Source organism: Cibotium barometz, chromosome 18 (genome assembly GCF_041138505.1).
Source record: "Cibotium barometz isolate CiBa-2024 chromosome 18, ASM4113850v1, whole genome shotgun sequence".
NCBI lineage: Eukaryota > Viridiplantae > Streptophyta > Polypodiopsida > Cyatheales > Cibotiaceae > Cibotium > Cibotium barometz.
In genome coordinates, this window is record NC_141063.1 from 18,668,342 (window position 1) to 18,812,520 (window position 144,179).

Sequence of the window (144,179 nt, forward strand, 5' to 3'; positions counted from 1 at the left end):
CTAACGTGGTGATGTGCTGGTGTCCTTACGTGGGTGTCTACGTAGATCTTGAGCTCAAGCTCTCTAAAAAAGTGAAATGAAAATGAAGTGAGAGAAGGAACTATTAATAGTTTTTTTTAGGGAGGAAAAAAAACCTAACTAAACTTATTTTTTAGGATGATGAGGGTCAGTAATAATTGAGAGAATATCCTTGGTATTCAGAATGGCTTTGACCAAATCCTTCCATTCCTCTTCATTAGAACCACACACCTCTTGTAGAAAATTCCTGGCAGAACACAAATCATGACTATTTTGTTTAAATCACTGAGTGCATAATGAAAGTTTATGTTACTTACTTTGTTGTATGAATCCTTTTCTTCCGTGCTCCACCTTTAAACGCAAGAGATTCTATACCAGCCAATGTCTTTTTGTGTTCACGAGCACCATTAGGCGTTTCTTTGAGTCATTTGATAAGCTCCTCTAGCCTTTGAATCTTTGCATCCTTCTCCACATTCTCTGCGAGGATCTCCTTCATTTTATCTGATGATGTTTTAAGTCCTTCTTGACATTGTAAAAGGCTGAATTGTGATGCTTGCAATTGAGATTGGAGAATATGGGTTTGCCAAGCTCCACTTGTAGTCAATCTTCTGCAGTATCATAACAAGCCAAGCTCTCCTTCACCAACAAATTGCATAAAAGATGATAAATTACGGAAAGGAGGGTTTGCTCTTCATGGAGGGTCAACTGGATAGAGATGCCCATCAACCCAAAGATCTACATTTTTCTCCTTAGCTATCCTACGAGCTTGGACAGATTGTGCATCAGTAGGATGGGTTTTTTTAGAGCTGCCATACTCTTCAGGAATACGAATGTGTGAATCAACCTTCCGTTTTCTAGCTTCACACAAGGGGCTATACACACAGCTTGCAAAGGCTCCATAGCTAAGCAGAGGAAGAAGCTAAAGCAGAGAGAGAGAGAGAGAGAGAGAGAGAGAGAGAGAGGGAGTGAGTGAGAGAGACTGTTAAAACTTTGCTGTTTGCAGGTTTAGGGTCCCCACAATTTCGGGATCTGACAGTTAGTTATGTTTATGGGGTTGTGGGGACCTGACATTTAGTTATGGATGTACTGGGTCCTGACGTGACCCTTGAATTACAAGCTTTTTGGAGGGAAATTTTTATTTTCATCATACATATTGGTTGGGTGGTGTTTTTTCCACCTCAAAATGTAAAAGAAATAAAAAAATAAAAAATTTTCACTTTTTGGGGCCCACCTAAATATGAGAATGTTTTGCTGATGTGTGGAAGGGAGATATGGTGGGAGTTAATGAGAAAGGAGATTTCAAACTGATAAGAAAGATTCAATTTATAGAGAGTGAAGATAAAAAATTCAAAAAGTAAGAGAGAGTATGAGAAAAGTCAAAAAGTAAGAGAGAGAGAGTATGAGAATATTCCCTTTAAAAAATGAAACTAGGGGGTATGACTGATGTGGCAAGGCAAAAAATAGGGGTCATCATAGCCTTTGTCTCCTTTAAGCCCAGCTTTTTAAGCTCTAATCCCTTAAAATTAGGAATCCTTAGGAGGCCCTTTTTGGGTCCAAAAAATTCCTAATGTTGTTTTTTATGACAGGTACTTGCAACACAAACTTTGTGAATTCGCTTTCAAGTATAGGAGGTGGTGACTTCTACGAGGGGAGTGGCTCAGCTTGGACCAAGACATGCGAGATGGCATGCATTCAGCACTCATTGATGTGAATATTCTTTGGGAGGGTCATGACCCTTTTAGCGTTAATGTAGAAAGTCATTGGCCCCTTAGTTTTCTGAGACAGGAAATCCAACTCATGTCCAATGATTCCCCTTGTAATTTTTATTTTAAGTTGGATGGGAGTCGAAGTGAACATTGCAAAACATACAAGCAGTGTGTTGCTCCACACATTCTTGAAATTATAGAGTCCATGTAATTCTTATTCTTTCAAGTGAATACTAAAAACTGTTTCTCTAAAAGTGTTGTAAATTTAATTTTATTAATTTTCATAAATTGTAGTGATTTTTTTAAGTCTATTATGTTTCGAACCCATTAATATGTAAGAAAATAAAGATAATTATAAGTAAGTACAATTGTAAATATAAGTATAAATATATATTTAAGTGTAAATAATAATATAATTAATTACCCTAAAAATATAATTATGAGTAAGTATAAATATATATTTAAGTGTAAACAATAATATAATTAATTATCCTAGAAATATAAATATGATTTATGATTTCTTATATTTTAATGAAATGTCATTAATTTTAAGTCTATGGATATAAGTATAAAATAAATATAACTTTAAGTATATATTTAAGTGCAAATAATAATATAAGTAACTTTGTAAATAATAAAATATAATAATAATAATAATAATATATAACAAGAAATAGAAGTATGATTTATTATTTATTATATTTTATTAAAGTGTCTTTTATTTACTAAAGTATAAACATGAGGTATTAAAATAAATATAAGTTTATAGATATTCAAAGTACAATAATAAACATAAGTATAAATTGCATCCATCCAATCTTACGAAACCCAAAGTCATGACCCACCACTAGCTTCATTGAGTGCCATCACCTCCTCATGGGTTTAATGAAATAAATATTACTCCATTAAAACTTTAATAAAATATATATTACTTTATTAAAGTTTTAATGAAATAATATATAAACTCATATTTATAAGTATAAGTAGGGATTATTTTCATTCACTTCTATTGCATTCTCTATCTCTCACTTTCTATCCACCTTGCTTGTTGCTCCCTTTACGCCTTCACCATAGCTTCTCATCATGATGCGTTCGCACAGTGGATAAGTGAAAGCCGTTACGGTCAGATGTGGGACCAGATTTACCCTAGGTTTTGTCAGAGTGTTGAGCTAGAGAATATTTTTAGGACTCTAGAGCCCAATAGCTCAGTGCTTGCATTTTTGCGCGGGATGTGATGATATCACATTTTTTATCCCCCCTGACTCCACTGCTCGCGGTGGATACCCCTAGAGTTCCTCTTCTCCATGAAGAGTGGTGACAACCATAGAATGGTTGTGCAAAGAGCACTTGCACATGTTCCGCCCCCTTCCGATCTACCTCTATGCCCCTCACTTTTGAGGAGGCAAACTCGATCGATCTCATCGGGTAGGATATTGCCTTTGTTATTTATATATTATGCTCTAATTTTGAAGAGGAGAATGATGAGGAGCCAATGGTGCCTCTGCTCACTTATGAAGAGAAGGAGCCAGAGGAGACAGTCCTGGACAAGCAAGAAGAGGAGGCATGCAGCTTGTCTTTGGACTTGTCGACTATCCACCAAGAGGCAGCCCATCCTACTGAGAATGCAAAACTTGCATCATTGAGTGCCATCACTATAGATGGTGTTGAGTACTTGCTCATGGAGGATGTCCTTGAGGTCTTGGATTTGAGGGAGGAAGAGCCCTACTGCCACCTTGTCCGAGATGTTGGATGAAGACCTCATTGACTTTGACACTGTGGATGTCCCTCCACAAGTAACTGAGATTGGTCGATAGGATGGCACGAGCATGGATGATGTCTCTGCAATCATCCACATCCAAAGAAGTGATGCAGAAGTTGCTCCTGAGTATGATATCTCAGATACAGAATTTGAGAGGCTACAAGAGGAGCTCTTTGGACCTCGACCATGCATTGACCTCTCGGACCCTATACATGGTGATAGAGCGATCCTTGGGGCAGACCTAGATGCATCGGACGGGAGACAGAATGATGAGGCTGAGAAGGTACGTTAAAAAAATATATATATATCTTCCTGAAAATTTATGTGCGGGGCATCAGGGGCTTGGGGACCCCACACACGTAATCTAGGATGCATCAGGACCCTCCAGGCATGCCAGCCGAAGGCTAGCGAGGATGGCCCTAAATCTCCAGGCATGCCAGCTGAAGGCTAGCTAGGATGGCCCTAAATCTGCAAATTCAGGGCTATCCTCACCAGCCTTTGGGTGGCATGCCTAGAGGGCCCTGATGCATCCCAGATTACATGTGTGGGGTCCCCATGCCCCTGAGGCCCCGCACAGACAATTTCATCTCATTTGAAAATATTTTTTTTCATGCAATTGTATTTTGGAATAATTTTTTATATTTTATTTTTGCATGCAAATATTTTCTTCAGGAAATTGTCTATGTCGATGAGTTTGCATCTAGAGCTGGTGGAACAAGGGGTGGCGGAGGAAGAGTCCAGGATGCAGCTTTGACATTATTGTCTTTCACAAAAGTATACTCCCCTAATGGACAAGTCTCTCTCATGAAGATCAAGGCTTTAATAAAGGGTGCTGCATTCAAGTCCATGCTTGTGAAATCAAGCTTAGAGAAGGTGGTGCTTGTGAAGCACTGCAAGCTCCTATAATTGTTCGAAGCTCAGCATCATGGAGAGAAGATTCACTCACTAGTTGGCCTAGGCCTTGCCACTGGGAAGATTGATCTTCATGCTATCCAGCTCGAGCTCGAAGGAAATTTTGTTATAATTCCTTTGCTTAAACCTCCTACTGACTCTGCTGAGCCTAGTTCTAAGAGGTGCAGAGTTTAGGGTTTTTGTACTTGCTTCTATGTCATGATGTAACAGTTTCTATATTAATAAAAATATTTTTTTGAAGTTTTATTGTTTTCGTGCGATCAACAAATAATATTTAATCATTAATTTGAAATTGAAATCAACAAATAATATTTGATCATTATTTTGAAATTGAAATCACAATACAAGTAGACACTTGGCAAGGATTTTTAAAAAAATATTTTCATTAAGTAAAGCATTTACATCATGATCACATGAGATTACATTGTGAAATATACATGAGATTATCCTAAACCCTAAACTGCGACTCATCATCACCATAATCTTCCCTCCACTTCTGCATGCGTAGAACTAGCCGCATATCTTTGTCAGTGATGGTGACTCTCTTGGTATGGACTGCTACGTACACTGTGTCACCATATATATCCACCACCAAAAACGCTTCAGCAGCCTCTTGAAGAGCTTCCAAAGCTACTGCTGTCCATCGTGTGGGAGCCTCACTATTTTCGACCTGACGATGCCATCAAGATAGCCGACTTGCATTCAAATCATCCATAATCTCCCTAACAAGGCGATGAAAAAGCCCCCTCCAGATCAGAAGGTCTGCCGTCTTATGATACTTTCTGATTTCCCGAAGAGTATCTCTGTCAAGTTAAAGAAAATCTTCAAAATCTCATGATCTATCTTTGGTACTTCAAATGCATCAAGCCACCAAATTTCATTCTCAGACTATACACTAAAGTAATCAGGATGACCAGGCAAGATGTTAGGATCCAGTGCTCTATTAATGAGAGTTAGACTAACATGTTCTAACTTTTGATTTTTGATAACCTCACTTTCATCAAGCTTCAAAACAAATTTTAGCTTGCCTCCACATTCTGCACAACAGATATACTATAAAATTTTACCATTAGAGATTGTAACTTGCATACATCTAATACAAAATTGTTATTTGTGTGCAAGATAAACGGCACTTCCTTTGACCCATACTTGCATACATGTCTGTGACATAAGTGCATTGGCTCACTAATTAATTGTTCCACCTTACTGTTTAATGATTGTCGTGCTTGCACCACATGAAATGGTTTAGGAAGAGGCAATACCCTTTTCTTTTGCAACACTTTTTTAAACCTTGTATCTAAATGTTTGTATATCATGCCATAAGACTGAGAACTTATTTCTACCTTATCACATATTCCCTGCATATCATTTGATGTGAAGGAATCACTTACCTCTTGTAAGCATTGTATGATAATTTCATCACCAACTGACTTAAACTTTGGGCATTGAAGTGCGGACTTCACCATATCTTTAGTGAGTACCTTTTCAATTCCTTGATTCACTTCATTTTCTAGATTGCCAAAATAAACATCTTTTGCATGTTATCACGTTGTGCATAGATCCTTCGCCTGTATTGTCCACCTATCTTTTCCAACATGTGCATAGGTTTATATGACCTTTGGCATTCATGTACCTCCCGTGTCGTTGTGGGCCCATAAGTGACAATCTTCTCTAGAATTGTCTTCATCTTCTTATTGCTAGCCTGTAAATCATTAACCTGGTTAATCAAACTGGCATTTTACATTACCATGTCATGCATAGCATCTTGTAAAACATTGTTCTCTTCTTGTTTTACCAACAATGTCTATTAAGTTTCATGATCTGTTGTGCAGACACATGGGCTTGGGTTGCAAGTCTCCAAGTATAACCCTGTAACCCTGCATTACCCTCACAAACATACTTGACAAATGATGTTAGTCTTGAGAATTGGGGAGATTGTTGTGTAATAGGATCGGGTGGATATATAGACCCATCAACCCAAATATTTAAATGTTTTTTCCCTACTATTCTATGTAATTGCATCACCGATGGATTCATCATTGAATTGAAAACTCAATTCTCTTGTACAATGGGGCATACTCTTCATCTAGCTCGAAGTGTATACTTCTCTTCTTAGAGCTTCTTGCTTCCTAAAATATCAAAAAACTAGAAACACTTAGATACATCACTATCTCCATTGAGTACAATCAATGCCTACAAGAAAACTCACACAAAATTTCATGATTATTAACACATATGTGTAACTTAACACCAACTTTAACACATATTATTATTATTAACCAATAGTAATGCACATATTATTATTATTAACTAACAGTAAAACATATCTTACTATTAACTTTATTATTTACAAATAGTAATGCACATAACCAACAGGAAAACACAACTTATAGAACTCAATTGAACATAACCAACATCAAAACCTCCATTTTTGTTCTGTGTTGCTTCTCTGTGTTGGCTCTGTGTTGTCTCTTCTCTGTGTCTCTCTGTGATAGCAAGATTAATGAAGAGGGAAATGGTTTGTTGGCTCCAAGAAAATGGCACCAAAAAATCAAATCATTCTTCATTCTCTAGCTTTGTAGTGAACAAGTGCAATAGAACAAGAGGGAAATACAAACTGTTTGGAGATGAAGGGAAGTACAAACTGTTTGGCAAATTTGAAAGTAGAAGAAGAAATGAGCTATGGAAAGAAGAAATGACCTAAAGAGAAGAAGAAGAGAAAATTTCGTAATGCACTATTCTCTAAAATAATAAATCTAAACACATTCTTAAAATCTTAAAAAATGTCTATTCTCTTCAAATCTCTATTAAAAAACTAAAAAATGCACCAGAATGTAGATAAAGCACGGATCTACGTACTTGTAAAAAGAAATTATGAAATACAAAGTACAAATCAAGATATTCTATTTTAAAGATAAAATCCTTCTAGAATCACGAAATGATTGTTTCTTCAGTCATAAATGAATCTGGGCATTTAAGAATGTTATATCTTTTGAGATATTTGAAACCAGCTCAAATAAAAAAATAGTTTTTGAGATATTCGAGTTCTGAGTAGGTCTGGTATAGTTCTTAGATAGTCAATAAAATAATAAGTGAATCTATTATAAAACTAATATTTTGAGGTGTATAAGATTCAAAAAGAGAAGAGAGAGGAGCAATATTATAACATTATTTTTGCACTTTTCCTTGATTCATGGAACAGAGAGAAATCCCTTAGAGGGTTAGTTTGTGAGTCTAATTTTTTCCTAATGTCTAGGTTTAATGAAGCATCATGTGATTACAACTATTAAATATATGTAAGTGAATAGTATTACCTGAGTGCAATAAGAGTGTTGAGTGTTGCATCCCTATGGGAATGAGTTTTGTGCCCAAAATCCACGAGATTCACTTTCCACCATTTGACTTTGTAGAAAAATGAGAGATGATTTAGCCCAATCATTATTCTTGTTCATGTATTATATTATCATGTTCAAGGTGAGATCCATAAACTTCTAGATATAAGGTACATGAGATTGTGTCATGTTCAAAGTGAGGTCCACAAACTTCTAAATATAAGGTACATGACATTGTATTTGTTAAATTATTTCAATGCTATATCATGAATGGTTGCAAAAGATCAAATGTTGGCACTAAAACAACATTAGCTTTTGCTAAATGGGGTAGCATTACAAGAGGCCGTGCTACTTTGTTGCTAGATATGCTGGCTCAAAAGCTTTTAGAGATGATACAGAAATTTTTTGGCTCTAGGCATGGTAAGGGTGAGCACAATGGGGCAAGGTGTATTGTGAAGAGAGTAATAACACAAAAGCAACTAAAGGTAAAGGAGAGGGAAGCTATATTGTGCTACCAATGTACTTAATTTTCTCAAGGCAAACTTCTTACATGGAGCATAATCTAGCTATCCATCCAAAGAAAGGATGAAAGGAAAGTAACCCAAGTGTTTTGAGAGATTAAGGAAGAATAAAGCTAGACTCTAAGACTATAAACATGCTCCCATTTATTTCACACCATGTTTTTGGATCATCAAAACATGTGCCAAAGATTAAAAAATATTGTCAAGTTCTTGCAATGCATATATGCAAGGTGTCAAGAAACAAGTGATAACAAAACATATGTGGCAAGATGGAAGTAATGATAAAGATGTTCTTAAAGATCCTACACATGAAGAATGTCATGATATGATCAATGCTTATCTTTGAATCCATTATTGACAACTGCCTAGAGTGCAACGACACACTAGTGGGGAGAAGAGAGAGAGAGAGAGAGAGATAATAATCAATAAGATAATCAGCACAAGCTTAAAGGGATTGAGGAAGTACTAGATGTAGTGGAAAGAATAAATCCATTATAGAAGTAGGTCCCTTACATATTCTAAATCATATGCTAGATATGATGCCACCACATATGGCAAGTATGATGCCACCACATATGCCAAATATGATGCCAACATGTATGCCTTTTAAGACGTTGTTCCCACACAAGAGACTTATACATACTAATAGTTGTTCACACACATTGGAACCACTTTATTTAAGGCTTACATTTAGTGCTAGTTCACTCAACCACCTAGAACTTGTTTATTCCCAAATTAATCACTATTAATATTTAACATTCCCCCCATAGTGATAATGTGGCTAGAAATCCTAGTCAACCTAGATTAGGTTAATGTGAGAATGATTGTCATGGATGTTAAATATTAATAGTGATTAATGTGGGAATAAACAAGTTCTAGGTGGTTGAGTAAACTAGCATTGAATGTAAGCCTTAAACAAAGTGTTTTCAATGTGTGTGAACAACCGTTAGTATGTATAAGTCTCTTGTGTGCAAATAGCCTCTTAAAAGACATATGTGGTGGCATCATATTTGGCATATGTGGTGGCATCATACTTAGCATTTGTGGTGGCATCATATCTAGCATATGTGGTGGCATCATATCTAGCATATGCTTTAGAATATGTTATGAGGTCTCTCCTATAAAAGAACTTACTTCTATATTCAATTTATGCTTTCCACTACATCTTTTACTTCCTCAATCCCTTTAAGTTTGTGTTGATTATCTTGTTGATTATCATATCCCTCTCTCTTGTTGATTATCATATCCCTCTCTCTTCTTCCCAGTAGTGTATGGTTGCACTCTAGGCACTTGTCAATATTTGGTATCAGAGCTTGTGCTAGACAAGCTCCACATACAGATATCACTGCCACTTTAGAGCACGTCCCCGTCACTACCAGCTTCGTCCCTTCAGAGCCTATCTTGCCTCCACAGAACTTGCCCACCATCGCCGACCAAACGGGCTGTGTTAGTGCCTAGTAAACCGCTTCCCCATGATCAGTCAGAGCTATTGTGGCCAGCACCATCATCACCGATGGCCTACCTCTCTATGCCACTCTGTTTGTGGTGCTTGCATCCAATACAAACTATGTTTCTTAACCCTGCCTTCATGCGCTGCCTTAGCTGGCTCTGAGACAACTTTGGCCCATTGTCTCTAATAACTGCCTCGGCCATAGCTTCTCCTCTAGCTCAGTTCTGGTCTCAGCTCCAACTTGGCTTCGCTATCCCTTGGGTGTTTGAGGGAAAGAGGGAAGGAGCAGCTCGACTCACACCAGCATCCTATTCATAGAGGTATACATGTTTTGGGGCTTTCTTTTCATACATTTTTAAACCAAAGTCAACGCTTGTGTGCTGCATATTTGGGGATTCTTGTTTGTGAGGGGAAGTTTTGTAAAGTGGAAGCATCCACATAGGCACTTGTGTTTTTGTACAATACTCCCGGAGTCTTGCATTGCCTCATTCAAGTATACATCTTATTTTCGGTCTACTTCGGTGATCACACCTTTAATCCCATCATATCCTGGTGCCTTGTGTGCACACTTTCGTAACTCTCTTTTTCTCTTATTTTCCCATGATGAGCTCACATCAAGGGGGGAATTTCTTGTTCCTAAGTTCTTTCTCCAACTTTGAGAAATTCTGTACTACTATGAGGATGTCACAAAGAGCTACTTCCACTGAACTTTCTAGGTTTGGTGCATTAGATCGGCTTGATGGTCTCAACTATTCATTATGGAGCTTCATGGTGAAGAGTCTGTTAATTGCCAAAGGGCTATGGGAGATTGTCATGGGGCAAGAGACTCATCCTGTAGCACCATCTCCTGGCACCTCCTCGACATCAAGGGCAACTTAAACTCTTGCGCACAAGTTATATCACGCATTTCAGCACTGCCTCTCCTGGACCCAAGATCAAAGATGGTGGGATGCTTGTGATGCTCAAGCAATGGCCATGATTTCTCTTTCAACTACGCACTCAATTGTACCTCACATATGATCCTATAGCTTTGCAAGGGCTGCCTCTTGGGGTGGTCCTTGAGATAATGTTCTAGTCCTGTAAGACCTGGACAACTAGGTAGTTGATCATGTGATTCCATTGCAGATCATCTTTACCAAGGTAACATACCTAAAAGAATAGTTGATCAATATAGATGAGGTAGTTGATAATAAAAAAATTGGTTACCACCAGTCTTAACTCCTTACCTAAGTCCTATCAAAGTTTCCATACTTCTCCGAATCTCTCTATGAGAGGAGGAGGCAATATCCTTTGAGGAGTTGGTTGGATTACTTCTCCATGAGGAGTAGACAAGGAAGAAAAAATCCAGGGGCGATAAAAGCAGAGGAGACCAAGCCTAATTCTCCAAGGACAAAGAAAAAGTGGACTCCTACAAGGTGACAACAACAAGAAGAAAGGAAACTGTCATTACTGCCATAAGCCAAGGCACTACATCAAAGAGTGAAGGAAGAGTGCTTTCTATGTAAGGAAAGATGATTGCCACTATTACCTTCTTGATGCTCAACCAAATGTGTTTTTCTTAAATCAAACTTTATCAAAACAAGATTAAGAAATTGCTAATGAAGGCTTACAAATACCGAATGGGGAAAAACCACATGTTTTTTCTTTGCATTCACAAAGAGCACAAACTTTATACAAAAACTAGGATTTGGAGGACCCAACACTCAAATCCCCCAACCCTCCCTCTCCTCTCCACACTTTGTCACTAAAAGGCACCAAAAGACACCCAAAAATACCAAATAAATATATCATGTCCTAAAGGTTTCACCATCCCCAATGAAAGAATATAAAAAGTAATATAGCTTCAAGCCTTACAACAACATGTTGAGTATGCTTACATATATCAACCTAGTCCATGAAAAAGTTGCATTGTGTATATGAAATTGGGTATCCTAATGAGCTCTCACACTAATAAACCATGCCATGTGGCATACTATCCCCCTATGCACTAGTTCTTGCTGCCTCCCAACAAGACACTAGTGCCACATTAAGCTATCCCCCACCTTATCTTTCTACAAACACCAAGACCACTTTTATAATATCAATTGGTTAGAGATGAATAAAACCATTTAAAACATCATCAAAATACCTTTGAAGAAGACTGAATGAACATGATGTGCAAGATGACTTTACTGATGAAGCTAGAGAACATGGTTAGGGTTGATGGAGAAGGAACAGAAAGAGAGAGAGAGAGAGAGAGAGAGAGTCGCACACACCTTAGAGGCATCCTCATCAGGGAGAGAGGCACACACATTAGAGAGATTCTTACTTATGCAAGGAGGATAAACACACACACACACACACACACATTAGAAAAATAGTCTTGCACCAAGAGAGAGAGGAAGAAATACCACGCATCAAAAGAGTTTAATGAAGTGCAAAAAAAAGTGAGCAGATGAAGAAGAGGGTTTTAATTATTTTAAATGTTGGTTTTATACCCCCCAAAAAAAAAAAGATGAAGCTTCATTGGTATAAGGATGTCAAAGTTTAGGGAAACGTTAATTTTGCTGGACTCATTTTTAATTTTGCTGGACTCATTTTTAATTTTGCTGGACTCATTTTTGCGTCTTTCTATTTTAATGGGGGTGGGAGTGTGCCACCGGGCGATAATCCCACAATTTCTCATTTAGTGCCAGCGGGCTGAAGATCAAGAAATTGTTAACCTGATAATGTCCGCGATCTAGGGCTTGAGTGCCCTAAGTGCTGCCAGTACAGAGGTTCTGAGAGGTTTGGTGGAACGTTGGCAATGCAGCCTAATGCCTGTTAGAATCTCCAAGACTAACAACTGCAGACTTTTTGGAATTTTTAAGGGGTGTTGCTAGTATGTGAGTCTCATGTTTCTGACATTGTTGCTAGTATGCTCACAGCCAACCAGATGTCTTCACACACCCACATTGTTCCTTTACCATAATTCATAAAGTATCATCAATTATCACACACTCATAAGATGGCACAAGACAAGTGATGCAACAAGATGTCTTCACACACCCACATTGTTCCTTTAGCATATTCATAAAGCATCATCAACTATCACACACTCATAAGATACCACAAGACAATTGATGCAGAGCTGAGTTCCTTTTAGTTAGCATATACAGAAATAACTCAACACTATGAGTATCCAAGATAGCTTCAAACACATAAGCACGAGACTCATACACATAGGTGATGTTGCTTAGGTTATCTCTTGCCATCGATGTGAGGGACACCAACCCATCACGTTATGCTTTAAGCCATCAAGGAGTCCAAGTGCCCCCTAGTGCTTCTATGAGCAGGGCTTCCCTATGGTCCCAACCACATTTTCCTTCATGCACCAATGGCACAGTCCAAGGAGTCACACACTCCACTATAGATGCAGGCCTCTACCAAGCATGGAGGTGTTTTCACTCATTTTTTTCCTAGGCACCAAGAAGCATGCCTCACCTCTAAGCACCACACCTTCTCTTCACATTCCACTAGCAAAAGGAGACTATGAGAGTTGTCAAGTTTAGCATGATCCATTAGCTCTTAACCTTGGCTCACAACCACTAATGTGCGTCCCCTTTAGTCTATCGCCTATCATGCCAAGATGCCTGTAAGTAACCCTAGCATCCAACCAACACCGCCTCTCATCCAAATGTACTCTCTAGGGTTCATACTCGATAGCCAAGGACCAAACCTTGTATTTTATCACTACTACACGGACTATCGCCTTTGGTGAAGGTCTCTCTACTCAAGGTATACCAAACAACAAGTGAGTGGGAATGAGAGAAATAAAGAATGAGCAAATCTCGTCAATAAAATCCCAAAAAGAATGCCATCTACAATGTTTGTTGAAACGAGTAATTCATGCACGAGATCATGTCACTTTGGCACAAAAACTCTCAGCATACTCTGGCAGCATACTTCACTACTACACGGACTATCGCCTTTGGTGAAGGTCTCTCTACTCAAGGTATACCAAACAACGAGTGAGTGGGAATGAGAGAAATAAAGAATGAGCAAATCTCGTCAATAAAATCCCAAAAGAATGCCATCTACAATGTTTGTTGAAACAAGCAATTCATGCACGAGATCATGTCACTTTGGCACAAAAACTCTCAGCATACTCTGGCAGCATACTTCACATAGACAAAAATAACAAGAAGAAATTTTAGGCCAAGTCATAATTTATGCACACAAGAGAGAAAGCAAATTGTCATGTAGGCTGTAATGCCTGTGACCGACGGCGGCAGACCGGATGGCCATGTCCGGGGTTCAGTGGGAGAGGACGCCCATGCGGAGTCATGGGCGGTCAGGCTAGTGTGGACGACAGGCCACACACTATATAGCCTGGGGGATGAGGGGCAATCCTCATTCTTCCTCTATGGCTGGGTGGTGAGCCAGAGGCCGTCCCCTCTCGTGGTAACGCCCGTAGCGGCGTTACGGATACATAACACTGGTATCAGAGCGTGGTTCGATGGGGTCGTCAGAGTCCGCGCGTGATCGGGGGACCGGAGCCCACTCGATGGTTTTCAACCATTCATCTTCTCACCCTTATCTCCACAATGGAGTGTGTGGAGGGAGGCGGCCAAGAGATTTTTGAAGGGAAGAACTCTCTCTCTCTCTCTCTCTCTCTCTCTCTCTCTCTCTCTCTCTCTCTCTCTCTCCCCGTCACACACAGCAAGCAAAAACGCAGGTAAGCAAAAGCAATTTTCGTTTTGTTTTTTTTTCTTTCTCTGCGTTGAAATTGTCTGCAAAATTTGTTGAAGCTTGTGTGTGGGGGGGCGAACACCAGGCCCACTGTCTACGAAAGAGATTCATTGAAGCTTGTAAGGCGAGGGGGCGAAGGCCAGCCCAGGCCCGTTGCTGAAATGCAATGTGTGTAGAGAGAGGGGACGTAGCATTTGCGACCTGTGTAAAGAGAGGGGGGGACGCCTTTGCCTGTGAGACCTGGCCTGCGTGGCCAGCCAGGCGGCGGCCAGCCAGCCAGGCCAGCCAGGCGGCGGCGGCGGCCAAAGCAGCCACAACGCCAGCCAAGCCAGGGGACCGGTCAGCCATCAGCGGCGGCGGCCACCAGCGAGAGGAGAAGAAAAAAGAAAAAAAGAAAGAAAAATATATTTATTTTTTTTAATACATATTTCATTATTCATTTTTAATGAAATTAAAAATGAACTAAATTCAAACAAATCCTCTCTCTCGGCTGGGGAGGAGGGATAATCCCCGCAAGAAATAATCACGGCAAGGCACAACCTCTCGATCATTTTTATTTTTGTTATGAAGACTCTGGGAGCGTAGCCTCGCCAGATTTCAATTTCCACTTTTGCGAACGTCGTCTTGCTAGAGTTAAAGTTTTTGTTCGGACAAATTTGTGTTTGTTTTGTAGTGACGAACAAATGTGTTCTTCTGTAGACACACCTTCTCTGCAGTGTCACCACTCAGGTCTAGTCCGGAGTGACTTGGTCCTAGTTCGAAGTGAATTGAGGGTAGCACATGTGGTGATCACACATTTGGTTCAGAGAGACTAAATTTAAGCTAAGCATAAACTTAGTATTGACCATCAAAGTCACGTAGTTTGGCTATAGTGTAAATCTAAAACTGCAGTGTGTTTTACTTGGGCTAAGAGGACCGGCAATGGCGTCATTTGTGCCCAAATTAGACGAAGTGCTTATCACGAGAAATGAAGGTAAGCCTAATTGAGCCGTAGTGCTCATAACCCTTCACAATCTTTTAACAGTTGCTAGAAGATTGTGATAAACTTTGGCAAATGAGAACCATGTACAAGCGTAGTCTTGATGTGGTTATGCCTTGTGTCCAAACAAGTTGCTTACTTTTTGGAGCAACAAGAGAGCCTTGGCCCGTAGAGGCAAGCTGGCCCTTGTTGGTAGTAACAAAATAGTGTCACTACTTGGGCCTAGAGAGTAGTGACTAGTTTGATTTAGTCACGTAGATTGCCTTGTAAAAGTAATCCCTAAGGTGTGTATTACTTGGGATAAAGGGGCTAGTAGTGCTGCTAGCAGTACTCAATTGAATGGTTTATCTAGGAGTACTAATCTGAGGGATTAGCATACGCCTAGATAATAATAGTAGATTTAGGATTGATTTGTAGAAATCAAAGGTAAATCTGAAGGGGTATAGTCTTGAGATGTAATGCTCAATGCCCTTATAGAAGTTGATCGAAGAGAACTGTTCTTAAACTTACTAGCATGGTTTTCTCTTCTTTTTATTGCCATGCGTCGACATCCCACTGCTCGAGAGTTTGTGGTGATCTTTCGAGGGGGGAACGAGCCTTTTTATATGTCACATCAATTGGTTTGGTGGTAATTTGATGGTATGGGACATTAAATTCTCACGAAATCGATTGTAGTCTTGGTGGAATGGGACGCCAAGGCTTGTGCATGTAACTTGACTCTTTGGCAGGTCTGTATGTACACTTGTCTGTAGTGATAAAGTGTGCAAGATAAAATTTGAACTTTGAAAATTACCAAATATAGCCATAAGTTGGGATAAAACCCAGTTACAGAGTTCGGAGAAGCTCTAGGTAGCAAGACCATGATGGTGTACTAGTGCTAACAGAGTGATTTAGTTCCAGAGTGATCTAAATCTAGAGGTTAGCAGTAAGACTAGTTTGGTTAGACAGTTTCATGCATGGGGGACGCCCTATAGCATTTTGCAAGCGTAGTCTTGCCTATGTTCAACATAAGTGTGCGATTGTGAGCACATTTTAGTTGCTACCATATGAATTTGGGAAATATATTACTTTCCTACATAAGCAATTGTAATATTGCATGACAGGCTATTTTGCTTACAAAGTTCATGTGCGTGTAAACTCTATAAGTCGTATGACCCCTGGGGAATGAGTGGAGCATTTCTAGGATTTAATAAGGTTTTACATGGCAATAGTGAGTAGTATCTCACTCCAGACGAGCCTGGTTGTTGTTAGTATCGGATCCGACATATGTAGTGTACATAAACTCGGGCTGAGTTAGGATAGGAGGCTAAGCCGGAGATCTTAGTGGTAAATCCTATTGTATCTGGTGAGTTTTGACTTAACCGGAGTGTTAAGAAGTAAACTCAAAGTCTGGGGCTGAACTGGAGTGTTCGGAGGCAGACATATCTTTTGTTAAATCGGAGAATTTAGCAACAAATGAGCTTGGGGTGAACCATGGTACCCAGGAAAAAAGCTCTTCACACTAAAATAGTGCACAATAATTTTAGGGTGATAAAAATCCATCGCAGGAATGTTTTACAACTTTCCATAGATGATAGATGAAGACCATGTACTTTATGGAGTTAAAGTACATAGGTGGTGACTTCGGCGCCACATTTTTTGTAGGAAGTCACCAGTGGTGTGGTTAGGTCAGCCGAGACTCCACAAGACCTATGCACTAGTTTTTAAGTTGACCTCTATGATAAGGACGTCCAAAAATTCGTGTTGTAATACCAGAGATTGTACTGCAATGTGCAATGGAGGGGTCAATTTGTGTAGTCACTTCTTAGCAGCAAGTGACTTAAGCATCTTGTTATAGATGGTTGTATATGGTACTCCCACTCGGGGGAGGTACGCCATTGGGTACGGAGTTACTCACAGACTAGTATGGAGCTACTAGTGTGATGATAATGGGTACGTAGTTACTCACTACTAATACATAGCTGCTAATAAAATTAAGATCCTCGAGTGAAAGATACTCTAGATCAACATTTTAAATTACCGAACCACAATCCATGAGTATCGAGGTACTCATAAATATGTTGACGTTGCTCAAATCGAGGGACCAATTTGTTCGATGGTATGGAATAAGCAAGGAGAGTGGAGTAACTTAAAAGTTACACATCACTAGTCCTAGTGAGTTGTCAAGGTCATCCGTAGTTTGATGATCCCCTCTACCTATCAGACAACATTCAATTTTGCAAGCCCTGGCATTTAATCCGTAGTGATTATGAGTTTGGTGTGAGATATGGTTATGAAGTTCTTACAAGGTACTCGTTTATTTTCTTGTCATTGGTTATAGCTTGGTAGAGATTGCCACCTGTGATGGGTAGGTAGCTTTGCCGCTATAATGAGGAGGCAGCAAATAATGTTCTCATAGTTATACTTCATACCAACACCAAACAGGGATAGGATGAAATTCCTAAGTTCATCATCACGAAGTACTGTGATGTTTGCATTTATATTCAATGTATGATGTAATGAGACATTGGGCTTGTGTAATTACCATCAATTATCTAGCAACCTATGGCTTCGTAGCAAGCTCAGTCATTATCTATGGATTGATAATGTGGTTATTAGTAGTTTGGAATTTTTCTGGATAGATGGTACAACCATGCCACGTATGAACGAGTTGTTTGATCAACTCTATGGGTCGAAATATTTCTCTAAGATAGACCTGAGATCTGGGTATCATCAAGTTAGAATTAAGGTCGAGGATGTTACGAAGACAGCATTCAGGACACGATTCGGTCACTTTGAGTTTTTGATTATGCCGTTTGGGCTAACCAATGCTCCAGCGACTTTTATGACGCTGATGGACAGTGTTTTACGTCCATACTTAGGAAAATTCGTAGTAGTTTTCCTAGATGATATTCTTGTGTACAGCAAAACGCGTAAAGAACACTTGGCACATTTGCGATTAGTGTTCCAGTTATTGCGACAACACAAGCTATTTGCGAAGGAGAGCAAATGTGAATTTTTTGAAAGAGAAATTCACTATTTGGGCCACATTATATCCGCCCATGGTACGCGGATGGAACCTGAGAAAGTGGAAGCTATTCTCAAGTGGCTAGCCCCAAAAAATCTCGAAGAACTGCAGATTTTTCTTGGCATGTCGGGGTTTTACCAACAGTATGTAAAGGACTACGCGAAGATCGCAGTCCCGTTAACGGATCAGTTGCGCACAAAAACAAAGAATATATGTTGGGAGGGACACCAACAAAGAAGCTTCGAAAAACTTAAGGTAGCCATAACAGCTGCACCTGTTTTGACTATAGTTGACCCTATTGAACCGTTTGTTTTGGAGACAGACGCTAGTGGTGAGACCATTGGAGCCGTGCTTTTGCAAAGGGGACGCCCTGTTGCATTTGAGAGCAAAAATTAGATAGGGCTCAACGTAACTACTCGGCTTACGAGCGGGAGTTACTGGCCATCGTACATGCACTTAAAAAGTGGAGACACTATTTATATGATACAACTTTTGAAGTACGTATGGATCACGAAAGCCTGACATGGCTTTCAAGTCAAAACAAGTTGAAAGGTCGGAAAGCTCGGTGGGCGGAGCTCCTATAGGAGTTTGACCTTCAGATTCGCTACCAAAGGGGTAAATATAATGTTGTGGCGGATGCGCTTAACCGCATGCCACAAATTAATGAGTTAAGCTTTACGGTTTTCAAGAATGAGTTCTTGGAATCACTCCGTGGCTTGTGTGAGCATGATCCTGTCTTTACAGAGGTCTGGTGCGCTGTACGTGTACGCACTTTGTCACAGCCGCGCCCACCTTCCTCACCAGCACGTAATGCTAGTCCGGAGAGACTGGCCGTAGGTGCGGCGGGTAGCGAGGCGAGAGTTAGTCCGGAGAGGCTAGCCGAGTCTTCGGGGTATAGTTTAGAGCCGGAGAGCTCAGACGTAGGCCCTTCATCACCTTTGTTTTCCGACACGGTTTCAAAGGATGATGCTAAACTTCGTCGGGGGGAGAAGTATGTTAACTACTCCATTGACAACGGGTACTTACTCTACAAGGGTAGGGTGTGTGTACCAACTATTGGTGACTTTCGAGCATGCATTCTTAGAGAAAGTCACGATAGTCCAAGTGCTGGTCATCCCGGGATACAAAAGACCTATGCACTAGTCAAACGACAATTTTATTGGCCTAGTTTGTACAAGGACGTCCAGACTTATGTGCTCCAATGCAATAAGTGTCAGGTCAATAAGCATGAAAGGCTAAAGGTTGGGGGCTTGCTCCATCCTTTAAGCATTCCTCAAGAAAAATGGGAAAGCATTTCCATGGATTTCATCACCGGTTTACCCACGACAAGTCGAGGGAATGACTCGGTCTAGGTGGTGGTAGATAGGTTAACCAAGAAAACGGTTAAAACGCCAGAGTTGGCAAAACTCTTTATTGAACATCTCTACAAGCTATATGGCTTGCCCGCAGATATAGTGTCGGATAGAGATAGAAAGTTCAACAGTCATTTTTGGAGGAAAATTTTCAAAAAGTTGGATACTACTCTGAGTATGAGTACAGCAGATCATTTGGAGTCTGATGGTCAAACTGAAAGAGTTAACCAAATTCTAGAGGATATGTTGCGTTCTTATGTTAGTAAGAAGCAATCTAATTGGGAAGAGTACTTGCCCTTATTGGAGTTTGCCTATAATAGCTCCAAACACTCAGCGACTGGATTTACACCATTCATGTTAATGTATGGATTCCAGCCGAGATCTCCGATGGCTGTAGGCCTAGAAAAGGAGAAGATTCAATCTGTCAAGGATTTCCTTGAAGATATGAATGATATGCTCAGAGCCGCACATGAGAGCATTCGTAGCGCTCAGGATCGCGCTAAAACTTATGCGGATAAAGGACGAAGAAAGGTGACCTTTGCAGAAGGTGACTTTGTATTCCTCAAGGTTCCTGCGCAGTCAGAAACCATGAAAACGGGAAAGTGTGATAAACTTTCTCCGAGATATTGTGGTCCTTTTAAAATCCTTAAGAAGATTGGGGACGTAGCATATAAACTTGAGTTACCAAAGAGTTCTCAAGTCCATCCTGTCTTCCATGTCAGTAAACTGAAGAAATCAATTCACGGGTTAGAGAACGCAGTTTCTCCAGAGATTTTGGTGGACTTGATAGAGCCACCAAAGATACCACATGAACCTGAAAAGATTCTACAGTATCGTGATAGACAAACCCGACATAAAGTGTACCAGGAGGTACTTGTTAAATGGACAGATAGGGATGAGGAGGTAGCTACTTGGGAACGCCGTAGTGCAATTTCCAAAAGGTTTTCCCAGTTTGTTTTCGAGGATGAAAACTCTTCTTAAGGGGGGGTAATGTCATGTAGGCTGTAATGCCTGTGAGACCGACGGCAGACCGGATGGCCATGTCCGGGGTTCAGTGGGAGAGGATGCCCATGCGGATTCATGGGCGGCCAGGCTAGTGTGGACGGCAGGCCACACACTATATAGCCTGGGGGATGAGGGGCAATCCTCATTCTTCCTCTATGGCTGGGTGGTGAGCCAGAGGCCGTCCCCTCTTGTGGGTAACGCCCGTAGCGGCGTTACGGATACATAACACAAATGAAAAATTGCATCTCCTTTTAAAGCATCATTCAATCAAACACCAACCAAAAAATGTTGATATATGAATCAAGATGGAAAAACAAAAAAGCATTGAAAGGTTCCAAAGCTAATAAAATAGCACCATTGCACCTAAGCCATAGCCAATATTCCCATGACATTCACGAATCCATACTAATAGAGTCATAGCAATCCACCCAAAAATGTCCTAATAGGAAACAAAATAGTAATTAATAGTGCTAGTAAATACAAGGTGAAGGTGCTCACTAGTACGGATTGCTCCCCGCATGTACGTCCACCATATCATCACCAATATGTGAAGTACTGCCATCCACACCTCCAGCTCTATTCTTTCTACGAAGAAGAGGCTGCACATAAGACCTGATAACCATTGTGAAGGCATGCCCTCAAGAGTTATGTTGCAAAAACCAAGCTCCACTGCTATGCCACTGTAGATCCTGCAAGCTCCACATAGCCATAGGCAGAGTGATGCTGCATGACAATAAATTGATGCCAAATCTCAAGATCAAATACACGACAATACCGCTCAATCCACCCTATGACATGTCCTAAAAAGAAGAACACCTAAATTATAATTTGATTCTTTAAACCACACCAAGGTTTCCCATGTAATAACAAGAAAAAAAGATCAATCATACCTCCATTGGATGCCATAATTAGTAGCCATCCATGATCATAAAGCGAAGAGTCTGCCATTGATATCCCATATTGCATATGCTCCTCTGTGATCATATCCCATGCAGGTCGAGGCGAAAAACCATAAAGAAATCCATTGAAGGAGGACATTCAAAGCAATTCACTATTCTAACCTTCTTGAGGACCTTGGAAAATGGAAATGCTACTCTCATCCCTGACTGCAACTTCTTTCAACACCTTTGGACATAAAATATAGGGCATGATGCCTCTTGCTCATTCAAATGTTGCTCTTCTTCGTTATTCTCTATAGCCGTATCTCTAGCCTCATCTTCTCCCATGCCCACATTAACTCTTTCATTATTTTCAAAGCCTTCCATGTTATCCTCTTGAGACTCTGAAATCAAATCTGCCAGACAAAGAGGCTTAAATTCTTAAAAAATACAAAAAAAATGTCTCTTTGATAGCCCTGCTGTCACGGTCCATATTGGCCATATTAAATTTCACCAAAACACACAACATAATTCCATCAAAAAGACAAAAAGAGAGAGTTTTATTCTATTATAAAGAAAAAACAAAGTCCCTTTGATAGCCCATGCCGGCACGGTCCATTTTGGCCATATTAAATTTCACCAAAACACACAGTGTAATTCCATCAAAAAGACAAAAAGAGAGAGAGAGTTTAATGGACATTTGCATTCTCTCTCAGCTGCACCTCACACGGGAACATATAATAGATGAAGTCAATAAAATTAGAGAGTGGGTCTATTGAAATGTCCCCCACACACCACAAGATCAATCCAATTTAGTTTTTCTAGTCATTGAGTTTTATAAAAAAGTACGAAGATTATATGTCATGGCCCTGTGAAAATGGAATAGCACAAGTGTGGGCATGGTGGTTGCTGAGTCAAAATATCAAATGATTCACATGTGGGGTGCCCGGACAGAGATAATGATGTGTGGACATCCCTAGGTGTGAAGGGAGGAACTAGAACATTAATATTTTAATGTTATATGTGTGGTTGCCCTTAGGCCTTAGTGGCCCCTAGGGAACTTTAATAATTATTAAAGTTGGGGCCCTAGGACAAGTATGGCGAGGGGGCAACTCCACTTTTGGAGTGCATGCCTCTCTCTCTTCATTCTCTCTCTAGCTTTTGGAGAATCGTGCAAGTCTAGGCGTGGAGGAGAGGAGAAGGAACGTGGGGATTGCTGAATATTGTTCTTGCTACTGTTTTTCTGTGCAAACCAGCCGTACAGTCCACGTGTGCAGCCCGTACGGCCCTGTACGACTGCAAGTACAGTACGACTATCTCTCTCTCTCCTGTGGGTTTCACTGCTGGTACAGCCGGCGTCGACAAGCTGAGCAGGTTCAGGCTGAACTGTGGGTTTTGACAAAAGCTGTACAGCAGGTACAAACATATGACTGTTGTCAGGTGGCTGTACTGCAGGTACAGAACTATACAGCAGGTATAGTCGGGTACAGCAGAAGCAGGCGCACCAGTACCCTCAGGCGACAGCAGAACTGTCCGTACAGTTCTGTACGGACAGATTCAGACACGTGTACAGAGGGTGTACGGATTGGTGCAATACAGATTTTCAGGTCTGTACAGTTGGGTACAACACTGAAGTGGATGCAGAGAGGAAGGTACAGACAGGTACACCCACACGTGTGAAGCAGAGTTGTTGAAACAAGTGTGCAAGTACAGACTGGTATAACTACTTCCTCCGGTGTAGATCCACGAGCTGATTTTGGTAAGCTCTGAACTTGTTCATCTCTCTCTCTTTCCATTGGCTTATGTCTGTTTGCAGATTTGAGCTATCTGGCCCCTTGTGAGAGGAGGGGTATGGCAGATTGAAAAGGGTGGAAACAGAGAGATTGGACAGTGAATGTATGCTTGTGCTGAGTTGTGGAATCATGTGCATGAGATATGCCAGATGTATGTTCAAGGTTGTCCTGCTGAATAGTCTTGGCTGATCAGAGGGGAGCACAAAGTGTTGCTTTGAGACACAGATCTGTGTGTGTGTATCCTCTGTGCTAAGAGGTATCGTGGGCTACCAAATTGGATATACAGGTGTATTCTCTTGGCTGGTTTTTGGTGTACTCAGCCTTACATATTTTTGAAATTGAATAAAGAAATACCGCAAGGGGCGCCAAGCTTTGGGGCCAACAGGTGTCGTTCTATTTTCAGATTTGGGGCACTCTAGCTCCAATCTATTCTGTTTTCATATCTAGACTACAAGTGGACGAGTGACTGCTAGTCTACCGCACTTTGGTTTCTATCAGAGGCCGGTTTCAAGGTTCCGTTGGCCGGGACCAATCATCAACTTTCTGAAGGGGGTGAGCTCGTGGTTGCTTTGAAGAAAGCCATCGCTGAAAATTCAGCAAACATGTCTGATACAGAGGATGAGTACTTCTATCATGAAGAAGAAGAGCAAGAGACTTCTCCTGAGAGAGATGTATCTGAGGATATTTTTGCACGAGAACAGGCTGTAGATGTTGAGCCTTATGAGGATGTAACACAGCCAGAAGATGTACATGGTAAAGAGGATGATGATGCTCGGTTTAAAGATCATTTGGCTAGTGTTATGGATGTATTTATGTAGCTCACACAAAGTGAGAAGTTTGTTGAATTTATGAGATCCCGTACAGAGCCCGAAAAGAAGAAGAAGAAGGTGCGTTCTAAGAACCTTCCTCAGGGTCATAGTGGTGCCATCCCACAGGATCCATTTTTTGGACAGTTTCCGAACATGCAACATGCTTTTGGTGCTAACTCTCAGAGTTCCTTCTTTGGATAGCCATCTATTCCTCAGCAGACTATGCATCCAGGTTATTTTGGTGGTGGCTCGGTGTTCCAATCCATGACTGGGGGTTATCCTCAGGGAGGCATGGGTATGCCAGGGACTTTTGGAGCAAATTTTCAGCCTGGAATGCAGGGGAATATGTATGGTGGTATGCAGTCCGGAATGCAAGGAAATATGTTTGGGGGCATGCAACCTGGAATGCAAGCAAATATGTATGGTGGCATGCAGCCAGGTATGCATAATGGAATGTTTGGAAACATGGCTGGAATGTATGGCATGCCAGGTGTGGGAATGGGAAATGTTGACCCTATGATGGGCATGAATGTTGGGGGCAGCAATCTTGCGAAGACACTTCCATACGATAATCTAACACCTATGGGAAAGGCGAAGGATTATAAGGAAGGGGGTGCTGCTGTGAAGTTTGATACATTCAGTGGAGCCAAAGATAAATTGAAAGCACTTACCTTTTTATAGCAGTTTGATGCTGCTTTTTCTGGTGGGAATTACACAGAGTCCTCTAAGGTGAGGAAAGCTGCCACTTTTCTCAAAGGTAATGCTTTGCAGTGGTGGTCTACTCTTCTTCTGTAGGGCATAGCACCCACTACTTGGGTACAATTTAAACAGGTCTTCTCTTCCGTATGGCTCACATCTACATTTGAGGTGGATTTTATGACTGCATGGCACAAATTGGATGCTTCAAAATGTGAAAATTTGGAAGATTATAATAAGAAGTTTTGGGAAGCTTTATTCCCAGTGACTTCTTACCGTGCAGTGCCTTTGTCTGAGCAGGTAGAGAAGTATTGTTGTGGGCTACCCAAAGAGGTGCGAGATTATTGTATCAAGACTCGAGTAACGAACATGTCACAGATGATTGAAAATGCTATGACAGCTAATGCGTTACTCACTGGAGGATCATCTGGGTTTAAAGGCAGTAAGAACTTGAGCAAGAAAACTGAAAAATCTGGGCATGCTTCACGTGATGCTAAAGGGTCTTCAGAGACGAAGTATAAGAAGTTGCCAATGCCCAAGAGGACTTCTGAGGAAAGACAGGCTTTGAGAGATGCTCGAAAATGTTTTTACTGTACTGAAGAGGGGCATATGTCATTTAATTGTCCCAAGAGAAAGTCCCAAAAGGACTCTGACAATAAAGGAGAGCCCAAGTCAAAGAAGCCAAAACCTTCTGCAGGGTTAGTTCCTGATCTTGTGGGGGAACAGCCAAGTGGTGAAGAGACAGAGTTGTGCAGGGCATGGGGCAAAGTGAGAGATCAGAATGCCTTGATATTCTTTGACATAGGTGCTAGAGCCAACTTTATTTCACCAGATTTGGCTGGCCGATTGGGGATCCGTGCAGAAGAGATGGGGCCGTTACATGAGGCTAACATGGCTTGTCCAGGGTATCCAGAACCCGTTACTTCTATCATTGGGAAGCTCCGGCTTCATTTGCAGGGTTATGTGGATAGCGAAGAGTTCTTTATCATGCCACTTGATGGCTATGATGTTTTGTTAGGTATGCCATGGTGCCACAGAGTACATGCGGTGGTGGACACATACAATAGGAAAATTACTCTGACTCATAGAGGGAAAGAACATGTATTGGATGTAAAACTCAAAGGGGAATCTGTTCCTATTGTATTTGCTTCGGCAATTTCATCAGTAATGAAAAGCATCTTTCCGCGTACTTGATTTATGTAAAGGATGCACAAGATGATGAGTCTAAGTCTAATTTGTCTATGTTAGAAAAGGACAGGACTGATTTCTTATGTGGGTTCCAAGATTGTTTTTTCGAGTCATTGCCAGGAGAACTTCCTCCTGAGAGGCCAGAAGATCATGCCATTGATCTAATTCCTGGTAGTACTCCACCGAATAGACCGCCGTATCGTGTTAGTGCAGCCCAACAGGAAGAAATTATGAGTCAGGTGCAGGAGCTTTTGAATAAAGGGTTGATACAGCCTAGCTCATCACCCTTTTGCTCACCTGTGCTCTTAGAACAGAAGAAGGATGGTTCTTGGCGCATGTGTATAGATTACAGGGCGCTGAACAAGAATACCATCAAGAATCGATTCCCCATACCGAGGATCGATGACATCTTGGACCGCTTACAGGGCTCCACAGTTTTTAGTCGTATTGACTTGAAAAGCGGGTATCATCAGCAGATACGCATCCGAACCACGTTTGGGTTGTATGAGTTCTTGGTTATGCCCTTTGGTTTGACAAATGCGCCTGCCACATTTAACAGAATGATGGACAGGATTTTCAGGCCTCATAGAGAGTTTGTGGGCACATTCTTTGATGATATGATTGTGCATTCACGAACTAAGGAAGAGCATAGAAGGCATTTGGCCATTGTGTTTGCAGAACTCAGAAACCATAGGTTGGTTGTTAATGGCAAGAAGAGTGAGTTCTTTTTGCAGGAGATACATTTCTTGGGGCATATTGTGTCTGCGCATGGAGTCCGTATGGATCCAGCAAAGGTGGAAGCAATACTTAATTGGCTAGCTTTGAGGACCATGCATGATGTACGCAATTTTCTAGGATTGTGTTCCTATTACAGGCGGTACATACGGCACTTTGCGGAAATTGCTTCGCCTCTTCATGCTTTGACGAAGAAGGCAACTCCGTTTAGATGGGCTGATCGGGAAATTACAGCATTCAAAAAGCTCAAAGAAAAGCTTACTTCGGACCCAGTATTGGTGTTACCGGATCTCCGAAAGGCTTTTGTTGTCCAATGTGATGCATGTGGAAGCAGCATTGGTGCAGTTCTCATGCAAGAGGGACATGTCATAGCCTATGAGAGTAGAATATTGCAAGATGCTGAGAAGCATTTACAGGTTTATGAGAAAGAGATGTTGGCTGTAATTCACGCTCTTTCTACATGGAAACACTACTTGCTTGGGGCTGATTTCACTGTACAGACAGATCATCAAACCTTACGTTATTTCCTCACGCAGACTAAGCTTTCAGAGAAGCATATGCGTTGGGCAAACTTTTTGTCAATGTTTCACTTCCAGATTGTGCATGTGGTAGGCAAAAAGAATGTAGTGGCAAATGCTTTGTCACGCAAGCCATAGGTCTCTTCAATTTCACTTGCTTATCATCATGAGCTTGATGAAATGAAAGAGCAGTATGCCCATGATGAGGACTTTGAAAGGTTGTATGATCAGATGTCTGAGGGTCAGCGGCATGAGCATTATACTCTCAGAGATGGTTTTTTATTGATGCATGGCAGACTGTGTGTTACCAGGCCATTGCGACTCAAGGTTATGATTGAAAGTCATGCTCCACCGTATGCAGGTCATAGAGGTATTGACGCCACGGTCAAAGCAGTGGAGACTTTCTTTTATTGGCCAACCTTGAGAAGAGATGTTGATGCCTTTGTGAGGCAATGCATCGTATGTCAGAAGGTAAAGTTTGACCGTCAGAAGACACCAAGGTTATTACAGCCTTTACCTATTCCGGATAGACCTTGGGAGAGCATTGCCATGGATTTTGTATTTGATCTTCCACCACGGACACAAATGGGAAATGATGGCATTTGGACTATCATATGCAGGTTCAGTAAGCAGGCTCATTTCATTCCCGTGCGTAAGACGATCAAAGTGGATCATATGGTGAAGTTGTTCATGGCGAACATCTTCAAGTATCATGGCTTGCCCACGTCTATCATTAGTGACCGTGATCCACAGATGACGAGTTTATTCTGGAGAGGGTTGTTTGACAACATGGATACAACTCTCAAGTTTTCATCGTCATTTCATCCACAAACAGATGGTCAGTCAGAAGAGGCTAACTCTACAGTGTTGGATCTTCTTAAGTGTTATGTGTCAGAGCACAAGCAACAATGGGAAAAGTATCTTCCTTTGGTGGAGTTTGCATATAACAACACTGTTCATAACTCGACACGCAAGGCACCTTTTGAGATTGTGGAAGGAGGGAAGAAGGTACCACCCATTTTACACACAAAGGATAAGATTTTTGAGGCTGATCAGTATGTGGAGAGTATGGATGAAGCTTATCGGAGAGTTAAGTTGGCACTCCAAAAAACTCAGCAGAAGCAAAAGAAAGCCGCAGACCGTCACAGACGTGATTTAGAGTTTGCATTGGGTGATTGGGTTCTTTTGCGCTTTGAAAAGGCTAAACTCAAGAAGATGAAGGGTAAAGAGCGCTTATTCCCTAAGTTGAGCATGCGATATTATGGGCCTTTTCAAGTATTGGAAAAGATTGGTGAGGTAGCCTATCGCTTGAAGCTACCAGATCACTGGAGGATTCACAATGCTTTTCACGTGAGTCTCCTTAGACCTTTCCGTGGGGATGTGCCTGAGGATGTATCAGATGAGGCTCAGCCGGAAGTTGAGGAACTTGATGAGGTTCTTATTCCAGAGCAGATACTGGCACATAAGGAAAGAAAGGTACGAGGTAAAGTTTCTCGTCGCTATCTTGTGAAGTTCAAGAACTATTCACCGATGGATGCGAAGTGGATGGAGGAAGGTGACTTAACAGATTCACCTCAGGTTTTGCAACTTTATCTTGATGCCTTTGAGTTAGAGCCGACTCTTGTTGTGGCTCATTTAGGTTCAGCAGAGCATGGGTCTGGAGCATTACCTGATGCTCAAGAGGGGGGGTAGCACCTCCACTCCCTTGATACAGACAGGTTCAGATGACATCTAGAGGTCGCTTGGTGCAGATTTTATCTCACCCGCCGAAGGTACTGAGGCTGACAGTACATCTGTTTATGGGACTTCTATGATACATGTGTACTAGTCACATGGGATGTTGTGGTTATGTATGGTTCACAGTGGTATACAACTTGGACTATTACTACGCCATTGGTTTACAATGAATGATGTTGATACATGTGCATGGCTTAGAGAGATTGGGACGCTGATCTTACCATATTGTATATTTCACTTTGGATATTTTGCTGTATCACCAGAATGCAATCGAGGACGCTTGCCATTTTTCAAGAGGGGGGTATGTCATGGCCCTATGAAAATGGAACAGCACAAGTGTGGGCATGGTGGTTGCTGAGTCAAAATATCAAATGATTCACATGTGGGGTGCCCGGACAGAGATAATGATGTGTGGACATCCCTAGGTGTGAAGGGGGGAACTAGAACATTAATATTTTAATGTTATATGTGTGGTTGCCCCTAGGCCTTAGTGGCCCCTAGGGAACTTTAATAATTATTAAAGTTGGGGCCCTAGGACAAGTATGGGGAGGGGGCAACTCCACTTTTGGAGTGCATGCCTCTCTCTCTTCACTCTCTCTCTAGCTTTTGGAGAATCGTGCAAGTCTAGGCGTGGAGGAGAGGAGAAGGAACGTGGGGATTGCTGAATATTGTTCTTGCTGCTGTTTTTCTATGCAAACCAGCCGTACAGTCCACGTGTACAGCTTGTACAGCCCTGTACGACTGCAAGTACAGTACGACTGTCTCTCTCTCTCCTGTGGGTTTCACTGCTGGTACAGCCGGCGTTGACAAGCTGAGCAGGTTCAGGCTGAACTGTGGGTTCTGACAGAAGCCGTACAGCAGGTACAAACGTACGACTGCTGTCAGGTGGCTGTACTGCAGGTACAGAACTGTACAGCAGGTACAGTCGGGTACAGCAGAAGCAGGCGCACCAGTATCCTCAGGCGACAGCAGAACTGTCCGTACAATTCTGTACGGACAGATTCAGACACGTGTGCAGAGGGTGTACGGATTGGTGCAGTACAGATTTTCAGGTCTGTACAGTTGGGTACAACACTGAAGTGGATGCAGAGAGGAAGGTACAGACATGTACACCCACACGTGTGAAGCAGAGTTGTTGAAACAAGTGTGCAAGTACACTGGTACAACTATTTCCTCCGATGCAGATCCACGAGCTGATTTTGGTAAGCTCTGAACTTGTTCATCTCTCTCTCTTTCCATTGGCTTATGTCTGTTGTTGCAGATTTGAGCTATCTGGCCCCTTGTGAGAGGAGGGGTATGGCAGATTGAAAAGGGTGGAAACAAAGAGATTGGACAGTGAATGTATGCTTGTGCTAAGTTGTGGAATCATGTGCATGAGATATGCCAGATGTATGTTCAAGGTTGTCCTGCTGAATAGTCTTGGCTGATCAGAGGGGAGTACAGAGTGTTGCTTTGAGACACAGATCTGTGTGTGTGTATCCTCTGTGCTAAGAGGTATCGTGGGCTACCAGATTGGATATACAGGTGTATTCTCTTGGCTGGTTTTTGGTGTACTCAGCCTTACATATTTTTGAAATTGAATAAAGAAATACCACAAGGGGCGCCAAGCTTTGGGGCCAACAGGTGTCGTTCTATTTTTAGATTTGGGGCACTCTAGCTCCAATCTATTCTGTTTTCATATCTAGACTACAAGTGGACGGGTGACTGCTAGTCTACCGCACTTTGGTTTCTACCAGAGGCCGGTTTCATTATACGTGTGTGATCTCAAACTTCATGCATCTCAATGATCCACAAGAAATGTAGAAGAAAAACATGATTACTAGATTGACCAACTTTATTTAAAGATACAAAGATGTCCTAGATCTAATTGTAATGGAAAGAATTAGGTCCTTCAAGCTTATTCAAACATCATTATTTAAAGATACAACGCTAGGGTAGCATGAGGGCCCTGGTCGTGTGATTGTGTTGGCGCTCTCGAGCTTGTTTTCACTGGTGGTTGTAATTGTTGCCTGGGCCGAAAATAGCCTAGCTTGTTGTAGCTGACTTAGGCGGGGGTATATTTTTTTGATTTCAATCCCTTCTCTCTTGTTCGCGCAGGCGCGGGCTAAGCTTGTTTTCACGACCAAAAACCCTTCTCTCTAGCCCACGCCAGCGCAGGCTACGATGCCCTCACGTCCTCGAGCTTGTCTGCCCTGGTCATGAACGCACTGGCGCCCTCGAGCTTGTTTACACTAGTGGTCGAAATCGTCGCCTGGGCCAAAAATAGCCCAGCTTGTTGCAGCTTGCTCGGGTGGGGCTATATTTTTTTGATTTCAAACCCTTGTCTCTAGCCCGCGCGCCGGCGCCCTTGAGCTTGTTTTCCTGGTCGTGATCGTCACCGAAAACAGCCCAGCTTGTAGCCGGGAACGGGCGGGTGTATTTTTTTGTCTTCAAGCCCTCCTCACCGGCCCAGGCTATGGCGCCCTCAAGCTTATTTTCCTGGTCGTGATTGCAGCTGAAAAATAGCCCAGCTTGTAGCCGGCTCGAGCGGGTATATATTTTTTTCTATTTTCAAACCCTTCTGTCTAGCCCATGCCAATGCGGGTTACGGCACCCTCGAGCTTGTTTGCCTGGTCGTTCTATTTTCAGATTTGGGACACTCTAGCTCCAATCTATTCTGTTTTCATATCTAGACTACAAGTGGACGGGTGACTGTTAGTCTACCGCACTTTGGTTTCTACCAGAGGCCGGTTTCATTATACGTGTGTGATCTCAAACTTCATGCATCTCAATGATCCACAAGAAATGTAGAAGAAAAACATGATTACTAGATTGACCAACTTTATTTAAAGATACAAAGATGTCCTAGATCTAATTGTAATGGAAAGAATTAGGTCCTTCAAGCTTATTCAAACATCATTATTTAAAGATACAACGCTAGGGTAGCATGAGGGCATACCAGCTAGCTGTCTCAAAAGGGCCGAGAGTGGATACGAACAAGCTCAAGGCGCCAACGCGCGATCACGACCAGGCAAACAAGCTCGAGGGTGCCGTAACCCGCATTGGCATGGGCTAGACAGAAGGGTTTGAAAACAGAAAAAAATATATACCCGCTCGAGCCGGCTACAAGCTGGGCTATTTTTCAGCTGCAATCACGACCAGGAAAACAAGCTCGAGGGCGCCATAGCCTGGGCCGGTGAGGAGGGCTTGAAGACAAAAAAATACACCCGCCCGTGCCGGCTACAAGCTAGGCTGTTTTCGGTGATGATCACGACCAGGAAAACAAGCTCAAGGGCACCGGCGCGCGGGCTAGAGACAAGGGTTTGAAATCAAAAAAATATAGCCCCACCCGAGCAAGCTGCAACAAGCTGGGCTATTTTCGGGCGGCGATTTCGATCACTAGTGCAAACAAGCTCGAGGGCGCCAGTGCGTTCATGACCAGGGCAGACAAGCTCGAGGACGTGAGGGCATCGTAGCCTGCGCTGGCGTGGGCTAGAGAGAAGGGTTTTTGGTCGTGAAAACAAGCTTAGCCCGCGTCGGCGTGGACAAGAGAGAAGGGATTGAAATCAAAAAAATATACCCCCGCCTAAGTCAGCTACAACAAGCTAGGCTATTTTCGGCCCAAGCAACAATTACAACCACCAGTGAAAACAAGCTCGAGAGCGCCAACATGATCACACGACCAGGGAAACAAGCTCGAGAACACTGAGTGCGCTAGGCGCGATCACGACAAACAAATCATGACACAGTCAAGTCCAGAGAAACAGAACGCAGCTACGACGCGTCCCTTTAACTCTTCCAAGTTAAATTGATTCTAAGGTTGTTAGGAACCCTAATTTTTAAAGCCTTCAATGCTATGTGGGATTTGTGAAAACTACATATGGCAGTTCTATTAGCTTTCCTTCCCTTTTTTTAAAAAAAAGAAGACATACACATTCATTTGTTGTGATTACACATAGACGAAAGACCTACTAAAAATTGTGAAATTCTATTGATTTTTGTATCTTGAACATCCAGAGGATACACACACTCGAGAACGATAACATAAAAATGGATTCAATAGAAAAACTCAGCAAAATGAGATAAGCTCTTCTTTTTCTTTTCCCTCCTTGTTTGTGATAAACGTTGATAAACAACAATATTGAAAATTCCATCATCACACATATTAAATATTTTGCCAAACTCTTATGATTTATACCTTTATACACTTGTCAACATCACCATTGTGAATTCATTGCATAATATTTATACTCAAACTTGCTTTGTTTTCAGCGATTACATGATACATTATAAACATTAAAAGAATATTATCACACAGCATTTGTGGAAAGGAGTGGGGGTTGAGTTTGATTATAAACATTAAAAGAATATTATCACACAGCATTTGTGGAAAGGAGTGGGGGTTGAGTTTGATTACATTGCATACTCCTAGAAGTGAACATAGACGCACATAGAGGAATGCAACACATAGCATGCCTAGAGAGGACTCTCAATCAGTGGTGGCCAAAGAAAGAAAATTAAATTGGATCTTTTGGGCCATTCATCGAATTGAGCCGCGGAGCAAAGTCACATGCTTTGGGCTTCTGGAAGAGACTAGTGTTTATGTGGTGCTTTTATTAACCCCATGGGTGGGTCTGACCAGGAGGGAGTGCCAACCCCTTATTTTTGGGGACGTCGCACTTACCCTGGTGGTATCAAAGAGGGATTTTTTTGGTTTTGTAGCTCTAGTAACACACACTCTTAGAAAGTAGATACCACAAATATCATTGGGCCACCAAGGCCTGCTTCAAGGGTTTGGCCTGCTCCAAGGGTTTGGCCTGTGGCCCAGGGAACTAATCTATTGATGAAATATCAAGTTTGCAGTCTATAGGATTTATATTAGAGGCAACAGGTGTAGTTGTCCCAATGGCTCCGACAGCTAGGAGGGCCACTACTATCGCTCCAAGAGTCCCGAGCTCTGTTTGAGCAAAGTATAGGGATGGCAAGGTAGTGCGCTAGAGAAGCAAGCTAAAGAGTTCTATGAGAACATTGAGAAAGGTTGGTCTATTTGCGAACAACTAAGATTCTAAGGAAGGTTATTATCCTTTGTAATGAGACACACGTTTTCTATGTCAACACAAAGGGTTGAAAGGCGAACGGTGTGAAATACTTGGTCATAGTTTTTGAATTCCCGAAGTGTTCATGTGTAGACTTCCAGAACAGAGGCTAAGCCCTCGTCGGTTTACTTAACTTGCAAATCACCTCTACTATGTTTTCTTACAAGTGTTGAACCTGGATGCTACTGCTCATGATTTCATGCATCAATAAGCACTCACAAAAGTTGAATTGTTTCAGGGTTTGTCGGGGCATCGGTATCCCATAGCTATTGAAACTGCCCAGCTACTTCCCTGTCAATTCTACATGCCACTTTTTGTAGGAGCATCTCCAAATGATAACTTTGGTCATCTCAATTCTTCCTATGTGGCAAACATCTTTTGATATTTTCATGTAGCTATTTCTAATATTTTATTGTGGTTTTGATATTATGGTGGATCAATGTAGCCACTTCGAATAAGGTAATATAGAAGATTTCTATACATCTTGTTTTCTTACTCTCTCTCATATATGTTGCTCTATCTTGCCACCATCAAATATTGCTTCTGTTGTGCATATTCCCCATAATTTTGATAGCAAATACATAGAAATCTTAAGCTTCACTCTCAAACAAATAATTTTAAACCTCAAAGCAGGAGACTGCGATGCAAGCCCCAAAGGATATTATAGCCCTTGAAAAAAGGCTAAAGAACCAAAACCACAAGTCCAAGAAGAAGACATCAAAGAACATGCAAAAACTAATACATGATCAGTTGTTAAAGAAAACAACACCGTGACCATTAAAACTGGTTTGGATGAGATCCTCCCTTGGGAAAAGAATAGGCGATGATCTCCCACCCATGCCAGCTCTTCACAAGGAAAAGAAATTGACAATTAATTATGCTAACCTTCCCAATAAATTGAAAGAAAATCCCAACCTAGTGTTAGAGAGGGAGAAACAATCCCAAGACCTTGTAAGGTACATGATCTAGAGCTAATCTTACTGGAACAAGTGGTCAAGTACAAACCATTGATCCTGCCTAAGCGTATCCTAGATCCTATTAGAGCTAATCCCAAAACTTGTATGGGAATATAAGAGTGCCAAAGGCCATGAATAAACCTATGAATATTCTCAAATGACTTCAAAAAGAGCCAGTTCTAGAGCCCCTAGCTCCAAAACAAATTTCACCAGATCCTGCATTACTAGATGTAGTGGACAAGGACTTAGAGGAATGCTAGGGTTCACCTCCAATGAGTCAACACAATATTTTCTCGAAGAAACGATGATTTCATTGTGTTCCCTTCAAAGGCATCACCTCCTAAGGAAGATTCAATGTATATTCCCTATACAATTATAGATCCTAGAACACTTTTGAGTGAGTTTAAATATCGCTCGCCCATTGTTGTAGGTGGGGGTGGGGCATAGCAGGGCTCATAGCATTGTTTTCCTTGGAAGTCTTAGTCCCGAAAAGTTCTCGCTTGCAACAAAATTCTCAACTTTGGAGAGACTAATTTGACTTGATAAATGGGAATCTAAGAGTCCCATATAACATAGCTAAAAGAGGATGAGCAATGCTACATTGAGTGCTCTCTTCTTCCATACCCACCAAACGATTTCCAAAAGTTCCCATGAATAAGTTGAGACAGTATTCTGATGAGATGAGATGATCTCTACAATCTTGGATGGTGGTGCTAGTGTTAGGATAGTTATCAGGGGTTGTTGGGAGGCCTACTGAAGCCTACCACTTGTAGACACCAATCTCATGGTCAAACTCGTCGACAAAAACACAGAAAGACCTTTGGGTGTCCCTGAGGATGCAAAAATCAAGACCTTTGGGTTAAGCTTCCACCACTCATTTGTGGTGATGGGTTTGTAATGGATTTCTAGAGAAGAGGTTCATAAAGTATGATACTTGGAAGTCCTTACATGAGAGACACAAGTCTAGTTCATGATTGGAAAATTAAACACATTTACATATATAAAAGTGACCAATCCTTAAAAACGGACTTGAAAACATGCAAAACTCACCCAAATGGGTTAAGATATTCTCAAAAATGTGTCCATTGATATGACTATTTGGAGCATAGAGAGATGATATCTATAGAGCATCATGTAACATAACCCTTGGACCTTGACAACTCCAATAATCGGATTCATACTCTTCCCCAAAAGCTTGGTTGCACAGTTGGGATGCTGCCGAAATAACATTGCTACATGAATCTGAAACAAAAACAACAATGAATCAATTTTCCTTGAGCTTAAGTTCCCCTAGAAAGACCATCTAGATATGTGGCCAACCTTTGTTGGCATGAAATTGAGGCTAGTCATAACTTAATATGTTGGGTGACATCATTAGGCCACCTATCCCTAACACCACATCCATAACTTAATATGTTGGGTGACATCATTAGGCCACCTATCCCTAACACCACATCCATAACTATACTCACCATGGTAAATAACTGCCAAATTATAACCGATGGTGGCTGAGTTGAAGTAGAATTTTACATTAGAACTAAACCTATGTCTAAATAGAGAATCATCCTTAGAAGGGGATGGATTGTGACTGCTCTTCTGCAGATTGCATAATTAGTTGTCAAAAGTGATCTACTACACTTCATCTTTCCGATGGGATGGTTATCATACCCTTAGTAGACCCTTGGCAAAGAAACACGAAACCTATCGACATCCAAAGCCTCATCTTCCAAATACATGCTCTCTCTATAGGTAACCCCTAAAACTTAACACTCATCTTGCCTTGCCGCATAGGCTTCACCTTCAAAAGGGTAGCATATATTTGAATCTATTTTAGCATCAAAGCAAAATATGTTGATGCAATTTTCCTTTTTTCCAACATATGTGCCAAAACAACAACCATTTGACAACACCACATAATGACATCAAAGTGTGTACATTTTTTATTTGAGTGTAGTTAAGTTTTTCTTGCTAAGTTAAATAGATCCCTTGCCAAGAGGGCTGCTAGAAGGAGGTTAGACATTTACATGCAAGCATTAAGAAAGTCTTTGTATCATTGATTGAGGACTAAATTAGCACTATTAAATTAGTTAATTCATACCACAAAGATGTCTCAAGGATGTGCAATGAAGAAAAAATGATAAGAGAACTTAAAGGAGAGCAAGTGAAAGATAAGAAGAGAGGAGAAAAAGTAGAGAAGGCAAATACATAGAAAAAATAGAAAAAGAAAGCACACAAGATCGAGACAAAGAAAGAAACAAATAATTTGAAGCGTCATCTCACTATCATTAAAGACAAAGAAAACAAAAAAATTGAACAAACCACATAAAAATGCAAGTTTACTAGCATCTTCTTCAGGCCAAACCGTACTTCTCTACAACTTGTTTTTACTTGTCCTGCTTTGTAGAGTCTTGTTTCAATCAACCCACTTCTCAAGCTTAGCACTTCACATAAAACATATGTGCACTTGCATAAGGAACAATGCTTTGTAGAGTCTTGTTTCAGCCATCCCACTTCTCAAATTTATCACTTCACATAAAACATATGTGTGTGCACTTGCATAAGGAACAATGCAAGTATGCCGAATATAAGATGCTCCTCCAAACACACTTCAACGATAAGGCTCATGGTTATCCTTGATCAATTTGCCTAAAACTATGAGGTCTAATTGGTTGCTTGCTAACTACAAGTGTGCATGCACCATACCCTCGTTCATCAATATCCTCTAGGTACATCTCTAGACGGGAGATGCCATGGTGGGCAAAGGTCTGGTCATGGTATAACCCATTGTTTGGATTCCCTTGAAATGTATAAGCAAAATTGGTTGTCCTCAATAATGTCACTCCTATTCCATTTAACAACCAACATCGCTAGCAACTAGTCCCTTCCTCAACAATAATCTCTTCATCTATAAAACTGTCACTTTTCTCTCAAGGAAAGTGAACAAATGTTGAGGAAAGTAGAAAAAGAGTCGAAGAAAGGAGATGAGTGTCACGATGTCATGACTAGCTCGAGGGCTAATCAATACACATTTGCGCTGAACATCATTGCCTGTAGGTGAGTGCAAATTCAGCCATATTCGATTTGTTAAAGTGCTATGTGGTAGAACAAAAAACAGAGTGGGAGAAGTTTGCCTACAACAATACAGTGCATGGTTCCACAGGAAAGGCACCGTGCAAGGTTGTTTCTGGCAAAGTTATATTACCACCACTTCTAAGGACTAAGGATGAGATCTTTGCAGCAAATGAGTATGTCAGAGATCTGGATACAGCTTTTGCACAGGTGAAGATAGCCATAGAGAGGTCAAGGGCTACGCAAAAAAAGGCTGCGGATAAGCACGGTGGAGTACAAGGAAGGTGATTGGGTATTGTTGAAGTTTAAGAAAGCAAGGCTTCGAAAGCAGAAGGGCAAAGAGAAGGTTTATCCTAAGTTGTCCAACAGGTACTATGGACCTTTCCAAATATTGGAAAAGATCAACCATGTGGCTTTCAGACTAGCATTATCTGATCATTGGAGGATTCACAATGCTTTTCATGTGAATCTCCTAAGAGCATATAAGGGTCCCGAACCTTTGGAACCAGTGAACGAGGATCCACCGAAAGTTGAAGAGCTAGAGGAAGTTCTTCAACCAGAGCAGATTGTCTTTCATAAGGAAAGAAGGGAATCGCATGGCAAGGTTATTAGAAAGTACCTTGTCAAGTTCAAGAATTTCTCAGCTATGGATGCCAAGTGGGTGGATGAGAACTTCTTTGCAAAGTATCCACACGTTTTACAAGCATATCAGGAAGCTTTTCAGTTGAGAACAACTATTTTCTCCATAACTTCGTCCACAGATGTCTGTGCAAGGGCCTCCCCCCTTCTTTCAATTCTACGGCGCTACTTTACCCCTACAATTTTCTCCATAGTTTTTGCATTCCTAGGATGCCGCTTGACCTCCAATGTAGAACGTAAATCCATGCGGGTGTGCTCATCACAAACTATGACAAGTACCTCTAGGTTAAGTAGAGGTATTTTTCTTGGCATGAAAGGATGTTCGGGCATCTTGTCCAAGCACCACATTATAGGACCCCAAAGTATGTGCATTAACCCCCTTGACCAGCAATCATGCACCCCTTGACCAATGGATTGCAATAGAACACATGACACAACCTATGCATGACACATATGTAATGATTACCTTCATCCCATACATCTCATGCATGACACTTGCAATAATCACTTAGGGTTTTGCACTTCATAAGAACTTCACAATAACCTTTTTCATAAATAGACACTAAAAATAGTTAGCACCTACACCAAGGCTTTCATCATAAATATACACTCGCAATGGTTAGCACCCACTAAGGCTTTATTCATCGACATCTACCTAAGTACATCTTGATGGGGGGGAGGGGGGAGGAGAACATGGTGGGTGAAATCTTGGTCCATGATACACATCCCATTTCTTGGATCCTCTTGGAATGTGTAGGAACCTGTAAAGATCTTCAAAGAACATTATTCACATCACACCCATCCATCCACTCACATCTATAAGATTCCTCCCCAGCTCTCAAGATGTCCAGTTTCTTCCCCTGTAATCAATCCCCTTTTCAGAATAATAAAAGATCTTGTTTCTACCTGTTTTGGCTTAGAGAGAGAAAATGTTCTAGAGAGAGATAACCCAGTTTTTAGATATCTTTGAATGGAAAAATATCCTTTCTTATTAAACTAAATTCCCCCAAAACAGAAGTTTAAAAATAATTTCCTAAGGTGCATTAGAAATAAATTATAGTCTACTCAAAAGGCTCTTTCTATCTTTAATAATGTTAATTTGTAGTAGTTGTGTATATAAGGAAACTTTCACCATGTCAAATTATAAATTCTTGTTTATTTAGTCTTTGTTCATTACAATGCAGTCTTAAAATTGGAGAGTGCGTCCTACTCTAAGGGGACTCTCAATATACAATCTCTTGTATCAATGTTTTTACTTGGGGGTCTAGATTGAACAAATGGTAGATCTTGGTTCTTTCAATGCGTTCTTGCTCCACATGGTAGAGCTAGCTCAGAATTCTAGCTCTACCATGTGGTAGAGCTAGAATCCCTTAAAATCAAGCTCCACCATATGGGATGGTAGAGCTAGAATTCTTTAACCAGAGATTTTGAGGATTATGATCAGTGACTCAATGGTTTCATTAAATGATTGTTTTTAAAGATAGCTGATTCTGTGAAAAAGGCAATTTCATATTGGGTGTGTAAGTGGTGTGACTAGTTTTAAGTTTGCATGAATATCCGGTTAGCCCTGGGAACTCTTTTCCCTGGTACCCGGGACAAAACCTAACCAAATTTCTAATCGGATCCCATCACTACAGTGGTTGGGACTGGATGGGGTTAGGCTGGACTAATGGATCCCTAAATTGAGACTCAATTCTGTTATGGTACGATGGTATAAAGGACCTTAGCCTAAGGATCAAGATTTTTAGAAATTTTTGGATTATGGTCCAATTAAGGGTGAGTGAGCTTGTACCTGCTGGAAGTTGGTGGTGTTAGTAATGTTGGCAAGGTTAATGCACATCATTGATGAGGTTTGGCGTGTTGTAGGGTTTGTCACACAAAGGAGGCTTTGTTGGGTGGGGGATCCTGGTAAAGGAGAGGCCTCTTTTGGGTGGAATGGTTCCATATTTGTCGGTAATTAGGGGAGTTATAATTGGTGAAGAGGGGTTTACACCTTGTGGAGGTGATATTGGCGGCCAGATTCTCGCTATCAAATGTGGGTTTCTTATGAATCTATGGCCTCAATGTAGCGAAGCCAATGTCTACACTTTTTAGGCTTTCTATGCAGTTTCTCCTTCTTGGCTGGGTGACTATGAACAATGTTGAAGTTGATCCTTTTGTAGAGGAGTCCTTGCTACACACATCACTAGCTCAAAGTTACTATTAGTTTCCAAAAGGGACTATACTCAGCATGAAATGAGAGGTTATTTTTATGTGTTCAATCATACAAACCTTGTTCCAAGATTTTATGCAAGAGTGCCCACGTGTGGCTATTACATGGACCTAATCCTAAGAGTCGTCAGGCTCGAGGAGAGGTTCCTAGTCCTGGTTCTTATCTTCAGTATCCAACAACTTGTTGCAGCATTTACACATGTTGACCGAGGTAGTTCAAACATTTGTGTTAGACTCGTTGGCGAGAATGCCTCAACCTATGGGATGAGTCTTCCATGTCTTCAAGCTTATCTTTAAGAACTAGTTGCCTTTGCATATATAAATGTGATTAGTTTCCCAAATGATGAACCCGCCTTGCTTCTCCTTTGGACAATCATCGTGTAGTATGACCCTCTTCTCTGAAAATCCATCACCACAAATGTACGGTGGAAGCTTAATCTAAAGGTCTTGATCTTTACATATTGCAAGATGTCTAAGGGTTTGGCTATGTTCCCATCAGCCAGCTTGACCATGAGACTTGTGCCTACGAGTGGTACCCTAGGTCTCCCAGCAATCCTTGGTGATTATGCTGACACCAACACCACCATCCAAAATCATGGCAGAGACCGTAAGGCCCTTATATATATACAACAGGTAACATAGTGTTGATTTTGTCATTCTCAAAATAATGCCCTAACTTATTCGTGGGAACTTTTGGTTGTCCTTTGGTTTTGGTCATGGAGAGGGAGTGTACTCAATGGGACATGGCTCGTCCCATTGAGACTTGTGCCTACGAGTGGTACCCTAGGTCTCTCAGCAATCCTTGGTGATTATGCTGACACCAACACCACCATCCAAAATCATGGCGGAGACCGTAAGGCCCTTATATATATACAACAAGTAACATAGTGTTGATTTTATCGTTCTCAAAATAGTGCCCTAGCTTATTCATGGGAACTTTTGGTTGTCCTTTGGTTTTGGTCATGGAGAGGGAGTGTACTCAATGGGACATGGCTCGTCCCATTGAGACTTGTGCCTACGAGTGGTACCCTAGGTCTCCCAGCAATCCTTGGTGATTATGCTGACACCAACACCACCATCCAAAATCATAGCGGAGACCGTAAGCCCCTTATATATATACAACAGGTAACATAGTGTTGATTTTGTCATTCTCAAAATAGTTCCCTAGCTTATTCATGGAAACTTTTGGTTGTCCTTTGGTTTTGGTCATGGAGAGGGAGTGTACTCAATGGGACATGGCTCGTCCTTCTTCTCCTCCAGTTCAAGTTGAGGTTCAGTTGTGTGGGCTCAAGTTCCCATTCATCCAACCAAATAAATCCCTCTAAAGTTGTGAACTTATTTGCAAAAGAGAACTTATTGATTCTCAAACTTTTGAGGACAAGAAGGCTATGAGGTCTACTATGTCCTACATGCGATACTTGCACTCACTAGGTTTATACTCACTTCAAGGTGGGCTAGGACCTACCACCAATGTGTAAGGGATGTGCAACACTGATCCTTCCCTAGGAGGTGGTGCCTGTAAATGGAATGAGATAAAGTCATAGTTGATCATCTTGAAGAAAATGGTACTGGCTATGGTGACCATGGAAGCCCAACTTTCACCTCCGACTAAGTTCTTCCTCATCACATCTAGCAATGTAGAGCTTGGTTGAATTGGTTCCAAAGGCAAAGGCTCCAAAATTGGTTCTATTTATGGCCACTTCAAAATGGTTATGAGGCCTTGGGCAAACTCTGAGGTTCCCTCACTGGGTGTATGATTGGTTTCGGGATAGGGTCAAGCAAGGTTGGTGGTTCATACTTGATTACTAGCACTAGATGTAGTTCAGCGTGCACTTTTTCTCTTTCTCCAACACAAGGTGGGGTACTCCTTGAGTTTCTTTGGAAGATTTTTTGTAATCTATGGATTTCGTTTCCTTGGGAGAGTGAGTTTAAGTGGGAGATCACTAGCTATCTCCATAGGGGAGGTAGCTTTGGAGCTCTCATTTAAACCACTTTCAATGGTCATGAAATCGCTGCCCTTGATAGCTAATCGTGTGTTGCATTTACATATGCTCTTTGAGATCTTCTTTTGGACCTCTAGTTTTGGTTTCATTGGCCTTTCTGGAGATGTTGCAGCCTTTGGGGCTTGCACCTCAGGCTCTTTAGTTGCTCTCAATGGTCATGATGTTGTTACCTTCAACAATTAATCATGTGTTGCGTTTACATGGGCTCATTAATGTCTTCCTTTTTTGGACTTCTAATTCTAGTTCATTCGCCTTTTTAGGGACTACTACAACCTTTGGGGCTTGCACCTCAAGCTTTTTGGCTGCTTGCTTTGAAGTTGAAGCCTAGCCTTTCTACTTATTGGCAACCTTGGATGTTTCTTTGGCTGCCGCCCTTATCTTGGAACTGGAGCCTTTTGATGGCATTAAGGGGGACTGTGTGAATAAGTCCTTCTACACTTAATAAGTTCTCGTCAAAGTGAAAGAAGATGCTTTTGGCAGGGTCCGATTGTCACTCTATTGTAAGCATGGTTGAATTGGCACTTATAGCATGTGACCAATAAGGAATTATGTTGGGATTTGGCATAGGATTCGAAGTGCTTTTGGAGCACTCTAGGGATTTTGCGCACGATCTTTGTGAGGAAACTCTGCAATATGGTATTGGCCTTTTCATCAAAAGCATTGCATTAATGGCCTATGTATCATATTGTTGAGGTCTCTTGCTCTTTATTGCACCGTGGCTTCAAACAAAGAGGCATAGTCTATGGGTGAATCCTGTTTAGGATATCCATAGGGGTCATATTGTAGCTCCTCATGTGGGCCTTGTGGGTCATAACACTCATAGCTCTCTTGTTCCTAGTCTTCCATATTTGTGGGCAAGTGGCACCAAGAACTATTATACTAGTGCGGTACTTGGAGGAGCCGATTACGGTCGTAGCATCGCAAGTGGGATATGGCAACTCGAGGGGGTCTATACATACCTCTCAGTAAGGGGTTTTGATAGGTAAGCATTGGAGCTTGTGCCTACTCTGTTGAGGAGTGATTGGGGATTGGTAAGGCCAACGACTGCCTAGGAGTGGGGAGCATCTATAATGGCACAGCCGGAGTCCACCCTATTGGATTTCCTTGGTACCAACAATGAATTGTGCCATGGTTCCCATAGCACTAGCAATGAGGACAAATTTATTGTTGTCTAGACCTCAGTATTGAATACTCTATACTTGTATGATTTTGGTTACAAATTGCACACTAAACCGTATTGCTTTATGGGAATAGGTGTGGGTCGTACTAGAGGTGTTGGATGGGGCTATCCTTAAGGTTTCCCTTGGGACTGTCCTCCCTGCCACAATGTTGGCCTAAACGGTTGGAGTAGATTCCTTGCCAACCCACCCATGATCGTGTTCGATACTAGGACTCTAGTTGGTGTTAGTTGGGAACTCTTGGTCAATGAGGAGTTGAATGATGTGTCCCTATTTCTTGGTTCCGATGGACGAATTTTATATCCTCGTCTTGTACACTATCCACTAGATCTATTGCCTCATGGTGGCAACACTCATCGAAGATGTAGTGCCTAGACCAGTCATGAAGCCTCTTGCTCTTTAGACCAATCATAAATCAATCAATGAGCAACAAATCATCCACGTTTTTGTGGGTGCTGCATCTCATATAGAGATACGTGATTCTAATAATGTAACCCCACGTTGTTTCATCATCCTCCTACTTAAATTTATAGATTTGTGTGATGAGGCTCCATCTAGCTCCACTAGGTGAGAATCCTATGATGAAAGCATGACTCAAGATCTTGTAGCTGGCCTTTTTAAGTGGGTTTAGAGATCTAAACCATTGGCCTGCTTTAACTTAAACGCAAAGTTCGAATGAAGACATCTTGGTGCAATCATCAATTCGTCTCATGGCCTTGCAAATTCGATCGAACTTATCTAGGTACTGAACGGAACCTTTAGTTCCAATTTGGTCATCATTCTTGAGATCTGGATTGGCTTGGTTTTAGCTTGGTTTTAACCAACTCTTAGCCTCTAGATGCTATGTTCGTTGCGACCCCCCATTTTAAATGTCCTCATGGCGATGGAACGTAAGGAGGTAATTATAAGAAACCTTGGGATATGGGATCTCTTGGCCTATGGGATCGCGCTATGCAATTTCCAATGGTACATGTTCTCCATTGGCCTAGCTTTGAGGTTACAAGCTCACTGCAGGCGGCTGAGGATATGTTATGAGATTGCTCTCATGGATCTCTTTGTGATGATGTAGTCCGCCGACACTTGTTCTTTACCCTTCCATGTGTTTCATTTTCCTTGTCTAAATGACTAGAACCTGGTTCCGTGGTAAAGACACTTCTATAATGGGCTCTTGTGGAGAGTGGGACTCCTACTTGCGTTGTGTGTGCTTACTTTTAGATGTATTGTGGGACACTTATCCTTGGTACATCAAGAGACATGTCCGGATTGCCGTTACCTGCAGTTCTTAAGCTGCTTGTTAGTCATACTCTTCTTGGAATAAATCCAAGTTCGGATCAACACCAAATGTAACATTATGGTGTCAACCGCTTCTTATAGGAACGAATCTTAAGGTTCCACGTCCTACTCTTGCTCCTTCCCTGGAGCATCGCCCAAAAACATGACGATTCAATGTTCTTTTCATGAAGTTTATGGCGTTATTTATAGACCCCATCGATCAATCCAAAGCTCGGAGGACCATGCAGCACCTGTTTCTACAATTTCATTGTTCCTCCGCTCATGTCTGTGTTTTGTTGGCTCATTTCTCCCCGCAACTCCTCACTTGAGGTGAATCCGAAGAAGTATAGCCTTCTTAACAAGAGAGCACTCTGCTGAGTGTTGATCGTTTGTTGAGATCGAACACTTGGTGGATTTGAGGAAGTGTGGTTTGATGCACTACAATCAACTGTATTTTCATTTCCAATAATTGGATTCGCATCAAATATCTTTAGTGCTTTGACAGCAGCTTTAAGAATGGTTTCAAACACAATTTTTTTTAAGCTCACATCTGCTGCAGGTTCACGCCTCTAGACTCACATTTGTAAGCTCACATATCTAGGTTCACGCATTTAGACTCAAGTCCGCGGGCTCACGTGTACAAGTTTACATATCTGGGTTCATACCTCTAGACTCATGTCTATAAGCGCACACCTCCAAGTTCACGTCTGCAGACTCACGTTTTTTGTATGAACTCTACTTACGTACATTCTTTTATGAAATAAACCCAAGTACAAAGTTCTAGGAAGTAGACCAAAGACAAGGTTAATTTGCACTTATTGGATAATAATTATGATAAAGAATAAAAAAAATTCCTTGGAGTTTGTAAACTAATACACATTGTATGAAGAAAAAATCTTCCAAGGACATGAGTAGGTATATCCGTATGTCTTTAAGGTAGTAATAATTGATTAGTACAATGTTAAGTACTTATACCTCTAGACACTTCTCCAAGCTCACATCTGCAAGTTCACGACTCATGTATTCAGACTCGCATCTTTTTTGCGCGGGACCGTAGACTCGAGTCCCTAATCCGAGAGCTGATTTAACTTGATTTTAGAAAGTTTTTGATATTTTTAAAACTTGATAAAATGTGATTAATGATCCTAATTCTAGTTGATAATTATTATACAGGTAAAAAAGTTACAAAATTTTATGAAATGCATGAGCACTACCCTAATGGAGCTTAATGTTTTCAAAGTGGATTCTACTCTTAATCACAATTACTAAGTTATTCCTTAGCTCAAAGCAATTAAACCTAAGCCTTTTGGGCTCCAATTTCACATAAATCACCAACGAACCAAGGTTTTTTTCTTCTAATAGATGAAACTAGAAATAAAAAACTTCAAATCAAAATCAAACACAACCACCAAATATATCCAGTGAATCCAAAAACATATGTTTTTCAAACTGTGAATTTGCCTCGCGATCTTGCGCATTCCCTATCCTTGTGCGTTCGCTTCGTCACTTCTAGTATGGTATCAAATAAACATGAATCTATCCTTGTGAAGCTAATGAAAGAAGGAAACCGACAAACAAACATCCATCTCACAAACATGAATCCAATAGCACACAAGAAAGCAAGAATAGAGAAGAGAAGAGCTCACAAGTAAACTATTACAAGGGAATGATAAATTATTGTGTATTGCTTATTGTTAAAAATGACTTATATACAAGTGACTAGCTCACATTAGGCCAACCACTCCTAAGCAAGTATGTACAAGGAGTCTATACAGTTTCCCTATTTAACATTAAGCACAAGATAAGCCGCTTTATACGTTCCAATACTGTCATACAAAAGATAAATTCCCATTCAAGCACGTAAGATGAAAATGCATCTCACCATAGGTATGTAAAACCATGTTAACCTACGAAGTGGTTAACGCTCTACACAATACAAACCACATTAGATTTTGAAAAGGTATGGGTAAAGCATTACGATTCTTCAAAAAACCTCCTAAAAATAGTGAACATATAAAATATCACAATTTCACCTAAGAGAGACTATCTGGCAAACAAAATTTTACAAATGCAACAAGTAGCATGGTTTTTATTGAATCCAACAAAGGATACTGCATTAGAATTAAATATAAGTTGTTTTGGTGGTGAAGGAAATTGTTGTATCTAAACAGGTTAGAAAAGCAAAAGTAGCAACTTTACATCTCAACAGACGGTAAAATCATAAAACTAGATCCTAGCTTGGAAAATGCATTGATTGGTTCCGTTATGAACTCAAAAATTGCTTCACATGGAATGATAGTGTTTGCACAACATTAAAGGCTAGCATGTTTTCAAGTCCGTTTGATGTTGGAGCTGATGTTGCGACTCAATGCAACACGAGAGACTTACCTATTTCGAACATATGACTCTGAGTGGCAACTTTATTCCTACATTCAAACATACGAGTGCAAAAAAATCCAATTTTGGAGTCAAAACTTAGCTAGAGCTGTAAACTAGGAAAAAGTGATGCTTCCATCAAATGACACTTGCGTGTGCAATTTAAATTTCATCGATTTCCTTGAAAACCTTGGTACAATATCTTTTCTGAACTAAAGCCTCGTAAATGCTTCAAACACAAAAACATATGACATTGATATCTTTTTCCCTTTTATACAACAAATCAGAAATTGTTATGTTGTTGGAGACATCACAAATTTTGAAACTCTTTTTCTGATAAGACACTTCATAAAATTTGCATCTACTAACAAAGTTGCCAAGAGGAATGTTTGTGGAATTTTGGATCCTTATATATCCATGTGCCTATGGCACCTTGAGATCAAGGTACCATTTATATCGTCTATAGAGCTTCACATGTGCTCCAGTGGGTCCAAGCATGCATGAGAGAGAGAGAGAGAGAGCGCGTGCAAGGCACCAGTAAATGGCCTACAAAACTGAATGATTCTCCTTCACAAGGAGAAATCAAAGCCAAAAATGCAGATTACTTACGGATGTTTTGAGAAATGGCCCACTCAAAGAATCCCTAATCAAGATGTTTGCAAAAAGTGAAGCCTAGGCAGGTTATTGAAGCTACAATGGTTTTGCTGGGATGATGCATTCATAGATACGCTCAATCCGAGCAGTGATGGCAAGCTTATGGTTCAGACCAGTTTTTGGTTTTGCAAGGTCAAGGATGTCTCCACGCAAGCTGCCACAAAAAGTCCCTTAAATAATGAGCCGGTAGTAAAATACAGAAACAAATCTGCTTGATGAATCTTTCAAAATTACTGAAACCAACATTTTGGAGATTTGAACTAGGAAAAAAAAACAGCCAATGCATTTTTTTACAGTATACCTCCACCATTCGCCAGAAGCAACCGCATGCCTTTCCACTGCTTTATAGAACTGATCCAGAAGGTATATGGTCATGCCATAGTGCCATGGCATCTCTCCCTCCTGTATCAACGATAAAGAAGCAAGCTTGGTGTTAAGACTGACTATGCACTTGTAAGCCACCAAATCCTGCCTGTTGCAATAGAGCCTTCGGGGGAACAGGCTGCAGGCAATCTTGCCAATTTTAGGATAAATTCGTACAACCATCTTCTGATGACTTACCTTCCCCTCATCTCTCAATATTTGGTATGCCATGATCGTCCTTTCAACCTCTGCAAGTAGCATTCTCCTGCACAAACGGGAAGCTCTGCCTCTGCCCTCTGCCCCTTTACTCTGTCACCATTTAACACCCTAGTTGAAATGCAGATAAAAGGACGCAAACCAAGATAGATCATAAAGGGTGCCCGGACAGTTCCGGATGGGCCTGGAAGCTGTGCCAAAGATCATATGTCCTTTATGGTTGACAGAGATAGGCTCTTGTTTTATTTGTTTTATGTTTCAATACCACCAGGCAAGATCTATACCTGCAATAAAGATGCTCGCAAAAGCCAAACAAGGATCACTGCAAAGAGAAAAGCAGGCAAAGCTGCCAGGATTGCAAAGTTGATCTCATTTGCACGAAGGATTTGGTTCAACTCCAACATGGCCCTGTGCAACAAATGAAATGGCTTAGAATGTGCACACTACAGACTTTTAAGTGGAAGTACACTCAACCCTGTGCTCGTAGCAGCCTGTTTGAAATAATCAAGAGAGTTCAATACCAGAAGAAAAAATGGAATGCTAAGATTAAGTTTTTTTCTTGCTTCCTATTGATGTCTCAACATGTCCTGAAACTAGCTTTCTACCAAGTTCAGGTTCATCATTTAGCATCACGGATTGTCTCCTTTTTTTTAAAGCTTGTTCCTTCACCTTGCAAACAGAAAGCAGTATAATCATTCAGTGACATGACACACTGGACAGTACATTAGTACATTTTCAGGCCCAGAGCAGCATCAAATGACCAGCCAAATTTGCAGCAAAATATTCAATCAGGTTTAGTGTGCAATTCTCAGCTCAATGGAGCAAATTCTTGTGGTTTCTAAGACTTCCGCCCCAGCAAGGGCAGAGGGGAAAGAAATTCTCAACCGCACTCCTTCTGGTCCTAATCTTCACTGCCTCCTAGCACTGTTTAAAACCTGAAGAAAACTTTTTGCAATCATAAAAAGATGAACTTACGTCTCAATATCAAGCTTTAGTTTCTGAACCTGTAAAATCCAAGACACATTTTTCAATTCAAGAACTCTAAAACCTACACAGGACTACTGCTCAAGCTAGCCAAGCAATATGCTATGAGTACAGAGTATTAACCTGTATAAGCATGGCCCGAAAAAGTTCCCCACCCAACAGATTCTGCAATGGATGTGTTATCTCTTTCTCATATCTGGAAAAAAAGAGCACCTATAGTAACCAAACTTCATTAAACCCCTAACTAAACTTGCTTACATGTTTTCAAAATGAAGCCTTCATGAGGACCAAGTCCTGTATAGAGAAAAACTCAGTTGTATTTTTTAACTGTCCTCTATGGAAGTAAAATCACAGGTTAGCAGACTATATTTATACATTTATATAATTATATATGTTTATATTCATATTCATTTCATATTTTAATTTTTAGCTATCAGTACTTATCTATTAATTCAGTTACTAGTACCTGTTCATTACAATTTCCATCATTTCTTGCTCTGTCGCACTATCAGAGACGTCCTGTCCTTTCAACTGTTCTGTAAACGCCTTCAACATCCTGTGGTGAAAGAGCTTCTTCAATCAGACCCTTTAAATACCAAATTGTTTCTTTTTTTTTTTTTTGGGGGGGGGGGGGGGGGGGTGTTGGGGGTAGCTTTTGTCAAACAAATTTTCCCCTGGAATTTTTTTAATGTACAATTAAAAGAGATATTTGAAGATTATTTGTTGCCCCCCACCGGTGAAGACTCTAGTGAGGAGTCTAAGGTGGAGAGTTCCAGTGATGAAAAAGCTCAGGATTCCGGCCAAGCTCGTGGACAAAGGTGGTGTGAAGTCTCTTCCCTTTGACAACGGGACAGTGATGCTTGAAGAGGTTTTTTTGCTAACAACAAATAAGTAAGATCTCAACTTTTTTATGCGACTGAAATCAAAGTTAAGAAGAAGAACGTGAAGTCCTTTTCTTTGTTGTTTGAATCATGATAGAACCCATGATATGGGCTGTTTGTGGTATCCAAATGGTCTCAGATGTTACTTTGTATGTTGGTTTTATCTTTTATAATATATAAATACATTAACATTCTTCAGTAATGCAAACAATTGGATAAAAATTTTGAACTGAAACCTGTGAAGTGAATCTGCTGTCAGTTGCACATCTCCTAGCTCTGCAGCTCCATGATGCCGCCTCCTAAATGTCTCAAATAAATCATCTCTTATGGACATTAACTGACCTTCAAAAAAAACATCAAAATGTCAAAAAAAAAGATTAAAAATTGCTTAATATTAAAACATAGCTTTAAAAAATGTTAATCAAACTGCTACATTTGATTATCATACCGGTTGTTCAACGTGCTCTTTAGAGAATGCCACTACTGCTTCACCACCCTGCTTCAGCCAGGTCTCAATGTCCCGGCTACCCATCAATGGGCTATGCTGAATAAGCCAACCTGACACCAAAGCAAGACCCACTGCACCCCCGGTGTAGCGTAGCCAGAGTCGTGTTGCCCTTCTTGGCTTTCGATAATTTTGCATCTAAACCCACAATCAAGATTATGCAACCCCCCCCCCCCCCCCCCCGCCCCCATAGCGTGCACGCACAAAAGAGTTAATAATCATTTTTTTTGTGGAAGATGTATGGTTTTCTACATTTTACAATTAACAAGGGTCACCTCACGAGAGTAGTCCAGGAGGGTATCGAACTTGGGTTCCTTCAACAAGACCCTCCACCCTTACTGCTGGACTCTACTCGCCCTAGGGCAATATACACTTTTGTGAACATATCAGAACATAATGTATGTATGTATGCATGCATGGATGCATTCTTAGTGAGTCTATTGCCATCTTTGTACTCCTAGTGAATCTTTCTTCCATCGTGCACACGTGTATATGCACGGGCTCATGCATGGACGTGGAAATGAGCTCGACGAATAATTACCCATAGTTTACAACTATGGATTTAACAGTTGGTTTCCAAATATGACAAAATAACTCCAGACCCAAGTCATAAGTTTCAAACAAATAACAAATACATAGAAGGCCAAGAGATTTCTTACGAGTGTGTTTAAACACTTGTCTAGCTGCACCATGTTTTCACGTATAAGATCAGCACAAACGTCAACCTCTGTATCTGTCCAGACTTTCTTCTCTAACAGCTCCTCTGGTAAATGTTTAAATTGCAATGTAACATCAAGAACCATTTTGGTCACCCCTTCATCCTTTTTGCCATTGTAATTGCTCTGCAACAAAGACCAAGACATGATTGACAGATTAAACAGAAAGAGGTACCACGATTTACATGATAGCAACATGAATACAATTTATGATTTTCATGTTCAATCCATAGGTTACTGTTATGTTAACAAGGTATTGATACCTTTATTGATCCAAATCATAGAGGTTGAGTACTTTAGGTACGGTGCGGTATGGTACGTGTACGTAAAGTACGCATCAAGATAAGTATTTTAAGTACGTTCACTTTTTTATTTTATATATATACGTATATACGTATATACGTATATAAGACTCAACCATAATGAAGCCTAGCACTAAGGGAAGTAGAAAATAGAAAGAATTGGTCCAAAAAGAAGTAGTTGATAGGGCAAATGCACCGCTAAAGATAGAAAGAATAAGCACAATATCAACTAGCCCCAACTCGGACGAAAACTTCACAATGTGAAATCTGCATGTCCGCTAATACGGCTGAATTATATACCTAGATAAATCCAGGAACATGCCTAAATTCACCTTTTAGGAACGTGCATGTTATATACTCATGGTAGTCAACCCACAAGACTATATAACTATCAACTCCATTATGCATAGTATGGACTAGATGCTACAACATCCCCACTAACGTCATCAATGCCCAATAGTGGGTGTAGATCTCTGTATCAAGATATACTCTCACACGCACTCCACACACACACACACACATATATATACATATACATATATATATGTATATAAAATAAGGAATATCCATACAAAAATAGCATGAAAGACAATGGTATTATTGAAATGAAAACTAATCTATTAACTACTGAGCAATGACCACTGACTAAAATAATTAAAAAATGGGCCAAATAAGTGTTGTACATTGAACCTCTTATTTGGTACGAAGACCTTTTTCGTACAAGGTATGGTACGTATAGAGTGGTACGGAAAGTACTGAAGGTACACATCGGATGAGTACGGGTACGGAATGCAACTATGATCCAAATAGTACAGGGAATGTGATTCTCCCAGTGGTACAGGCAGTAAGGTTTAACAGTTAATACCCACCAAATATTACCGCTTATCATGTGCTTTCTTACAGTTTGGGTTACACGGTTTTAGAAGTTCAGGCAGTTGAGCATACAATACATGGATGGACAGATGGATGCACATTTACAATACAAGAAACAGACATCACTCTTGGTATTAATTTCATGCATAAGCAATGATCCTATCATCAGGTGGCAGTATCACACCGTCATGGTCAGGTGACTGACAGAATAAACAATAATCATCTGTGCAAGTACAAGCATTCTGCACAGAATCCTGCAAACCTGCTAAGACTCCTACAGTGTGCTGATGTGGCAAATGGCGATCGGCAGTGATGCCTGCATGGTAATCTGACATTACAGAAGCTGACATGCAAGGATCTCCTCCATTCCAGAAGCTGACATGTCATGATTTCCTTACGTTCTGCATTCCGGAATCTGACATGCCCTCCCGAGGACCATGACCCGGGAGTGATCCCCAGTCAGACCATTCCAGCCACAGGTTCCCAGCTATGCCGTTTCACCTGACCGGCTGGAATGGTCCTCCCGGGGACCATTCTCTACTCCATCACAATCAGTCAAGGGCGTCAAACACAGTTGCTGTCCTGTCCACAGTGCAGCAAGGCCACTTGTCTCCCCGAAGCAGAAGACCACACATTTTTTAAGCAGTTGACCTCAACCCGAAACCTTCTTCATAAGCTTCAAGAAGGTGAGGGAAATCTCTTGTGGCACACATTCGTGCATCAGTGGGCACAGCATCACAGCTGAAAACAGGCACGACCACCGGTCAGAGAGCAAGACAACCGATACCACGAACACATGTACAAAAACAAGCACAACAAGTACAATTAGTGATTTCAGCAACAGCAGCACCATCCGGTACAAAGGAGGTACAGCCAGTACAGATGTACAAATAGCATCATCAGCAAGAGCAGGTACAGTGACCTATACGACCAGGTCTGGATGTATGGGTGGCAGCAGCACAGTTTGGAAAGCATACACAATCGTACGAAAACATTTGTAGAGCAGATACATCAGATCAGCAGGTACATAACAGCGTATAGCTGGTTAGGGCCGTATGGCTGATCCAAATTATTGGACAGGAGCCGGCAACAGTACAGGTGTATACAGGCTGGTGCACAAACTGTTCGTGAGGGGAAGGTGGTGGTGATGATAAACGGGGACTAAGGTTGGTCATGCATAACAAGTTTTGCCATGTGTCTGACCCATGAAGGAGGTGCCCACATAGCATGTGAATGCTTAAAACTAGTCCAGGCACCCAAATCTTTTTAAACATGGGTGGCCATTTAAAGAAATGTCCCCCTTTTATGAATAATGCAAACACCATGAAATGTCCCTTTTTGAAGCCTTTGTTCACACGTATGTCCTTCCCCCGAATCACTGGGAGCTGGCTAGAGTGTTTCCTGCACAGACAAAACCTTGCAGATTCATCCTTTTGTCCTGGGCACTGTCATAACGCTGCTAGGTTGCCCGTAACCCTTGCAGTGGATAGTCCCCCCTTCTCAAAGCTCATACAGTGCGTCCAGTGGACTGAAGCACAAGACCCTTGGGGATCCCATGCCTTCCAAAGCCCATCCACAAATGAGAATGGGAAATACTCAAATTGGTGACAGACATTAGCGCACAGAGAGGGTGAGAGATAGCCAAGACCAAATCCTCACCGTTGCCTCTGCCATCCCCCTACTCCAACCTCTCTGGATGGCAATTTTATCTGACGCAACATACCTCTAAGGGATCCCTGCACTCTAACCTCTCTGGATAGCAATTTTATCTGCCGCAACATACCTCTAAGGATCCTGGGCCTCCAGGACGACCTTTCTCAAGGAGGGGGTCTTTCCATGGGAGCCGCCTCGATGGCCACGGTGGTCAAACCAGTCAATTGTCAGCGATGTGAAGCAGCACGAGAGTCCCAGAGCCACTGTCTGTCAAAGGATCCTGCATCTGTTCACCTAAACCACTTGAGTATCCACTGTCTCAGGAAGTCTGATGGCCCCACAATTTGATATAAGGAGGACAGCACAGGGTTCGCATTCCACCGGAAGGTCAGCATCATCAAGGCGAGACACACCCACAGCTCCCCCTCCCCTATGCCTCGAGATACCTTCTCAGCGCTAATCAACAGCGTCAGCACTTGGCAGGTTCGACAAGCACGGTGCTACATGACCATCAGCACCCCTCCTGCAATGTCTATCACTATTTTCTGAATTGACTGTGATTCCACCGGTTGGTGTGGAATGTTTGGTTAAACACGAAGCTAATCAATATATCATGTGCATCCCGCACTTGGATGCCGCGTGGACATATCTGTATAGCAAGTGCAAGACCTGGAGTGGTAATTGATCCCTTGTGAGCCCTAGTCCGGATGAGTCAACCTACGTTCCACTCTAAGCATCCAGGGTGTACAAGTCCCCTACATGGTCTTGGTCAGGTGTGCCCACACATGGAGCAGTGCCAGTCTGTACTGTGAGTCACCCTTTCAAATGATGAAGAGGTATGTTGGGCTCTGCCTGGGACACCAGTCGTAAGATTAGAGGTCTTGTAGCATACCTATTTTGGTATGAGGGCATGTAGGCAAAAGGGCCAGCCCTGTGGGCCACCCCAAAAGGCCTTAGGGGCCTTGCCTACAAGAAGGGTAGCCCTTGTGGGCCACCCTAGGGGCCAAGGGGGCCCCATGGCCAAGCAAGCCAGCCCATGGAAGGGCTGGGCAGCTAGTCGGCCAGGCCTAGAAGGCCTGGGCAGCAAGGTGGCCAGCCAAAGGGGCTATTGCCTCAGTTGTCCAGCCCATAGAGGCCTTGACAAGCAGTTGGCCAGCCCTTATGGGGCCAGACAACAGGCGGCCAGCAGCCTGAAGACCCACATATGAAAGGCCCCTATTTATGGTGCATAAAAACAGGTCGTGGAGCTGTAGGAACAGGCCGACCCCCTCAGTAGTTCACCGACCAGCATCTTTTGTGCCTATACAAGCAAAGGCTTGGCAAAGGTCTTTCCAATCTCATAATTCACAAAGTGTTGAAGTGATCCAAGGGCCAGGACAGCCAAAGGGAGAACCCAAGCAAGGTGAACTTGAAGGTCAAGAATCAAGTCATCTTCAGGCTGCACATTTACCGCCACGGAAGACTCCCAAGAAGTGAGTCGTTTTCATCATTCAATAAAGCAACTACACCAGTCCTTGGTGGGGGCCCTTCAAAGTATTTGGGACCCAATCGGGTGCACTTGTCTTTATTCTTCTTCTCTTCTCTCTCTCTCTCTCTCTCTCTCTCTCTCTCTCTCTCTCATCTCCGCTACATTGTGCAATCATCAAGAACCAAGGTGCTGAATATTCCTTATCAAAGTATAATCTTGTCTGTAAGCTTCCGCAAGTTACAATGGTATTAAAGCTTTGTCATTTGGTGAAGAGATTCAGCCAAGAAAAAAAAACGCTTGTGTAGTTGGTTTTGAGACGCCGGTTGCACTCCCATTCCGGTGTGACTGTTGTCCCTCAAAGGACGGTTGGTTTATAGCCTCCGGAAGTGACCCAAAACGTCTCCCACACACAATGGATGGTTTTATTGCAGCCAGGGAAAAACTTGACCAGTCCCACTATGGCGAATTCTAGGAAAAACTTGCCCACTCCCACACCCCTGAAGAAATTGTTTCTTCGACAACATTTACATCAAGAAGTCAGCTTACCAGTGGTGATACAAACACCATGTTTCAGGAATTTATGCACATCATAGCGCAACAAGGGGAACGCATTCGGGCATGCACGGCTTCTATACAAGCCTTGGAGAAACGGATACCTCTTCGGAATACCTCAACACCCATCCCCCCCCACCCCCCCAAAACCACCAATCATCACGGTGATCCCTTCCCACCGGACCCCTTCCAGATACCTGCTTCAGCTATCTCCCTTGCGGAGTTAACACAGCAATCCCCATGCGTTACATGATTTACATGTACGAGAGGTAAAGCTTCGAACACAAGCAGCAACTCGCGTTGCCGCACAAGAAGAACAATGATGACACGTGGAGCACAAGCGATACCTTGCAACTATCAAAATGAAAGGACGGTACCAGCAACTTCTTCGACTCACCTTCACAAAAGGGTGCATTTTAGTAAGTATAACGGTAACTCGACTCCATAACTTTATACTCTTGGATTCATCAGTTTGAAGCCTATTTTCCTGCCTATAAGAAGTCGGATATAGAAAAGGTTGTGTTAGGTAGTTGCTACATCGAAGGGAAAGCCATCTCTTGGTGGACACATTGGGCCCAAGCAAATTCTAATTATGGAGTTCTTGCCTATGAGTGGGACCAATTTGTCACGCGTCTCAAGAAGCCGTTCCTACCGCCTCACTATCTTGAGCGGCTCTAGGATGAGTATCGAGGATTATGCCAGAACATGCAACCAATCCTCCAGTTTGCAAATAAAGTCACTCACCTAGCTTTACAATTGCAAAATTCAAATGAGGACAAGAGAGATCGATTCTTGTACGGTTTAGACACACAAATCTAGTGGGATGTGAGTATGTTTGAGCCACAGACTTTTAATCGAGAACTTTCGCTTGCACAAAGTGCCGAGATGAAATACAACAATGGAAAACCAAAGACCTCCCAGCCCGGAGTGGCCAAGGCAACCACTGCCAATGGCAAGGGCCAAAACCAGACCCAATCAAGGTCTACCCCGGGAGCCTCCGGCTCCAAGAACTCGAACAATGGACCTCGCCTTACTCCAAACCAGAAGGCTCTGGCCGGCAAGATAGGTAGTAAGCTAAGTCCCAAGGAGCGCAAACAGTATAAGGACAATACTTCTATTGACATACAAAAGGACATACTTCTAAGACATGCCCTAAGAAGACCCGTGCACACATCACCACCCCAGCCTCAACAGCTTATGTGGTGAGCCAGTCTCCTAGACCAACCCCCCAAGTTGCCGCTAGTCCTCGAGCTCCCACTGGTGCCATTGTCAACCGAGAGCTCAAAGATAAGCAAAAGGGTAACCATGACTAGGAGTATCAGTGAAATAAGTTGCTCAAAACATTTGGCTACATAGGTGACTAGAGAGGAGTCGTCTTGTTTGACAGCGGCACTACAGAGAACGGTCACGGAACAAGCCGCTCGGCGAGTTCGTTTCCTGTTGACCACGGTAGACAAGAAAGTGGAAGGATATAGCACAGGCATGACAACGAGCATCAAGTTTGAAGCTCGTCGTGCTAAATTAGTCATCCACGGCACAGAATTTGTGCGAGATTTCATGCCTACCTCTCTTGTAGATGCAGACATTATCTTGGGAATCTAGTGGTTTTACAAGTTTACCACAGAGGTTGACTAGGAGCAGCACATGTTCCGGATTACCCAAAATATGTCCAAGGCTCCCGTGATCATGAAATGTGAGCCAAGGATACCTAGCTTTCTAGTCATTGGCCATATCCAGGCTAAACGAGAGATTCAGAAAGGTGCACATTGTGCAGTGATCTATGTTCAGACCACCCAGACTGTTACTAGTGCTTCTAAGAAGTACAAGGCCCTGCATGATTGGTTCCAGAAGATCTTTCTTGGGGACAACCTTCCTCCTAAGCTCCCCCCATCTAGACCAGAGGACCACAAAATTGAACTCCTCCCAGGTTCCGAACCCCCAAGCAAGTTTCCATATCGCCTTAGCAAGGCCATGGAGACGAAGTTGAACCATCAATTCCACGAGCTGTTGCAATTTGGTTTCATTCGCTCTAGTGTGTTTCCATTCGCAACCCCGATCCTTTTCATTAAAAAGAAGGATGGATCCTCCCAACTTTGTGTAGATTATCGGGCTCTCAACAAGCTGACGATCAAGAGCAATTTCCCAATGCCTCAGATCGACTACATATTAGAGAGGGTGAATGAAGCTAAGGTGTTATAGAAGATTGACCTACAAAGTGGGTACCAACAGGTACGAATTGTGGACGGGGACATTCTCAAAACCACATTCCGAATTGAACAGGCCCACTACGAGTTTATGGTCATGCTTACAAATATGATTATACTTTGATAAGGAATATTCAACACCTTGGTTCTTGACAATTGCACAATGTAGTGGAGATGAGAAAGAAAGAGAGAGAGTGAGAGAGGAGAAGAAGAAGAAGAATAAAGACAAGCACACCCGATTGGGTCCCAAATACCCTCTGAAGGGCCCCCACCAAGGAGTAGTGTATTTTCTTTATGGAATGATGAAAACGACTAACTTCTTGGGAATCTTCCATGGCTATAAATGTGCAGCCTGAAGATGACCTGATTCTTAACCTTCAAGTTTACCTTTCTTGGGTTCTCCCTTTGGCTGTCCTGGTCCTTGGATCATTTCAGCACTTTGTGAATTATGAGATGGAAAAGATTTGCCAAGCCTTTACTTGTAGACACAAAAGATGTTGGTTGGTGGACTACTGAGCGGGTCGGTCTGTTCTTACAGCTCCACGACCTGTTTTTATGCACCATTAAATAGGCGCCTTTCATACCTGGGCCTTCAGGTTGCTGCCTGCCCATTGGCTGCTGGCCGCATGTGGTCTGGCCCCATAAGAGCTGGCTGATTGCTTGTCAAGGCCTCTATGGGCTGGCCAACCGAGGCAATAGCCCCTTTGGCTGGCTGCCTTGCTGCCAAGGCCTTCTAGGCCTGGCCGACTAGCTGCCCAACCCTTCCATGGGCTGGTTTGCGTGGCCACGGGGCCTCCTTGGCCCCTAGGGTGGCTCACAAGGGCTACCCTCCTATTAGGTAAGGCCCCTAAAGTCTTTTAGAGTGACCCACAGGGCTGCCCCTTTTGCCTTCCTGCCCACATATCAGAATAGGTATGCTACAAGACCTCTAACCCTACGACTGGTGTCCCAGGTAGAGCTCGATATACCTCTACATCATTCCAGAGGGTGGCTTACAGTACGGACTGACACTGCTCCATGTGCGGGACTTGCACACCTGACCAAAACCATGTACGACACTTGTACAGCTGACCTTGGACACTTAGAGTGGCGGTTGACTTGTCCCGGACTAGAGCTCACAAGGGCTTATCGCTCTAGGTCTTGCACATGCTATAGAGATATGTCCACGTGGCATCCAAGTGTGGGATGCGCATGACATCCCCTTCTGCTCAACTCGACGGAAGTTGCAAAGCCTCCACAAGTAGTCCGTCAATAATGCCGGATAATCTTCGAAGAAGTTCTTGTCAAGCCACACCGCTTCATGTGTCCCTCGGTCTTGAAACTTCGTGAGGAACTGTCTTTCTCTTTGGCCGGAGTAGTATTTGAAACAATGTAAGAGGATTTGTTACGGAACCATAACGTCAGCTTGTCCACTATGTATGGTTCCTCCTAGTCATCATGGACAATGGAGAGAGGAGATGCTATATAAGACTTCAACCAAGTGACATGGAATGTCCAACTAGGAGGTAGCTTTGCTTTGTAGAAACCTCGTTGATCTTCTTTAGAATGGGAAAGGGTCTGAAGCTTCGAAAGAATAACTTTGGGGAATGCTGGCCCACTAAGCACTTTTGCTTCATGATCCCTAGATATATACAGTCTCCTTTTGAGAAAACCACATCTCTTTAGTTCTTGTTGACCTGTGAGTATAGGCCTCCCGCGCTTTAGCCAACCTGATTTTCACAGACTTAAAAATCTCTTGGTAAGACTTCATCAATTTCTTAGCTCCAGGCATTGAGGATGACGTCATGGTCAACAAAGACTGGAACGGCCTTCCAAAAGTTGCCTCACATGGAGTCCTATCAATAGTTGAAGAAAAAGAGTCATTCAACATGGCTTGAACTAAAGGAGGCAAAAACTGTTTCCACTTACCTTGCTGGCGGTGAACATAACACTTGAGTTCGTCGAACGCCAATCGATTGTAAATCTTCGTCTGGCCATCCGTCTATGGGTGAAATGCACTAGAAAAGTCTAACTTAGTACCAAAGTTATCAAATAATGTGCTTTAGAAACGATTGGTAAACTTGGCATCTCGATTTGACATAATGGTCCTAGGTATGCCACCTATAGGGTACCAATGCCCGATGAACAATCTAGCAACGTCTTCAACAGTAACGTTAGCCTTGCAAGGAATAAGCATAACAAACTCACTAAAACAATCGACAATTGTGAAACACTGTGTGTTACACTTACTCGAAGTGTTCGTCACAAAACAACCCATAGAGATATTTTGAAAAGGTCCTCGAGAATAGAACAACCCTATCTTCTTTCCGTAGGGAACTTTCGTCTTTTGATAAACTAAAGAGTGTTGCACATAAGTGAACACGTCTTGCCTCATTCTGGGCCAAGTAAACTGCCGCTCTAACTTCTCCAAAGTCGAGTTCATGCCGCATTGTGGAGAAGAGTGTCTAAAATCATTTCAATACACAAAGGCGACCTTTGTAAAAAAGTCAACCATGTGTCCCACTGAGTACCGAATTCCATGAAATCCACGTTTATCTCATCTAGTCTTGTTCCAGCGAGATCCATCGGCGTGGGTTGGATGTGGGACACGGTTCTTTTCCTGCTCAAGGCGTCGGTCATTGGGTTGGCCTTGCATGGAAGGTACTCGATCATTCCACCAAACTGCTGGAAAATCTAGCTCGAGTGGTGTTGACAGTCATTCCAATTCGTGCTTGGCATTGTTTGAAGCCAATGCAAAGCTTCGTGATCTGTGCGAACCTCAAAGTCGTGCCCATGAAAGAAATGCTTCCAATGCTTTAGAGCCTGTAGCATCGCCGCGGTTTCCGGTCATAGACCGAGTAGTTTTTTTTTTGCAGAAATCAACTTACGGGACATGTAAGCGATTGGCCCATTCTGTTGCAAGACCGCTCCAATAGTGATGTTTTTTTTAGATCATAATAAATGCAACCTTAAGGTCTTCGAAAGCTTGTAATCCATGAGGGGTCATGTAAATCCGTTGCCTTTGAGTCTTGTGGGTGGAATGTGCTTGGCAAATGCCCACAAACGAGTGAATGTCATAAGCAATTTTCGAGATCTCCCAATTTAGGATTTCTGCCACCTTTGTAGGATCTAATCGAATGAATGCCTTCGACATTAATTACATATCCAAGGTAAAGAATCTCATATAGATAAAACTCTAATTTTTTCTCATTGACATATAGCTCATTGCTTTGCAGTAATTTATCACTTTTTTTTGCGTCAATGTTGTGCTGCACTTTCGTAGCTGAAAAAATCAGTGTATTATCCTAAAAGATGAAGACACTTGCCAATCAATTCCCTGAAAATCCGCATCAGGCATTTGTTAGACCGAAGTCCACATGCAACATAACCATGTAAACAGATAGTTTCACACGCACAGCTCACAAGCAAGCGTCCCCTTATCCGAAACAACACATTGGTCACACAAGCATGAGAACAGCTTGCAAATTCAACACAAACGGGTGTCCCCTTACCCGGGACTACACATTGGTCATGCAAGCATGAAAACAGCATGCAAATTCAATTTGCAAGCAAACACATAAAGATGCTATGCAACGCAACATTGGTACGGACAATCCCCATTCATGAGACTTTACCCAAGAGACATTTCCAGGCAAGTACACAAGATACCAGACCTAGCGGAAAGCCAATTCTCCAAGCGCTTCCGAGCATATACACACACGGACAAGTCCCAATGGAAAGCCAATCCTCTAGGTGTTTCGGAGCATATACACACAGGCACAAGTCCCAACGGAAAGCCAAGGTGGCCATAAGACTATGAACGTTGTCACTCCGTATATTGCAAATACATTGGGTGTCATAAACATCAATAGCCTCGAAGGCCTCTGAGCATCTGGTCTTCCAGATATGCCATGCTGTGATACTAGCAATAATCTCCCACGTGGTGTCAATCCTCAGCAGAGGTGATGTGTATCATGATTTGTAACTGAGGGATATCCTGAAGCAAACATCTCTGAGCTATACCCGGACTGACCTTATTTACACTCCATGGGCGATGAAAGTGTTCCAAGGAAATACAGGTACTGGCATCCATAAAAACAGGTTTGGCCTCGAAGCACCCCCCTTTCAACGTTAGCAAAGCCTTACGCATGAATTGGACAGAGGACAGCTTGCGTGCACATCTAGAGCCCCCGAAACTTCCCAAGGCAGCACCAGCGCCACAAGGGAACAGGTGGCATCTTTCCTGCACATCTGGAGTGGGGTTACATGCCCCCAGTAAGACGACCCCCCCCCCCCCCCCCCCCCCCCGGCACCCCGGGGCGCATGCACCAGCCATCAAGCTATCTCTGTCTCAATAGAAAGAAGGATTGTATCTGTTTTGCTACATGTATCTCAATTTTTTCAATAACAACAGAGCTTCTAGAGTAACAACAAAACACGGAAAATAATTGCTCTATAATGAGTAACAAGGGCATAATCACTTCAAAAACCTGTTTTTCCATATACCTGATTGAGATCATATGACCCTTCTAGGGTTAATATAGCTTTGTGTATCGACAACAAAGCTGCAGAAACTGCTTCCATGATTTGGCCCTTTAGTACGAACTCCCCAAACCTATCTGCTTCTTTGTACACCTGCAAATGCAACACTTTATCAGAAGATTACTTAATACAAACTTACAAAGCATCATTTCATGGGTTATAGAGAAGGAACGCAGTTATGGCATATAACCATTCCCTAGATGATAATACACACACAAGCCCAGGTGCACTTGTGTCAAGTTTAACTTAATGATCCTTCTAAGATCCTTTTTTCCTCTGGAGGGATCCTATCTAAGATCTTTCTATATCTATAGAAGACCATAATTGTCCAACTCATAAATTCCAGATTAATATTAAGGGGATAACAAAAAGAAGAAAATGTACATAAGAAGGTCTTGACAAGAATGGCACAGCCCTAAAAATGTGAAAAGCCTGGCAGAAAAAAGCACAGTGGCAGGCTACCGAGTTGACTAGCACGCAAGGCAGACAGCATGCACAGGGCAGATAGTGTTGGGTTAAACAAGATACTTAGCACCTGTTCACATGCCACAACATAGAGCATTCGCACGGTTCATGGGTCGGCGTCCCCTCCAGTGAACAGGACACATCATAGCTGGCAGTCACACGAAAACAAGTCATGCGAAATCAATTTCAGGCAAGCAGAGATGCGTCCACATACATTATGCAATGGATATATCTCCTGTTCCTCGAACCTAAAGATAGCAAGTCTTCCCAAGCACGGAAATGGCTCAATGGGAAGCCTAAAGCTAGGATCCCTAACAGTGGGTTCCACGTCCTGGCCACACAACAGGTGACACAAGGTAGCCTCCCGTAGGTGACACGAGTTCTGACCTCAGTACAGCCAACACGATGCTCCATGGCCTCCTATACCTCAGCATGAAATAGGGGAGAGCCACTTGGGCAGCCGAATGGAGACCCCGAACCAACCCCTCCCCCCGACGCCCCACGGCGCTTCTAAACAACTGTTCTCAATTGAAAAGCCTCCGATATGCCTGAATTAGTTGTGGGTAATCTCTGAAGAATCTTCATCAACCCATTTCGCGTCGATAGGCAAGAAGTTCTTGAACTTCACAAGGTATCACTTGGAAAGCTTACCACCAAGCTTACCACCAGGTAGCTCTCTCTCCTTGTGAAACACAATCTGCTCAATTTGAAGAACTTCCTCTAGCTCATCAACCCCTAGTGGCACTTCTGTGACATGCTCTTCTGGCTTCGGCCCCACATACTTCCGCAATAGACTCACATGAAAGGCATTGTGAATCCTCCAACGATCAGGCAATGCAAGAGGAAAAGCAACCTCATCAATCTGCTTGATCACCTTAAAAGGTCCATAATACTTGGTAGAGAGCTTAGGACATGGTCCCTCCTTGCCCGACCTCTTATGGAGTCTTGCTTTCTCAAATTTCAACAAAACCCAATCATTCTCTTTGATGTCCACCTCTCTTCTATGCTTGTCAGCATCTCTCTTATGCCTATCTTGTGAATGAGCAATGGATCTCTAACATACTCATCTACTACAAAGATCTTATCCTTGGTGTGTACAATGGGTGGCAATATCACTTTGCAATATACAATCTCAAACAGGGCCTTTCTCATGGAGGCATGCACTTGTGTTGTACGCAAACTCTATACCAACAATAGATATTTCTCCCAAGTTGTTTTCTTATCTTCAACATAGCATTTGAGAAGATCCAACACAATTGAATTTACAGCCTCACTTTGGCCATCTGCCTTGGGGTGATAAGCCAACGAAAAGTCCAACTTAGTGCACATATTGTCAAACAAAGCTCTCCAAAAGAGGCTCATAGTCCTAGCATCTCTATCTCCCACAATGGACAACTTGTCCCACAAATATCTTGACCATATGTTCAAGCTTAATGGTCTTTCTAACCGGCAAAAAGTGTGCACAATGGTCCAAATAGCATCATTGTCTTACTGAGTACGAGAGAAATCCATGATAAAGTCCATTGCAATACTTTCACATGGCTACAAGGAATAGGCAACGGCTGAAGCAAACCTGGAGCCTTTCGCCTATCAAACTTGACCTTTTGACGTGTCATACATGCTCGTACAAATGTCTCGATATTCTTACGCATACTTGGCCAAAAAGAAATAGAATAGTGCTCGTACAAATGCCTCAATATCCTTACGCATACTTGGCCAAAAGAAATAGAGTAGTGCTCAATCATGCGTATAGTAGATATGATCTCTCTATGTCCTGCATACGGAGGAGCATGGCATTCATCAATAATCTTTTGCCTCATGTTTGACACAAGACATACGCAAGTATTTTTCATGAGATAGACATCTTTGATCACATACGAGGCATGTATACGACCAGCCATCAAATCAGTCCATAAATGGCCAAAATCAGCATCTGTATGATACATTTCACGAATGGCATATAAGTCTCCATGTGAGGCCGTTGACACTACAACCACATATGGCTTTCTCGACAATGCATCTACGCTGGGAAGTAAATTCATGAAATATATAATCCTACGTTTTTTGTTATTTATGGATTGGAGTTAATCCATAGAATATATATTCCCACATTTCCCACTTTTACGAATTCTCCTAGATAGATTTAGATTGGGATATCTTTCTAAATCCGAGCGATTGTATCTTACTTTACGCGTACGCCGATGAGTCCATACATGCGTGAGAGTATTAGTTGCATCGTCTTGATGATATGAAATTTCGTATGGTTGTTTATATTTTTAATCAATTAATTTATTAATTGATTGGCTTAGTTGATGTAAGTACAAATCATTGGATTGAATAATGGAGATGAGCTGGTGGTGGTCAGGAATATTTTGAGATGATTGATTTTCAGTGTCGACAAATAATATTTGATTTTGTGACAACACGCACCATTAATTCATTTTGGGTGCCATCCATGTTTATTAGCAATGTATATATTATTTAAGACATGTGAAAGCTCCCTTGCGCATATTTGATTTTTCAAGATATGTATATATCTATATGGTTTTAGATTCAAGTACACCAAGAGAAAGCGTGGGAACAAATTGGAGGCAAATTGGACCCAATCTTGTATCTTGAGCAATTGTTTATTTTATTTATGCTTAGTATTTTATATTGTTGCAATCATTTATTTGGGTTCATGTCGATCTCCCGCAACAGCATCATCTGTCCTTCTTTCATGGAGTGTGCATAACCAGAAAATGAATCATAGACAAGAAGTTTGCCATCCCCATATGCTTCTCTGAAAGCTTTATTTGCGTCAAAAAGTACCTCAAGCTTGATGATCTGCTTGACCATAAAATCAAGCCCAAGAAGGTAGTGTTTCCATACAGTCAAGGCATGAATTACAACCAATAACTCCTCCTCATAGATGCCCAAAGAAAGCTCTGCATCATGCAAACGACAGCTTTTATAAGCTACAACATGTGCCTCTTGATATAGAACAACTTCAATGCAACTTCCTGATGCATCACACTCAACACAGAAATGTCTCTGCAAGTCTAGAATGACTAATACTCGCCCACTCATAATGGCATCCTTGAGGCGAAAGAAAGTCTCTTTCTCATCAACAGTCCGTTTGAAGACTGCCTTCTTCTTACTGAGCTCATGCAATGGTACAGCAATAGGTGCAGTACGGGTACAGCAGATGGTGCTGCCAAGTACAGCCAGATATGACAACAGGACACAGGTCTCTACGGCAGTATCGAGCAGTCAGCAGCTTTTTCTCCTCAACCTTTTTTGTGAGCCAACTTGCATAGCAAGAATAAAACCCAAGAGAGGGAGAGATGCTTGGATACGTGAGGAGGAGTAGGAATGAGTCACGGAAAAGGTTGGTGAAGAGGGGGGTCCAACCCTCTTATGCCATGTGGCATAGCCCACCAAGATTAATGGTGGGAACCTCCATTAAGTGCCCACACATTAAAGTGGCCACAAAGTGGGTTTAAATGAACAAAATTCCTAGTTTACCGTTTGACCTAACCTTTAGTATTGTGGCATCTCTTATGTATATAGCTACAGTTTCTTGAAACAGATGACGCTTCTCATTACAAATTGCCTCAAAAGTTGCACCCAAAAAGAAAATCCTCATCACACGAAAACCTAAAAGTTGCACCCAAAAACAAAATCCTCATCACAAAAAAAGCCTTTCTGTTCAAGAAGGAAAAAAAAAAACATCAACCTCAACCCCTCATTGTCAATAATCATCAAAGCATACATATAGTATGCTCAATGGTGTCACAAAACCTTTAACTCACCTCACCAAGAACTAGAGCAAGGCGGCACTGCAAAGTAGACAGTAGAATCGTCCGCTTGGAAATTTGAGAAGCAGCAGTGACCACCAATCCATGTGTTGGAGAGCACTCCCATATGCAGTCCCGCACTAGTTTTGCAACTCCTTGAATAAATGCAAGTGGACCTCTCTCTAAAACCATGAACTTGACTTTGTGCATATCAGCTCCCTGTCATCCATGATCAATTATCATTTAGACTTTCATAGGATAAGCATGGACCTCTAAAATTTCATAATTGTGAATCTATTTGTGTCCTCACACACACACACACACACACACACAATGTATATAAAATATATAAATATATACTCACACAGCTTGAAATCGTAAACTCCATCATGCAAAGCATAGACTATGTGCTATGACATGCCCACTCGTGTCATCAGCACATGCAGGTTCATGTGTAAGGATTTGTCACCTTAGTAGACAAATCTTGATAGATAAAGCATCGACCTGAATTTCTATCAGTTCTCCCGAGGTGAAGGGTGGACTCAACCAAATTTACTTAATTTATCTTATTTGTGGACCAAATTTCACACCCACTACATTCTTTGGGACTTTCACCTATATCCACAAAAACAAAAGTGTAGGAAAGCTGACCATATTCTCGTAAAAGCATAAAAGAACTATCTTCATTGGAAGAGAACATAGAAGCATCCTACCTCAGCACGGGCCTTCCAGAATTGTAAGTTTTTATGAGCATCGTGGAGCCTGCACATCAAGCTATCAGAGACTTCTTCCAAAACCACTGTAACCATATGTGCGGTATGCAAACCTTTTCTGCATTATTTTGAAACCAAAAACCAATAAGATACATATAGCTCAATCTAGTGTCTTAGAGCCATATACAAGATATCATATACATGAAGGCGTTACCATACATTCAAGTTTACTACCAATCAAGTAATCAAACAATAATTTCAGAGAATGTCATAGTTTTCAGGCTCGATTCTAAGATCCAGCAGAAAAAGAGCCTGCTCTCTGAATCTCAGCATTACATATGGTGCCAATGGGACAACCTTTTGAGGGCTTAGCATGCAAACCTCAAAACAACCGATCTCTCTATCTGTAAATTCCTCCACAAGATCTGCCCTAATCACAGCTGGAAACATGTCATAATGTAGCAGGCTAGCTCATGCATACAGCTTGTACTGCCATATTATGTTGCATCTGTGAGACTATTCTCATCACAGTGAATATCAAGGCATAAAAAAAGACTCATCCTCATATCCTCATAACCCTCCTGATGTCCATGTCTCCTATCAGTACCGGGAGAACCAATTGTATCCTTTAATTGTGGGTAGTCCACTTTCAAAATTTTGGGGCATCCTTGTGCAAAAAATGAGATCTCACCATGTATGTCTTGCGGGAAATCCCAGGTTTTGAATGCTCTATGCAACCACATGCAACCTCCATGTCATGTGCACAGCATGTATCTACCGTGTGCAACACACACACAAGACTAGCTTCGAGGCTTGGGCAAGCTTGGAGCTACGCAGGCTGATTGGCGAGCTGGGCTAGGGATAGATTGAAGGGCATGCACCCAAGTGTGGACGGGCGGGCGCCCAAGTGTGGATGCCCGGTGACCGGCCAAAGAGCCCATAAAAGGGTGGCCAAGGTTAGTCAGTTGGTCATAGAGTTTCGCAAGTCTTTGCAAGAGCTCTACGGTCAAGAGCCTAGATCTAGTGCAAACATGCACCTGCTTCATGCAGCTAAGGCCGGCAGCAGTCTCGAGGCCCGCGAGGGTAGCTCCATGGCGACATGGGACAAAGCTGTAACTGCTGCTGATGATGATGCGTTAGCTGTGACTGCTGCTGATGATGAGCCTGAAACGCTGATGATCCAGATGAGGATGCGCTTGGATGGCTGAATGGAGAGGCGCCTATATATATGTGGGTGAGAGGGCTGGTCGGCCAGCTTAGCTGCAGTCGGCCAGTACTTGGAATGCTCATAAATACCATAAATGGTATATAATGCTAGTCGGCTGCCCCAAAAATGCCTGAAAAATGTCTTAAATGCCTGTAAAATACCTGATAAACCTGATGATGCTAATGATGCCATAGAATGATGCCATGTCACTGTACACCTGAATGGTGTGCACGTGACATTCCCCGCTGCTAAACTGTTGCTGGGTGGATACCTGGCAACCTTCGACTCTTCTGTGATCCTTCTCCTCCAAACCACTGCCCCCTTCTGTCTTCTGCTGCCGGGACTGAGGCCGTCTGCAGGAGTGAAATCCTTTGAGCCAAGACTCTATGTACTGCGGGAACTGAATGGCAAATACCTGAGTCACCCCTAACCTGTCCCTGGAAACCTTTCACCTACCATCTCCGTCGTACCTGAAGCTCTGAACCTCCTGAGGCGATGTTGGAGCAAACTTCCGTCTTCTGTGGAAGAGAAACCCCCTGCTGCTGCCAGTTGAAGTCCAAAACTTATGTCCTCCTTTGATGATGGATGTCATTCTTCCCTGAGAGTTCATGGGCAACATGTATGCAAGACTGACTGCTAAGATGACTGCTAAGATGTCTGTTATGCAAGCCATGTGCAACCCTATATGCTGTGCAAGAATGCAGATGGATGGGTTACTGATGCAGACCTAATGGAAAATCCCTAAGGGTGGCTTGCAAAATTTTGAGAACTGGGTTTAACTGTGCGGAAGCGATAACAATGATGACTGACTGAATGACTGATGGAATGAACATGCTCTAAGGCTAGTTACCCTGTAACGCTCTGATACCAATGTGACATGTGAGAGGTTAAGACCGTAGTAATCACAACCTTAGTCTAACTAATCTGCACTTAATGATGTTTAAGAGATAGACAGATATGTGTCAATGCAATGCAGCTATATTATATGAATGAATGATGTTACAATGAGATCCAAATGGATCTGTACTGCTGAATATGCTGCTATATGCTGAATATGCTGAATAAACTGAATGAACTGCTGTCCACTATCTTTCCCTTGTCTCCTGGGAAGGAAACGCTGAAGGGAGGCTTTGGAACAGATGCTGAATGCTGACCTGATGATGAAACGCAAACTGATGGGCTGAACTGAATGCGTTTGCTGATGATGATGCTAAGGATGATGCGTTTGCTGATTATGGTGCTGATGATGATGCGTTAGCTGTAACTGCTGCTGATGATGATGCGTTAGCTGTGACTGCTGCTGATGATGAGCCTGAAACGCTGATGATCCAGATGAGGATGCGCTTGGATGGCTGAATGGAGAGGCGCCTATATATATGTGGGTGAGAGGGCTGGTCGGCCAGCTTAGCTGCAGTCGGCCAGTACTTGGAATGCTCACAAATACCATAAATGGTATATAATGCTAGTCGGCTGCCCCAAAAATGCCTGAAAAATGCCTTAAATGCCTGTAAAATACCTGATAAACCTGATGATGCTAATGATGCCATAGAATGATGCCATGTCACTGTACACCTGAATGGTGTGCACGTGACATTCACGTTGTTTGGCTTTGTTTTGGAGGTTACGAGTCGTGTTTCAAGAGCGCTCTACGAGGAGATCCGTGGGGATTTGCCAGCGGTATCAGAGCATGCCTCGAAGAGCGTGCAAGTAGGTAGGTAGAGAAAAAGAGGTCAAAGAAAGAGGTATGAGTTCGAGATGACTGCTATTTTTCATGTATACTGCTGTTTCTTTTTTCCAGAATTCAGAGTATCATTTTTATTTGCATCGCTAGACCCCGAGTTGGGTGGTGTACATGAAAAGGGTCGACTTGGACAGTTTGTGCATAGAGAGTTTTTTTGGTTGTGTGAAGCAGCAAGAGAAAGAGAGGGAAAGAGAACTTGTAAACTGTGCGTTAGGAAAGGTTGGCGCAGCCAAGCCTGTGGAGTGGCGAAAGCCTACCGGCGAGTGGTCAGTTGTCGGGTGACAGTTTTTTATCGATGCACGTGAAGGCGGCGACCTTCCCTGCGGTCGATGGGTGACGGAACAGCCGGAATGCGTAGCGTTTTTTTGAGCACTGCATTACTTTTCGGTTTTTTTCTAAAGAACCTTACGTTTTTTTTAAACGTAGATTGGGTGTTTTATGCAACGTGGGTTTTCAAAAAAATGAAAGCAACATTTTTTTTTAACACCCCTTGCATAGTTTTTTAAATTTTTTTTAAAAATGTGGCTTTTATGTGTGGCTTTTACAAGCCTTATGTGTGGCTTTTATAAAAGCCATCTAGAATGGTTTTTTGAAAAAAACACAAAAGCAACACATAAAAACAAACCCTTTTGGGGAGGCTTATAAAATACGCCTAGAGTGGGCTTCTAGCCACACATCTCTTCGAGTTTTCTTGCACCATCTCTTGCTTGCAACCAAGACTTTCTCTCACTTTCCCACTTCAAGATATCGACCCAAGAATCGGAGATGGAAACCCGTTCCCGAATGTGAAGACCTGCCGGCCACCGAGGCCGCTAATGGCATTCTTTTCGAAGATTTTGTGACTAAATCTAATTTCCAAGAGTTTAAAGTTACTTTCGAGGCTTCTTTCACGGAGCGTCAGGCACAAGTCGTAGCGTAGATGCAAGCTTTGCAAAATTCCATCTCTTTATTGACCATTACCTTGTCTACTCTCTCGGGCATGGATACCTTGGCATCTACTTTAGGCCCCAACATTACTCCGGAACAGTTTGGGGGCGAGCAAAAGCAGCATACCAAGGAGATTGTGGACACGTGACTACATAAGTGGCACGTCCACTTCCAGTTTCATCCATATGGCGATGACAAAAAGATTCAGTTAGCAACAGGTTTCCTCTTGAGCAAAGCTTTGCTCTGGTGGAAAGAACTCAAACCTAAACCAACAACCAGGGCGCAGTTTAAAGAAGTCTTCAAGAAGAATTCCTCAAGGAGGAGGATGACTTTGATATAGTTGCTCAATTTGCCAATTTGGCCATGACCTCACAAAACCTCACTTATGAGGTCTACCTCCAGAAATTTAGAGACTTGTAGATGAAAGCTATGCAGATGGATTCTACTACTCTTTTGGGTTTCTTCGTAGGAGGGTTACCCAACTCATACCGTTTACAGGTCAAGAATAACAAGTGCAAAACTTTTGACGAGGCCATTCACTCTGCTTGTATTTATGATGATACAATGGTCCCTTCAAAAACCAAACCCGTAACTGAGCAAGGAAGCAAACACAAAAGAAATTTCTCCGTACCGATAGCTAGCACGACAAAAGGAAAGTCTTCAGACCAACCTTCGAAGAATTCTAGTTCGACTTCAGCAAAGAGAAATCGTCTCATCAAGGCTTTGAAGCTCAAGGAGGAGAGACGTTGCTTCATCTGCGAAGAAAAAGAACACATGCGTAACAAGTGCCCGAAGAAGAAGGGTGCTAAGACCAACGCAGAACCCAAGACGAAGGTAGCCAACCAGTTGTCTTTGACAGATACTTCAGTCATTGTACTTTCTCGCCCATAGTTCATGTTCTGATTGTTTGTTCAACTCTAAAGTTTTTGGTTTGCACGATCTTCTCCGTGTTTATGGAGAAGTGAATGGCCATAGAATCCAGTGATCCACGTTCTTCTGGACCCCGGAAGCTCACACAACTTTGTTAATTACAAACTTGTGCAGAAATTGGGTCTGGACACGACGCCTAACGATCATACCTATGAGGTACGCCTACTTGCGGATCGGCAAGTGTGGGATCGAAAGATGAAGAAACTACCGATCCGGATTCAAGACTACATAGATATTTTGAAGTGCTATGTTATGCATCTAGAGCATGTAGACTTACTATTAGGGATTGAGTGGTTTAAGACCCTTACGGTCTAGATAGATTGGTCTAGTCATACTTTTTCTTTTGAACATAGGAACACCCAGTATTGTATCCTAGGTGATTATATACATCCCTCTCAAGGACCTCTTGTAAATACCGTTGATTTTGAAAATATAATGGATTCTTCTTTGTATATTGCTTTCCATTGTGTCTTGATTCCACTTTCTTCATTTCTCATACCTACTATAGATATCAATGAATTAAGTGTGTTTGAAGGCAAAGAATTAAAGAAGTTACTTAACTCATTTCAAGACGTACTTCCTAAGGAGCTGCCATCGGGCTTACTACCCTGGTGCTCAACCTGTTAGCATTCCGCCTTACAGGATGAGCCAAGCTGAGGAAGATGAGTTGGCTAAACAACTCGCATATTATTTGAGGATGGACCAGATCCGTCCAAGTAAATCACCTTGGGGTGCGCCTATGTTCCTTAGAAGAAAGAAGAACAACACCTGGCGAATGTGTGTAGATTACAAAAGACTGAACAAAGTGACAATCAAGAACCGCTATCCTCTCCCTAGATCAGATGACCTAATTGACCGTTTAGTGGGAGCAAAGTATTTCACAAAGATAGATTTACGTACTAGCTATCACCAGATACGTATTCATGAAAGGCACGTCCAAAGAACTGCCTTTCGGACTAGGTATGGCCATTACGAGTTCCTCGTATTACCTTTTGGGTTGACCAATGCTCCAGCCACTTTCCAACAAATGATGAACAATCTTTTTCGTGAACATTTGGAAAAGTTCGTGATTGTGTTCCTGGACGATATTTTAGTCTACAGTCGTACTCTTGACAATCATGTTAGACACCTCACGATTGTCTTGACTATTTTAAGACAAAATCGACTCTATGCTAAATTAAGTAAATGTGAGTTTCTTCTGACGGAAATTATTTACTTGAGACACAAGATCACAAGAGACGGGTTAAGCATTGACTATGACCGAGTTCAGAAGGTTTTGGCTTGGCCGATATTGCAGACAGTGAGACAACTTTGTTCTTTTCTCAGTTTTTTTGTTTTTCTTCCGAAATCTTGGCGGGAATACTCTCAGCTCACACTACCGATGACGCATAGTCACTCGCGTCAGTCTCAAGAATTTAAGGCCGACTGGGATCAAATAGTGCTAAGGTATGTGCTTCCTTGACTTTATCTTTCAAAAGTTTGAAGGCCATATCCAAATCGTTATTCGAAGGGATAGGCTGATTTGACTTACGTCCCCACGACCTTTCAATAAGTCTGATCCAGGCTGCTCTATTCCAAGATGGTAGACCTGTTGCTTTCGAGAGTCGAAAGCTAGATGACACTCAATCTCGTTGGCCAACCCTTGAGAAGGAGCTTTATGCTGTCATTTAGACTCTCAAGGTTTGGAGGCATTATTTATATGGCTCCAAGTTTGTGGTATTGACTGATCATCAGTCAATCAAGCATTTGTGTGATGCAGATGATTTGAGAGGACGAAAAGCTAGATGGGCAGAGTTAATGTAAGATTTTGATTTTGAAATACACTATCGAAAGGGATCCATAAATAGTGTAGCAGATGCACTTAGTCGGATCAAAGAGGTGAATACTTTGTCGTACACCAAGATTTCCACTCACTTATTTCAGTCATTGAGAAGGCTTTGCAGGACTGATAGATATTTTGGTCTAAAACCAGCCTTCAGAAATCTGACGGGCGGTGAAACAAACACTCGCACATAAACACTTCAACACCATTGAGGACCTAGAAAAGGAAAACAAACACGGGGAGCTAGAGTGCTCCTGCAAACAGTACACAGACACCGATTGGCCCCAAAACGCAGGGCGCCCCTTGCGGTATTTCTTTAATTGATTATAAGAGCTTTGACTACAATAAGGCTGGGAACTTAGCCGTCACAATAGAACTCCTGAAGCCTGTAAATACCCTGCATCATGGCTTCATATCCACTCGGCATCCACAAACAAGTCCAGCCATTGTTCACATCAAAAGACTCTCACACATTGAGTCCTACATACAGAAGCTTTCTCCCATTATCAAGACTGCCACAACCATCCATAGCCTCTCACCCTATGAACAGCATCACACCCTGACACATCCAGTGCTTCTGCATCACAACACAGACTCCCAAACTGTCTCTCAAAAGAGAACTCGCATCACAGCACAGCATACCATACAGTCGACACACGTGTACCAACCCTCTCTACCTTCCAAGGGTACTATCCATCTCTGTCATGGATTCCCTATCCCCTGCCCAATCAGTAGCAAGGTTGTACCAAACATGTGTCCATTCCTGTACCTTCTGCCTGCATGTGACCTATCTCCTGGAGAAACCCAAATACATGTTTCCTCGAGAAACCTACGACCTGTTTCCACATGAAACCCTTTGGCCTGTTTCCCTTTGAAACTTTTGTCCTCTTTTCATACAAAACCATTCACAACACCATTCAACAACAATGCCAACAACGGCGTACATCTAGTTACATGTTCCCCCATGAAACATCTGGAAACATAGAGATGCCCATAACTGTAGGTCCCTTTGTTCCTTTCTAGCAGGAGGAAAACAATCTGCTCCATGAGCACGCAGCCATGCGAGCTTGCATCACTCCCATGCCAAGAAACACTTTCAATTGACCTGTGCTTGCAGCCGGAAACCCAAGCACATAGCTGAATTTGCTACCAAACAAAAACAGCCCATAAACAGTGATCTCAAAACAGTCCCGAGCATTGCTCATGTTCATAGCCACATGCACTGCCACGAAACAGTCCATAAACCCTTTCCAAAACAGTCCCGAACCAAAGCAAAGAGAAGCTGAAAGTTCCATCAGTTGAACGCCATCGACATGATGTCTATGTTCATGAAAAACCAGCCCCTGTCCGCCTTTATGTCCAGAGAAACCAGCCCCCGTCCACCTTTATGTCCAGTGAAACCAGCCCCTGACCAAATTCACGGCTATGTGCCCATCCTCTGCACCGCTTTCCCACACCTAGCGTCCACCTAGATGCTCAACTGGCTGTCTGCCTAAACTGACACTTGCCTGGCTGCCCACCTGTCTGGTTGCTCGTTGCTGGCAGCCCATTTGGTGTCCTTTCACTGGCAACAGCCCAACTGGCTGTAGCCATGCGCACAGCCCTCCTGTCAGCATCCAGCATTAGCAGCAAACGGTGGCAACAGCAGCAACATCACCCTATGGTGGCGGCAACAACAACAGTAGCAGCAATGGCCAACAGCAACGGCAGCACCATCAACAGCGGCAGCAGCAGCATCGACAGCAGCAACGGCTCCTGGAGGTGGCAGCAGCAGCAACGGCTCCTGGAGGCGGCAGCAGCGGCTCCTGGAAGCAGCGCCCAACAGCAACAGCGGCGGCCCCATGCGCAAACGCCCCCATGCATAAATCATCTGGCCACCCCCACCAACGTCCTCCTCTGCCTGCTCGCCACCCTTATAAAGGAAACAATTCGCTTTTCAAAAATGCCAAAAGCAAGTTTAAAAATGCATGCTTTTCAATAATAATAATATTTTAAATCATCAAAGGTTTAAAAACCTTATAAACAAAAAATTTCCCTTTTGTCCCCTTTCACACTTGGGCTGGCCACCATTTATGAGTTTCCTTTTCATACCCAAACTTGATGCCTATTCACACTTGTCCATCCCGTGCCCGTGCCCGTGCCCACCTGCTTGTTGTTCAGAGGGAAAAACACAGGGTCGTAACATACCCCCCTCTTGAAAAATAGCAAGCGTCCTCGATTGCACTCAATAACACAGTAAGCATCCAATGAAGAAGGATTCCCCATATGACCAAAGCAATGCCCCTCCAGTGCATCTGGGTGATGAAACAATCATCCTGAACAATAAGGCCACACTGTCACATCAAAGTGACAAACCACTCTTGCTTGTTCGTTCAGAACCTGCAGCAAAAGTCTAAAATCAAGTGGAAACACGTTACTTGTGTTAGCCAAAAACAAAACCATGCATCATTCTACATATGACAAACATATGCATGACACATATATGCATTCGCAAACAATATGCTCCTGAAGATGCTCTACCCACTCCAAGATATCAGTCTCAGGGTTGCTTGCAAGCCTTACACCCATGTATACCCCGCAGGACCCACGACTGATGGTACAACATGAGCAATGAAAGCACTCAATGCCTCTAAACTGTACATCTACTAAGCACTTCCCACATATGTCCCTCTTGATGCTTTACCCACTCTGCACATGGCCATCCCGTAGGAGCCACACCCAGTGATACATCCATGAACATAAGAAAGTACTTGATGTATCATACCAACATACATGCATCTCACGACACAATCCAGAGTATTACCCAATGTATTCTCAATGGTACCAGGATCCAATGGCACCAGAAAACAATAATACCTCAAAAAGTGTATGCATACATGCACAATTAGAGTTCAATCCATATATCCATGAACCAAACCAACTCTAGGACTGCTCGCAAGACTTATGCCCTCCATAGAGTTATCCATAGTTGCAATTATAGTTCAAGGTGCACGCGACTGTGAACCATACTCAACCACCATCTCATGTGTCTAGAACACAAGATCATAGAAGTCCCATAAGCAGATGTACTATCAGCCTCCAATACCTTCGGGTGAATACAAAGATGTCACCAAGCGACTCCTAGATAACAACTGAGCCTGTCTGTAACAAGGGAGCGGAGGTGCTACCCCCCTCTTGAGCATCAGGCAATGCTCCAGACCTATGCTCTGCTGGACCTGAATGAGCCGTAACAAGAGTCGACTCCAACTCAAAGGCATCAAGATAAAGCTGCAATTCCTAAGGTAAATCTTCTAAGTCACCCTCCTCCATCCACTTCGCATCCATCAGTGAACAGCTCTTGAACTTCACACAATAGCGACGGGAAACTTTACCCTGTACCTTTCTTTCCTTATGTGCCAGTATTTGCTCGGGAATAAGAACCTCATCAAGTTCCTCCGCTTCCGTCTAAGCCTCATCTGATACCTCCTCAGGCACCCAAAACCTGCTTGCACTCCACCCAAGTGGTAAGCACAAGTCCCCGATGAAGCATAGTAGATCACCACTGCTAAACATAGAAAGAAACTGTCTTCCGAACCCATGAAGTCCCTATGAAGATACGACTAGTGACAAACTGTCGAAAGCCATAGCCTTCAATCCATGTTTCGCACCATAACACTTCAACTGCTTCTTGTTCCTAGCTGACTACTTCTTGTCCTTGGTGTCTTTTCTCTTGAGCTTCATCCTCAGCTCTTGCTCTTCACCTCATATAGGCAAAGACACACAATCCTGCACTGCCTCCTGCACTTCCTTTTCACTTACCACATGTTGAAACTTTTGATGTGACTCTCATGAGAATCACAAGCTCACCCCCTTGGGAAAGTAGATGATTATCCCTACCAAAGCAAACCTGGGCTCGCCTACTTGAGAAAGTCGACGATGTCCCGGCAAACGGAACCATGAAACCGGCCTTCAAAAATCTGACGGGCGGTGAAACAAACACTCGCACATAAAACACTTCAACACCATTGAGGACCTAGAAAAGGAAAACAAACAAGGGGAGCTAGAGTGCTCCTGCAAACAGTACACGGACACCGATTGGCCCCAAAACGCAGTGGCGCCCCTTGCGGTATTTCTTTAATTGATTATAAGAGCTTTGATTACAATAAGGCTAGGAACTCAGCCGTCATAGTAGAACTCCTGAAGCCTGCAAATACCCTGCATCATGGCTTCATATCCACTCGGCATCCACAAACAAGTCCAGCCATTGTTCACACATCAAAAGACTCACACATTGAGTCCTACATACAGAAGCTTTCTCCCATGATCAGGGCTGCCACAACCATCCATAGCCTCTCACCCTATGAACAGCATCACACCCTCACACATCCAGTGCTTTTGCATCACAACACAGACTCCCAAACTGTCTCTCAAAAGAGAACTCACATCACAGCACAGCATACCATACAGTCGACACACCTGTACCAACCCTCTCTACCTTCCAAGGATACTATCCATCTCTGTCATGGATTCCCTATCCCCTGCCCAATCAGTAGCAAGGTTGTACCAAACATGTGTCCATTCCTATACCTTATCCTTGCATGTGCCCTATCTCCTGGAGAAACCCAAATACATGTTTCCTCGAGAAACCCAAATACATGTTTCCTCGAGAAACCTACGACCTGTTTCCACATGAAACCCTTTGGCATGTTTCCCTTTGAAACTTTTGTCCTATTTTCATACAAAACCATTCACAACACCATTCAACAATAGTGCCAACAACGGCGTACATCTAGTTACCTGTTCCCTCATGAAACATCTGGAAACATAGAGATGCCCATAACTGTAGGTCCCTTTGTTCCTTTCTAGCAGGAAGAAAACAATCTGCTCCATGAGCACGCAACCATGCAAGCTTGCATCACTCCCATGCCAAGAAACACTTTCAATTGACCTGTACTTGCAGCCAGAAACCCAAGCACATAGCTGAATTTGCTACCAAACAAAAACAGCCCATAAACAGTCCTCAAACTGATCTCAAAACAGTCCCGAGCATTGCTCATGTTCATAGCCACATGCACTGCCACGAAATAGTCCATAAACCCTTTCCAAAAGAGTCCCGAACCAAAGCAAAGAGAAGCTGAAAGTTCCATCAGTTGAACGCCATCGACATGATGTCTATGTTCATGAAAAACCAGCCCCTGTCCGCCTTTATGTCCAAAGAAACCAACCCCCGTCCACCTTTATGCCCAGTGAAACCAGCCCCTGGCCAAATTCACTCCTATGTGCCCATCCTCTGCACCGCTTTCCCACACCTGGCATCCACCTAGATGCTCAACTAGCTGTCTGCCTAAACTGACACTTGCCTGGCTGCCTACCTATCTGGTTGATGGTTGCTGGTTGCTGGCTGCTGGTAGCCCGTTTGGTGTGCTTTCACTGGCAACAGCCCACCTGGCTGTAGCCATGCGCACAGCCCTCCTGTCAGCGTCCAGCATTAGCAGCAAACGGTGGCAACAGCAGCAACATCACCCTGTGGCGGCATCAGCGGCAGCAACAGCAGCACCATCAGCAGCGGCAGCAACAGCGGCTCCTGGAGGGCGGCAGCAGCAACACCGGCTCCTGGAGGCGGCGGCAGCAGCAGTGGCGGCAACGCCCAACAGCAACAGTGGCAACCCCATGCGCAGACGCGCCCATGCATAAATCATCCGGCCACCCCCACCGGCGTCCTCCTCTGCTCGCCACCCTTATAAAGGAAACAATTCGCTTTTCAAAAACGCCAAAAGCAAGTTTAAAAACGCATGCTTTTCAATAATAATAATATTTTAAATCATCAAAGGTTTAAAAACCTTATAAACAATAAAATTCCCTTTTGTCCCCTTTCACACTTGGGCTGGCCACCATTTATGAGTTTCCTTTTCATACCCAAACTTGATGCATGTTCACACTTGTCCATCCCGTGCCCGTGCCCACCTGCTTGTTGTCCAGAGGGAAAAACACAGGGTCGTAACATGGTGACTGAGCAGCCTACCATTCAGGTTGCAGAAGACCAATGGATGACTTGGAATCGTTTACTATTCCGTAGTGACAAAATTTGTGTACCATAGGTCCAGTCATTAAGTCCAAGATTCTTAAGGAGTGTCACGATGCCCCTTCTGCTGGACACCCCGAGGTACACAAGACATTAGCTTTAGTGAAACACACAAGCGCTTTAGACAAGCTAGGATGTTGCATCCTTTGCAAATCCCAGGTAATAAATGGGAAAGTATTCCCATGGATTTTATCACCGGATTGACAATAACACGTCAAGGCCGCAATTCTATTTGGGTTGAGGTGGACCGCTTGACAAAGATAGCTAGATAACCAACTGGTCTCTTGGTATCTAAATGCATTGAGGAGCGGGGAGTGGAGTACAAACACCACACCAAAGCCTCTTTTTGGACACAGGCGGGAGACAAGGTAACTAGAGTTTTTTGAGATTGCAAGCCCATACACAGAGAGAGGGTATCCGCAAGTTGTGAGGCCTAGATGGATCCATTGTTACAAACCCTCCGCATGTGAAAGCCATCGCCTAGCTTCTTCAACACTCTTCTCACCAATGGGCGTGTGGCGACACATGAGAGGTGGTTCCTCACTCTCTTAGGACTTTCCTCCTGACCCCCTTCACAGCTAAGGAATTGGTAGAGGCTATGACGGCACTGCTGAGGGGCAAATGCCCAAGAGAGGACGGTCTTCCAGTCTCTTTATTTCTGCAACATTGGGATCCCATGGAAGGTGGCCTCAGGGCTACCTTCAATGAGATAATGGTTACACGAGCCATGCCAGAGAGGCTGTCAGAGGGTTTGATTCACTTGATTCCCAAGGAGAGTGGTGACAGATTGGAGATCCGACAATGGAGACCCATCACCCTCCTAGGAACTGCCTACAAAATTCTGGCTAAGGTCATTGGCCGAAGATTGCAGCCCTTCTCCCCGACTTGATTCATGGTACACAAACAAGTTTCGTTTAGGATCGGAGTATTATGGACAATATCTTCACCTTCTGGGAGGCGACCGCGTCGGCTCGGATGCAACAACAGGATCTGATCGTGCTCCTCCTCGATTTCGAGAAAGCCTACGACAAAGTAGATTGGGGCTTTTTGGAGGGGACGATGTGCAATGGGTTTACCAGAGGAGTGGGTCCGAGGTGTACCAAGACTCTACTCGGCTTCTCATAGCCACGTTTTTCACTTTCACGCTCAGTCCGACAAGGGTGCCTTCTAGCACCTTCTCTTCCTGTTCGCCATTAAGGCCATGAGCAATTTTCTCTCCTCCCAGGAGACTGCACTCCAAGGACTGCGTCTCCTCATCCAAGTGCAGGAGGATTCCGAGTTCCCCGACGACATAGTAGCATACCTGTCGGGGGCCAAGGGGAACCTCCACAGATTCATCGAGGCGATTGAGATTTTTTGTCGTGCATCCGGAGCACAGATCAACTGGCACAAGTTATATGGATTTTGGGTTGGCTCATCGCCTTCCCCGACTTGGCATCTAGTTGAGGCTTTTCAGTGGGTCTCGAGGGGAACTCCAATTCGCTATCTTGGATGCCAGTTGGCATTGACATCTCCCCTAGGGCTAGGCAACAGCTTGCCCCCCTTCTTCTGAGCATTCGGAAGAAGCTGCTATACTGGAGCTTGGCCAAGCTTTCCCTAGTTGGCCGGGTACTAGTGACGAACCAAGTTCTTCTTGCCACCATGTGGTACATTACCTCCTGCTGGTCTTTTTCTCCTAGACATGTATTTGTCAGGTTCAACATTTGATCCGGAATTTTCTTTGGGCTAGCACTGATGGGAGACCGATCAGGGCCAAGGTGGCTTGGAGAGAGTGATCATTCAACCGTGACGGAGAGGGAACCTGAGCATCATGAACCCCTCCATTCAGAGCCGTGCCCTATTGGGCAAGTTGATTGTTCGAGGTCTTCTTTCGGGTGGTGAGCCTTGGAAGGACTTCCTCTTGGCTAGGATTTCTGCCCGCACTCCGACCCTGGGAGGCCCTTGGCCTCAGAGCACGAGATGGATCTTCACAGAGATGCAGACACGTGGTTTTAGCCCAACATTTGAGGACAAATTTGCAGCTAGTCTCTTGCGTGCTTGGGATCATCTTAGGTCGGCCCTGCACCAATCAACTCTAGTAGCCTCCGATGAACGACCTCGGTAGCCTTTGATCTGGAATCATATGGTCCATCTGCCTAGTAGTCACATGCTCGAGGCTTGCCCAAACATATCATGGAAAGCCTTGAGTACGGGCCTTGCTAGGTCACTTGGAGATTGGCTTGCATTCAGACACCTACCCCTAGAGGCTCAGGAGAGAGGCCTTATTGGGATCCGAGGCAGAGACCGACTTAGCCTTGACATGTTGGAAATAAGTGCACACTAGGTGTACTCTTTTCCTAGTCTAGTATAAACTTTTGTCTTGAGTCTTGTGTGTCTGCCATGTGGCATCTTATTTGTCCCACGTATCAGCGTGGCTACTATCTCTTGTACTACACACCTATATATTGTTGGCGTCACATCATAAGAAGTATCCAGCTTGTGTCTTGTCTACACTCATCTCAAGGTAACTCTTTGTCCTTCAGCAGCCGACCAGCATCTATTTGCTACCGACTTGCTGCTATAGCAGCTCAACAAATTTCCGCCGTTTTTTTTGGAGCCGCCTCATCTTTGGACGTTCATCGTACTACCCTGATACTTTCCTTTGGCTGCCTTTTTCATCGACTCAAGGGGCTGTCTCTGCCTGGGATTTATTGCGCTTGAAGAGTCTACAAGGTACTGTGCATTGTCTCCTTCAGTTTGCTGGCCAGTACTGTTGCAATTTGGATCTCTTCTTTCATTCATTTCTGCAATCTTGTAAGGGAATAGACACTGCCCTTGCATCCTAGCAAGAGGTAAGACCTTCCCACATGGCCTCTTCTACTCATTCTCTCATGTCTATCGACAAATTCAATGGGTCCAACTTGTTGGGTGTTGGACTCACACACTCACACACACAAACCTCCACATTAGGGTTAGGTGCAGGGTAGAGAAGCTCACACACAGAAATGAGAGAGAGAGAGAGCCAAAAGTGTGGTATCCACAAAATGCAAGTCAACCCTTGCATGTGTGCCACATCCATATAATATAGAAGTACAAAATATTATATGTGTCCTTTCACACTTGATGTCCAAGGGGAAAAACCACATGGGAAAAAGTGCCCTTGGTTAAGCCCTGTTCACACATAGCACTACCATAAGTGAGTATATGCCTACAAATTGAGTATATGCCTACAAATCCCCCTTGTAGTGGAAGTGTGAACCTGTACAAGGTAGCAGATCACTCTCTGTATGAGAGTAAGCCCAAAGCTTTTCGGAAAGCTTCAAACTTTTCTCAAGGTAAAGCCTTTGTGAATAGATCTGCAACATTATCCTGTGTAGGGCAATAAGATAAACTGATCTCCCCTGCATGTAGCCTCTCTCTGACATAGTGATAATGAATCTCTATTTGCTTGGTACGTGCATGAAATACTGGATTTCGTGCCACGGCCATAGCACTCTGGCTATCAGTGAGAATGGTGGTGGGTGTCTGCTGACACTCACGAAGATCAGCCAATAGTCTCCTCAACCATACACAATCTACTGTAGCTGTAAAGACTGCCCTGTACTCAGCCTCACAAGTAGATGTAGCAACAGTGGGTTGCTTTTTACTCAACCAAGATATGCATGAACTGCCAAGAAAAAAACAATTCCCACTGGTGGATTGCCTGGTATCATAATCACCAGCCCAATCTGAATCACTGTATGCATAAAACTACAAGCTGCCCCCCCTGGGATAGAACAAACCAAGATCCAGGGTACCCTTGAGATAGCGAAAAATGCGTTTGACTGCTTGTCAATGCTTTGTGCCTGGGCTGTGCATGAATTTGCTCAACAAAGACACTCCAAAAGATATGTCTGGCCTCGTGTTACACAAGTAAATGAGGCATCCCATTGCCTGGCTGTAAATGCCGGCCTCAAAAGGCTCTCCAATATCATGCATAGTCAGCCGTACACCTGGTTCTACCGGAGTAGAAATGGGCTTACATTCATCCATGTGAAACCTTTTTAGCAAACTTTTTATGTACTTAGTTTGTTGCATAACAATGCCATCATCTGTATGCATAAACTGTATGCCGAGATAGTAGTGTAAAGGCCCCAAATCTGACATATCAAATTCAACTTTCAAATCAGCTTTGAAATCTGAAATTTGTGCTTTGCTTGTACCTGTAATGAGCATGTCATCTACATACAAGATGACTATGAGAATATCGGCATTGGTTTTCTTCACATACAATGTGCTTTCAGCTGGACTATTCTCATAACCTTGGCTGGTTAGATGAGCATGTATCTTATCATACCAAGCTCTTGGAGCTTGCTTTAACCCATACAATGCTTTGTGCAACCTGCATACTTTATGTTCCTCACCAAGAACTACAAAACCAATGGGCTGATTTACATATACTTCCTCCTCTAAATCCCCATTTAAGAATGCAGTTTTGATATCCAATTGATGCACTTTCCATCCTTTATGGGCAGCCAATGCAATCACTGATCTTATTGTGGTCATTCTCGAAGTAGGAGCAAAAGTCTCTTCATAATCTATTCCCTTTTTCTGGGAGTAGCCTTTAGCCACAAGTCTTGCTTTGTACCTGTCAATAGTACCATCAGACTTTCTTTTGACTTTGTACACCCACTTTGTTCCAATTACATGCTTGCCTTTAGGCAGTTCCGCAATGGTGTTATGGTTTTCAAAGCCTTTGTTGGACACCTGTTCAACACATGAGCTGCACACATTATAGCTTCCATCCAAAATTTGTGAGGCAACTTTTGTGCTTTCACCATGCATCTTGCCATCTCCATGAGAGATCTATTTTTCCTTTCAGCTACACCATTCTGCTGCGGTGTCTAAGGCACAGTACATTGGTGTTTGATGCCCTTTTGAAGCATATAATCCTTGAATGCATTTGACATGTATTCTCCACCTCTATCTGAGCGGAGTGTTTGGACTTTACATCCACACATATTTTCAGCCATTGCTACAAAGTGTCGAAAGCATGTAAACACATCTGCTTTCGCTTTCAAAGGGTAAGCCCAAGCAAACCTGGAGTAGTCATTGTAGGCATATGCTCACTTATGGTAGTGCTATGTGTGTAAGGGCTTAACCAAGGGCACTTTTTTCCATGTGGTTTTTCCCCTTGGACATCAAGTGTGAAAGGACACACATAATATTTTGTACTTCTATATTATATGGATGTGGCACACATGCAAGGGTTGACTTGCATTTTGTGGATACCACACTTTTGGCTCTCTCTCTCTCTCTCTCTCTCTCTCTCTCTCTCTCTCTCTCTCTCTCTCTCATTTCTCTGTGTGAGCTTCTCTACCCTGCACCTAACCCTAATGTGCAGGTTTGTGTGTGTGAGTATGTGAGTCCAACACCCAACATTTGGTATGAGAGTTGGGAGCTGGCCCTGGAGTAGTGCCTGTGCAGAATCTGCAAAAAAAAAAAAACTGCGAAATTCCGTCGACGCTGTGTTTTTCCGTCGCCTACGAATTTCCGTCGATGCTGTGTTTTTCCGTCGACGTCCGTCCGTCCATTCCGTCGTTGCTCCATCGTCCGGCCGCCAGAAACGGGCGGCACTAGTGGGGAGCCCACCACCTCCGCCCAGCCTCCCGGGCGGCACCTCCTCTGCAGCCGGCGTCCCAGCAACGCCTCCGGCCAGGTTGGCCTCTCGCCGTCGACGTGGTCCTTTCCGGCCTGCAACTACCGTCCGTCCTGCTTCCGTCGGCCGTTGTGTCCCGTCCACACGGCATCCGTCTGCTCCGGCTCCACCACCACGATGTTCCGTTCCGGCCGACGACTCCCGTCGCTCCTGCCGTCCGGCGTCTCCGCCGGCCGTCTATGCTCCGTCTCGACCGGCACCCGTCGACTCCAAGCACCTGCGCTGGTCCAAGGCCGCCGGCGCACCCTGTCCGACTCCAGCGCCGGGAGCCTGCATCTGAAGCGCCTACCGGCTCACGCCTGCCCGACTGACGACTCGCCCGACACCTACTCGCCGGCTGCCGCCTTTTCTGTTTTTCACTGTCGCCTAGCCCTGGTGCAGCTAGCCTACGGCTGCCGCCTACGCCTGTGCCATCAGCTCCGTAAGCTTCAGCCCCAGCTCCCCATCAGCTGCCCACAGCCGACCGCCGCCCTGCAACACTCCCTCCAACGCCTCCACCTGCAACGACTGCAACCGTCTGCAGCTCTGCCCTCCTCGACACCTGCAGCTCTGCACAGCTCCACCGACTCCCACCGTCAACTCTATTAGATTGTCTGCTCCAAGCCTGCTGCCCTTGCAGGAAGGTATTTCTCTGTGCACATTTTGGGTCAAATACAAATACAATATTTTGCAGCCATTCCAGTGCAGGTCATATGCAGATTTAGCAGACACTTCTGTGCAAATTAAATTCACAAGAAAATTGCAGGTCCAATTTGGGGAATTTACCAATTTCAGGACAAATTGAAAAAATTGGGCATTTTGCTTTGCCTGCAATTTGGGGGTTTTTGAAATTGAGGTCAAAATCAGCAAATTCAACCTCTATTATTTGCAAAAATTTGGGGGTTTTCAAAATTGAGGTCAAAATCAACAAATTGAGCCTCTTTCATTTGCAGAAATTTGGGGCTTTTGTGAAAATTGGCCAATTAGATGCACATTGAAGCGATTGGAGTGCATAAAAATTGGGGATTTTCTGATTGGAGCATGTAATTGGGCATTACAGCTGCGATTTGTCGCGTATGTATACACATTGTGTGTAATTGGCAATTTGGTGCAGGTTTACACTTGCTTTGGTTTGCAGGCATACATTTGCACAGGACATTTGGTTGCCTCGCAGTGCACATTGGTGCTTGGTTTGCTTGCAGATATATTTTGTTGACATGGCACAGAATGCTACAGATGTATTTGGTGTGCTCACCCAGGAGGATGGATCTAACTACTCCCTCTGGAGTTTCATGATCTGTAATTTACTGGTAGCCAAAGGGCTTTGGGGCATCGTGTGTGGTGATGACACACGCCCACTTACCATACAGCCAGCCACGCCTCAAAGGGGAGGTGCTCAAAGAGCTCCTGATGTAGATCTTGCTCCCACACAAGAGATGGGACTCTAGAGATGCAGAGGCCATGTCATTGATAGCCCTTTCAGTGAAAAGGACTATTATTCTGCACATTCGTTCGTGCAAGACATCGAAGCTTGCATGGGACACATCGGAAGCAATGTATCAGGTACGCAACGAGGCAAGAGTTGCCTACTTGAAGAGGCAATTGGATCTTCTTTCTATGGATGAGGGTGACTCCATGGCAGATCATCTCACCAAAGTGAAAGATTTACAGGAACAATTGCTCAACATTGATGAGGTTATCCCAGACAGACAGATGGTCACCAACACTCTTCATTCTTTACCGCCTTCCTACTTGGGCTTTCACACCTCTCTCAACCTCTCGATGAGAGGAGGTGGTGATCCCGTCACTTTTGAAGAGCTCGTGGGTTTACTCTTGCAGGAAGTGCAAACAAGAGCAAACTTATCGAGCAACCGTGGTGGAGAAAAGGCATTTACAGCCAAGGATAAGGGTAAAGCAAAGAGCTTTAGGCATGGGGGACAACAGTCTAGCAAGGCTGGTCATGGACAGCCCTCTTCTAGTGGTGAAAAGTCTGACAAAGGGGATGCAAACAAGCCCAAAAAGAAGGGCAAATGTCACTACTGCCATAAGCCTGGACACTACATCAGTGAATGTAGGAAGCGGATTGCAAAAGAGAAAAGGAAAGAAGCAGGCAATGCAGTAGCAGACTCTTCTGATGACAAAGCACAGCAATCAGCTAATGTAATCCAGGAAGAGTACACTTTTTTGGTCACATGCACTAGTGACACACCAAGTGCTTCAGACACTGATATGTCTTGCATTGCATCTGACAGACAAAATGCATCATGGTATTTTGATAGTGGTGCTTCGAGCCACATCACTTCATGCAAAGATGTATTTCAGCACTTGGTTTATGCTTCAAATGGCCGCACTGTATCATGTGCAGATCATACCACATATCCAGTAAAGGGAATTGGTAAGTCATACTTATTGCAGCCAATGGTGCCAATATATGTATGAAAAATGTATTGTATGTTTCAGGAATAAAGAAAAATCTGCTCTCCGTCTCAGCCATAAACGACCAAGGTTTAAAGGTTGAATTTGAAGATGGGAAGTGTTCGGTAAAAGACCCATCAAAGGGTTATGAAATAGTCACTTCTGAAACACGATACAAAGGCTTGTATAAGCTGGACAGCTATGACAAGCGCACTTATGATGCAAATACAGTGGCTGCCCACACTCTTGCTATGCATGATGCAGAGCTATGGCATGCTCGTTTTGGGCATGTAAATTTTCAGAGTTTGATGCTTTTGCAAAAGCATCATATGGTTGATAATATGCCGCCTCTTGAGTCTCCACCAAGACATGTATGTGAGGGGTGTATTTTGGGAAAGATGCAACGAAAACCATTCCCCAAAGATGGAGCTGTTAGAGCTGAAAGTAAATTACAGCTCATACATAGTGATGTATGTGGTCCAATGCGGACACCATCCATAGGGGGGCATCTTTACTTTGTCACATTCATTGATGACTGTTGGGTGTTGGACTCACATACTCACACACACAAACCTGCACATTAGGGTTAGGTGCAGGGTAGAGAAGCTCACACACAGAAATGAGAGAGAGAGAGAAAGAAAGAAAGAAAGAAAGATTTTATTAACGTCTTCCAAAAGACCGAACTCGGCCTATGAGACAAATCGGAGTACCTGTATGGGGTATCCTCTGTCATCCCAACAAAATAAAAAAGTACTGAACAAAAAAAGCTGAATCTGGGTGTGCAGGGGATGGAGCTCTACTACTAGGAGAATGCAAAGCTATATGCATGGAGTATACAATCATGATATGCAACCTAGCTAGCTCCATCCTGTACCATACTGGGGGTATAAAATGGTATACATCAGTGAAGGGGGTGTCCACAGCTCCCTGAAGAACATGCTTGGGTGTGCTCTGAAGCGAGCCAGTCGCTCCACACCCTCTCTGTGAAACTGAGCTCTGATCTCTGTCATCTCTCTCTGGTATAGGCGTGGTGTCCGAAAGCCAGGTGTCCTCTGTCTCCTGCCGACTCTAAGTGTGTCTGCTCTCTGGAGAGTAATTCCTTGCCGTGTAGGGGCTGGGAGGGGGATGGATCTCTGAAAAAATGTAGTAATCTGTGTCTGTCACCCCCCCTCTGGAGCTGTCTGAGCCTGTAATAATGTCTCTCTGTGGCGCTGTATGTCTAGAATGTATCTCCCCAGTATGCGCTGGTCTGCTGCCTCAAAGATCTGGCGTAGGGAATGTGGCTCTCTGAATAAAATGGGATATCTCTCTCTGATGGCTGTATATGCTCTACATCTGCATACATAATGCTCCTCACTCTCCACCTCCTCTGTGCACAATCTGCATACCCTCTCCTCTCGGGGGATCCATGCTGCTCTGCCAGTCTCAATCTCCAATCGGTGTGATGAAACTCTGAGCTGACCAATAGCCACTCGGGAGCCGTGTGGTAAAAAGCCCTCCATGTATCTAGGCCTCTCTATAAATCCATCATCAGTGATACTCATGAAGTGATCTCTGTAGTATAGCATCTTCGGTGGAAGAGGCTGTGTAGGCGATATCCATGTCTCTCGTGTATAGAGCTGCCATAGATCCTGTCTCGATACTCTGTTCCTCTCACTATGAGAGAGACGGATATGTGGTGCATCCCTGTCATACTGGAATGGTAGTAGATGATCCATGTCTAGGCCATGCTGTGAGAACCAATGTGTGACCTGTGCATACCATGATCCTCTGTCTCCTGCCTCAGCCAGCTGTCTAGATGCCTCAAAAGCTCTGTATGACAATCTGTCCTGTGGCATCTCTCTGAATCTGTCTAGCAGGCATATAGTATGAAATATGGCCTCTACCATCATAGGAGGCGCAGCAAACTCTGCTCGGATAATGTCATGAGGTACTGACGGTTTGCTGCGTATCATCCGTGCCATCATGAGGGCCTGTGGTCTCTCTATCTGTGTCCACCAATGGGTAGCAAGGCCTGGCACCCATACCACTGCTCCATACGTCAATGCCCGCGTGACTAATGTGTCAAATAGCCACCCCTTCGTCCGGGGCTCCTAAAAATGCGCCTGGTGGCACTGTCTCTCTAGCATAGCCAATGCTGCATATCCCCGTGTCAATCTAGCTCTGGCTGCTGAACCCATGGTGAAGCGTGTGGCTGCTGCAGAGAGAGTAACCCCTAGGTACACGTATGATGTCACCACCTCCACCTGGCATCCTGCGAGAGTGAATGTCAGCTGACTCCTGCCCTCTCTCGATGTATGAAAGACCATAACCTTGGTTTTCCCAAGGTTCACAGTAAGACCCCTCTGTGTGCAGAAATCATCGAGTGCATGTAGATGCTGCTGTAGACCACCTGGAGACTCAGACACTAATACAATATCATCAGCATAGAGCATAATATGTACTGAGGTACTTGCTAAATCAACTCCATCTCCGCCTCCCCGTGTAATGAAGTCAACCACCTCATCAATGTATAACCCAAATAGCGTGGGGGAAAGTGGGCATCCTTGCTTCACACCAATGGTGCAAGCAATAGTCTCGGACATACCTCCTGGACATCTGACTCGCCCAAAAACCTGCTCATATAATGCATAGATGCCCCATGTCATATCTGCCGGTATGCCAAGAGACTACAAGCGCTGAAAGAGCCTCTCTCGTGGTACTGTGTCAAATGCCTTGCGGAAATCCACAAACCAGCAATAGAGCTTTCTCTTCCTCAAAAGTGTGGTATCCAAAAATGCAAGTCAACCCTTGCATGTGTGCCACATCCATATAATATAGAAGTACAAAATATATTATGTGTCCTTTCACACTTGATGTCCAAGGGGAAAAACCACATGGAAAAAAGTGCCCTTGGTTAAGCCCTGTTCACACATAGCACTACCATAAGTGAGCATATGCCTACAAATCCACCCTGTAGTGGAAGTGTGAACCTGTACAAGGTAGCAGATCACTCTCTGTATGAGAGTAAGCCCAAAGCTTTGCGGAAAGCTTCAAACTTTTCTCGAGGTAAAGCCTTTGTGAATAGATCTGCAACATTATCCTGTGTAGGGCAATAAGATAAACTGATCTCCCCTGCATGTAGCCTTTCTCTGACATAGTGATAATGAATCTCTATGTGCTTGGTACGTGCATGAAATACTGGATTTCGTGCCACGGCCATAGCACTCTGGCTATCAGTGAGAATGGTGGTGGGTGTCTGCTGACACTCACGAAGATCAGCCAATAGTCTCCTCAACCATACACAATCTACTGTAGCTGTAAAGACTGCCCTGTACTCAGCCTCACAAGTAGATGTAGCAACATTGGGTTGCTTTTTACTCAACCAAGATATGCATGAACTGCCAAGAAAAAAACAATTCCCACTGGTGGATTGCCGGGTATCATAATCACCAGCCCAATCTGAATCACTGTATGCATAAAACTGCAAGCTGCCCCCCCTGGGATAGAACAAACCAAGATCCAGGGTACCCTTGAGACAGCGAAAAATGCGTTTGACTACTTGCCACTTTGTGCCTGGGCTGTGCATGAATTTGCTCAACAAAGACACTCCAAAAGATATGTCTGGCCTCGTGTTACACAAGTAAATGAGGCATCCCACTGCCTGGCTGTAAATGCCGGCCTCAAAAGGCTCTCCAATATCATGCATAGTCAGCCGTACACCTGGTTCTACCAGAGTAGAAATGGGCTTACATTCATCCATGTGAAACCTTTTTAGCAAACTTTTTATGTACTTAGTTTGTTGCATAACAATGCCATCATCTGTATGCATAAACTGTATGCCGAGATAGTAGTGTAAAGGCCCCAAATCTGACATATCAAATTCAACTTTCAAATCAGCTTTGAAATCTGAAATTTGTGCTTTGCTTGTACCTGTAATGAGCATGTCATCTACATACAAGATGACTATGAGAATATCGGCATTGGTTTTCTTCACATACAATGTGCTTTCAGCTGGACTATTCTCATAACCTTGGCTGGTTAGATGAGCATGTATCTTATCATACCAAGCTCTTGGAGCTTGCTTTAACCCATACAATGCTTTGTGCAACCTGCATACTTTATGTTCCTCACCAGGAACTACAAAACCAATGGGCTGATTTACATATACTTCCTCCTCTAAATCCCCATTTAAGAATGCAGTTTTGATATCCAATTGATGCACTTTCCATCCTTTGTGGGCAGCCAATGCAATCACTGATCTTATTGTGGTCATTCTCGAAGTAGGAGCAAAAGTCTCTTCATAATCTATTCCCTTTTTCTGGGAGTAGCCTTTAGCCACAAGTCTTGCTTTGTACCTGTCAATAGTACCATCAGACTTTCTTTTGACTTTGTACACCCACTTTGTTCCAATTACATGCTTGCCTTTAGGCAGTTCCACAAGATCCCATGTATTATTCTTCATGATAGAAGAAATTTCAGCTTGCATAGCTTGCAACCAATGCTCATTCTCATGTGCTTCTTCATAAGAAGAAGGCTCTTCTGAATCAAAGAGACAACCCATTGCGAATGCAGACTCCCCACGATGTACACTCAAAGCATGGCTGGAACTAGCCCTTGTTCTACCTGTGAGTGGAGCTGCAAGTTTGCTTTCTTGCAAAGTTTTCAGCAACCATCTTGGCACTGACTTGGCTGTGTCTATGGCTGTTTGCTCTTCCCTGACAAGATCTTCCACTTCTTCCATAGAAGGGGGCTGAATGGCTGGCTGTTCCACATGTTCTACATGTGGATTTTCTTGTGTAGGGGTTGGCTGATCTGAATCCCCCCTAATTGCAATGGGTAAAAGTCCATCAAACATGTCCTGTAAGCCTGTATCATTGCCTTTATACAAGCTGAACATGGGCTGTTCTGAATTTTCAGCAAATACCACATCTCTACTGACAAAAATCCTTCGTGTAGTTGGATTATAAAGACGGATGGTGTCCGCATTGGACCACATACATCACTATGTATGAGCTGTAATTTACTTTCAGCTCTAACAGGTCCATCTTTGGGGAATGGTTTCCGTTGCATCTTTCCCAAAATACACCCCTCACATACATGTCTTGGTGGAGACTCAAGATGCGGCATATTAACAACCATATGATGCTTCTACAAAAGCATCAAACTCTGAAAATTTACATGCCCAAAACGAGCATGCCATAGCTCTGCATCATGCATAGCAGGAGTGTGGGCAGCCACTGTATTTGCATCATAAGTGCGCTTGTCATAGCTGTCCAGCTTATACAAGCCTTTGTATCGTGTTCCAGAAGTGATTATTTCATAACCCTTTGATGGGTCTTTTACCAAACACTTTCCGTCTTCAAATTCAACCTTTAAACCTTGGTCGTTTATGGCTGAGACGGAGAGCAGATTTTTCTTTATCCCTGGGACGTACAATACATTTTTCATACATATATTGGCACCATTGGCTGCAATAAGTATGACATTACCAATTCCCTTTACTGGATATGTGGTATGATCTGCACATGATACAGTGCGGCCATTTGAAGCATAAACCAAGTGCTGAAATACATCTTTGCATGAAGTGATGTGGCTCGAAGCACCACTATCAAAATACCATGATGCATTTTGTCTGTCAGATGCAATGCAAGACATATCAGTGTCTGAAGCACTTGGTGTGTCACTAGTGCATGTGACCAAAAAAGTGTACTCTTCCTGGATTACATTAGCTGATTGCTGTGCTTTGTCATCAGAAGAGTCTGCTACTGCATTGCCTGCTTCTTTCCTTTTCTCTTTTGCAATCCGCTTCCTACATTCACTGATGTAGTGTCCAAGCTTATAGCAGTAGTGACATTTGCCCTTCTTTTTGGGCTTGTTTGAATCCCCATTATCCTTGGCTGTAAATGCCTTTTCTCCACCACGGTTGCTCGATAAGTTTGCTCTTGTTTGCTCTTCCTGCAAGAGTAAACCCACGAGCTCTTCAAAAGTGACGGGATCACCACCTCCTCTCATCGAGAGGTTGAGAGAGGTGTGAAAGCCCAAGTAGGAAGGCGGTAAAGAATGAAGAGTGTTGGTGACCATCTGTCTGTCTGGGATAACCTCATCAATGTTGAGCAATTGTTCCTGCAAATCTTTCACTTTGGTGAGATGATCTGCCATGGAGTCACCCTCATCCATAGAAAGAAGATCCAATTGCCTCTTCAAGTAGGCAACTCTTGCCTCGTTGCGTACCCGATACATTGCTTCCGATGTGTCCCATGCAAGCTTCGATGTCTTGCATGAACGAATGTGCAGAATAATAGTCCTTTTCACTAAAAGGGCTATCAATGACATGGCCTGTGCATCTCTAGAGTCCCATCTCTTCTGCTCTTGTGTGGGAGCAGGATCTACATCAGGAGCTCTTTGTACACCTCCCCTTTGAGGCGTGGCTGGCTGTATGGTAAGTGGGCGTGTGTCATCACCACACACGATGCCCCAAAGCCCTTTGGCTACCAGCAAATTACGGATCATGAAACTCCAGAGGGAGTAGTTAGATCCATCCAGCTTGTCCTCCTGGGTGAGCACACCAAATACATCTGTAGCATTCTGTGCCATGTCAACAAAATATATCTGCAAGCAAACCAAGCACCAATGTGCACTGCGAGGCAACCAAATGTCCTGTGCAAATGTATGCCTGCAAACCAAAGCAAGTGTAAACTTGCACCAAATTGTCCAATTACACACAATGTGTATACATACGCGACAAATCGCAGCTGTAATGCCCAATTACATGCTCCAATCAGAAAATCCTAAATTTTTATGCACTCCAATCGCTTCAATGTGCATCTAATTGGCCAATTTTCACAAAAGCCCCAAATTTCTGCAAATGTAAGAGGTTCAATTTGCCAATTTTGACCTCAATTTTGAAAACCCCCAAATTTCTGCAAATGAGAGAGGTTCAATTTGCTGATTTTGACCTCAATTTCAAAAACCCCCAAATTGCAAGCAAAGCAAAATGCCCAATTTTTTCAATTTTTCCAGAAATGGAGAAATCCCCCAAATTGCACCTGCAATTTTCTTTTCAATCTGACTTGCACAGCATTGTCTGCAAAATCGACGTATGACCTGCACTGCAATGGCTGCAGATTTTGTATTTGGGTTTGATAAAGAATGTGTACTAGAAATACCTCATACTTGCAGAGTGTAGGCAGGGAGCACACAGTTGAGTGGCTGTTGCAGAGAAGGCATGAGCAGGGCGAGCGGATGGCTGTGGGCAGCCGAGAGGCCAGTCATAGGCGGGAGAACAGCAGACGGGCGCTGGAGTCGGCTGGGCGAGCAGGCGTGCTGAAGTCGTCTAGGCGTGCAGGTGTCGGGCGACAGCACGGCGCTGAAGGTGTCGGGCCCAGCTGCTGCAGGTGTCGGGCGAGCAGCAGGCGAAGCCGGTAACGACAGGCGTTGAGATCGCTGGCGGCGAACAAAGGCCACGAGGCAGTCGTGGGCTAGCGCGGGGAGCACTGGGCACGAACAGAGGGCGACTGGAGTCGCCGGCGTAGGACGGCCGGAGCAGGAACGGCAACGGGTGCCGGTCGAGACGGAACAGCAGAACGGCGGGAGTTATGGACCGTCGACGTAGCACAGAGGGCCTGGACGGAACGGTGGGCCGGCACACCTGGGCTTTGACGGAACTGGGCGCCGGTCGAAGGTGGAAGAGCCGCCCGCGAGCTGGGCGGTGGTGGTGGGCTCCCCACTAGTGCCGCCCGCTTCTGGCGCCCGGACGGCGGAGCAACGACGGAATGGACGGACGGATGTCGACGGAAAAACACAGCGTCGACAAAAATTCGCAGGCGACGGAAAAACACAACGTCGACGGAATTTCGCAGTTTTTTTCTGCAGATTCTGCAGAGGCACTACTCCAGCTCCCAGCTCTGATACCAAATGTTGGGTGTTGGACTCGCTACTATAGCCTCTCATGTCAATTATCTTCGCAGTCTTATGGTTCAGCTTGCATCAGTGAAGTCCCCCATCTCCGAAGATATTGCTATTGCTGTGCTTCTCAAAAGCTTACCTGACACCTATGCTACTCTTGTCACTACCTTCAAGTATCACAATAATCCTACTCTTGAAGGTATCATCAATGCTCTCCAAGAAGAGGAAAGAACTCGACAACAAAAGATAACTGACACTGCATTTTTAGCAAAGAAAGGAAGTTCTAAGGTAAGAAAGCCTTGCACCCATTGTGGCAAAACTAATCATATGGAGAAGGACTGCTTCAAGGCTCATCCATGCACCATTTGTGGCCGTGATAATCACCGGGAGAAGGACTGCTACTCTAAACCCTCTACATCAGCCCCTACATCTACCTCAGCCCATGTTGCTGCAGCATCTCCATCAGCAGATCTTGCTGTTCATTCCTCATATGATGAAACGTGGGCTTTCTGATTACTTCATCTTTCTTGTCTACCACTTTGACCACCGATGATGTAGGTCAAGGGGTTCTAGTGTCTTACTCATTCTGCTTTTGGACCTCTCTCTTGTCCCTACCCAAGAGCAGAGATTGCCCTTGAGGAGGGGATGTCTTCAAGGTCCATCTATTTGTCTACAGTCAGTCTTCTGTCTATCGTCCTGTCTGTCTGTCTATTTGTCTATCAATCTGACTATGTCTTGTTTTAGATCCATCTTGTCCCTACCCTTGTGGACCCATATGAGGATATCACTTGAGGAGGGGTGTCTCAGGATCTTTTCTATCTTGTCTTCTATCTTGTCTTTCAGTCTTGGTCTTGTCTTGTCTGTCTTTCAGTCTTGTCTTTTGTCTTCCTCCTAGTGTCCACTTAAGGAGGGTGTTGGAAATAAGTGCACACTAAGTGTACTCTTTTCCTAGTCTAGTATAAACTTTTGTCTTGAGTCTTGTGTGTCTGCCATGTGGCATCTTATTTGTCCCACATATCAGCATGGCTACTATCTCTTGTACTACACACCTATATATTGTGGGTGTCACATCATAAGAAGTATCCAGCTTGTGTCTTGTCTACACTCATCTCAAGGTAACTCTTTGTCCTTCAATCTTGTTCTTATTTCATTTCTAGTCTCCTAGTTTCTAGCTCTTGCTTCCATATTTCTACATGACATCGATTCTTCCATCCCCCCAAGTGGCTAGCCCTGATACTGGATCCTTCTGAGAGTGTTCACCAAGCACGGTATACCCCTACCAATTCACGACGCGGATGAGTATTCCGCTTTACTCACCTTCTCGATTGGGCTTCATGGCTGACCGGAGAGATCAGAGGACTTCAAGGGATGCACCTTGCAGAGGGTGAGGATGAGGGTGAGGGTGAGGGTGATTGGTTTTCATACACATGAGTGGCACATCGGCCAAGGTGGCTAGAGAGAGACTATGGCAACTATACAGGAGAGTGGACCTTACAGGGTACAGCTAGGCCGCAGGATTCAGATGTCAGAGGTGGAGGACACTCCACCAACAGTAGCAGCACATTGGTAGTCCCAAAGCCTCTCGCCGCATTTTCTCACAGATTTCTAAAAGCGGCCGTGGAACAGCTTTCGACTACACAAGATCACTCTTTTCCTTTGGCAACTAGCACATAGGAGCTTAACAATTGACACTTGGTCGGCCATTGGAGGCAGACCAGCATTATGTCAAAGAAACAATGTGTCACATAATGATTAATATGTTTCTTTAACTATGGCCACCAGTAGAAACGTTTAATGAGCTCAATGGTTTTCTTAATTCCTGGGTGTCCAACACATGGACTATCGTGACATTCTCATGTCACTGATATCCTCAAATTATCTGATTCCGGAACGCATATCTTGCCATTCCTCTTGAGAATTCCATTCTCAATGGTAAATTTATGTTTACTAGACAATAAATCAGACGGGGTTGATCCTCATCTACTTGGCTAGCCTTATTCCATAACGATTGAACATACGGATCTGTCTTTTGAGCTTCACGTATTCTATGAATACTCTCATTCTCAACTATACGGAAGCCCATCTAATACATTATACGAGACATGGATCAGCAACAACATTCTCTTTTCCTCGTCGATACAAGATTTCCATGTGAAACACTTACATCAATTCAGCCTATCTTAATTGACGGCCTCTTAAATCCAGCTCGTTACAAAAATACTTCAGTGTATCATGACCCGTGTATACCTTAAACTCAGCTCCGTACAAGTAATGTCTCCACACCTTGAGTGCATGTATAACTGCATACAATTCAAGCTCATGTGTGGGCCACTTACATTGCGAGCTACTGAGTTTCTTACTCTCAAAAGCCACTAGTTGGCCTTCTTGGCTCAACACAACTCCCATGGCAATGCTACTAGCATCTGTCTCGACGACAAAAGGTAATGATGGATCCATGATCTTCAACATAGGTGCAGTTGCAACCGCTTGCTTTAATTTATCACAAAACTTTGTTGTTGAATGTCAGTCCAAACATAAACAACAGTAACTTGCAACAAGTCAATCAATGGCGCTGCTATTTAATAAATAATAATAATTTTTCTATAAAAACTAAAAAGTCCGAAGAAAGATATGAGCGCAGTAATGTCCTGTGGAATAGGACAAGCCAAGATTATTGCTACTTTCTTCGGATCCATCTTGACACCTAGTGCCCATATAATGTGTCCCAAATATTCAACTTCCTCTTGACATAGGAAAGTCTTTTGTTTATTGGCATACAACACATTTTCCCTCAGCACACCAAATACAGTAAACAAGTGTAGTTCATGCTCCAGTAAAGATTCACTGTAAACCAAAATATCATCAACAAAATCCACCACAAATTTACCCATGAATGACCTAAAGACATCATTCATTAACATCATAAATGTGGTGGGTGCATTAGTAAGCCCAAATGGCATTACAAGATACTCATAATGACCAAAACAAGTACAAAAAGCAATCTTAGATACATCTTCACCTTTAATACGAATCTAATGATATCCACTTTTTAAATCTTTCTTACTCAAGACTTTAGCTCCATTTAGAGCGTCTATCAAATCATTGATCCTTGGCATTGGATATCAATGTTTTACAGTAAGTTTATTTAAGGCTCTATAATCAATACACTTTTGATAAGAGCCATCTTTCTTCTTAACTAGCAAAACCACAGAAGTAAATGGTGAGAAACTGGGGCGAATCAGTCCCTTCGCTAGGTACTCTTCAATCACCTTCGACACCTCGTTTTCCTCAACCAAACTCATCCAGTATGTAGGTCTATTGACCGCAGTTGCACTGAGCACAAGCTCTATTCGATGCTCCACATTTCTACGCGGAGGCAAAGAAGAGCTGGGAAACACTGTGCATGAGCATATGTCCAGCTGAGCAGGGTCCAGAATGTTCCCCATGACCATGTACGGGTTAGTGTTTTGAATCCATGATTTTTGACAGGAGTCTACAAGTCTCCCACAGCATTGCCTGACTAGTCTGATACACCAGACTGTTGTCTTGCCATTCCGTTGTTAGGGAAAACAGCAAGAAACACCTAAAAACCAACTGTCCTTCGAGTGACAGGAGTCACACCAAAAGGGATGGTCCACCAGAGTCTAGAAACCAACCACACAAGCAAGGGGGGGAAAAAAATTTTCTTTTTTTCTCATTTTTTTGGCTGAATCTTCACACTTGAAGAAGGCTCTGATACCAATGTAACATGCGGAAACTTCGTGGGGTCGATCGAATCGGTAACTTCAATGCTCACAGAATTCAACAATCTTTCACGACAATTATAACGCACAATACTAAAGTAGATGTACACAAAAGAGAGAGAGAGAGAGAGAGAGAGAGAGAGAGAGAGAGAGAAGAAAGAAAGATATATTAACGTCTACGAAAGGCCACAATGGCCTATGAGACCGAAAATAGTACACAGCTGATGGTGTCTCATCAAAAGGAAGACAAAAAGGACTAAAAAAGTCCTAAAACAATCCTAAACAACTATGAAAGGAAAATACTCCTACTAAGGTACAACAAAAGTGTATAATATCTACAACTAGCATAAGACTAGTGTAATCTGCTCATCTCAATCTCTCTCTCATGGGGTGCTGTAAGCTGGAGAAACTAAAGTAAGTGGCGGGGCAGTCGTCTCTGGTGGCGGGTGATGATGGCTCTAATCCACCAGTGATGAAGTGGCTGTGGACGAGGTCCTCGTAAGCGTGGGCGTCTCGCTCGACAAAGTGCTATGGCTCTATCAAGGGTGACTCCTCCTTAAGGACGTCTATGGGACATCTGGCTCGTAGAGGGGGTAGTGGAAGTCCTAGTCGTATCTACCGGGGTGGTCTTGGCCCTGAAAAAATCTGTCATGGCTCGCTAGCGGGGTGGATCCTGGTGTGTTGTCCTGGCTCGTAGGTGAGCCTCTCGATGGCGTCTGAGCTCCAATAAGAAAAGCCCCAAACACCTCTGATCCTCAAACTCCATCACATGTCGTAATGGTCCAAAACCCTCTTGGAAGAGACACCAATATCTCCCTCGTATCTCATAGTACACAGTACATCGGCATATGTAGTGCTCCTCTGACTCCACTTCTTGGTGACATAGCTGACAAATGCCGTCTTCTGGCTTCATCTCCTCGTATCTGCCAGTCTCTACTCTCAGCTGATGTGATGAAGTGCGGATCTATCCAATGGCACTGCGAATGCCATGTGAGAGATGGGTGTCCATGTATGTAGACCGTGTCACAAAGCCATCTGGGGAGAGATGTAGAAAATGGTCCCGATAGTGGGCCATCTTCGTGCCTAGTGGTAGGGGGGACTGGACCATGTCCTTTCTGCATCTAGCCTCACGATGGCCATTCTGATCACCCTATTCTGCTCAGAGCGACTGAGGTCCAAGAAGGGGCAGTCCAGGCTGTAATCAAATGGAGGGAGTGCACCAATCGTCATGCCATGTAATCTCAGCCAGGTACACATCTGGGTGTACCAACATCGTGTATCGCCGTCTGCTGCTAACTGCCTAGAAGAGATAAGTGCTAGGTGTGGGTATCTCTGTTTGGGGAGCTCCCATATCCTCTGCAAAAATGTCACTGACTGGAAAAGGGCTTCGGTAGCCACTTGTGCGGCTCCTATCTCTGCTCTGACAATCTCATGAGGTACCGATGGTTTGCTCCGAATCATGCGTGCGATCATAGTCACTAGTGGTTTCTCTAGTACCTGCCATCCATCATAGAAATCTCTCTCAGGTCCGACCTGGTCAACAAGCGGCTCCTTCCTCGTGTGGTAGAGGCTGGGTCCCCCTATGGGTGAGCCATATAAGAGTGTAGGTGCAACCAATGTGTCAAACAACCAGAGTTTGGTGTGCGGCTCTTGAAACTGAATGTAGGCACATTGTCTCTCTAGTGCCCCTAGGGCTGCATATCCACGTGCCAATCTAGCCTCTGCTACCTACCTCATAGAGAATTGTGTTCCGCTGAATGTGACTCCTAGGTACACATATGATCTGGTGTACTCCACTGATTCGCCTCTAAAAGTGAACTGATGAGCGAATCTAGTCACCCAGGCCTGTGCGGTATTGAAGACCATAATCTTAGTCTTCCCAAGGTTCACTGTGAGGTCCCTATCTAGTCACTGTGTCCGACATGCCTCCGGAATCCGTACTCTACCTATCACCGCCTCATATAATGCATAAATGCCCCACTGCATCTCCTCGGGAACACCAATGTCATGCAATCTCCTCATGAGTCTGGCACATGGCACCGTGTCAAAGGCTTTGCGGAAGTACACAAAGCAACAATATATCCTCTTCCCCCATGCTCGTCCCTCCTCAATGAGAGCCCTGAGGGTAAGTATGTGATCCAAGCGAAACCTCGTCTGAAACCTGCCTGCCCAGGTGCTTTGAGTCCATGTGTCTAAGCCCATCTACTCAGCTCTCGATCCAAAATAGATCCGAATATCTTGGCCAAGCAATCCTTTTTTTTTTGGTGGAAAACACCTTGAGCATAACAAGTTGGCAATTATATAATTATGTGCTTTGAACATGCACATGCATGTACACACCACACAAAATGGTCTAAAGCTACTCGAGATCCACATGGAATTTCGAACTTTTCTAAAAGAGAACAGTATGAGCTATATCTTAGTTGTTTAGTAGTCTAAAAGCATTTCATCTTAGTAGCCACATATACATTTGTGTTCTCTTGGAGGTTAAATTTGAAAATTACAAACTTTGAAGTCAATTGAATATCTATTTATTTGAACCTAGCGTCTTGAAAAAGAAGAAATTTGACATGACATATAAAAGTAGTGCTAAAAATAAATAAAATCAAGGTGTATTAAGTCTTGTGTTGAGAATTGCATCTAGCTTTCTACACAAAGTCATAAGAAGTATTTGTGTCATAACTGGTGGGCGCTTTGCCTCAATTCAATTCTATTCTACAGTGGGCACTTTATCTCAATTAAATTCTATTCTATAGAGCTCTGAGGTCCACTTAGCATGATTGCTATAGGTTGTATCTCTAAAAGACTAAGTCATGTTCCATATACATGATTGAGCATCCAAAACCATCCGAATGGTGACAAAAGTACTATGATCCGGGCAAGTTGCTAACGGATGAGGAATGGGGGGCTGCCCTGGAACTTCATATAAAGTTCTTGCATATTCATGCCATGCCTCAGGTGTTGTGATAGGTGTGGGTGGCTGTCGCTCATGGAACATCTTCCACGCCCTCTTGCTGTCCTGCCCCAAAAATAGTTGGTATATCTCCATCTCAAGCTTGGCAGGTAATCCCGCTTCTTCTTCCGCACAAGGCGTTTGAAGAGCGTTCTAGCTTGTCTGTGTGTGGATGCCAAGGGTGATCTCCCACTGCAAGCAGTCACGAGTCTCGCGACGTTCATCATCGTACCAACCATTCTCTGGGGCCGTATGGCGAGGGGGGGTAGAAAGAGGGGGGCTATACGGGAAAGCATATGCTGCTGAACCATGTAATACATCTGCCAACTCTTTCGTAAGCTCATCAAGTGGACTGTTCGGGTCAAGAGCGAACAGACCATCATATATTGCACTGCCATATACCCTAGAGGTCCCTCGAGTAAAGTGATATCTTGGGTATCTGGTATGACTAGAGGGTGGTGTGTCTCTAACATATCCACAAGTCACAGAAAATGTCAAATATGCATGGTTTGCTGCTATCCCAATGGGTCTATCCGAAATGGAGAGATCCTGTATATCATGTATCAAGGTAGGTGAGCCCATCAGGTAATCCACTGTACTAGCTCCTCCCTTTTTGTTCCAACGTGTGAGAGCATCTGAACCTGGCCAACAGGATAGTCCATTATAGATAACTAGCCCATGTGCACTCCCCAAAGCTAGGAAGTGTCTCCCATATTCTGTCACCTCTCCTGTGTCCAGGGCAGATCTCCGCATCCCTATCTCATCCGTTGCTAGCTCGCGGTACATGGGCTCATCCATGGCATAGAGAGCTGATTGCTCCCGACCTGTACGTGCATTAAAGTCCCCCGTTAGTAGTACATCTCCCAAGCTCGCAAATCTCATGATGTCCTCGTACAGCAGCATATATGGTGATTCTCCCGGCGTAGCGTATCTGGAATGTGCCGGTGGGAAGTAGCATCCTGCAATGTAAATGTCCCGAGGTCTATTTGTGCTCGCTTTGATCCACATGTAGCGTGCGTTTGCACCTCTATGCATCACATGTACTGCCTCCCGTAAGTCCTCAAACGCACGCTACATGCATCACATGTACTGCCTCCCGTAAGTCCTCCCTTAACAGTACTGCTACCCCCCCACTTCCTCTAGTCCCCCGTGCTATGCATGGTTGGGGTTGACATACGGATTCCCATGTATACCCAGGAACCTCCGATAATTTACTCCCTGCACATTGGTGTGTCTCTGTATACATGGCAATATCCCGGCCTTTGATAGTGTCCTCGAAGTACCCTGTATCTACCCGTAGGGCTCCATTGTAGTTCCACACCGATAACTTCAAGGTCCCACAAGCTGCGCCCCGTCAGGATGACTGACGCTCCCGGATGAATACTTGCCCATCTCTATATACAGCCCACTTCCCCTCCTTACGTGCTTCGAACACTCGAGGCATGTTTTCCTTTCGGTGTGCTACCTGGGCCGACGTAAGATCCTCATCTAGATAAATTCTCTCTCCCTTAAGCGCGGCCCTCTTAGCAAGAAAGGCCTTCTTCTTATCCATATCTGTAAATTTCAATATCAATGCTCGTGCCCTGGTGGCATCCTTTCCCACTCTCCAGGCCTCTACTATAGGAATCTCTGTGGCTCCTATCTTTGTACTCAGTGTCTTAGCATCTTCTTGAGGAGTACCTTTCTCCCCCCACCCTGTAACCCGTACATATAGGACTCTGGCTCGCTATTTAGCCACTTCTTCAAGGGTTGCGTTCATCACCTCCACTTTATTGTCAGGCATTCCCTTGTGCTTTTTTATTACATCAAGCATTTTCTTCCACCTCCGCCTTGGTGCACTGTGCAACCTCAGCAAAGGTTTTTATCTCCTTCTCCACCTGTATTTTTAGTTCTTTTATTTCCTCCTGCATTTGAGGTGCTGCAACCATGCCTTGTCCCTCATTTTGATGGTCTAACTTTTCCTTGCATGCATTCAGCTCTGCCCTTAATTCTAAGATCATATTGTCTTTCTCTGCAATCATTGCATGAATTTCCTCTTGCAATTCTTTTCTGATTTCAGCCTGCATGAAAGTTTGTGCAACCTGCAGTTCCACCCGTACTTGGGCTTGCATCTCGCCCTTCATCTTTGCATATATGTCTACATACGTTTCAGCCAAACAAGCATGTGTTTCTTGCTGCATTTCTTGCTTAACTTCCTCACGCAAAAGGCGTATCTCTGTCCTGTCCAATCTGTGTATCTCATCATACATTGCTTCATCGATTCTCTTGGATGTCTTCCCCAGTCGCTTTGACCCCGGGGAGAGTGTCCATTCCCTACCTTTTCTCACATAAAACTTCTTAACAGAAGGGGATTTTACCGATGTATGAAATGCAGCATCGGCAGCTCCTCCGAGTTCGGCGACAATCTTCTCTTCGTCCATGTTGGACTGAAGGGGTCCCCTTTCTAGTACTGATTCTGGTCCTCAGCTACAGGCCCCCATAGGTGGCCAGCTGCAAGTGGGGCAGCAGGTACAGGCAACAAGAAGAGTAGAGAGGAGGCGCAGGTTGGACAGCGAAGAGAGAGAAAGGAAGAGGGGACAGCAAAGAGAGAGGAGGCACAGGTTCGAAGAGAGGAGGCGACGGCACAGGTTCGAAGAGCGAGGAGGCGGCAATGGCATAGGTTCGAGAAGAGAGAGAGAGAGAGAGAGAGAGAGAGAGAGAGGCAACAGAGGTTCGAAGAGAGAGAGGGAGGCGACACAGGTTCGAACAGAGAAAGGCGACAGGTTCGAGCAGAGAGGCGACACAGGTTCGAAGAGAGAGAGAGAGAGGCAACACAGGTTCGAAGAGAGAGAGAGAGAGGGGGGGGGGGGGGGGGGGGGGGGGAAGACACGATATTGGGTCCCAAATACCCTCTATAGGGCCCCCACACGAATGATGTATTTGCTTTATTAGAATATGCAAATCAGAAAACAAAGACTGAATCTTGACCTGCAATGATTACCTTGGTTGGAGCACTCCCCTTGGTTGTCCTGGCCCTTGGAACGTGGCAACCCTTTGTGAATACTAAGATGCTAGACCTGATTTATGGCTCGGCTATATATATCCCCTCAAGCTTCATGTCGGTGAACTTTACAAAGGTCGGCTGCTGGAAAATCCTCACGACTAGGAATAAATAGCATTACATGCTTATTAAAGCCATCAATTCACACCTTGTATTGGCTGGCCACCCAAGTACACGTGCTGGGCTGCTGGGCAGTCCCTATGCTGGCTGTGGGGTCCGCCCCACACCTGGCCGACAGGCTGGCCTGGGCCCTGGGCCTTTCGGCTGCCTGGCCAGGGCCCCTAGGGCTGGCTGACAGCCCTCTCAGCCCAAGCCAAGGCTGGTGGGCACAGCATGGGGCCCTCCTGGCCCCTTAGGAGTGGTTCTACACCTCCCCCATGCCCACAGCAAGAGCCTTAGGCTCTACTCTAGGGTAGCCCTATGGGCTGCAAACCTACATGCATCTACAAATGTCCAGCACCCAATCACAAACCGGATACTCAGATCACCTGACATCATTCCAAAGGGAGACAGTACGGACTGGCACTGCTTCATGTTGTGCAGGACAATGCACACCTGACCTCGGACGCGTAGAGTGGAACCCTAGCTGACTCGTCCCAGACTGGGCTCACATGGGACCAGCTTTCCACTCCAAGTCCTGCACCTTCTTGTTCAGAAATGTCTACGTGGCATCCAAGTGCAGGATGCACGTGACAAGCACCCCATACTTGTACATCACTCTATTGGAATATAACATTCCTTGAGGAGAGGGGATCGGCCATTCCAGCCCTAGTGTGGTCTCTTGTGCATTTTGAACAAGTGCTAGAGTGAGTGTCATGGAATCGAGTGCATGGAATAAACCTAAACCCGCTTTGAAATACAAAACTTCTGTGCAAACTATACTCCCGAAAGTTAAGATATTCTCGGAATGTGCAATCATTTTGTTTTTTCCTCGAAAAACGCCTAGTGCAAATGATATTGCTCAATGGGCTAAGAACTTGCTTGGTGGATGCTATTATGCTGCAAGTGGTTTTTGTGAAGTGGTGCTCTTAAAACCAATTTACAAGCAGCACTCGTTAGAAAAATTGCCACTGTTCTATGGTCGTCACATGGTGCATGTGCTTCCATGGACTCCCACGAAAGATTATCAGGCGCTTAAATGCCCGGTATGGATTGAGGTGGTTAATTTCCCGTTATATCTCTGATGCACTGCCAAGATTGGATTGATGTTGGGCACTGTTATATGCCCCCATGTATATGGGGTAACAGAAATAGATTTTGTATCTTACGGGATATAGATAAGCCCACCCCACCATCCATTGCAATGGAGGTTGATGATGTCTATGTGGGAGAAAAATATTATGAACTAAAATGGGGCATATTTGCAGAAGCATGCTTCACTTGTCATAAGTTTGGACATTTGGCCTCCGATTGTCCTATTCTTATGTTGCGGCCTCCACCTGATTCTATTCCTCCAGCTCCGATTGTGGGAACATCAATAGGACAGGCAAAGCCTACTCCACCTAAAATAGCAAATACAATGCCTGTTGCTACCACAGGTGTGCAAATAAGAGCAAGTGCAGAGCAACCAGCTCATATGCTTGCTAGGACTGAATAGATTGTGAAAAATGTTGCGAATAACGACAGGAATGTGATAGATGTGAGGGTTAACGGGCCCCAAACCCCAAAAAGGTTATTTCTGAAAAAACATAACCGTTACAGTCCACCAGAATGTGGATTGAATCATCTGCCTCTCAGACTGAAGCTTGCTCAACGGGAGAAGTTGATACAGCAACGCTTTGGGCTGCACTAGTTCAAGGTGGAATGCAAACTTTACAAAATATGCAAGTAGTCATATAATGTACAAGGTTTAAGCAACTTGAATAAATGGAGGTTGGTTTGGGACTATGTACATAGAATGAAGCCAAACATAGTATGTCTTCAGGAACATAAGCAACATGCTTTGGCCAACTGGACTGGTTTCTTTGCTGGTTACTATATATGTTATGCTCGTTGTTCTACTTTCTCTAGTGTGTCTTTTCTTGTCAGACAAGAATTGCAACCAGTAGTTGCTTACAATGAAGGCAAATTACTCATTGTGCAATGTATGCTCAATGGTGAGACTTACGAGTTTGCATATGTTTATGCTTCCACAGTTTCTGCACAAAGAGCTAGAATGTGGTCGCAATTGCAGCATTACCCTTGGTGCCGCATTCCCGAAAGAGATACAAGTTAGGATCTGCAAGTGCCCTTTGAAATCCACTCCATAGAAAGAAGGAATCAATCTTTTGATTCCAAGCCCTTGGAGCCTGCTTAAGACCATACAAGGCCTTCTGCAACCTGTAAACCATCCCCTTTGATCCTGGAACCTCAAAGCCTGGAGACTGCTCAACATAACCTCCTTCTGCAAGTCACCATTAAGGAACACGGATTTTACATCCATCTGATATACGGGCCACCGCTGAGAAGAAGCAAGGGCAAGAACGGTCCGACGAATCGTGGTCATGCTCGGTGTCGGTACAAAGGTATCCTCATAGTCGATGCCAGGCCGCTGAGCATAACCCTTAGTCTAGCTTTGTGTTTGTCCACCAACCCATCTGATGTATACTTGGTCTTAAAGACAAACCGTTTCGACGGCCTCGCAACCAACTCCCAAGTTTTATTCTTCTCTATGGCATCCAGTTCCACCTGCATGGATTTCCTCCAAGTATCCTGTGCAAGGGCTTCCTTGATGAAAGTGGGCTCTTTGTCTTGCATGATACGAGACATCAAAGCATAGTTTACCTGTAAGAGCTCGGCTGAATGACTTTTATCACGAACTCTATGCAATCTTCGAGGTCCGTCCTCTGTGGTCCATTTGGAGGAAAGCTCCGTAACACCCGACTCCCGAAGGGTGTCTAACAACCACCTGGATACTCGTACAAAACGCGAAGCCTCTTGCTGTTGCGGGGACTCATCTCCAGCCACGGGCTCAACCTCCTCTGACTGAGGCTGTCCAATTGGAGTAATTGAGTGAGAATCATCATCACAATCATCTGGATCTCCAAGAAGTGGCGGCTCATCAACAGTGGAATCTGGAACATGCTCATCAAAAACCACATCTCGGCTAACGACAACCTCGTTCTACTCCGGATTATACAACCTGTATCCTTTGGAAAGAGAGTTATATCCCACAAAAACAACTTTATGGGACTTTGAGTCAAGCTTCCCCCTCTGCTTCTTTGGAATGTGAACACATGCATCACTCCCAAACACACGAAAATGGGAGACATCTGATTTCCTACCAAAATACGCCTCAAGGGAAGTCATGTTCGGTACCGAAGTCGTCGGAGAACGGTTGAGGATATGGACAACCGTAGCCACAACCTCTCCGCAAAGTGGACGAGGAAGATCACAATGCTCCAACATCGTCCTCGCCATCTCCACCACAATCCTCTTCTTACACTCAACTACTCCATTCTCTGAAGGCAAACCTGTATTGGCCAGCTCCCGCTTGATGCCATGTTCCGCACAAACCGCACAAATGCATTGGAAGAAAACTCTCCTCCTTTGTCAGCCCTAAGAGTCTTTATCTGCAAGCCAGACTCTTTCTCCACCATCACATGCCACTCCTTGAACCAAGCAAAATCTTGGTCCTTCTAGGAAAGGAAATAAACCCAAGTGAATCTGCTACAATCATCAACAAGCAGCATAAAATACAAAGAACCTCCCAGGGATGGCGTCTACATAGGTCCACACAAGTCAGTGTGTCCCAACTCCAAAGGTTTCGAAGCCCACCCGGAAGCTTGCTTCGGAAAAGATTCCATGTGCTGCTTACCACGAATGCAAGAACTACAACATCCTTGCCTGCTGCCAACATCTGGCAAGCCAACCATCATCTCGTCTCAGAAAGCTCACCGTAGCGCATCCACATTCAAGTGGCCAAACCGAAAGTGCCACAAGTCACCAATCTGAGAGCCTGTAAGAGAGGAGAGTGCTAAGAGTTTGTATATATCGTTCTCCACTCTACCTTCCCAAACAACCTGGCCTATCTCTCTGTCCCATAGAGCAACAAAATGCTCCTCAAACTCCACCCGGAAGCCAGTCTTGCAAACCTCATGCACTAACAACAGATGAAAACCAAGTGCGGGGACGTAAAGAACACGAGAGGAATGCTTCCCCCCTTTGCCATCAGGAATGATCTCCATCCAGCCCTCACTGTGAATCGGTATGGTGGAATTGTCGCCAATGAAAATGCGACCTGACTGCCGTTTAAGATCCTGTAAGAAGTCACGGGAAGGAGTCATGTGTCTGGAAGCACCACTATCAAGAATCCACTCCCGAGTATCTTGGCGGTGAAGCCAACTACCTCCTCACTCAGAGAAGACGAAGCGTCTATGTCCAAAATCTCCAAGTGCACAAAGGCTGGAGTCTTTGCAGCAGCTGAAGCTAAAGAATCAACACTCTTCCCATTATTCCACTTGGGACACTCTTCCCATTATTCCACTTCCTCCAATAGTGGCCTTTCTCGCCACAATCGTTACAGGTCTCCTCGGCCTTCAGTTCCTCACGGTTCTAAATCGGGCTTCTTCTCAAAAGACTTCTCCGATAAAGACTTCCCTTAGCCCTTGTTGTTGTTGTTACAGCCGTTCAACCGCTGGCCAGTCAAAGCCTCGGAACCTCTGCCCTGTGGAGGATTCGTAAATCGCTCTTCTTGGTCCAAGACCATTGGCACAAGCTCCTCCCACGTGATGGGATTGAGCCTGCCACTGGTGATCAAAGAGGAGTAAAATGTCGAGTACTGAGAGGGCAAATGGGACAACAACGTGATGGCCATATCCTTTGATGATATCTCTTTCCTTGCTTGGAGAACCTCCTGCTGAAGAGCCTGCAACTTGTTGATGTGCTCCCGCATCGTCGACTTTGCAAGATTCATCACCCGCATCTAAACTTCTAAGGAGATCCACTTCATGGGTGATACCCTGTTGTACAAAGAAGCCAAATGCTGCCAAATCCCTCTGGCCAACGTCATATGCTTTATGTGATTGATCACCTGTGGTGTGCAATTTAGAAAGATGAAGGAACAGACGCGAGCATTGACACGATCCCATAATTGTGCCTGAGCCTCCCATTCCTTCCGTATAGAGGATAACTCCCCGTCTTTCAACTCCGGCCGTGGAACCCCAACAACAATGAAATCAACCAAGTCATAAGACTCCAAAACGGACTCCAACATTACCTTCCATATGTCATAGTTGTTCTCATCCAACTGTCGGTCCACCGAAAACGTGGGGAGTGTTGGGATCTTCACGTGCTTCTCAGCCATCTCAAGCAAGTCTGCCATCTCAAGGGTTCACAAGGTCTTGTGAAGGGAGGGTGGGTGGGAAAAAAGAAGAAGAGGCTGCAAATAATATGCAAGGTGGCTGCCCAACGATGATGGCCGCCTTCTACCCGATCTCCAAGTCCTGTACAACCCAAACAATCTCCAATCAACAAACCCTCGACATACCACTGTCTCCACGCTTCAAGCCACCTGGGGCTCTAATGTAAACCGGCCTTCTGAAAACAAAGGGCGGTGAAACAAACATTTGCACATAAAACACTTCAACACCATTGAGGACCTAGAAAAGGAAAACAAACAGGGGGAGCTAGAGTGCTCCTGCAAATAGTACACGGACACCAATTGGCCCCAAATCGCAGTGGCGCCCCTTGCGGTATTTCTTTAATTGATTATAAGAGCTTTGATTACAATATAAGGCTGGGAACTCAACCGTCACAATAGAACCCCTGAAGCCTGCAAAGAACCTACATCTGGCTTCTAATCCACACGGCATCCACAAACAAGTCCAGCCATTGTTCATTTCAAAAGACTCTCTCACATTGAGTCTGCATACAGAAGCTTTCTCCCATGATCAAGGCTGCCACAACCATCCATAGCCTCTCACACTATGAACAGCATCACACCCTGACACATCCAGTGCTTCTGCATCACAACACAGACTCCCAAACTCTCTCAAAAGAGAACTCGCATCACAGCACAGCATACCATACAGTTGACACACCTGTACAAACCCTCTCTACCTTCCAAGGGTACTATCCATCTCTCTCATGGATTCCCTGTCCCCTGTCCTATCAGTAGCAAGGCTGTACCAAACATGTGTCCACTCCTGTACCTTCTGCCTACATGTGACCTATCTCCTGGAGAAACCCAAAAACATGTTTCCTTGCCAACAACGGCATACATCTAGTTACCTGTTCCCTCATGAAACATCTGGCAACATAGAGATGCCCATATATGTAGGTCCCACTGTTCCTTTCTAGCAGGAAGAAAACAATCTGCTCCATGAGCACGCAGCCATGCGAACTTGCATCACTTCCATGCCAAGAAACATATTCAAGTGACCTGTACTTGCAGCCCAAAACCCAAGTACATTGCTGAATTTGCAACCAAACAAAAACAGCCCATAAACTGTCCCAAAACAGTCCCGAACCAAAGCATAGAGAAGCTGAAAGTTCCATCAGTTGAACGCCATCGACATGATGTCTATGTTCATGGAAAACCAGTCTCTGTCCACCTTTGTATCAAGAGAAACCAACCCTTGTCTACTCTTCAGCAGAGGGAGAGAGAGAGGGAGAGAGAGAGAGAGAGAAAGCGGTACTGGCTGTCCCCACATGTACGCCCTTGTTTCTCCTGCAGTCCCCTCTTTCCAAGAGAACCTCTCATGCCCTGTACAGTCCAGCACCTCTACAGTCCATCCACGTGGAGTCCATGCATACAGTCTCTTTGCGCCAGCTTTTCACCAGGAAAGGGAAGAGATCTACGCTCTATTCAACCCCTGCCCGACTGTCTTCTCCTCCACGCAGCCCACCTGAACCTGCAGTCCAGCCCACAAGCAGTCTACTGTACCAGCAGTCATACAGTATGGTACCTGCTATCGTACTTGCCTGCGCTGCCTGTACCAGCAACCTGTACACGCCTGTACCTGCACAACCAAATCTGCCACGTGGACTGTACCTGCACAGCAGCCGTACGCTGCCACGTGGACTGTACCTGCACAACAGCCGTACGCTGTACCTGCACAGGCCCTTCCATGCGCAGCCAACATGCATCTTCAGGCGACCAGCCCTCCTCAGCGAAAAAGCACACACTACCTCCAGAGAGATAGGCGCCTCCCCCTTTTTTTGCCCAACAGCCCCTCTTTTACCAAAAAGCTCACACGTGGCCCCAAAATAGCTTATGGGCCACGTTTTCTTTAATGAAGGGCTTTATAAATGATTTTAAAGGTTTTTAAACCTTTTAAGCTAAAATCTCTTTGCCCCCTTTCACACATGGGGTTATCCACACATGGGCTTCCATCTTCACTCCCACCCGATGCCATTCACACTGTCCACCATGTCCCCGTGCACATCCGCATCTTGTCCAAAGAAAAACACAGGGTCGTGACACTCTAATACCATGTCAGAATGCACAGCGGAAATGAAGACAACTGCAGTAGAGAGCAAAACGCAGATGAGAGAGAGAGAGAGAGAGAGAGAGAGGAGCTGTGTAACTCTGCTATATACACTAGAGAAAATCCCGGAAATACACAATGGGAAGTGTGGGGGCAAAGGGCCATTTTATATGGCCCCAGGCTGCTGGTCGGCCAACCTAAACAGGCCGACAACAGCACGACCAGCCCTGGAATGCCCACGACCAGCAAATGAAGCAGTCGGCCAGGTGCCTGAAGTCAGCCAAGACACCTCACCAGATTGAGTACGAAAACTGCAGTCGGCCAGCTTTTGAGGGCAGCCAACTGCCCTCCACACCTCACGGAAAAAAGGAAAATACATGGAGAGTGAGGAAAGATGGGAAAACACTAAAACGGGTGGGCACACCCACAACAGAGGCCCTGGTATAGTGTACAGACAGGAGATGACTGCTAACACATGCTCCTATATGGCTAAGTTTGTACTTTGATATGCCAATAGATGATTTGCAGCTATCAGCTAAGAGATTATTGCTGATTAACAGCAATTATTTGACACATTAGTTTTTCAAAGACATGCTTGTTGATGTAGTCTTTGCTTCTCGGATAGGCACAATGGTCAAGCATCCAATTAGCCAACAACATGATATATGTGTGTTAGCAATCATGGGCATTTACAAGAGGCCAACCAGCATTAATCATGGCCGATCACCATTTAATGTAGCTGACTAGCATTTTATTTGTCCAAGAAGTTCCTGATCACGATGGTGAATCACAGTGCCAATCACGTCAACAAGCGAGAAGCATCAAAATAATGTAATTTGAACAAGAGACCACGCTAGGGACGACCCATTCCTTATGAAGGGTCGGCCCATTCCTCCGGCCCTAGTGGAGTCTCTTGTGCATTTTGAACAAGTGCTAGGGGAGTGCGTGTATCGTGGAATCGTCTTTTCAATCATTTTCATGGTTTAATGTTTAAGTGTATTTAAGTGACAAATTTTAAGTAATCCCAGTTTTAGTACCAACCCATGTACCTCTTGTTCTAGATTCTATACATCATGTACAAACTCTATTGGTGCTGCCCCGACCTGTTTTGGTTGCCCATGGTGCTGCTGCCCGACTTGTTCATAGTGCCTCGGATGGTGCCTAAAGCTGTCTCGATTGTTCTACACCAATTTTATAACTACCAGAGTTTGAATTTCACCGATGATTTGGATTACGATATATGTGGAGCTATTATTTGCTCCAGCTGAGTTTTTCTATCACATATGGCATCTTGAGGACCTGTGGTGATGGGGAAGATCAATATCCTCCTGGGAAGTGGTGGTTTACACACATTCATGGTAATTTGGGGCTTCTTCTAATGATAGTCCATGTGTATGGTCAAGTGATGATTGTTTATGGATAACCTAGCATCTCCCATGGGAAGAGTAAGGCCCTCAAAGCTTGTACATTATATTTTTCTCCTTGGGCAATAAAATACTTTTGGAAAGGGGTGTGGGAGGGGGGTGTCGTTGACTCATTCCAGCTTCTATGTGGTGTCAAATGTGCCACATTTCTCTTACAATTTTATGGAATTAAGTGACATGTTTAAGGTTGTGGCCAATTTAAGTGTTTAAATGCATTAATGGTCAAGTGTTTTGTGAAACCCTTTTGTCCATGGGGAGTTACAATACAACAGATATTTCGAGCATAGCAAAATCTATATAGAAAGGAGTGGCCCTGGATTTGAGATTCACACGGTAAGTCCACACATGCAACCCAAACCGATCGAAATCTCCAAGCTCGCTAACAATATTCGATAGTATCGGAGACCCCATCCATCACCTCGAAGTATTTGAGCAAGTGTGTGACATGTTTGGAGATCTAAGTGACACCGTGAAGGTCCAAGGTTCTGGGTTATGTGATATACAAGATATGATATACATGAAGGCATTTCCATACGTTCAAATTTACAAACATTAATTTCAGAAAAATGGCATAGACTAACTCCCTGGAGTGTCAATGTTTTCAGGCTCAACTTGTACCGATCATCGTACCCCTCCTGATGCACATGTTTCCTATCAGTACCTGGAGAACCAGCTGTATCCCTTAGCTGTGGGTAGTCCTCTTTCAAAACTTTGGTGCGTCATTGTGCAGAAAATGACATCTCACCATGTATGTCTTGCTGCAATTCCCAGGTTTTGAATGCTCTATGCCACCACAATGCCACATGCAGCCTCCATAGAGGGCTCTGTAAGGCACTGGATATGACCAGACAGCGGACCAGTCTAATGCACAAAATCAATTTCGAACTTGCCAGTGAATGCAAGTTGCCTACCTCTAGGTGGCCTGTGTATACAGGCCCTGCTCTTGTAACCAGCCAGACTCCGGTAAGAAAGAGACTCAGCCCATGCATTATCCAGCTCTCTCTTCTTGCTGCTGCACAGCTTAGCGGTAGTCGCATGCTCCCTGCATATTGATGCACCTATCTCATATTTTGATGTCGTTCTACAAGCTGACTAGAATTCATCTCTCTTTGGTTGCTTGCTGCAAGCTAGGGTGCTTTCTGAACACTGAGAGCACACGTTGGCTCAGCTGACTGCATTGCCACGCCAAACGAGCAATGAAAATATGGGTCTCTGTGTGTGACCAGAACTACCTTAGGGACCACCATCATCCCCCTATGTGAATGATGCATGACCTCAATGCATGTCCATAAGGCACATAAGAAATCCAACCTATAAATAATATAATTTAAAAAACAAAATGAAAAACTTCTCAAGTTTTCTAAAATTATTAACATCTACTTAAATGTAACTAAAGGTAAACATTATTATTAATTGATATTTTAAAAAAACACTATCTTATGGTATATAGAGATGCATTTTTACAAACACATTTTCAGATTTATCGCGAGAACTATTTGAAAAAAGAAAAGTTGCATACGTTGTTGGAGGCGGCCAGGAAGATGGCAGAGGCAAGGGGAGGCTGCTCTGCCTCCGTTGGCGACGTCCCTGGTGGTGGGATGTGATGGGCCCCACCACGGTTGTTCGTACACGGTCCGCAACGTTCTGGATGCCGTGCAGCGCCCAGCTGCTGCTCTGAGTAGAAGCTTTCCATGCTATCTCGCTCCACTCTCTGGCCATCTGCTCAACGCTGCTTCTTAGAGAATCCATGATGATCTCTCTTCGATAAAACAAGTTGTTGGAAGAAGAAGAAGAACAGGCGCGAAGTATTAGCACTAGTTGTTTTAATTCCTCTACATATCTACAGGCTCCAACTAAATAATCAATGTGGATCTCCACCGTCCATCTCATTATATTCATTCAATAGATCTCCACCGTCCATCTCATTGTATACCATTATATTCATTCAACAGATCTCCACCGTCCATCTCATTGTATACATTCAATTCAATTCAATTCATTATATTACATTGAATGTAATATGAGGTCTCCACTTTTGTGTTTTTTTGGGTGGGGAATTAGTTCAATTTGAAATTGTACTTCACTGATTAATAATTTTCCTATGGCTTTTTTATGACCAGCTTTCATCGTCTAAAAGGAAGGCAACTTGTGCTTTTTTAGGCAAGTAGCATTGAGGCCACCTTGCAGCACCACAATCCTTAGATATCATCCAACAATTAGATTTTTTTTCTTTCTTTTCCCAATCTACTTATAATTCCATCAAAGGAAAGCTTGCAATAATGCTTTATGGACCATGCTTTATTCCCCTAGCATCCACAAATGAGTCCAACTATAAATTAAAGTCTTATAGCTCCACTAGCAAAAGCTACATGTCTTTAAATATAGCAAGTCAGCCCAAACGCGCAGTAAGTAGCCTTCATCAACTACCTTCACTTCCACCACTTCCAGACATACAATCAATAACACCTACCAAGAAAGTGTCATGGACGTCTTGACTTCCAAGCTATGGTGAGGACAACCCCAATGTTAGAACTAAGGTCAATTTGATGATGAAAGACAATTAGAAACAGCAAGACATCCTTGCACTCATTTTTAGCTACAACCCGCTAGCGATCAAGGATAACAACATCATACAACAAATAACTATAAATATATTGGCATGCAATAACATCAAACATAAAATTTGTGGCCCACCTTGTTGCACCAAAGGAATCTAACGTGGATGGCCTTTAGTGTCTTTTATGTAACACTATCCCTTATATTTGTAACTCTAACCCTCTCAAACCACATGGATAAATCTAGCTTAGTGTCCTTGATGATGAATGCCCTTTTGTTACTTGGATTATGCTTTCCACAAGTAAGGCAATTATGCTATATACCAAGAACTCTTCTAGGATGGTCCATAAGGTGAAATGGGACATCTGCACCTCCCCTAAAGAAATTGGGGGATTAGGTATTGCCAGGATCTCTAATGTGGTTGCCCCAAGCTTAGATGTCCAACCCACCTCTCTAGCCACCACCTGAGTGATCTAGCTTAAATGTCAAGATAAACGTTTGTGTGAAAGAGAAGTAATAACACAAGCTTAGATACCAAATTCTGAAAGGTTGAGAAGATATGGAAAGGATAGGATGTTATATGTCATGTATCATAGGTGATGGCATGAGCCATGTGGGTTGATCGATAGAATCGAGGGATAGATTAATAAAATAATGGATGTAGAGATGCTCCTTGTAAACTATACGATCATGTACTGAGCATCTTTTTTTATGAAGAAAATATTGATGAGACTTTGACTTTAGGGTTTGGTTATCCTCTTCTTAATCAAGAATCAATTTCTATCATAGATGTAATCATTTCCTTTTATCCTCCTAGCTCATGATTATTTTTATTGTACCAAAATCACAAGGATTGGATCAAAGCAAGTGATTAGTCCATTAGGGTTTACTTTTGTGCTAAAAAATAGTTTTATATGCAAATTAGTTAGGGCTTATCTTCTTCTACTCCTCTTCTACTCTTACAAAAGGAGAAAATCATTGCTTTGTTTGCTACTCTTCTTCTACTCTTACAAAAGGAGAACATCATTGCTTTGTTTGCCTTCATTGCAAATATACTTTGCCATCGCGACACTTTCTCCCTAACTCCACCTTTGTACATGCATGGCATGCCTTTGTATAGGTCTCATAGAGAGAGACAACTATAAAGGAGAAGAAGATAGATACATAGATAGACATGAGAAGAAGATATATAGAGAGATAGATAGATAGATAGGAGACAGATAGATATATAGAGAGACAGATAGATAGATAGGAGAAGAAGATATATAGAGAGACAGGTAGATATATAGATAGGAGAAGAAGATAAATAGATAGATAGATAGAGAGAGAGAGAGAGAGAGAGAGAGAGAGAGAGAGATAGACAGAGAGAGAGAGAGAGAGAGAGAGAGAACGAATGGAGTAGCATTGTAATGATTACCATAGTTGAGGTTACCTTCTTTCCTCTAGGAGAACAGGCCATCATTAGCCCGACAATAGCTTCTCTGTTTTCATTTTAGTAATAACTTTGTAACCATCTATCAAATGTAAGCAAAGAATGCTTCTCTCAGAAGTAACGAGGTGGACATACACTATTACCAACAATCTTCTTGTATGCACAAGATCATAGTCATTGTGCAGTTCAATAAGAGCTCTCAAGCATAAAGAGGAGTTCAATACGTTTGAAGTAGGAAGTCAACAAGGCAAGTCAAGTAGCAATCTTCTTGATTTTTTTTTGGTCGAGCCCCAAGGTTAGGGTTGTATTTCAAGTGTTTTTCAATCCCTATGTTATATTAGTAAAGATAATCTCGAGTATATTTTGGTTCATTATCCATCTCTCTTGTGTAATGTTGATCATAATTTGTGTGTATGGAAAGACCATGCATGTAAGCTTGTGATATGAGAACATTTCTCATATGGCATCAAAACTTTATCTTCCTACACATGTTTACTTAGCATTGGAAAGCATCTCTCAAAAGAAATGGCACAAAGTGTCCATCCACCTATCTCTAGTATTAATACAAATCTTGAGACACACACATGGGAGATTATGTCTCATCCAATAAGAACCCTGTCACCATTGAGAAGGTTATATTTTGATTACAAGAAAAGGAGATGTGTCACTAAGTGAAGGTCAATGAAGATCAAATGCATTCTAGCAAAACAAAGTGAAAAGCCAATATGGAGGGAGGAGGCAATAAGGGATGCTCTGTGTACATGATGACTCTTGAAAACCCAAGGAAAGTTCTTCAGTTACTTTAAGAAGTTAAATTATTTTAATGTATAGAAAGATGCAAAACCATGCCAAAAGTGGTAGTTTAAAGATCCAAGGCCTAAGATGTAGTAAATTGGTAGTTTAAAGATCCAAGCCTCTTAAGAAGTAGTAAAGTAAGATCATGGAGTTACACACAAGGTAAAATATTGGGGACAATTTTAAGGCAAACTAGGGACTTTTTAAGGCAAAATTTGGGGAATAATTAGAAACATTTTAAAAGGAAAATTGCTATTTCTCCAAAAAGTGTTGAGGCTATTTTAAAAGAAATTTCATAATCAAAGGCAAAATTTGGGGAATAATTAGAAACATTTTAAAAGGAAAATTGCTATTTCTCCAAAAAGTGTTGAGGCTATTTTAAAAGAAATTTCATAATCAATATTTTCTAAATCACCAAATATTACATTATGTAAAATATGATAAAAATATTGATACATTTACATAGATTTTTAAAACTTCATATGATAGAAATATTGATATTATTACATAGATTTTTTAAACTTCTTATGTTTACATAAAAACATATTTGTCAACCTACCTATATTTGCATGGTATTGGCCTCTTATTTTTTACCCTTGTTACAATACCTCTTCATTTCTTTGTAAAATCTTAGTGGAGATGAGGCAACCATATTAGAGTTTAAATTATTAGCAAAAGAATGACTCAATATATGTGAAGATACCTTGAATAAATAAGTGCCCTTGCTTTAGCAGTACTCAATTTTTAAATTTGTTTTTATAGCTTCTAGAGACTTTTGAAGAAAACTATTTCTTTTTTAATATAAGGTTTAAAGAATTTCCTTCTACAAAAGTAGTTTGAAAACGACATCAAGTATCAACAAAGTTCTAAAGATGCATTTTTCCATGGACCTCATTTAGGAACTCTTGGGAAGGGATGCCAATGGTGGTTGTTGGTTAAGCTATACGTCTCTAAAGAAGTGTGATCCCCCCTCTCCCCCTTACTATTTGATATAGCCATGAATGCTTTAGGATGGGACCTTCAAAGAAAAATGGAACTGGGGCTAAATGAAGGATTTATGCTCATGAATCAACTTCTTGAGCGATTTGCAAATAATACTACATGAATCATGTGGTTAAGTGTGTCATTAACAATCTAATCTCTTAGATTAATAATCATATTCTAATCATTTTACTAATCCTCTTTAATCCCCCATGAGAACACTTTAATCTCACTTATTTTTCATGAATTGGCATTAGGATTGAGCTAGGGTTCATGTTTGTCTCTTTTATCTTGCAATTAAGGTTTTCATAAGAGAGAGTAAGACAAATTTAGGAATTTTGGGAATTATTCGAGTCCCATTTCTTATAGGATTGGTTGGAAACTCGGTATTTTTGTGTAGTTTGAGCTAACATCTATTTGTTGGTGCACTCTTTGTGCCATTAGATTATATCTTGACACAACTATTTGGCATATTTGTTTGTAGTTGTATAGATACATATGTCAATGCAACAATATTGGAAGGACAAGGGAAACATGACACTAAATTTAATTAAGATTATACAACACCTTTCATATGAAGAAGATAATGTTAAATACTATCTCCACTTTGAGACATTGAAGTAAAAACATGGGCTTTATTTAATTTGCCAAAAGAATTCTAAATATCATTTAAAAAGGAACCTTAGAAATGAGAGATCTCTAAAGGGTGTGGTGTTAGAAACAACAAAACAAAAAGTAAATCTCAATGTCAGTAACAATGTGCTAAGTTTACGATTGATCCACAGATAAAAACCCATCTCAGACACTATATCAAGATTATAAATCATGATATATATGCTCAAATTTGAGGGACATTGAAGTAAAAACATGAGATAATCAAATGACAGTAAGTTTGGAGGCATTTGATTGCTTGATACAATAGTGTAAAGATTTGGCTCATACAATCCAAAAATTAAACCCATCTAAGCACATTGTTTTGACCAAAGCCTAAGTCTATCTTATGGGCTTTTAGTACAAAATGGCTCCAAACATTCTGCACCCAACAAGTCTTGATATTTGTATAGATCTCATACTTCAAACTGCACGTTTAGACCTCAGCAATGGTTTCCTTCGACCTGCAGCAACAACTAGTATGGGTTAGGTTGGAATCTGATTATACTGTCACTCAATGTTTAATGAAACCAGACATTATCCTACTTATAAGCTCAAGTAAGCCTATTGTAGCCTTGATATGTATGCTTTTGCTGCAACTCCACTTATGAGATGACCACGATCATATCCCAAGAGAGTAACATAAGCAATAGCATGTTGATCACTCAAAATCCTTGTTTTGTAACACACTTTTAACAAGCTTAGCTGGTCTTTGGATACTAACGGTACTCCAGCTTTGGATGCCAACATTGCTAGATCCTTGCTTATGGATTCTACTTCTCTTTTTTTCCCTCTTGATTGGACATACTTTAGCTTATCACCATACAATGGTAAGTGTGAAGATGCACAAGATGAGTTTTCCACTTCATCTGAATATTCGTTGAGCTCTTCTCGCAAAAATTGAGAGGTGAATTGGAGCCATTCTTCTAGTACATCTTGAAAATCGATAAATAAATTATGACCATGTGTGATAGGAGATTGACCTAGCCGATTAAGCAAAATAATAGACCTAATGTCATTTGTATTATTTAGATTTAAAAGGTAGGGTAGAAGGTCATTGAAAAATACGTAGTCTTTTGGATTAACACATCCCTTGAAAGGGCTATCATCAATAAGCAATGTATTCTTCTTATTGCAAATATCTTTGCACTAATTCCAAACCTTGAGTAAAGGTTTAAACATAGCCTCAACAATAGGCTTATCTGGACTATACACTTTTCAAAGATTATTGATGTAACATTCTTCTTGTCCCCACACCATAAAGAAATGATATTTCTTATGTGCATACTGTTTAAGAGTGTTTACATAGGCACAAACATTCTTATGTAGCATGGTGGACCAAATACCAACATGAAAGTACTCATCCAAAAATTCAAAACACCCAGGGCGAATAACAACTGTGGTGTGACCAATATCAATTCGAATACAATTTGTTTGTGGATGCCTCTTCTCTTCCTTGTTGAGTAAAACTCCATTAAGATCAAGTATAAGTGCATGTTTCTTTATGGTGATTGCACGAGGAATATTTTATTCATACGATACAGAAGAATGATAACACTTTAATGTGTTTACATACTTAACAATGTTAAAACAAGTGATCCTATATTATCAATCAGAGCTAATTACAAAACAAAACATCCACAAGTTTACTTTCGTTTCATGCTCCCATACTCATCTATGACGATGGCTTCTAGACTTGATTGCATTTCCCTATTGATTGGTGAAGATTGAAATACTAATCTATCTCCATCTCTCTCAAAAGAATATAAACTTCCTAGAGGCCTACTCTTTTGTGTATCAGAACGTAGCTCCTCAACACGTTGCTCTATTTCTTGCGCACTTAACTTGTGATTGTTAGAAGCAGCTGTACCTGCAAAAACAACTCTCGCTGAGAAACATACTTTTTAACACACAAAATTGCTGAATAAATCATCTTAAATAACATCCTATTAAAAAAGATCTACCTTTAGTTTTCTTGGCACCCTCTGCCGGCAGAGTCGTTGATTTCAACTATTCTCTCTTTATTCGTAGCATATGTAGCCTCGTCAATTTCTTCAACACCCTTTGCCACAGAGTCCTTGATTTCAACTATTTTCCCTTTATTCGTAGCATATGTAGCCTCATCAATTTGTTCGACAAGCTCTTCTTGTCTCTCCTTGGTTGCAAAAGTCTCTTGAAGCTCTTCATTAACTTTATCTTTATTCTCACTAACCTCAACATTAACTTACAAATCAGGAATGTCGTTGGTCTCTTTAGTCCTATCACTTGAAGGCCTTGAAGATGTTTGCAAAGCTGAATCATCGATGTGATCTACCTCCACCATGTTGTCTTTATTATTTCTAGCATTTGAATCATGAGAGTTGATCTCTCTAGTAGGGCTTTCATGATGATGTTCTAGTTGAGCAATATCTTCGTCTTTCCCTTCTTTGTATATATTTGTAAGATTAAAATAAAATGCTATTACTTTTAGGATTTAAATTTTACACCAAGGCTAATACAATACTAGTCATTTTTATATCTACACATATACTTTGTATCCAAACTTAGATTATTCACATTGAGTGATGTACCATAATGAATTAGGAACCATATTACCTGCCAAGACTTTCACATAAGGGTCAAACTTGAGTTTGAGCCTCACTTACAAGGGAAAAGTAAAGATCGCTCAACTTGAGATTGTGCCTTGTGTTGGAAGACATCCCCAAGGTTGGACATAAGTGGAGGTACGGCTCAAACTTAAGTTTGAGCCTCACCGCTACACTAGGATATGGAGTAAGTGTAATTTCTTAATAGTAAGTGTGCGTCATTTCATTTGTATTAGGCTCAAACTTAATTTTGAGCCTCACTGCTACACTAGGATATGGAGTAATTTCTTAATAGTAAGTGTGCATCATAATTTGTACCAGATGTTGGCATGAAATCAAGGATAATTAGAATAGAAATATTCACTTTAATAGAAAAATGTTAAAAGTGAATCAAGGATAATTAGAATAGAAATATTCACTTTAATAGAAAAATGTTAAAAGTGAATCCAAAAAAGCCAATGTATTAATCAAATGACTAATAATTATTTCAACAAATCCACACTTTGAACAAGACCTATGTTAATATTAGTTTGTTGATAAGCTCCTTTCAATGATCACCATTCGTTGTACATTCATAAGCACTATCAATGCACTTTTCTACCTTTCTTTGGTTGAGAGCTTGATGGGCTATGAGCATGGAAAGCCTTGTTGACATCTGTATCCCCAATCTTCTCAACGGCCATAGCAACCCCAACATTTGAAGCTTCCATGGCTTTTGTAGTATGGAGAACGAAGGCTCAATCTGAAGTTAGAGCCTTAAGGCCGGGTGCACTAGCATGGACAGCAAAGGCTCAAACTCAAGTTCGAGCCTTAAGACCGGGGTGCACTAGCATGGAGAGCAAAGGCTCAAACTCAAGTTTGAGCCTTAAGGCTGGGGTACACTAGCATGGAGAACGAAGGCATGGAGAACAAAGGCTCAATCTGAAGTTCGAGCCTTAAGGCCGGGGTACACTAGCATGGAGAGCAAAGGCTCAAACTCAAGTTTGAGCTTTAAGACCGGGGTACACTAGCATGGAGAGCAAAGGCTCAATCTGAAGTTCGAGCCTGAAGGCCAGGGTGCACTAGCATGGAGAGCAAAGGCTCAAACTCAAGTTCGAGTCTTAAGGCTGGGGTGCACTAGCATGGAGAACGAAGGCTCAATCTGAAGCTCGAGCGTTAAGGCCGGGCTCAATCTCAAGTTCGAGCCTTAAGACCGGGGTGCACTAGCATGGAGAGCAAAGGCTCAAACTCAAGTTCGAGCCTTAAGGCCGGGATGCACTAGCATGGAGAACGAAGGCTCAATCTGAAGTTCGAGCGTTAAGACTGGGGTGCACTAGCATGGAGAGCAAAGGCTCAAACTCAAGTTCGAGCCTTAAGACCGGGGTGCACTAGCATGGAGAGCAAAGGAGCAAAGGCTCAAACTCAAGTTCGAGCCTTAAGACCGAGGTGCAATAGCATGGAGAGCAAAGGCTCAAACTCAAGTTCGAGCCTTAAGGTCGGGGTACACTAACATGGAGAACAAAGACTCAATCTAGGTCAAGCGTTAACACATAAGTTCTATGTAGGGGAGGCTCGAACTTAAGGTGGAGTCTATATCCAAGTTGTGCACTCAGATATTGACACATATACCATGTTTATATAGGGAATCCTTGTCATTTAGATTATATAATGTGCACAGAGATCAGTTTTACAGGTTCTCGACATATGTGAAGATACAAAAGAGAGCAGCAAGAAGTGCAAACAATCTACGACGAGCAACGATTGACAAATGGCACACTTATGGCACACTTAGCGTGCAATCAAGTAAGTGTTTATATTGATTACTGTAATCAATTAAAGAAGGACTTACTTGTTGCGTAAAGTATTCAATTAGATGAGGGAACACACGAAACGCAGATGGGCACGCGAACGTCTCCGATGGATGAGGGAACACACGAAATGCAGATGGGCGCACGAAAGTCTCCGATGTCATACAGACGTGACAGATGCTTGAAGTCTTCGATGGCGTGTGGGCGTGATGGTTTTGCAGGAAACAGAGGTTGGAACCAACGTAGACGTGTCGATTGCGGGAGAAAAAGAAACTGTTTGAAACGCAGGAGGACGCAGGGTTGAGCGAGTACTTCAGAGACAAGATGAATTTTAAAGTTGGGAGGAGGGGGATTTGAATTTTGAATTTTGAGGGGGGGGCAAGTGGCAATGCGCGGGGCCGGGCGAGCTCTGCTTCGCGGGAGGGAGTGCCGAGGGGTGCGGTCGGCTGGGTAGCCACCAGTGCAACCGAGAGGGCTCTCGGGGGCGCCACGCAACAGTGCGGGCTGCTGCCCGTAGTCGTCGAGAGAGACGGGTCGGAGTAGCAGCCGAGAGACAAGTCGAGCTTGGGAGCAGCAGCCGCCCGCGAGGAGGGTGCAGCAACAACGGGGCGGGGCCAGAGCATAGCCGAGAAAGCGCGAGGAGGGTGTAGCAACGGGGCATCGAGTTCGGGAGGGTGCGGGACTGGAGCAACAGCCGAGAGAGCGCGAGGAGGGTGCAACAATGGGGCGTCGAGCTCGGGAGGGTGCGAGGCCGAAGCACCAGCAGCAGCCGAGAGCGTGCAGCAACGGGGTGTCGAGCTCGGGAGCGAGGAGGGGACAAGTCGAGCTCTGCTTCGCTCGGGAGCAGCAGCAACTGAGAGACAAGTCGAGCTCGGGAGCACGAGGAGGGTGTAGAGAGACAAGTCGAGCTCTGCTTTCGGGAGCGCGAGGAGGACGAGTGCGGCAGAAAGAAGGTTTCGGTTTCGGTTTCTTCTCCCAATCCCAATCCCAAGCCCAGGCCCAGGTCCCAGGTCTTTTGATTATTGTTAGTTTCACTTTTGTTTATATACCCTTCTTCACCCACACCCCACTTGTTCTCTTGGATTATCCTACACAATGGCTCAAACTTGAGTTTGAGCCTCACGAAGGAGAAGAGTCTCAAATCCAATGTCTATTTGCTCAATTCCATGTCACATTCTCTTCACTAGCATATTGTTTCTCTCTATTGCTTTCTCTTTGCCTTTGCTCTGCTGTTGTAACCACTCACCTTTGCCTTTTGTAGCTATGAAACATTGATGTGGCTAATTGACACCATACCTTGACTCAATATCCCAATGAAACGGTGTGGCCAGATGCAGAGGGTGATGAAGCCTACCTCTTGGGAAACTAGCATATACATGAGGTGAGGATCATCACTTCAATTGGGACCTCTTAATAGCAAACTAGCGTATGAAGGTGAGGCTCAAACTTTACTTTCAGCTTCCTAGAAGTGAACTAGCATCCGCGAGTGAGGCTCAAACTTTTGTTGGAGGAGCCTACCCTTCTAGCTAACATATGCAAACTAATATATTATGCAAGTGAGGATGATAACTTTAACTGGAGCCTCCTAGCAAACTAACATATGATGGTGAGGCTCATGGAGCCTCCTACTAAATAACAAGCTAGCATATGCAGGCAAGGCTCAAGCTTTAGATGGAGCCTAGCCTCCTAGCAAACTAGCATTGATAGGTGAGATTCAAACTTTGGGGTTGGAGCTTGAACTCATGTTGAGATTGAATTACATTTATAGTTTTGTGTACTACCGTAAAAACATCGCTTCAATCTTTCTTATTGAAATCTTGATTTTCTCAGGGATTGCAGGGTCTAAAACAAGGTGCTTTAGTGTTTCCCATTGATGGTTCTGCAAGGAAGGCACGCAGGGTTATTCATTCCATTGATGCATCTCAAACATGTGGTTTTCAATTCATTGGTGAGACATGTGCAGCAATACATGTTCAACAAAGCTTTGATGACACATTTCTCATTCCATTTGCCACAATGGATGCAAGAACAATGTCTCAAGCAGTTGGAAGCATCATCAAATGGCCATTGGTCAACCTTGTTATGGACAAAGACATTACTAATACTAAAGAGGATAATTTTGCGGAACTTCTTGTTGATCAAGAAGATCACTTTATAGATAGGGAGAGCTGGAAAGAGAAAAGTGTCATCCTCTGGGATGACAAGAGATCTACAAAACTTGGCAATGGAGTAGTATTGCTGGTCCACCCATACGAGGCTATAAATTGTAGAGAACTAGGGGAGAGTAGCTTGGGTGTCATTATAGAAGGATCTTTGCATCCAAGTTCAACTTGTGTTTCAAGTCTGAATTTGGTTGGTTGTCGATCAGGTAACTCACATTTGAGAATGGTGAACCATTAGTGAAGGACACAGAATCTTCTTCTATTATGCAAAAAAATACTGACAGCCTAAACAATTCAAGTGATGAAAAAGAGGATGATGATTGTAGAGGGCAATGATGGCGATAGTTCTGATGACATACACCATGATGCCATGATCACTGAATGACTATGATATCATTGAAGGGACAAATAAGAAAAGGAGCTATGTCCATAGGGTAAGGGTAATGAAAAATTACGATAAAACCCATGGAGCTAGAAAAAAATGTGATGTTGCAAACATTCACAACGTCGCAACCATTGATTGTTTACGAGAAGCGATGTTGCCAATTTGGAGATAGATCCAAAATCATGCAAGCTAGGGTACACTTTTGGGGACAGAGCTATAGTACACGATACACATTTGTACTGGATTGCATGGGCATGGCCTATAGACAAGGTCAAGATGAGGAGTGCTTTGAGTTCACATTTGATGGGAAAGAAGGTTTGTAGTAAATCATGGTATGTAATGCATGGCATTGGTAAGTCAACGTTCTATAGGCTCAGAAAGAAGTTCTTGAATGGTGCATGTAATGTCAATCATGGCAACAGTGGGATAATATGAAAGGGCATGACACATGTTAAGATGGCAAAATCAATCATACAGGGCTTCATAGATAATAATGCCGATCAAATGCCACATAGGTCAAGGACAACTATGCATGGAGCTCGCGAGACCCAACGTGTTCTACCAGCAATGTACAAACAGGTGGACATATTGCATGAAGTGAATGACACACTTGTCTCATTCGAATACCGGCCACTGTCACAACCATCATTCTCAAGATTGTGAAACACAGAGTTCAAAACAGTTAGTTTATTAAAAACCAACACCTTCTCAAAATGCGACATTTGTACGGCAATCAAGGTCAACTTGGAATCAACAAAAAATCAAGAGGAGCATGCCAGATACATGGCACAAAGAAGGGCACACATGTTGCAGCAAATGAGTTGTAGAAATCTATACTATGCTTGGAGGATCTCTTCCGAAATGAACCCAAACAGGTATTTGTGTATTATACATGATAAGATGGACCAGAGCAAGACTGCCATACCACAGATTAAACCAGTTCCTAAATCTCTCAACAATGGGGTTGAGAGGCTTCCAGTATCCTTAACAAGAATGCTCACTCATGGACATGGACAAACAGCTTATGGTCACTTTGCCTTGGGGTTATGGCCAAGTGATCCCAACTTCACAATTTCATCTCTCTCAAAATGTTTAAGAAACTTAGAAAGAGGAGAGCAACACATGTATGGTGACTTGAGCTCACAAAACTCAGATGCAGAACCACGAACAGATCTTTTTGATTGTGTTTTGTTTACTATGGCCTTGTATCAGCATATGGAAGTGCTAAAGGAGAGAAACGCATATTGCAAAGTAGAGCATTGAGGATGCAGATGCAAAGACACATGTAGAAACAAATGTGGATACAGAGGGAAATTGTTCTTCACATATGTAGCCAGTCTTTCATACTGTGCAGGATAGGGGCAATGGCAATGCCTCAAGTTTAATGCCATCAAATTCAAGGACATTTTTCAAGAGATTGCCAAGGACGTTGTTGTTGCAACTTGACAATTGTGGTTCTGAAAATAAGAATCATTATGTATTTGCCTATCTATCCCTATTGGTTGCACGAGGAGTGTTTGACATGGTGCAGCTTGGTTTTCTTATGGTTGGTCATACTCTCATGAAGATATTGATGCATTGTTTAGTCGCTTCTCTGAGAAGTTGAGGAAACAAACCATTTTCACATTTCCACATTTGATGAAGATATTTAATGAGTGTGTTAGCATGCATCCTGCACCCTTTCCCTACAAAAGGTGGCATACTTCAAAGGCTTTGTCAAGGGATGCTTACATGATGGAGCCGATAGCTTGATTGGACATTCAAATCCATTGCAATTCAAGTTTTATATGAGTGATGGAATACCTTTGATGCAATACAAAGTACACTCCAAAAATGTTGATTGGTTACTAGAAAGCGGTATAGAGTTATGGAAGAGAAATGATCAGGGAGGACCCAAGCTTCCTGAAGGTTTTTCAAAAGTATTGCCACCCTTTGAGTATGTTAAGGAAAATGAGAAGGTTGTGGAGGGCTTAAAAAAACATGTTAATTGGTGGAAGATTGCAAGAGAAAGGAGACCAAAGTGATTATGCTAAGTGGATCAATCTGGTCCTTGTCTATTGGGAGAATCTTATGCTAAACATGCAAACCCCTAGTGCAAGGGAAGACATTGGATTTGACTTTTGGCCAAGGAGTGTATGCAAAAAAGCTAAGCCTCTTAACCTTCAAGTGGAGGATAATGTAGATGAAGGGTTTGATGTAAATGAGGACCATTATTGTGGTCCAATGCGCAACAGACCTGCTGAAGAGTTCAACCCGAATCTTGATGTGTCTAAAGGAGATTTTGGCTTGTACAACCTTGTGATGCAAATTACCCAATATGGTTGGGAGTGACAACAAGTGATGTTGATCAAAACAACAACTCGATAAACTACCTACAAGTTCAGATACAATATTGGGCACCAATTTCAAAGAAGAAGAATGCAAGTGATGTGGAGGTTTATAAGGATTGCTGGAACAAGTATTGGCGAGAGAACAGAAATGATCCTCAGCGCTGGGAAGACACTAGCTGCATCATTTGGGCATGGAAGTCCAAGGGTGGACGACCTCCAGAGAAAATCAAGATTCCAAAGGCTATAATACTCAAGGCCAAACAGAATCAATTGAATCAACATGAAAGTGAGGCACCATCACACGTCAGTGCAGTTGAGCAAGAATGATTTGTTAGCACATGGGCAACTAGCTTCGTAATCTTTTAGCAATGTTGTATGAAGCTACCAAACTCATAGTTCAATCATTATTCAGATTGTAAGGCTTTCTTAAGCTTTTAGATTTATGGTTCACCCATTGTTCAAGAATTTTGATTCAATACAGATGGTGATCTTTTTAACTCTATCACCTAGTCTTTCTTACAACTTAAAGTTACATTGAATATCCTTTCTTTGTTAAAGTTTCTGTGTTTGATGGTCAACTGGAGGCTATGTGATATAAACAAACTTAATTCTTGGTGTGCATGTGTGTGTGTGTGTGTGAAGGCAAATTTACATCCCACCAACATCATATATACTTGTTACAAATGTTCAATAGTACATAAATCATATCGCATTATTCAAATGCTTGTTGAGAACATCCAATAATAAATCTTGCATATCGCGCAGTAAACATTGTATTGGATCTAACAAAGAATTGTCCCAAAATTGTGCATATTTTCCAAAATTCCTAAATTTGAGTTGAGTGTGAGAGATCTTTCATCTTGCAATTAAGGTTTTCATAAGAGAGTGAGAGAAAACTTTAACGTTTTTTTATTCTTAGAGTAAGAAAAAGAGAGAAAGCACAGTAAGTTTCAGCCAATGGACTTAGCAATGCCAGTAGAAGGCTCAAGATTAGTGCAGTTTAGAGTAGCAGAGCGGCCACATTGACAGCATCACATAGGCAAGAAGAGGTGGTCTAGCATCTTTGTCAACATGATTCCACAACCACATATAGAGCTTTCTACTATACTACTAAAATCCCCATTACCTCTGAGCAATTTATGTGGGTGATCATCACTGCTTTAGCTATTGTACACTACCTTATGATAGGTTAAATCTTTGTTGATGGAAAAGAAGGCAAGCTCTCAAGCAACATGTTAAGCAGGACGCCTACATGTAGAATCTAACATACCTCACAAAGATGAAAAACCATGTGAGGAAATCACCTAAAATTTATATGCGAGGAAAAACCATGTGAGGAAATCACCTAAAATTTATATGCGAGTCTTGGCAAATTGATCAAGCTATAAACCATGAGCCTCTTCTTTGAAGCGTGTTTAGCTGAGCATCTTATATCTTCAGCATACTTACATTGTTCCTTATGCGAGTGCACATATGTTTTTATGTGAAGTGCTAAACTTGAGAAGTGGGCTAAACAAACTTGCATTTTGATGTGATCTTTTGCTATGTCTTTGCCTTCTCCACTTGCTTTCATTAATTTCTCTTGTTTTTTTTTCTTCATGGCTCATCCTTGAGCCTTCTCAATGACTAAGGTGTGGTTATAAATTAACTAATTCAATAGTGCTAATTTAGTCATCAATCAATGATACAAAGACTTTCTTGATGCTTGCATGTGAGTGTGTGAGTGTGTTTTTTGAGGGAGCTTAGTGGATAGAGCTTTGGAAGAAGCTTTTACTTGCAAATCTTCTATCATAAAAATGTGGACATTTTCCCTCCAATCCCTCCACCACTACCTCTACTACCTCTAGCCCACACAACCCACCACTATCTCTACAACCTCCACCACCACCTCTCAGCCCAGCCCACTTTCTCCCCTCTAGCCCAACTTAGCTCCTCTCTATCTCTCTATCTCTCCCTCTCCAACCCTCTTCCCTCTTTGTCCCTCTCCCACCCTCTCCCCCCTCTCTGTCTTTATCCCTTATCCACCCTCCCTCTCACTCTATGTCCTTCCGTCTCTCCTTCCCTCTATATCTCTCCCAACCTCTTGCTCTCTCTCTCTCTCTCTCTCTCTCTCTCTCTCTCTCTCTCTCACACACACACACACACACACACTCCTTCACCCACCCTCTCTCCTTCCATCTCTCCTTCTCACCCTCTCTCTCCCTATGCTCTCCTCTCCTCTTCCCTCTTTCTCTCCCTCTCCCTATGCATAATCTCTCCTTCCCCCCCCCCCTCTCTCTCTCTCTCTCTCTCTCTCTCTCTGTGCATAATCTCTCCTTCCCTCTCTCTCTTTCTCTCCCTCTCTCCCTCTCCCTCCCTATACATAATCTCTCCTCTCATCTTCCCTCTGTCTCTCCCTATGCATAATCTCTCCTCTCATCTTCCCTCTGTCTCTCCCTATACATAATCTCTCCTTTCCTCTTTCACTCTCTCCCTATGTATAATTTCTCCTCTCCTCATTTGAACACTCTATCTCCCTCTCCCTATGCATAATCTCTCCTTCCTTCTCTCTCCCTATGCATAATCTCTCCTCTTATATTCCTTCTATCTCTCCCTCTCCCATCATCTTCCCCCTCTCACTCTTTCTCTCTCTATCTCTCTCCCACCCTCTCTCTCAATCTCTCTTCTTCCCTCTATCTTTCTCTCTCCCAACCTCTTCCCTTTCTCTCTCCCTCTCACTTTACTTTTTCCTTTCCCTTCCTCTCTCATTCCCTCTCTCTCTCTCCCGTACACACATTTGGCCTTCATTCAACTGCATTGAGAGGAATCGGCAAGTCGACCAGCTCCGCTAACATCCCAACATGCCCTCCTTGGCTCTGATACCATGTTAGATCAGAGAGTTCAACGCAACACGATACACCTACAAGGACGGCTCAAACATGGCGTAAGGGCCCCCTAGCCTCCAGATCCCTAGAATCCAAGAGCTCTCTCTTCCTCTCCTTTTTGCTTCATAAAATAATGATGCTACTCTTATTGTGAGTCGTGCTTTTCCTTTTGCTTAAGATAGCTCCTTTTTTAATTAAAAAATGCTTCTTTTTAGAGGAAAAAACTTCTATTTTTGAAAATGGCGAGACAAGAACAGAGAAACCTTTTCTTCTTTTTTTTTGCTCGAAAATAGGGTGTGATAGTTACCTTTGCATGGACAGCCAATGGGCAGCACATAGCCATACAAGGACAGCCACAAATGACGGGAAGCACATGTTGAACACCCTTGAAAAGGGCGTGTGAGTCTACACCATGGAAGGCACTATCTCTGGAATCCAAGAGCTCTCTCTTCCTCTCCTTTTTGCTTCATAAAATAATGATGCTACTCTTATTGTGAATCGTGCTTTTCCTTTTGCTTAAGATAGCTTCCTTTTTTATTAAAAAATGCTTCTTTTAGAGGGAAAAAACTTCTATTTTTGAAACTAGACGAGAACGGAGAAACCTTTCTTTCTTTCTTTTTTTTTTTTTTGCCTAAAAGTAGGGTGTGACAGCTACCTTTTCATGGACATCCAATGGGTAGCACATAGCCATACGAGGACAGCCACAAGTGACGGGAAGTGCATGTTGAACACCCTTGAAAAGGGCGTGTAAGTCTACACCATGGAAGGCACTAAGCACGCGCTGGGCGCTTAAGGGAACCACAAGCCACCAGCCAAAGAGCCATGCCCCCTCCAAGTGATTGAAAAGGAGGGGCCAAAAATGTCCTAAAAAGTCTCTTTCTTTCCCTGAAAACCTGGCATGTGGGATAAAAGAGAGGCCTCAATGCACACGATTTGCTCCAAAAGAAAAAGAGATTTTTTTGACCTCTACTACATTTTAGGGAAAAAGCTAAAAATATAAACTCATTCCAAGGCATAAAGCGTGGTGCCAAAAATTATTTGCCAATAATGTTTCCATTACTTATTTTGCTAAGAAGTGTTTAGACCCCGCTATGTGTTCCATGTAGCTTCCTCCGTTCCCACAAGGTCCACAGAAAAGGAGAGAAAAATCCCGATCACTAACTCCTAAGTCTTGTTAGTGTCACAAGATCTAAAGGATCAAAATTAGATAAGGGAAGAAAATTTTAGATAAACCTTCACCACATCATCATCATCCCACCAAATCTAGATCCCTAAAAGATACTGAAGGTCAACAAAGTACCTCAAAAAGGGGAACGCTTGGGGAAGCTTCTACTTCTATGTAAAAGGTTATAGTGCCCCCATTAAATATCCAAACCCAAAACCCATTCATGTCCCAAGGGGGGACCAGCACACAAACAAACCTCACCTTACTGCAATTGCCACCTCCAATGCTCATTCACATGAGAGGAAAAACCCATAAGCCCCATTTGGTCTTATGAAAGCCCATTACCACCCTTGAAGCTAGAAATAAATGTGCCATAAATAAGTAACGAGGTGTACCTCTAAACAACTAACATTGATGGGGCAAAGCTGGAGAGGCTAGTTAAGTAAGACCTACAACACCTTTCAAGATACAAGGGTATGACATGAAGTAGGTAGGGGGGAAACATGCTATTTGCTCCATTTCTACCCCCACATTTTGCTCCATAACGATTTTCATGCTTGTATAGGGAGGAAGCTTGTTGGAGCCCCGTACAACAATATAGCTTACACCAACATGTATAGCAAGATAGCATATACACAAAATAAAAAATAAATTATTTAAAAAATGATGAGAAAAAGCATAATTTAAAGAGAGAGAGAGAGAGAGAGAGAGAGAGAGAGAGAGAGAGAGAGAGAGAGAGAGAGAGAGAGAGAGAGAGAGAGAGAGAGAGAGGAAAGGGGGGCCATCGTCATCGTAGTACATAGTGGTTCTTAGATACTCTTAATGAAGATCTCTAGACCATTGCTTTGGTCTCTGTGGGGTGGTGCCTTATTACTACTTATTTATCTTAGATTTTTTAAAATAATAATAATATTTTTTTCTAAAAAAGGTCTTTATAAGTAAATAACTTAGCAAGCAAAATCTAGGGTGCCTTGAAAAGGCTAGATTAAGTGATTTTTGATGGAGAATAATCAGGATGAAAATCAAGAACGAGAAAAGTAGGGATTGATGTGCTTAATTCAAAAAGCCCCAATACTTAAGTAATGTGAAGATGATTGAACTTGAAAAATCAAGATTAAAATAAAATTAAGGGACCTTCAAGGAGAGATACTTAAGACCCTTAAGAATGACCAAGGTTCCTTAAAAAGATTTTCGATATATGATAAAGTGCAAATACAAGATCTAGATCAATGAATGACCCTTAAGAAACCAAAGTTCCTTTAAAGGATTCTCGATATATGATAAAGCCTAAATACAAGATCTAGATCAATGAATTTAGAGTGATCATCTTTGTATGCAAAAGACCTTGAGCAAAATTGATTGAATTAGTTTATGGAATCAAGACTTGGAAATGATCCCACGAATGGAAGATTCTTGAAAAGACCTTGCTAGGATATATTGTGGATGGAGGCCTGAGTGGTTTACACTACTTTGAATATGAATAAGGTGTATTTTGACTGAAATACTGCTTATTTGTTGGAATACTATATTCATGTGTTACATATGTTTATTTGTGTGTAGTGTGTGAAGGTACCACATAGGTTTATGGATTATCATCTGTGGGGTGCATCACATAAAGGTGGTCATCCGAGGCCTTGACTCCTCTTGGCAAAAAGTGGGTGTGATCTTTGGCCAATTAGTGTGAGAATAGGATGTGACTCCAAAGTGAAATAGGCAAGGTAGTGCCTTGTGGCTAAGTATGCATGTTGGTACTAGACTTGCATGGCTCCTAACATCGATACCTAGAGTGTGTGTACTTCTAGGATAGGTGATGACTAATACAAGAGACTCCAAGGATTATTTAGCACTTGTGTTGAGATGGATGTGAGACATTGTAGGACTCCTCTGGTCATCACAAAGGTCCAAGAGTGTTCAGGCTCATTGGTGCATACCATCCTAGTCTAAGGATCATGGTCGTGATGCGAGGAGATTTATGATGATGAGGTTAACACTGATGTGTTACTTGGATACTTCTTATGTGATATGATATGTGCATGATTTAAAAAGAACAATGTGATTTATTTTTATTTTGAAAGGATTGTTTTATATAGGAGCGTGTGTGTGAACTCTTGTTTTAAAGTCGTGTGTGTAAGCAAAGTGGCAAATTTCAATTATGGGTGTGTGAGTTCACACCAACTTCATAGGTCTAGTGAAGGGCGAAAGGCTAGACCCATGGGATTAGACAGGGGTAGTCGGATAGACTCGAGAAGCGCGAGTACTTTCTAAAATAAAAGAAAAGTGTGTTTCTCTAGAATGAGAAAAACATAGGACAAATAGGTTAGTTGGCAAATCATAAATAAGGACAGATGCGTTGTCTTTATAATTGAGGATTCGAGACATCTTATTGATCCCGATGGAGTCACTCGCGATGTGACTTACTTGTGAGAATTATGAAGGGAATACACTTGGAGGAATAATTCAACTTTCCTATATAAGGATTATTCTAGTCACACACTGAGAGGAATTAACAAAATAACCAAGCATTAGAACATTATGATACGAGGCCCTGAGTGAAACGCTCTACCCTTAGTGTGATTATGCTATCATAGATAGAGAGGTAGGGGTCTCACAATTGATATCAAAACTAAGCCAGGTTTAGATGTGAGATTATGATGTTTAGATGTATTTTATTGGGTTTCTCTTTTAAATATAGTAATAGTTTGCCAGACCCTATCTATTTGGAGTCCCTAAGCTTAGGGAAGGATGATATTATTACTTTCGCATTCGAGCATCTCCTCTCTTCAGCTCGTTTGCCAGACCCTATCTATTTGGAGTCCCTAAGCTTAGGGAAGGATGATATTACTTTCGCATTCGAGCATCTCCTCTCTTCAGCTCGTTTGTTGCGTAGATCGAGTTGCCCTGGCCCGACATTTTGAGAGCCTTTACTTTTCAAATTCCACTAATTAGAGGTATAGGTGCTACTCAGGATTATGGATTATGGCTACTTATAAATAGTATCAGAGTACATTGCCCTTGTAAAATGACCCTTATTCTATTGGATGTTGTAATACGCATACTCTTCATGGACCACTTTTTGTAAGATCTTAAGATTCATAGATTAATGTGTAAGAATCTTAGATGCTATATTCCTTGACATAGGATATCTTGACTACTATAACAAAGCCTCTGTTGAGTGTATTATGGCATGTGTGTTCGAATGTATTGTTGCTCTATGAGAGCTCGGCTTTCCATTGATGTATTCAAATAGAAAATTTGAAAAAAAAAACATTATCTAGTCTTCTGTTTGATTCTTGTCTTCTATTTTGAGTAATTTTATGTAAAATTAAAATGTAGGTATGGCCCATAATTGTTTTCTTCCTTGAAAGAACAAGCAATCCAAGTTGCTTTTGAGTGGCTCTGTAAATTTTTATCTCAATTGTTGTCAATATAAAATTGAAATAAAGCTATGGCCCATAACTTGTTTTCTTCCTTGAAAGCATATTCAATCCGAGTTGCTATTGAGCATCTGGTCATCGTGGGTGTAAATTTTTATAGTTGTTGATAATTTTATTTCAAAGTGCCTTATTAGGCTTTATTTATGTGGCATCGTAAGGGGGATGAAAATGAAGAAAAGTTTATTGTATTGATAGACATAGATTATCTTCCATTCTATGCCTCAAATCTAAGTTTGTGCATGATTATGAAAAGTCTAAATTTTGTAAAGGAATGCAAAATTTGTGGTAGAAGTCTTTTTACCCTAGATAAGTATTTAGCTAAGCTAAATTATATGACTCTATCTCCCTCATAGAAAGTTTGTAATTGTAGGTCAATATCATCATTTTCATCTTTTTGGTGGGTCCCAGGATTGAGATTTTTTCTTGATAATATAATAAAAATTTGAGAAAACAAAGATATATTTTTGTTATATAATCATTACCAAGATTTTGATTTAAGAAAATCCTTCTATTTTAAAAGTATCATGAGGCACGACATCGAGTTCAAAATATTGCACCCAATCCTACCTTCGAAGGCATCGAGGCGGCTCTCCTTGAAGAAGATCGATGACTATGTGTGAAGAATGGAGGATCTACATCAACTTCTCGTCCTACTTCAAATGAGGCTCTTCTCATGAAGAATGGAGGATCTACATCAACTTCTCCTCCTACTTCAAATGAGGCTCTTCTCATGAAGTGTGACCTTAAGAAAAGCAAAAGAAAACCATGAAAAAACATAGAAAAAAAGTAATTTACCCATTGACAAGTCCTAGCCCACGTAGAGTGAGTATGAAACCACCAATGAGTGTGAGTATCACCCACGGGACATAGCAGGCTGTCGCACAGCCTTCTTGTCCTCAAAACTTTAAGTTTTGGTATGTTATCTTTTACAAGGAAATTCACAACTTTGGAGAGACTTTCTGACTGAATGAATGGGAGCTTTAAGAGTCCACACGACTAAACCTGAACCTAAGGAGGAGGACAAGCCATGCCCATTAAGCATCCAAAAGTGCCCATAAACAAGTTAGGGCATTATTTTGCACTATTTTGAGAGCAACAAAATGAACTTTGTGTTACCTGTCATGTACAAGGAAAGCCAAAAGAGCCCATGAAAAAGTTAGGGCACTATTTTGAGTGCAACAAAATGTACTTTGTGTTACCTGTTGTGTATAAGGGCCCTATGGCCTCCGCAATATTGAATGGCAGTGGTTGTGTCAGCATAATCACCAAGAATTATTGGGAGGACTTTGGGGTAGCCCACCACTTGTGGGCACAAGCCTTATGGTCAAGCTTGCTGATGGGAACATGGCCAAACCCTTAGGTGTCCTACAAGATAAAAAAATCAAGACATTTGGATTAAGTTTCACATTTGTGGTGATAGATTTCAAAGAAGAGGGTTATACACGATGATTCTCGAAAGGCCATACATGAGAGACACAAGGCTGGTTCATGATTAATCACATTTATATACACAAAGACAACCAGTCTTGGAAGATAGATCTTGAGACATTATAGATTCATCCTATGGGTTGAGGCATTCTCATGAATGAGTTTGACATAATTTTCTAAATTTGACACAACTGTCTGAATCACTTTGGTCAACATGTGTAAATTTTGTAAGATGAGATGAAAATCGCCTCCTTGTTGTGTATGATTAGTGTAGCATCTCTTTGGGAAGCTAATATTGATTTTGAGCTAGGAGTAGCTAGGACTGGATGAGCGCACCTCCTTGTGCAGGCTTAGTGAAACATCCGTTTTGGGAGCTAACAACGACTTTGAACTAGGAGTAGCTAGTAATTCATACAGCTTTGCCGAAGGATCAACTTCTTCATCGCCCATAGTCCTACCAACAACCAAGAAAAAGAAAATTGCATAGAGAACGCCTAATAAGTATCTTCTTCCCATGGAGATGGATCTGTTGAAATATACAAGTGAATAGGGTGTGTGCGGGAACAAGCCCTTAGCAAGAAGCTGTAAAAGAGAATCTGTAAATGTGAGAGAAGCTGTGAAAAGGTGAGAAGTATCTACTGGGAGAGAATAAAGGGGAGCATGAGAAGATTTAGGAGGTGTGGAGATATTCTGGGAGGAAGAGGTGGAGAGAATCAAGCAAAAGAGGTGGAGTGAAGCAGGGAGAGATTAATGGGATTAGATGCTTGGATGTAAACCCTATAAATTGAGGCGTTGGCCTAATGAGAATTTCTTGGTTTTTGATTATCCATGCCTACATTAAGCTATCAGTTAATTGCTCACTAATCACATCTTAATTATCATCTAATCACATTAAGCTAATTATCATCTAATCACATTAAGCTATCAGTTAATTGCTCACTAATCACATCTTAATTATCATCTAATCACATTAAGCTATCAGTTAATTGCTCACTAAATCACATCTTAATTATCATCTAATCTCTTTTCTAATGATGTTGATTCTAGCATTTGATCCACCATAGCTCATCACTTTAACATGGTATTAGAGCCTAGCCTAGAATCCATCAATTTGTGAGCCCATTATCTTGCTAATCAGCTAGCTAATTAGGATTAGTAGATAATTAAGATTTTTACCTCTTTTCAACTAGCTCTCTACACCCCCAGTTAGTGGAGGGGCTTGATCTCCCTCCAGGAGAAACATTAGGGCAAAAGTTTCTAGGCAACATAGCTACCTTGCCCACCTTTCAGCCTATTCAATCAAAACGTCAAACCACCTTCTACAGCTCCCGAAAATCACGAATCCGCATTCGTCATTTTTCTGAGGGAAAAATGAAATGTCTTCTTCTCCAGATCAAATTGCTCTAATTCTTCTTGGCCCTAAAGGTTTTCAAGGGTGCTCTACAAGCTGGTGAAGTTTTTGATTTAATCAAGTCTACAGTGAGATCCAAGCTCTTCATCAAATCTGCAGGTGACTTTGGTAAAACAGAGATTAAGCATTCAATGTTTAGTCAATTTTTGTGTTTCTTGGCTTAATCCTCTACTAGACTAATTGCTATTGATGGCCTTGAAAGGAGTTGAGCTCATTTGAACTCTAAGGCCTCAGATCTGGTCTCCCCGCATACTTTGTTTTCTGCACACAAAATAGAAGATTAATTTGCTAATCAGTGGTGGTTAATCAATACTAATCACTGTATTTTGGTGCAATTGAGGGTTCAAATTAACCATTGGGTATCTGATACAAATCCCTATAACTTCAGATTGTAATTCGGAGATGGTTTGACACTCCAACCATTCCGTACAAATTTGTTACCCTTGGTTTAATGTAATTTCTGGTAAAATTATGCTAATAAATTTGTGTGGTAATCATCATCTGGCATTTAACCCACACACAAATTCAAGTTATTCACAGTCAGAGTTGCATTTGGGAATGTGCGTAAGAATGAATGCTATATGCATTATGTATTGGGCACATTACATCATTGTAAAAATGGGATCAGACACTACCCTTGTTCTAGAATAAGGCAAGAAGCAAGACTTCCCGCATAGATTTGGGTTTGCATTGCATAATGACACAAGATAAACAACAAAAGTCCAAAAGAACTGTCAACAATACATTAAAACATGTTGCTCACATGGAGCAAGAACTGACGGTCAAGCTCATGGCCCCAGCCATGAAAGAAGAAGAACATCTCTTTCCAAGAGGAAGATCAACACCGAGAAGAAGAGCTAGACGAAACATTGAAGGAAGACATGGACGCGTGAAGAGAAGCTGCCACGACAAGAAGACTGAAGACGAGAAGATGTGAGGCTCCAAGAAGTGAGGAGCCATGTGAAAATCTCAGAGAGAGAGAGAGAGAGAGAGAGAGAGAGAGAGAACCCACAACCCAATGTAACCTGCCCCAATAGAGTAAAACCACCTCTGAGCCACCGATGATTGTAGGCCATGTGGTAGATGTATGTGTGAGCATTTTAGTCAAGGTCACGGGCACTTGTAGTAGCCTTGGACACATAGAGAGAGAGAGTGTCAAGGACTATGAGTTTAGGGACTTGAGGCACTGGTCGCAGACTATCAAGTAAGAGGGAAACTTGGTATAGGGTCTAGGTGTGCTAGGAGTATTCACTTGAGGGGAGGTGTTGAAATATACAAGTGAATAGGGTGTGTGCAGGAACAAGCCCTTAGCAAGAGGCTATAAAAGAGAATCTGTAAATGTGAGAGAAGCTGTGAAAAGGTGAGAAGTATCTACTGGGAGAGATAAAGGGTAGCATGAGAAGATTTAGGAGGTGTGGAGATATTCTTGGAAGAGGTGGAGAGAATCAAGCAAAAGAGGTGGAGTGAAGCAGGGAGAGATTAGTGGGATTAGATGCTTAGATGTAAACCCTATAAATTAAGGCATTGGCCTAATGAGAATTTGCTAGTTTTATATTATCCATGCCTACATTAAGCTATCAGTTAATTGCTCACTAATCACGTCTTAATTATCATCTAATCTCTTTTCTAATGATTTCTAATGATGTTGATTCTAGCATTTGATCCACCATAGCTCATCACATTGCTGCAAATTTAATAGGATCTTCACTAGCTTTGTTATGTCGAGGTTATAGATTCACATGAAACCTATTGGAAATAATCCAAACATAAACCCAATATTAAAGGCTAAGGTTCAAAGGTTATTGTTCATGTAACTTTAGCATTGTAAAAGGCATTAAAATCCACTCAAAGGGGTGAGAAGTAGGTGCCCTCGTCTGCAGAGAATCAAGGAGAAATATGGGGGCAGTGCCCACCTACATTCTCTCCACCTCTCCTATAATCACTCCACCTCTCCACATTCCTCTCCACCTCTCCTATATTCAAGGATGTATCCTTGGCCTATAACAATATGGGGGCAGTGCCCACCTACATTCTCTCCACCTCTCCTATAATCACTCCACCTCTCCACATTCCTCTCCACCTCTCCTAAAATCAAGCCACCTCTCCTATATTCAAGGATGTACCCTTGGCCTATAAAAAGGCACCTTTGGGAATGAGAAATCAGTACAAGTGTTTTGATTCATACCATGTTCATGCTTGTGTAATTAGTTTAATCATATCTTAATCATATTGTTAATCATCTTCTAGTGATGGCATACATATGCT

General features: G+C 42.8%; 1 protein-coding gene across 3 annotated transcripts; it reads right to left on the reverse strand.

Moving 5' to 3' along the window:
* Positions 1 to 48,201: 48,201 nt before the first annotated feature.
* Positions 48,202 to 117,790, reverse strand: DGS1 (dgd1 suppressor 1). Of its 3 annotated transcripts, XM_086812231.1 has the most exons (14): positions 117,468 to 117,790; positions 68,734 to 68,851; positions 68,036 to 68,239; positions 63,741 to 63,869; positions 52,147 to 52,329; positions 51,431 to 51,625; positions 51,219 to 51,319; positions 50,568 to 50,657; positions 50,225 to 50,297; positions 50,093 to 50,121; positions 49,402 to 49,525; positions 49,100 to 49,210; positions 48,840 to 48,940; positions 48,202 to 48,692 (listed from the first exon to the last, which is right to left on the reverse strand). In XM_086812231.1, the coding sequence occupies exons 1-14, from the start codon at positions 117,695 to 117,697 to the stop codon at positions 48,575 to 48,577; spliced, it is 1,806 nt and encodes a 601-aa protein (XP_086668357.1). In that variant the 5' UTR covers positions 117,698 to 117,790; the 3' UTR covers positions 48,202 to 48,574. The 3 variants fall into 3 exon arrangements, with proteins under 3 accessions (XP_086668357.1, XP_086668358.1, XP_086668359.1); XM_086812232.1 differs by lacking the exons at positions 68,734 to 68,851; positions 117,468 to 117,790 and adding an exon at positions 68,385 to 68,523; XM_086812233.1 differs by lacking the exons at positions 68,734 to 68,851; positions 117,468 to 117,790 and adding an exon at positions 67,053 to 67,168 and having other exon boundaries at positions 68,036 to 68,159.
* Positions 117,791 to 144,179: the final 26,389 nt, after the last annotated feature.

Coding starts and splice junctions, on each gene's coding strand:
- DGS1 (XM_086812231.1), bottom strand. CDS start 117,697: ATGGATTCTCTAAGAAGCAGCGTTGAGCAGATGGCCAGAGAGTGGAGC. Junction 50,658..51,218: donor ACAGCAGATTCACTTCACAG/GTTTCAGTTCAA, acceptor CTTTCACCACAG/GATGTTGAAGGCGTTTACAG. Junction 49,211..49,401: donor TGCGAGCATCTTTATTGCAG/GTATAGATCTTG, acceptor AAATGGTGACAG/AGTAAAGGGGCAGAGGGCAG.